The sequence below is a fragment of the Coffea eugenioides genome, chromosome 2, assembly GCF_003713205.1.
Source record: "Coffea eugenioides isolate CCC68of chromosome 2, Ceug_1.0, whole genome shotgun sequence".
Taxonomy (NCBI): Eukaryota; Viridiplantae; Streptophyta; class Magnoliopsida; order Gentianales; family Rubiaceae; genus Coffea; species Coffea eugenioides.
In genome coordinates, this window is record NC_040036.1 from 67,917,260 (window position 1) to 68,061,438 (window position 144,179).

At 34.7% G+C, this 144,179-nt stretch overlaps 6 protein-coding genes, 1 long non-coding RNA gene and 1 pseudogene across 11 annotated transcripts in view; 3 read left to right on the top strand and 5 right to left on the bottom strand.

Moving 5' to 3' along the window:
• Positions 1-2,045, top strand: part of LOC113763936 — an 8,763-nt gene extending 6,718 nt beyond the window's left edge. Inside the window, exon 5 of the long non-coding RNA XR_003467424.1 lies at positions 1,164-2,045. This is a non-coding gene — a long non-coding RNA (uncharacterized LOC113763936). The remainder of the gene's footprint in view (positions 1-1,163) is intronic.
• A 47,299-nt stretch (positions 2,046-49,344) lies between these two features.
• Positions 49,345-51,469, bottom strand: LOC113762571 (polyubiquitin). Its single transcript, XM_027306077.1, has 2 exons — positions 51,381-51,469; positions 49,345-50,755 (listed from the first exon to the last, which is right to left on the bottom strand). Exon 2 carries the CDS (start codon positions 50,753-50,755, stop codon positions 49,610-49,612), a length of 1,146 nt encoding a protein of 381 aa, XP_027161878.1. The 5' UTR covers positions 51,381-51,469; the 3' UTR covers positions 49,345-49,609.
• Positions 51,470-53,449: 1,980 nt separating this feature from the next.
• On the bottom strand, positions 53,450-60,610 carry LOC113762572 (annotated as a pseudogene).
• A 2,802-nt stretch (positions 60,611-63,412) lies between these two features.
• On the bottom strand, positions 63,413-65,387 carry LOC113762570 (polyubiquitin-like). Its single transcript, XM_027306076.1, has 2 exons — positions 65,268-65,387; positions 63,413-64,805 (listed from the first exon to the last, which is right to left on the bottom strand). Exon 2 carries the CDS (start codon positions 64,803-64,805, stop codon positions 63,657-63,659), a length of 1,149 nt encoding a protein of 382 aa, XP_027161877.1. The 5' UTR covers positions 65,268-65,387; the 3' UTR covers positions 63,413-63,656.
• A 20,274-nt stretch (positions 65,388-85,661) lies between these two features.
• LOC113760814 (guanosine deaminase-like) lies at positions 85,662-92,836 on the top strand. The gene is made up of 5 exons (XM_027303547.1): positions 85,662-85,843; positions 86,263-86,322; positions 87,590-87,780; positions 92,020-92,124; positions 92,222-92,836. Exons 1-5 carry the CDS (start codon positions 85,828-85,830, stop codon positions 92,408-92,410), a joined length of 561 nt encoding a protein of 186 aa, XP_027159348.1. The 5' UTR covers positions 85,662-85,827; the 3' UTR covers positions 92,411-92,836.
• Positions 92,837-97,436: 4,600 nt separating this feature from the next.
• On the top strand, positions 97,437-103,337 carry LOC113761908 (guanosine deaminase-like). Of its 5 annotated transcripts, none has more exons than XM_027305083.1 (5): positions 97,437-97,640; positions 98,061-98,135; positions 99,399-99,589; positions 102,760-102,864; positions 102,967-103,337. In XM_027305083.1, exons 1-5 carry the CDS (start codon positions 97,625-97,627, stop codon positions 103,177-103,179), a joined length of 600 nt encoding a protein of 199 aa, XP_027160884.1. In that variant the 5' UTR covers positions 97,437-97,624; the 3' UTR covers positions 103,180-103,337. The 5 variants fall into 5 exon arrangements, with proteins under 5 accessions (XP_027160884.1, XP_027160885.1, XP_027160888.1 ...); XM_027305084.1 differs by having other exon boundaries at positions 98,076-98,135; XM_027305087.1 differs by lacking the exon at positions 98,061-98,135 and adding an exon at positions 98,422-98,538.
• Positions 103,338-105,189: 1,852 nt separating this feature from the next.
• On the bottom strand, positions 105,190-107,071 carry LOC113761625 (probable transcription factor At5g28040). Its single transcript, XM_027304695.1, has one exon. It carries the CDS (start codon positions 106,914-106,916, stop codon positions 105,480-105,482), a length of 1,437 nt encoding a protein of 478 aa, XP_027160496.1. The 5' UTR covers positions 106,917-107,071; the 3' UTR covers positions 105,190-105,479.
• A 19,630-nt stretch (positions 107,072-126,701) lies between these two features.
• On the bottom strand, positions 126,702-128,031 carry LOC113763265 (vinorine synthase-like). The gene has a single exon (XM_027307024.1). The coding sequence runs from the start codon at positions 128,023-128,025 to the stop codon at positions 126,715-126,717; it is 1,311 nt and encodes a 436-aa protein (XP_027162825.1). The 5' UTR covers positions 128,026-128,031; the 3' UTR covers positions 126,702-126,714.
• Between the last annotated feature and the right edge of the window lie 16,148 nt (positions 128,032-144,179).

Consider the following 144,179-nt stretch of genomic DNA (forward strand, 5'->3'; position numbering starts at 1 on the left):
AAATTTATAAGCATGGCAAAATCAAGAATTGAGATGCACTAGATTTTCAATTTCCGAAATTTCAAATCAAGTCTTTATTGTATTTGATTTCAACATTAGACAAGTCACTCTCTAAATTTCCAAACCATTTAATTTTGTTTTTTTACCTTCTCAGCTTTTCATTTCTCTAGTGATATCTTCATTATCATGCTCACTATAATCTTCATACATTTTACTTTTCATTAGCGAAATTTTATTTATATTAGGATGTGGATAAATTTCTTAAAAGGAAATCCATACAAAATCAAGTGACTTGGTTACTTATATTCAAAAATATATCTTTAACCAAGTTGATAACAAATTGATTTTGCAACCTTTTAGAAGATGGATGGTCCTAGAAGACAAATGTAATACATAAGGAATATAATTTTTTTTTTTATGATAATTTATAGGAAAATTTTGTGGTCCGTTTATAGAAACATTCCCTCAATGTATATCCCAAAATAAAAGGGATTTATATTTTAATATTTAATACCATTACAATCCAAAGTCAAAAAATGCTTATTTTATCATTAAAATATAATTTTAATATGAGGGTATGATACCCATATCCAAAAACTGAATAGTAGAATAAGTTATATTGTATTCAAATATGACCCCACTTAGTGCTTGTCTTGGCTCCGCCTCTGCGTGATAGTAATTGTAGAATCCAAATTTTAGGGTTCTAATAATAATTAGTATATACAGGATTACAGTATTAAAGGAATAAAATAATCAGTCATATGTGAGTGAGAGAAAAGAAAATAAATAATCCAGACTATTATTGACGTCTGAAATTTTAAAACAATGGGAGAAAGCCACACAACAATTTATTGACATCTCAATTTCAAAACAATGGAAGAAAGCCATGCCACAATAAAACTATACAAACTCTTTAAGGCTCTCTTTGAGAAAACACGTATTTTTAACCTATTAGACTTGTTGGGTAAAAAACCACTTATATCAACAATTACCAAATAAAACACATACTCCTAAATAACACAGTTATTAAAATCCGGATCCTAATAAAACTAGTAAATATATAAATAGAAACTTCAAGGTTTGGTTTATTTTGCCAACATTCTAAGCAGTGAAATTCAGACGGGCATACGTGATTCTTGCTGACTCAAGCTCCATCGTGTCAGCATACTTCTTGCAAGGCATACAAGTCCATTAAGCAGCATTTTGAATCCGTTGAGAAGCCAATAGTAGGTGCATTGAAGCAGCGGCCATGCTGCTATAGCAGCAGATAATGCCCAAGAAGCCTTAAGGAGCACTAGTCCAGGGTGGGATGGGAGGAGCAGCGATAGTAGTGAGAAAGTGGAGAGGACTCCACTAGCGAAATCAACACCATTCAATATCTCCACATAGTTATGGCGGCGATTCTGCAATGAGAAGGGTGTGGGGAGGGATAAGAGGGTTAAAAAAAAAAAACATACATAACTAATTGGTCTGTGCATTAAATGGTGTAAACTAACTTTATCCTAGTTTCCGATCGAGAAGGAAGCAGAGAAATTTAAACGGGAAGACGTGTCACGCTCAGCATAGTTGATTCCTGCTGACTCAAGCTCCATGTTGTCAGCATACTTCTTGCAAGGCATACAAGTCCATTAAGCAGCATTTTGATTCCGTTGAGAAGCCAATGGTAGGTGCATTGAAGCAGCGGCCATGCTGTTATAGCAGCAGATAATGCCCAAGAAACCTTAAGGAGCACTAGTCCAGGGTGGGATGGGAGGAGCAGCGATAGTAGTGAGAAACTGGAGAGGACTCCACTAGCGAAAGCAACACCATTCAATATCTTCACATAGTTATTGCGGCGATTCTGCAATTGCTTCATAGCCAAAAATAATAGGGGGTAGGAAAGTATAGCAGCAACGAAACTCCAGGTTTGCAGAGGATGTGTTTCACTTGGGTCCTCAGATTTGGCCTGATACTTCACCGAAACAAGCCCAGATAAAGAGGGAATCAAATATTTTAAGACTTTATGACAAGTAGGTGTCGAGTTCAATTGATCCTCATTCACTTCATCCCTGTAAGCCAAGATGTTTTAAATTTTTGTTAGGGTATCAGGCCAATTATTTGAAAAAGAAAAAGACCAACAATTTAATAGAAAATAATATCTAATACGAATGATGAGCAATACACAAGAATTAACGTAGTTCGGCTTAATCACCAAACCTACGTCCACGGAGAAAAAAACTTGCTCTTACTATGAGAAAAACACTACAAGATTACAACTTGATTCCCAAGCCCCAACTCTTGTATAACCCTCTCACCCACTAAGAACTCTCTTACTCCTTTCTTGTGTGTATTTGTAGTATGTCAACCTACCTATTTATAGAGAACATTACTGCCAAAAAATCAAATAACAATTAGAAACCAATATTATTTACTAAACTCATATAGAGTAGGAAATAGCATCTAATTCCTGCTAAATAAGGCTTTACTTGACTACCATTTCAAGTAACTAAATTCAATTAGAAAACTAGTTACTTCCCACACCAAATAAGAATCTTAACTAAAAGAAATTAAGCCAATTTCCTAACAAATCTCCACCTTGGCGAATATTTCTTTTAGCAAACACAGCAAACCATCCAAAAAAAACTCCATATGCCTTTTCCCACCAAGTACCTTGGTGCCTAACTACACACCCGAATCAATACAGTCTTGTTTTCAATTGATTCAATCGGCAAATGAACGTGTGTAGCTAACCGAGTCCAACATCTAGTTGACTTGCGAGAGGGGCCTCAATTCACCTTCTCCCATAGCAGGATTTTTCCTCTCACCATCATTTGTAATTTGAGAGCATTCTTGGATCCTCTTCCGCTTCCAATCCATTGAGGTATTCAAATGGTACAGATTACCATATTTCTTCCCCATCAACAAGACCGTCTCGCCATGTGTAATTCTCAAGACTCCACCTGCAGCGGAAAAATGGTAACCCTTGGAGTCTAACTGGTTCAAAGAAATTAAATTCCTTCGTAATTTTGGGACATAAGCCACACCGCCCAAAGAATGAATCTCTCCATTCAATATTTTGATTTTCACCATTCCAACACCTTTGACTTGACAAGTAGATCCATCACCCAAGGACATAAAACCTGCCTTCTTTCTTTGGAGAGTATCAAAATAGTCTAACCTGGAGCAAACATGTGAAACACATCCAGAATCTAAAATCCAACCATCACGAGAAGAAGTATTATTACCTTTGGAGATTGTGAGAATATCTCCACCCGATGCATATCCAGCAACATTATCATAATCATTCTCATCATTTTTCTTTTGATGAGGGCAATATCCTTTGATATGGCCAAACTCATGACAACCAAAGCACCGGATTCCACTCTTTCTCTTGGCCTTTGAACCACCTGCGCGCCTTAGATTCACCGCCAAATTGCTTTCCTCTTTTATTCTCACCTCGAGCAATTAAACGCAGCTTCTTGTATCACATCTGGTTTGCCTTCCTTTGTTTTTCATGATCCAACAAAGAAGACTGCACATTCTCGAACTCTAAAGTGTCCTTCCCATACAACAGGGTTGTCACGACACTTTCGTAAGAATCAGAGACTGAGGTAAGAAGTAAAAGGGCCTTATCTTCTTCCTCAATATCCACGCCAACCTTTTGGAATTGATCCAAAATTCCGTTGAACGTATTCATGTGATCCATGAGACTGCCACCCTCCTCCATCTTTAGTGCATAAAGTTGTCGCTTTAGATGCAACTTATTGGATAAGCTTTTAGCCAGATAAAGCTTTTCCAATTTTTTCCAGAGGTCTGCTGCAAAATCTTCCTCATCTATCACATTATTTATGATGTTGTCCGCCACATAGAGCCGAATCGTGCTCGCACACCTTGCGTCCAACTCCTCAAACTCATCATCATTCATGCTCTCTGGTTTCTTGTTCTTTCCATTCAACGCTTTTGCTAAACCCTGTTGAACTAGAACATCCTTCACTCTTCTTTGCCAAAGAGTGAAACTTGTAGTTCCATTAAACGGTTGAATTGAAAACTGTATAGTTCCAAATCCCATGGTATACCACCACCCACTCAATTTCAAATAATTAACCAAAACCCCAACGGAGCTCTGATACCACTTGTTAGGGTATCAGACCAATTATTTGAAAAGAAAAAGACCAACAATTTAATAGAAAATAATATCTAACACGAATGATGAGCAACACATAAGAATTAACGTAGTTCGGCTTAATCACCAAGCCTACGTCCACGGAGAGAAAAACTTGTTCTTACTATGAGAAAAACACTACAAGATTACAACTTGATTCCCAAGTCTCAACTCTTGTATAACCCTCTCACCCACTAAGAACTCTCTCACTCCTTTCTTGTGTGTATTTGTAGTATGCCAACCTACCTATTTATAGAGAACATTACTGCCAAAAAACCAAATAACAATTGGAAACCAATATTATTTCCTAAACTCATATAGAGTAAGAAATAGCATCTAATTCCTGCTAAATAGGGCTTTACTTGACTATTACTTCAAGTAACTAAATCCAATTTGAAAACTAGTTACTTCCCACACCAAATAAGAATCTTAACTAAAAGAAATTAAGCCAATTTCCTAACAATTTTTTAGTCGTGGATGGAAAAATAAGATGAAAAGCAATGACAGTGAAGATAGTTCTTAAATTTTTTTTTTTAATTTTTGGGACAGTGAAGACAGTTCATAATTGCATTAAGGTTTTCTGTTAGAAAAAGGAAAAAGGATTTTGGTAGAATTGAAAAATAGAAAATCTAATGTTTAGTAGAAAATTGATCAAAATTAAACCAATAACAAAGGTTGATAATATTCAAGCTTAACCAGATAAACAAAGGCAAACCAAGTATTGCCATTGTTAACAAAATAGTACCATCGCCGTCTCCCCGGGCAAAAGTGCGTTCAACCTCAACGCACCAATTGCCTCAAGACTAAAACATAACAAAATAATCATGACTTTGTACAGAACAGAGCTAATATGAACAAAGCTAACCTCTAGACTTTGTACTTGAAAAATAGACATGCACTTGCACATGAAGTTCCAATTATCAGATTGCAAAATATCATGTTTGCTTGCCAAAAGGAGGTCATCCAAACACGAATTCAAAGAAACTATAGAATATACAAATCACACACTTTATGAATGGTTTGAATTTGGTGAATGGCAAATTACCATGCTTTCTATAAAGAGACAAAGAGAGAGTTAGATAGGGGTTGGCCTCAAAGTCTTCCCTGTTTTATTAGAACTGTAAGAAACATATTCTACAAATCTCTATGAGATGACTGGATGTTGCTCTACTAGGAGGAGTATAGGTAAAAGTTTAAAGGAAATCAGGCCAGAAAAGGAGATAAATCCAACAGGATTGTACATGAAGTTCCAACTATTGGATTGCAAAATATCATGTTTGCTTGCCAAAAGGAGGTCATCCAAACACGAATTCAAAGAAACTATAGAATATACAAATCACACACTTTATGAATGGTTTGAATTTGGTGAATGGCAAATTACCATGCTTTCTATAAAGAGACAAAGAGAGAGTTAGATAGGGGTTGGCCTCAAAGTCTTCCCTGTTTTATTAGAACTGTAAGAAACATATTCTACAAATCTCTATGAGATGACTGGATGTTGCTCTACTAGGAGGAGTATAGGTAAAAGTTTAAAGGAAATCAGGCCAGAAAAGGAGATAAATCCAACAGGATTGTACATGAAGTTCCAACTATTGGATTGCAAAATATCATGTTTGCTTGCCAAAAGGAGGTCATCCAAACACGAATTCAAAGAAACTAGCATATAATATACAAACACACTGAGCAAAAAGTGTGCTGAATCTCAAACGCACTAATATACAAACACTCTGACCAAAAAGTGTGCTGAATCTCAAATGCACAAAGTCTCTTAAATAGCCAAGATTCAGCACATAATATACGACTGACTGACAAAATCTATCTAGTTGTACTGGTACTTGACATAAATATATAATGGTGCAGAAGCCAAGATAAGCAAAAGACTGAAAAGCATTCGAAGCCCTGTAAGTACAAAAAGGATCGTTAGAATATGTAAATGCGTGATCAACTGACCTGCGTGGGTTTCCGGCGAGATCATTATCGTTAACAGGATCAGGTTGGATCACAACAGCGTCCCCCATCAATACTACTTGTGATAGCAGGATTGAATGGAACCAGTTCTTATATATAGTGTACTTGTTGTTTTTCTTCGGAATAAGGACGTCTTAGGACTGAAGAAGTTAAAATGATCATTATCGTTTTGTGCTAAGTAGAATTGAAGTTGAAATTTGATGGATTAGCATGTTTATGACTTCAAACTTGAAGAAAATACAATTGTCAGGAAACTTGATGCCTTTGCGGTTCGGAAACTTCTAGGAATCTGGAGCGCAATTATCATTTCTCAGACATCATCAACCCAATAAGAGAGGAGTAAGCATTGCAAGCTTTGACGTTGATTATTGGGTAGGAATTAACCAAGAATGATACATGTGTGAGAAGTCAATTCAGTAAGTGCATATGATGGGGTAATAAACAAAAAAGAAAAAAGAAAAAGAGAGAGAGAGCAAGAGAGACGTTCTCAATCTGTGGAGTGCAAAGGACGAGATCGACAAGCTAATTGATTGAATGTTGCTGATCAAAATGGAAAAGTGATCACAGCAGCTGCTGATCTAGTAGCATTAGTCATAGTTCTTAACATTGCATAGGCCCCTCCAATCAATACCTCAACAGCTTATCAGTGTTAAACCTTGTTTTGAACAATTTCCAATTTGAACAGTACTACTGTGAACAATTTCCAATTTGACCAGCTCAATAATGCAAAGTGCCACGCTTATTAAATGCAATGCATAGCCAAGTTTTGCTAAAATAATACTTCAACGTGGCACTTTACTTTCCCTCGAATTTGTCAGAATAAAAATACCACAAGCATATAAATCCAGAATAATTCTGTTTTAAAGTGTCTCGAATCACAGACTTCTTCAGTGATTCAGTCTAATTCGGTGCAGTTAGTGTAATTCTTACAATTTTTAATGTTAATTTATATAAATTTCGTAACCGTGAATTAGTTGCATGAGTAGGCAAACTTCACGTTTATACCTAAGTTGTATCATTTTATACTAAATCTACACTCCCTATAAAAGTGTGCGTAGTATAGATAAGTGAAGCGTAAGCATTATTTTGTCTTGATTCATATAATCGTGAATACAAATTCTTGATTAGTCTTAGCCTAATTGAATTTTCAAATTGTCAAAAATATTATTATTGATACCAAAACTTGTCGTTTATGTTTATGTCAGATTCTGCCCAAAAAAATAAAAAATAGAACAAAACAAAAGAGAAACTCAATTATCGGAGAGAACTGTAAGAGCCTTCCCCTAACTACTGGGCCAAGTAAAATAATTTATTTAATCATGATATTAAGTAAAAATATATATATAACAATATCATGATACCTTAAATAAATAAAGATATTTAAAGAAATAAAAAATGAAAGTATCATGATGTTAAGCACTCCCATAACTAAAATTTATATTTTTGTGGTAGGAGAAAAAGGCGCATAAAATAAAAGTCATCCTATAATTTATGTATGATACTAAACTAAAATTAAGGATAACACATAAAAGCATAGACTGTTTCATTGTACTAGAACCGAAGGAAAAAGCATCAAAAACCACCGAGAAATTATATCTTTTAATCACACAAGAGATTCTACATTAAGGTGACTATAAACATAGCATTAAAGAAATAGCGAAACTTTATATTTATGCGATGCAAGAAAAAGGCATATAAGTCAAAATTTATTTTATGCTTTTATGATCAGAGTAAAAAAGGAGCAAGTATTAACATGAATGCAGGTTTTTTTTAGAATTTGCGTATAGTATTAAATTGAAATTAAGGATAAAGCATAGTCACTTTTGGAGTCAATACAAGGTTATTTATTTGGCTAATTTCTTAGATTATACGTAAAAAAATAAACAATCCGCCAAATGCACCTCTGACATTGGGGTTATAAAAAATTCAGTTGCGCAGTGTCAACCGTCTGCAAAGTTCAACACATTCGCTGACAAAGGTCAACAAATTCAATGGCGCAGTGTCAGGTGCGGACGTGCTGACTGGGCACGTCCGCACCTGAGCAAACAGACTGCTGGTCTGCTCAAATGTCAGGCGCGAACGTGCTGAGTGGGCACGTCCGCGCCAGAGAAACAGTCTGCTGGTCTGCGCATCTGTCAGCGCGGACGTGCTGACTGGGCACGTCCGCTGCCGACAAAAAATCAATGCTATCGGTTGTGTCAGTCGCGGTTTTTAGCGAAAAAATCAACGAAGATTGGTTTTTAGCGTTGGGTTTTTGGATTTTTGTGTTACGGTTTTTGCGTTAATTTTTTAGAATTAGGGTTTTAGGTTTTTAGCATTAGGGTTTTTTCGTTAGGGTTTTAGGTTTTTAGCATTAGAATTAGGGTTTTTAGCATTAGGGTTTTAGGGTTTTGGATTTTTAGCATTAGGGTTTTAGATTTTAGGGTTTTGTGCGGGCAATATAATTGAATTTAAGTTATGAATTATGTGATTTTGTATGTTTCCTTCAAGACATACGAAGTTTATTTTACAAGTTTATAATAAAAAATTACTAATTTTTAGTATTTCAAATTAAGAACAAAAGCTAACACTTATTTTAAATTTTAAATTTAATTACTTTAGTTTTGAATTGGACTAACTCGTATATTTCATTTGGGCTTACATTCATTGTATTAAAGTCATGTAGGTAATTTCTGTTTGGATCAGACGCCTCATCCAAATATCCAAATTTGTTATGTTAAAGGTTGGGTTAAACAATGTGGACCATAATACTTCTGAAAATATTTTTTCTTTGTTTTTCTTTTAATATGTAACTTTAGATATTTTATATGTTTTAGGCATTGTATAATTTTCTGAAAATTATACAATGGATTCTTATGTTCACTGATTTTAATCTAAGTCCATAATTTATATTTATAATTTGTCCCCTAACTTTTGCTTGGATAGTGCTAGGGTCTCAACATTTGCCAAAAATGGATTAATTTTTCATGTTTGGAGTTCTGGCCTTTCTTTATGATGTTAATGCGTATTTTTGTGAATTAATTCTGACTTTTAGGTATAATTAGGGGTTTTAGTAAATTTATTAAGTTTAGGATTTTAATTTAACAATTTCAGAAACTAGATTGAATAATCTTTTGTTTGTAGATTTGTTAATCACTTTGGTAGTCTAATTAACCTAAATTTGAGTAGATTATGAATAAAAGGTTAGTAAAAAAAAGTGATTTTTAAGAATTTGCATTTGGCCCCTTAGATTTTTAAATACATGGTTTTACCCATATTTTTAAGTTTAGCCCCCATGGATCTTTGTTGGCCTTATCAATAACATTGTTCTAAACTCTTTAATCCGTCATTCGTGTTTGTAACTTTAATTTATTATTTGTTTTGCAACGTTAGTGGGTTTCTTTTTAATGACATCCGATCAAGTATTTAGGGTTACACTTTTGTATTTAGGGTTTAGGGTTTAGGGTTTAAGGTTTAAGTAATTAGGATTCGGGGAAAAATAAAATTAATCTAGATGAAATTATACATTTTAGAAAATTAACATTCATTAGATAACTACCTAACACAGCCATTATTTACACGTGATCAATGTTTAGGGCGCATGTTGCCTTTACTCTTCCCCTTACCCTTACCAACATTTTACGGCGTTGTGGAAGGGCAGCAGAATCTCTTCGGTCGTCGTCTCTGACGCTCGCCAATAACGACACCAGGATGATTGGAATAACCACGAGACGATGGATCATCCCTGGAACCACTATCAGGGTCAACGTCATTCGTCTCTAACGCATCGGAAGTATCGCTGCTCTCTGAATCGTTCGTGGAACGATAGGTGACAAAATCTCCTGTCGATACATGACCGGATGCATAACTCGGCTGGTCGGTAGACGGGAAGACCGATGGCTGTCCGAGACTGTAATAATCTGGAAGCTCCAATGATGAAGAAGTGCCTCCCGTTCCACTGAGTAGAGTGAATATAGGATGTAATGCCGCATGGGAAGAAAAATCTCCTGTCATGGGGACATGCTCATACGGAGGTAATTGTGATGAAGAAGGAAATCGTGGATCAAATCCATACATGTCAGCAACTGGCGTCGGTGGTGCAGCAAATGGAGGAAATTGTTGCGACGGTGTTGCTTGTCCACCAATGGTCATCGACGCTGGCTGTGGAATAAACATGTCCCAGATACATGATGCCGTGCAGCCATCCCCCGATCTACTCCCGGCACTGGTGAAGGTTCGAATGCGGTGAATTGCTGAATCGGAGGCGTGTGCGGATGACCAGTATCCATTCCCGTGACTTGAACGCTAGGTTCAACAACGGTCGATCCATCGTGCTGATCATGCCTCCTCTGTCTACCACGACTAGACGAAGGTCCTGTATGAGATGGAACTCGTCGACTAGGTGTCTGGAATGGGATATTTGATGTCCTAGGATGCCCAGAATCGAATGGATCGGACTGTCCTACAACCATACGATCAAACCGTCTAAGGTACTGCATCGAACCATATGCACCATCCATGATGGTCCAGATACGTGGCTGTGCTCTTTCTGCGATATCATCAATATTCAAAACATCCTGTGTCTGCTGACCAATACGTTACATAGCACCCATCTGAAACAAAAAAATGATCACGCAGTTGTTAGGAATAATCAATATTGAGCACCTATGCTACAAAAATGGTTCCCAATAACAAAAGTTTCAAGTAAATGCATACCAGATATTCAAATTGCCCAGAGACTCCCTGAAGCATTTGGCCCATCTGCGGATTCTGGTCACTAGGGTTCGAAATATATAGAATAGTGTGCCCGTGATACCATTTGAGATAATCATTTGATGGCCTGAATGTATCAGCAAGCTGACCTGTGACCTCCGCATTTGCGCGAGCATTCCAATATTGTATCCACGCGCTATGAAATTGGGCCCAATTCCTTCCAGGATAGCCCGATAAATCGAGCTGATGAATCCCCTGCGGATTTGTGTTAACAGGTTCGGGGACGTTTTGCACTAGTCCAAACTGCCGCATGACCCTATCTGAACAGTGAAACTCAATGATGTGCCAAAATACGAGGGGAACTCTAGCACGCCAAATCGCTCGCCGTGTCTGCAGTATCGTGGTAGTGCGGCCAATCTTTCCGCACTGTACGGCATCCATATGAACTGTCATAACAAAAAATTAATTATTTATTTTAACAAATAATAGGGTATATTAGCAAATAGTAACTGAAGTTTTAACATAATATAATACCTCATCCAGGCGTAGCAATGCAATATGCTCACGATAGTAGCTGCTGCGCCTACCCGGCGGATCAACCCCTGTACGTTCGGCTGCCCATCTACCAGCTACCGGAAATTCACCGGTTTCAGGCGCTGGATACACCTCCGGTCGAATGCTGGGAATCCGTTCCCATGCCCATATTTGGAGTAATAGATAAGGGCCGCCTGTGGTAGTAGTAGAAGCACGGCAAGCGTGACACAGACGTGAGTATAAACAAGCTAGAGTCGCTGACCCCCAACTGTACTCCCCCATCGCTTCCAAATCTCGAACATAGTCAAACCAGTTTAGACTAACAACATTCCCGCAGGCATCCGCAAATAGTAGACCACCCAATAAAATCAATATGTACATGCGAGCATACTGTCGGACCAGTTCATCAGGAGCATCCGGCGGTACTGGCGTAGTCAACTGTCTGTACATAGAAGACATCTTCAGGCGGCCACCTTTTAGCATCGCATCTTCCGGCCAAAAGCCTAAAACGTCGTTCACCAGATGTTTGCGCTCTTGTACAGTTCGCCTAACGTGATGCAGTGTCACGGGACGTCCGTCCACGCGTAGACCCCATAGCACTTCTACATCTTGCAAAGTTATCGTCGACTCGCCCATAGCTGGAAGATGAAAAGTATGCGTCTCCTGTCTCCAGCGCTCGACGAGAGCTGTGATGAGTCCATGGTCTACAGTAAGATATCCCGCCACTCGGACACCACGAAATCCTGCTTGATCTATATAGTACGCCACCCGTGGATCCAAATTGCGTAGGGGCTGAAAGAATTTTTTGTCACATCTTCTAACATCAAGGTCTGCACCTACGCCATTGAAGACTGCGCCGGACCTATGCTCGGGCTGTAGATACAGAACACTATCGTCAATTGGTCCCTGTTGTGCGGGGGCCCTGGATCCCATATGCCAACTCTCCATTAACCTGCACTGACAAATTTCAGTTAAACATTATTCATATATTTTGGGTTCGAATTTATATGCTATGGCATTCGTCAGAAAGTTTGGTAACATCAGGTTATAAGGCTAATTTCTCAAAAAATACGTTAAACAAAAATTTGAATTCGATATAGATATTTATATATTTTTATAAATATATTTGGAAATATATTTATCCAAATATAATATTATTTATTTACATATATTTATATAATAAAAAACAAAAAATATATATTTACATGTATTTATGTATAATTATGTTTACATAATTTTATAAATATATTTAATTCAAAAACCAAGGCAATTAATAAAATATCTACAGCTAATAAAATAAGCCAGGTTATAAACATGCAAATTTAGAGATATATAGTTAACAAAGCATAGGCACATGTACACGTCTTTTCAAAATCCAGAACGGGAATACGAATTAAAATTAATATATAGTTCATACATTTTATACCATAGAAATTACAAATTCAAAGGGAACAGACAACAACATTTGATACAGTGGTTATTTATAAAAATAACCACTAAATGGACAATTAGGAGCAGTGTGCCCGGGTTGTAAGCAATTAGTACAACGACGCGGTGCATCAGGACATCTTCGATCCATCTCATTCCTGATTCTACTGGTCTTCAATGGTCCAGGTGCTTTTTGCTTCAGACGATCAGTTAGGAGGCTTAGTTTCAACTCTGCTACAGGCCAATATTTCGGGTCTCTTAACGGGTTGAAAGGACTCTCATATGTGGCTTGATAAGCGTCAAATGTGCACTCCGGCCCGACAAGTGACATCGGATTAAGACCTGACCTAAAACATGCTGCAATCGCATGCGAACATGGAAATCTGAGTTCTCTCCATTTTCCACATGTACACGTGCGATTTCCAATGTCAACGGTTTGAGCATGACCACCTACATGAGCTTGGCGATATGCAGTGGTTATGCAGTAAATTCCCCGCCTATGATCGAACACCTGCACCGAGTGCGCCCTGCCCTTTCGCTCATTTGCAACATATTTCTCCCATCCATACAGTGGCAAGTGATACACCTGATCCCAGGCCATCTTGTGATTTTTCACAAACAAATCCACTGTTTGGTTGAACGTGTATCGGATCAAGGCAGTGATTGGAAGGAAGCGACTTTCTCGCAGCAAGTTATTGAAGCACTCGGCCATGTTTGTTGTTGCATGACCCCAACGGTACCCTCCATCCTTACATAAGGCCCACTGCTCCGGTCTAACGGATCCACCAGTTAGCCAGGCATATGCCTCGGGTGAAATACTAAAGATGACACTCATATAATCCTCGTACTTGCGAGTCTGATTTGCCTTTTCGGCACCCCACATGAGACTCTTTAACCTACAAATATAATTCCCGCATTACTTTAATACTTAGATCAAACTAGCCATATGTAGGAAAGTAAAAAATAATTCTTACGGGTAACTACATTTCTCCAAAATATAAAAAAATTACCTTTCATTCCTAAATTTCTGAGTGAAATTACTGCGAATGTGAACCAGGCAGAATCGATGATCCCGTGGTGTCGGTCTGAAATTACGCATACGTTTTGTACATCTCGACATACGTGAATGCGCAACAATCTCATGAACCAAATCCAACTTCGATTGTTCTCCTCATCAACGAGTGCAAATGCTAGAGGGAATATATGGTTACAGGCATCAAATCCAACCGCCACTAGCAATTTCCCCCGATATGGCCCCTTTAAGAATGTTCCGTCCACACAAATGACCGGTTTTAAGTGACGGAATGCTTGGATAGCAGGAGCAAATGCCCAAAATATATAGTCAAAAATCGTCTGCGATGCTGTACTCAATGGATGATGGTCCCAAACTACACACGTCCCAGGGTTGGACAATTGTAGTTCTTGTATGTATGTTGGGAGTTCTGAAATAGATGTCGGCCAATCACCATAAACAATGTCAATTGCCCGACGTCTGGCGTACCAAGCCTTTTTGTACGTCACATCGACATGAAACTCCTTTTTCACAGAAGTCTGAATTTCCTTCACTTTGTACAGCGGACCATTGATAATGTGGGGAATAATATGTTGGCCAATTAGATCGGCACTCAACCCCCGATGGTCATTGGTATTGCACACACGGACACATGTATGCCCAGGTACAAGTGACACGATCATCCACATTTTATGAGAGGCACGGAGGGTTGCACGAAGTTGCCAATGGCACGGAGGTGTGGAGTTTCGGGCTCTACAGCGCACAAACCAAGTTGTAGGTGTGCTAGCCCGGACTTTGAACTCTCTGTTCTCCTTTATGGACCACAATTTAACTGCTCGCTTTACATGCTCTTTTGTTTCGAACAGTTGGCCCAACTCCAATTCTTTCGTGTGCTCACTCCAGAACTTTAGTTTTTCGGCCTCTCGAGTATCGAGCGGGTCAAATTGCAGTATAGCATCAACTCCTGCTTCATATCTCAAACTGGGACCTTCACTCCCGAAAAATGGTTCGGCTAATGTCGTCTGATCCCGTGCTTCGCTAGAATGAACCGGATAGACATCATCTTGGTCGTCGTCACTACCAGAATTGTCATCATCCGGCTCTGGTTCGGAACCAATTTCAACATCAACTAAATCAATGTCGGTATACGGAAGAGGGTCTAACATTGAGGAAGTTGGGATATCCGCAGCATGAGCCATAATTGTTGACTTATGCATACTTGGCTGACTACTAGTGGTTGGACGGTCAATTTCTCTGCAGCGCATATTGCCTTTTCGTCGTCCTGATCGGGACGGGAGATCATCGACCGTCTCTACTTCAGTAAGCTGACTATACTGGAGATTCGTAGGGTCGAATAAATGGTAAGGTGGTTCGGCCTGAATCCCACTTCCAATTTCAAAAGTTTGACTAACATGACCACAATAATTCGAAATCTCCTCAACTTCAATATAAATTTCAGTGGGTTGTCGACTACCAGATTTTAGGTAGTACATACCAGCCACTCCATTATCATCAACCAAAGGCATCGCACCAAAAATACCAGGTTGGGGGCAATTTCGAAATATCAAATTTATCCTTTGCCTATTTCGATCTAAACCCATGATATTGTATACTCTGTCTAATAATTCATCGTATCCCACAATTTCTGTCAAGAAGAGAACTTTTTTGGGCATAGGTGGATCGTAAAAAATTGAGCCTGCAGCGTATACAATTTTTCCTCCCCAATATAGTTGCAGTAGCATACAGTTATCGCTCGACATATTAAGCCTAATTTACACATAAGTAACAAGGTGTTATAAACTTTTTAATGAACATATATATTTACATGCTTGGTTACCGTAAAATATTTAAATATAATTACCAAATATAACTGGTAATTATTATCACAAGCAACGCCAAAATTAATTATATTTTTATTCATTTATGTATAATCTCCGCCAAAATAGTCGCTTATATAGTTTTTATAATAATTTTAGTAAACTGGAATTTCACAGCCATCCTAAATAAATTTCATTACTTTAATTTTCAAAATAACCTGATTAAACTAAATTTTAACCATAATCCTAAATATACTTCAATTTATTAATTTTTAAAATAAATACATTCACCTAACCTCATTATTCATGTCCCTAGATGCCTTTGTATTCTAAATAGAACATGATTTTTTACTTAAATTTTGTATTATTATTAAATCATTATCAAATGCATAATAGTTGTTAATTAAAGAAAGATTCATGTATTCTAATAAGCAGGAATTAATATAATGAAATATATTTATAAGTTATAAATTATATAAATATTTATATAATGAAATATACAATAAATATTATTAATTGAAATATTATAAAAACACCATATTTATAATATTATAATATTTATAATTAATATTAATGTATATTATATATTTATAATATTATATATTTATAATTATTATTAATGTATATTATGTATATTAAATATTTATATATTATATATTTATATATTTATTTATACATATTATAAATATTTTATTTTATTTACGAAATACTTTTATATATTTATAATATATTTATATAAATATTATATACTATATAAATTATATAAATTATATTATTATATATTATATATTATATATTGTACATTTATACAAAATATATATATTAATGTATATTTATAATATACATTTATATTATGTATTATATCTAATATAATTATTTATACATATTATAAAAAAAATTTTATTTAAAATTTTATTTTATACATTTATAATATATTTATATAAATATTATATACTATATAAATTATATATTATATATTATATATTATATATTATATATATTATACATTTATATAAATGTACATTATACATAATATATATTAATGTATATTTATAATTTACATTTATATTATGTATTATATATAATATAATATATTTATACATTTATATTAATATACATAATATTAATTTTACATTTATACATACTATTAATACATTTATATATTCATATTAATATATTAATACATTTATACATAATATTAATATACATTTATAATATATTAATTTATACATTTATATATTATTCATTTATAATTTATACATTTAAAATAAAATACACTTATACACTTATAAATATATTTAATTTATGTATTATATATAATATAATACATTTATATATTTTTTTATAAATATAAAAATATATTTATCCATAAATATTTATAAATGTATTATAAATGATATCTTACGAAAGTCCTACGTACAGGAATTCTTCATCTATACCAATCTTATCTCCTCAAATTTTTTTATTGATTCTAAAAACTAAAAATTTTAATTAATTCTTCTACTAATTCTATATGAATCATATTATATAGTAATTCTATATGAATTCTATAATTTTATATAAGCCAAGGTCGACACCACTATAGAACCATCACCACTAGTTAACTCTTTTTGTTGCACTTCAATATTATAAAATTATAAATAAATTTAATACACTTTACATTAACTATTAATTAATATAACATAACAACAACATATTCATGTATACAGAAAACATGTTTAATTAATATCATTTCATGACAGTATAATATAACATGTAAATACATAAATAAGCTAAATGTTTAATTAACATAATATAAATAATGTAATTAATAACTAAAGTAATAATAATTATAATACTAACCTGTACGAAAAGATTCGTAATCTGAAAAAATTTCGCCTTTACTAACACCGCAATTGATTAGCACGGCGGCCTAACACCGCAATTGATTAGCACGGCGGCCTTACGTAACACGGCGATACCAACACCTGGTCCCTGATGTTAGCCCTCGGCTTTCACTTCAGCAGCGAATCTACTTTTTTGTAAAAATAAATATTATTATCCACTAATCAATCTCAATTTTTTAAAATCAACTAATAACATTTCATTTATAATAATATAATTAATTTATACTATGCTGCACCAATTAACCTGATAATGAAGCTGCCTGTTCACACAATACTCTGTCTACTAGCTCTAAAAAATAATCGAACACTTTTTCCACTACTATCAATCTGTCAAAAAAAGTTTCGGTCAACGAATTTTCAAGTCGCCAGCAAATCTGCCTAACCCGAGAGATACTGCTTGAGAGAGAACTTTCTTCACAGATTCCGATTGCAAGAACAAAGAGCACCTGGTCTCTTAGAGCAAATTTGAGACTGAGAAGTGAGAGTGTTCGGAGAGTGAGTGAGAAATGAGAGTGAGCAGACGGAAATTTCGTGCCAAACCATTTTATATCGAATTGAATCAAATCTAGCCGTTCATTTGAACGGCTAGGATTTTTTTTTGGAAAAATCTCATTGCGGCCGGGTTGATTGGATACGTCCGCGGTACTCATCCACCAATAGATTCCCACGCTTTCAATAATTTACGTACTACTGCAAATTTTTCACGTGGCCTTGCTGGCCTTGGTCAGGCGCCTGATAGTCAATGTCAGGCACCTGACGCCTTTGACTGTCAGGCGCCTGACGCTTTTTTTTTTTCAAAAAGCTGTCAGCAGCCGTGCTGACTGGGCACGGCTGCTGACAGCTTTTTGAAAAAAAAAAAGCGTCAGGCGCCTGACAGTCAAAAGGCGTCAGGTGCCTGACATTTGACTGTCAGGCGCCTGACCAAGGCCTTTTTGACCCAGCTGACTGCTTTTTAAAAAAAAAAAAAAAAAAACCATGCGGCCGTGCTGACTCAGCACGGCCGCTATAGTTTCAGAAAACCAACCTGTCAGACGTACATTTGGCGGATTGTTTATTTTTTAACCTATAATCTAAGAAATTAGCCTATTTATTTAAGGGGAAAAATACCCAAAAGCGCACCAAAAAGGCATAAAAGATAATGTACTTCATAGTATTACAACAAAAGAAAAAACCATTAAACTCTAAGGCTCCGTTTGATAACACTGAATCTGAATTCTGAATTCTGAATTCTGAATTCTGAATTCTGAATTCTGAATTCTGAATTCTGAAATAATTAATTTGCTGAATTTTAAGTACTGAAAAGTGATATATGAATGTCTGAATCTTAATGCTGAATCTATTTATACTGTTTGATAAATATTCATAATTTAATGCTTAATAAGCTAGATTGTACAATTTTGCCCTTCTATCTTTTAATCCAAAAAGGAAATAAAACCTATGATTTAATTAACTTAAAATTGTTAGGTATGAAAATGACAATGATTGTGAAGAACAATGCATACAATGACAATGTTTCTTTGTGTGGGAAAAGGGTATGGTTTCATCGTTTTGAGAATGGGAAAACGAGCTTTTAATACTCTAAAAACACGTTCAATTACATTTCTCAATCTTGCATGTGCTTGGTTAAAGCGTTCTTCTTTTGATCTTGGACGAGAAGCATTTCGAAAATCAGACAACCAATATCTAATATTTCGATATAGTGCCATAAAGCCACGTGTGTGTGGATAAGCTGCATCACATAAATAATATTTATCTGTACAAAAAATATATATATCAAAATATAAATGTTTGTGGATGAAAATTACTGCAAAAAAATACTATTGTTAAAAAAAAAATTTGAATCAGGTTGTTTTGTTTAATTAGATAAGGATTTTGAATGTAATTAACAAACAGGGATATATTTGGTAGATAAGATAAAGTAGTTGAAGTAAATCTCTTGATTCTTATCAAATTAAGCATTCAGCTACAATTCTTGTGCTGAAAAAAATACATACAAATTCAGCACCACTTAATAAGTTCAGCAGGTGAATTTTTATTTATCAAACACCCACAACATCTGAATGTCTGAATGAATTCAGTTTCAGCACTTTTTATGTTATCAAACAGGCACTAAGTGTAAATGGACCTTTATCTATTTAGAAAATAAATATAAACACTCATCATATGCCCAACAAAATGTGTACCCAAAGTTTTATTTTAGTGTTGGGAAAAAATGTACAAAAGAAACAGAACACTTTTATTTTTCTTTTGCTTTCTAAATTAATTTTTCGTTATTGTCACTTTTTACCTCTTGGATATTCATTTACGAGCAGTTAGACAAGTTTGTGGTGAATTTTGCCGAAGTTTATAAACTTTGACCAATTACTTTGCAGACACTGTGGCAGATTTTTCTCTTTCTTTTTACATAGCCCAGAGATACAAATCATCCTATACTATTTCACTGTCTTCAATTACCTAATGTGATTGGATGTTTGCTTTTTTTTTTTTTAAATTGAAGCTAGATTATACTTTGCATAAAGACCAGCCATTGATCAATTGTTGTTCGTACTTTCATCATATTTCCACCATTAGTTTAAAACATAAAGGAATGGGTTTGTTTGCTCACCATTCACTTTGTGTTTAGATGCAGATCTTTACAACAGGGATGAGGGGTAGGAGCAGTCATCAGATGGATCGCTCATGAGCTGTTCACGGCCAAGATTTTATCAAAAAAAATTTTACGGTTCAGATCACTTATTATACCTCATTTTTAACAACGTGTGTGGAGCTCACAAAAATTTGTTCTAAAGTTACACGTTGTACAAATAAAGTTACTCCGTGTGCAAACAAAGTTACGCGATGTGCAAAATGCACAAAACAGGAAGCAAATAAACTAGATTTGAACCAGCCAAGTTTCTCTTGCTTTTTTTTTTTTTTTTTTTTTTGCTTCTCATACGCATTGTTCGTTTTACTATTAACAACACATTTCACTGCCAGCTCCAAAATTCCAAAAACATGCATATTGCCAGCTCCAAACAAATACTAAGTATTTGTTTTGATAGAGTATTATTTGAAATATTATTTGGAATAATTACTATAACATTTTTTTTGATGTGATGTATATGAGATAAAAAGGTGATTGAAAATATAAAAGATGTATTGAAAAATATGTTTTGGGATAATTTCACTGTCCAAACACTCTCCATGCAATTAAATGTTTTTGGGTGGACGCTTCGCTATATTTTTCCCAAAATATGATTGCAATTAAATGTGGACACTAGTTGTGCGCACAGCTTTCCTCAACTAGTATATAGAAAAAGCTAAGGCTTCTACTAAAGCATTGATCCACGTGTGAGGATGTGGCAGAGAGGCCACTTGGAGTCCTTTTTTTTGCCAATAGCAGTCTCATAATTACTATTTTGCCCAAAAAGAGAAACTTTAGGCCTTGTTTGGCATGCAAGTTTTTTGCCAAGTTTGTCTACTACAAGTTTTTTAAAAACTTTAACTACAGTAACTTCAAAAAATTTCTTAGAATTTTTAAATTATACACTTCAAAATATTCAAAAATTTACACATTTCAAAAAATTTTTAAAAACTTCTACAGTAAGCTATAATAAAATTTTAAACAAACTTTCAAAAAACTCACTTACCAAATTGGGCATAAAAAGAGAACATACGTATTCTTTTTTTTTTCGAAACGATAAATGATTTTATAGATGAACAAAAACTTTACAATTTCAAGTAAAGACTTGAGGGAACTACACAGTCAGTGCTAACTATCACTGAGGAATCCAAAATTCCTGGTCAACAAATAAGTTTAGCGCATGAGCGCTAATTCTATGAGTAATATGGTTAATATCCCTATTTACTAGGCAAAAGGAACACATGTGAAACAGGTACTTAAAGCTATGTATATCCTCCAGCAGTGTTACCAGTCGCATATCCGAAGATTTCGGCTGCTGGATGAGGTGGAGTGTCTACTTATTCTGGACCTGAACTTCTAACCTCTCCAACTTCTGTACAGCAGCTTTACACATCAGTAGCTTAATTGCAGTTAGTTCATCAATTAGCTTATGGCCAGAACATATTTCCTGTAAAGCCCATCCTCTCATCAGTTGTTGATTATCCAAAGAGACAGTTGCTCTGATCCCCATTTGGGGGCTGGCCTTGCTCTTTTCTATAGCAAACCTTTATCTCAGAATGCCTGCTGTTTCTTCTTGTTGCTGGGGGGGGTTACGGCTGATCTCCTGTTTCTTCTGTACTCATCTTAAAAGCTATGACCGTAGCTTCACCATATTCCAACCATTCCTCCTGAGCTTCCTGCACTATTCGTAGTGGGGGATGCTGCTTACCATCAAATTCCTTCGCGTTTCTACTCTTCCAGATCTGCCAAAGAATGTTAGCCATGAGAGAAATGTGTTCATATCCCTCACTTCTCGACCTCGCCTCCATCACCGAGGTCCACCACGAACTAAAACAGCCTTGCAGATTTGTAATTCCCTCCCAATGGATAGGTGCCATTCTCCACACCAGTTTAACATGAATACAGTTAAGTAACGCATGTTCAACCGTTTCACAGTCTTCTCCACACACTTTACATGTAGGATCACCTTGTTGTGTTCTACTGTGAATGAGGTGTCTTACAGGTAAAGCTTGGTTGAGACATTTCCATAAGAAAAGCTTCACTTTATGCTTAATATTCAGTTTCCACAGGTGCTTCCAAATTTTCTGACCTTGGATACTCCAACTAGTACTAGCTGGCCCCCTGACCTCCTGCTCGTAAGCCTTCAGCCCTTTAGTTTGTACCCTGTAGGCTGATCGCACTGAATAATGCCCATTTGAATTATCAATCCAGAAGTTGCTGTCTCTTTGTCTATTAAGCTAATGGGGATGCTTAGTATTCCTTCTACCTCCATGGGGGTGAAATTCCTAAAGAGAAGGTTCTTGTTCCATCTTTTGTGGACGATCAAGTCTGCCACCTTAACCAAATTAACTCCTTGTGGCTGCTGTGTTGTCACTCTTCCATTTGGTGTCATAGGAATCCAGCTGTCCTCCCAAATGTTAGTACTCAGTCCATTCCCAATCCTTTTTCGAGTTCCTTCTTCAACCATCAGCCTAGCTCGCATCAGTCCTTTCCAAATCCATGAAGCATTCCCAGCAACTTTACACTTGAATATAGATTGCTTTGGGTGATATCTGGACTTTAGCACTCTACTGACCAGCAAATTTGGTTGAGTGAGCAGCCTCCAAATCTGCTTTCCCAATAATGCTAGATTGAACGTCTCCAAATCCTTGAAGCCTAAGCCACCTGCCTGCTTGTCCCGCGACATCTTGTTCCAAGCTTTCCAGTGCATCTTGTTCTTCCCATTCTCCTCACCTCACCAATAGTTGGCCATTGTGGAGTTAATCTCCTTGTACAATTTTTTAGGTAGCTTGAAGCAAGACATTGTGTATGTTGGCAGTGCCAATGCCACTGACTTGAGCATAATCTCCTTACCTGCTGCACTCAAAAGTTTATTTTTCCACTTTTTGTCTCTGTTGAATACTGGATTTAATGTATCCGAACAGCTGCTGTTTAGATCTTGTTACCACCATTGGGAGACCCAAGTATTTTCCTTGGCTCACAACATGGATATTTCCTAAAGCTTGGCTGACTTCCACCTTCGTTTCCTGCTGCATATTGTTGTTGAATATGACTGAGGATTTTTCCAGGTTAATCAGCTGGCCTGTTCCTCTTTCATATACGTTAAGTAACCTTTTGAGCTCTGCTGCATTTTGGGAATCAGCTTTACAAAATATCAAAGAGTCATTTGCAAAAAATAAATGGGTTAGTCTTGGTCCCTGCCTGGTGATTTTCATGCCTTCAATTTTTTTCTCAGTCGCAGCCTTTTGGAGGAGATTGGAAAAGCCTTCCGAGCATAGGAGGAATAAGTAGGGTGACAGTGGATCACCCTGCCTAATTCCCCTTTGTGGCACCACATACTCCTTGACTTCGCCATTAACCAGGAACGAGTAAGAAGCAGTAGTAATGCACTCCATGATCCAGCTTCTCCATTTGTCATTGAACCCCATTTTCCGCATTACAGCTTCCAGGAACCTCCATCCCACCTTGTCATGAGCTTTAGACATCTAATTTCACAGCCATAAATCCTTCTTTCCCTTGCCGTTTGTTTTTGAGATAGTGTAAAAACTCATGGGAAATCATAATATTGTCTAAGATTTGCCTCCCAGGAACAAAAGCTGACTGTGTTTTACTGATACAGAAATGAAGAACCTGCTTCAGCCTATTAGCTAGAATCTTTGCTATGATTTTATATACTGCTGTGCACAAGCTAATAGGTCTACAGTGCTTAAGGGATGTGGGAATCAAAATTTTAGGAATGAGAGAAATGACTGTATGATTAACAGACTTGAGCAGATGACTAGTGTGGAAGAAAGTTTGGACAGCACCTATCAAATCCTTTTTAACTATGTTCCAAAACTTTTGGAAAAAAATGGGAGGCATTCCATCTACACCCGGAGCTTTATCAGGATTCATAGAAAAGAGAGCTGATCTAATCTCCCCTTCATCTACAGGTTTTGTTAGGTTATCATTCATACTACCTGAGATTGTGTGTGGAATACCATTTAACACTTCCTCCATTTCATTTGCGTCTGAAGTCTTGAAGAGTTCTCTATAATAGCTAGCAATCTCTACACTGAGCTCATCTTCATTCTTAGTCCATGTGCATCCTCTCTTTGGATGTTGACCACTTTGTTCCTCCTCCTTCTCCCCTCCACAGTGGCATGGAAAAATCTGGTATTTTTGTCTCCTACCTTGAGCCATTGCACCCTTGCTTTTTGACCCCAGTAGATCTCTTCGTCTCTATAAGCCTCTTTCAGTTCATTCTTAAGACTCTTCTTCCTCTCTCGCTTCGCCTCAGTATCACACAGATTTAGTTGCTGCAGTTGGCCCTTGATTTGCTCTATCTTTTGTTTTGAATTGCCTTGGATTTTACTGTTCCACTTCAGTAGATTTACTCTACACCTTTTCACTTTCTGCACAACCTTGAACATCCTTGAGCCATCGTCCCTTTGGTCCCATGCCAGTTTGACTATATCCAAGACTTCATCTCGGTGGAGCCACCTTTTATCAAAATAGAACCTCTTCTTTCTCTTGATTTGTGTTGGATTTGTCTCTATAATCAGCATGCTATGATCTGACGCAAATGAATCCAAGTGTTTACACTTAACCTTATCAAAAATTTGGAGCCAAGGATAGCTACATAAACCTCTATCCAGTCTTTGTTTTATCTCACCCGCACCTACCCAATTATTACACCAGGTTCAAGGATGACCCTCAAAACCAACATCCTTCGTCCCTCCAGGTTCCACCCCATTTTTCTTCATTTGAGACAATGTCATTAAAGTCACCGGCCATAATCCATCTTTCTCCCCACAAAACTTTCCTAGCTTGGAATAGAAGTTGAGAAAGTACTGTAAGAAGCATCCAAAAAGTTCATTTCCTTTATTTTTGAAAATTTTTGCTGCTCGATACAAATATTTCATTATGTCTTTTAATGAACTTTTTACCTTCTATGTTGATAAAAGCTTTTTCTACTCATCTTTTATTCACATGGGTAAAGCTGGAGGAGACGAGTGGAAATTCATGTATGAAACTAGGAGTTTTTTTTTTCATTTTTAATAAAGAAACAGGTTTTTTTCAATTTTTTCAACTTTTTATCTATGCAGATATAAAAAAGACTTTTTTTTGTGTTAAATGTTTCATAATCTTAGTCTAATTCTTTAACTATGATTTCAAACTCTATAGATTGTAGCATTTTTGGATAAACTGGTATATGAATTCTATGGAGAAGAATTGTAGGAAATGCTAGAACGTCCTCATGGTTTTTGTAGGATGGCAGATAAAACATTTCTTTCCTATGAACACCAAATTTTTTGGTTACAACGTGCTGTAAACATTTCTGATTTGTATTTTTCACCGGAAAATTATATGTTCGGTGATGCTTTTAGACTTTGGATTGTTGGTTGAATGAATTGTTGTTTCCCAACAATGTTGACACAGTTTGTCGTGTTATTATTATATTTTCGTGTTATTATTATATTTTTAAGTAAGGACACGTGAAGGTCTATGTATTTGTTAGAATTGATTTTACAAAATCTTTTTTTTTATGCTTTCTTTCTTCAGTTAATTTTGAACTTTGGACTGTTTTGTTTTTGTGCTAATGTTTCCAGTTAAGCAATCCTAAAGAGAAACACTAGCAGGTTAAATCTATATTTGTCATATTTTTTACCTGAATCTATATTTGTAATTTTTTAATTCCTATATTACTGATATTTTTTCAATAAAAAATGTAATCATATATTTTAAATATTATTCTAGGTCGGTCTAAGCTGTGCATGGCACAGCCTGGTTCCCCTAGTACTTAGACAGTGGAGGTTAGGTTCCAGAGACTATTCCTCCATTTCTCCCTCTCTCGCTCAAAGCTTCCAAGATTTCTCTCAAATTTGTCCAATCGCTCCTCCTCCTCCTCTTGTGTCTCGCTCGTGAGTTCTTTCTCTCATACTCACTTCCTTTTTTTCCCAACAGTCTTTTTAATTTTGAAACCATACCATCCATCGAAGGCTTAGAGCTTTAGGCTAAGTTTGGGAGTTTAGGATAGAAAAGAGAAGAAGGGAAAACTTAAGTTATGAGAGAAGAGAAGAGAAGGGATTGTTGTGTTGTTTGGGAGTTTTGAGAATTAGTGGAATGATTTTGGATATAAAAGTCATTAAATATTTGTTTAAGACATTTTTAAGGATAAAATAGGTATTTTAAAAAACTTTCATAAGTTTCCTCCAACTTTTTCTCCAATTTGGGAGGAAAACTTTTACTTATTATTTATTCTCTTAAATTCTTCCATTTCTCTTCTTTTCTTTCCTAATAAAAACTAACAAACGAAGGAAATGTTCACTTTCTCTTCTTTCCCCTTCTTTTCTCTCCAAATCATCCACTCCCAAACGAACCCTTAGATAGTGCTTGTCTGTCAAGAAAAAGGAAGTGAAGTGAAGTGAAGCAAAATAACTTTCTTATAAGTTTTGAACGATTATTTGACAGAAAATTTATGGGATCCACCATATAAAATTTTTTAATAACCGCTCATTTTCGATAGGAAAGTGAGTCACGGGAAAATTTTAACTAACTTCACAACTCCTTTCTTTCTAAACTGTTTCCTCCATTCAAGACTTCTACATAAATTAGAACATTTTAGGACTTATAATTTAAAAAATCGGCTTGTAGTTAGACATTTTATTCTTATTTTAACAATTAATGAATTAGTAATTTGTTAAATTTATATGATATTAGTATTGTTTTTCTTTTACATTGTATGATCCTTTGTATAATCTATATTTTTGTGAAATAATTTCACACACACACACATATGTGTGTGTATATATATATATATAAACTTATTGTTAAAGATTGTGATTAATTTTGAGGTAATCAACTCTTCCAATATGCAAAATATTTATTCCATGTTTTTATATGCATTAAATACCAAAAATGAAGAAGTTCAATATAGAATATTTTCTACTAACGAACACATTAACGAATTTTTTCATGATTTTTTGGCTAAACAAATACAAGAATTTGTATTTTCTTGTTAATCAAACACATGTAGGAAAATTAATTTTCTTTTCCTTTACCTCACTTCACTTCACTTTTTCCACAACACACTTATTTACACAACTTTTGAAAGCCTTAGTCTACCTCTGCTCTTTTTCTAGAACTAGTAATAGTTCATGTACTTTGCATGTGATTATATTAACCCTAATATAACATCTTTTAAATGTAATTTTTTTTTGTGAAATTTGATTCTTCACCTTATTCTAGAATATTTTATATTTTCAATTTCTTTAATAAATTGTCATTACAAAGACTATCAAAATTCGAACTCTTTGATCTGTTGGTTTTTGAATATATTTTGAGTTTTTTTTGGTAAATTATGGATTCAACTTTGATAAACAATTCTTAGTACGGTCATGTTTTATCAAAGTTGTTGTATTCTTGCAATAGTTTTACCATTAAATTATAATATTGTATTTTTTTTAATATAGTACAAAAGATATTGTTAAATAGGAAATATATGTACGCATGTCAAGCGTGAGCCTAGCAAATAGAATTCATAATTACTAGTAAAGTAAAGACTTAAACCGTAAAATCAATTTCTCGAAGGGTATTAGTATAAATGAATTGGCTTATTAGATTTTTTCATTCTAGTTGTTTTCACCACACTCGCCCCTTCCTTTACTCCATGGCAAGCTTGTTTACCAGCCAGAATTTAGATATGCCTTGAAAATATAACCCAAATGAAAACATAGCATCAACATTTTGTCATTCTAGTTGTTAAGTTTCTAAAGAAATCAGTGAATTTTAACATATGAAAAAATTTGTCTCAACATTTTGAATGTTATTTATCGTAACATTCAGAATGTTTTTTTTTTTATTGTTAAGACAAACGAAATGCAATTATACAATTAGTTCAATAATTCCATGTTTGGCCAGTCAGGATCATCTGGTACAGAAGATTGGGAATCCAAAAGATCAAGCTTAATCATGAAGAAGAAAATGAAAAAGGTTTGAAAAGTTAAGTACTTCCCGAGAGATAGTCACCTTATAATCAAACCAATCATGGTGAGTCCATTATTTTCGATCATGCTACAGCCATTCAACATTGCCAAGCACACAAGCGCACGCACGCTAGGACTTGAAAGCACACAAATGTCCACACTAGTGTAAGTTGTATAAAATCATATCCTCATTCCTTTTCGCGAGTACTCGAGTCATTTCAAGAGAAAAAATTCCATTAAAGATAGGTTTGAGGATACAAAAAGAAATGGAAGCAGTGAGCTTCGCATGAATAGTATAAAATATATGAACAGTGCTTATATCAAACTTTGCATGAATATTTAATTATTGTACTTTATATATTTCTAGTTTAACTTTTCAATTTTTTTTTGTGAATTTTAATAGAATAATGTGAAGTGCATTGTTGAATTTGAATTATTTACATTTTTTCTAAGTGTTATTGAGGTTAATAAAGAATGTAAATGATTTATACTGCTCAATTATCTTAGATTGGTTATTTAGTTGTCAATCGAAATTCAATTGATGGAAATAGTTGAATTTTTTTTTTAAAATTTTTGCTTTTGTCTTTGTATTTCTTCATATTGATAAAAAGCACATAATTATGCATGTATATTGTGATATTCTTTAAAAGTTCTCCAAATGAATATGAACTCTTTTCTTATTATATATTTCTCTTTTGTTCTAAGAACATCTATTTTTTATACTAATATTTTTTACAATCTTAAGATTGTGGCTAGTGCAATTGGTCACACTATTTCGAGTAAGAAATTGTTTCAGATAAGAAACTTTGACGCACATAAGAATTGAAGATGGAGCACAAGGGTTGCTAAATAGTTTTAATAGGGATCTTCTGAGATTTAATCATTTATAATGTTTCATATTTTTTATTACTATCACAATTGAAATGCAATAACTCTAATGGAAAGATAGAAGGATAATATAAACAAGATAAAAACTAAGATAAAAAAATACCACAATGTCAAGACTTGTCATATTTTTAATATTATAATTATAATACATATAATATATAGTAATAGATAGATACTCTATAAATGTTTGCACAACATACGATCCTACAATCTGTGTTTAAGCGTGATAGTCATACTCACAACCAAATGACCAGAAGGCTAAAAAATTTTGATTCAAAAAAGTAAACATCACATCATGATGAATTTTTGAAAAAACAAGGTAGAGAAAGCATGCATAAGTAAGAAAAAACAGGAAGACAGAAAGCTTACTGAAACAAAAGCAGAAAGACAGAAAGCTTACCGAAACAAAAGCAATAAAAAGAATCAAATGACCAGAAGACTTCGATAATTGGGCATTCTCTCTTATAGTATATACTAGGCCTGGTGCCCCGCGAGTTTCGCGGGGTGTCCATTATTAATTGTTTTTTGACAATGTAGGTTGTGATTTTAGTGAAAAGGTTGTTTTTTTTAATTTTGTTTTTGAGTGGTATAATTTTGAATTTTTTAGTTTTTGAAATATTGTTGAAGTGTTTTTTCGAAATAGAGGAAAATTTTTTGTATCTATATGTAGAATTAATGATAATTTCTTATTGAAGGTATGTATATTGTATTATTTAATTTTGAAGTGTAAAAGCTTTAAGTTGATAATTGAGTAGTTCATATATATTGTTGAAATAAGATTTTTGGAATTGAAAGAAAGTATTGTATATTTTTAAAAAATGATTTGTGGGATTAATGGAAGTTAAAGAAGAATTGGTATAATTTAGTTGTATTTATTGGATTTTTATGAAGTTTTTGTTGATATGTATATTTTTGAGGGAATTATTATTTTTGTTGATAAAGCATGTTAAGATAAATGAATAATTTGGTATAATTTGGATATGTTTATTTTTCTATTGTTGCATATAACTGGATAGAAAATAGAGAGAATTTAAGGGACATATAGTTGATATGTGTAAGAAGGTACAGGGAAGATGCTTAATTATGATTGTTGGATAAAGTCTCTACTGAAGAGTTGGATGTGATAGTTGTTTTCATTGAGTAGGGTGAAGAGGATGACACTTCCTTCGTGCAAGAATTGTTTTTGTACGAATTCTGGCCAGCCTTCTGTTATTTCTATTCCTTCGAGTTGGAATATCCATCGGCTTTTAGCATAGTAGCAGTTGATCATTCCTATGTTATTTGTTTGTATATGTGATGGTATATCACCAATGAGCACCTGGGATAGAAAATAAGGAAAAAATGTAGTTATATTATGAAATAATAAGAGGAATGTAGTGTATGAATTATATTGATTGGAATGTAATTTGTGTGGAACTTACCAAAGATTCAAGATCTTCTGCTCTTAGCATTACATAAAATGAGAAGTGTGTCATTAGTTTTTCTTCTTCTGTGAATAGTTCTTGGGTTATAAGAAAAGAAATGGGTTAATTTATTTTGTAATACAGAGGTAAAATTGTTTTATAGAAAAGGAATTACTTACTGCATCCAATAGGTGATTGTGAATGATTGAGGAGGATGTTCCATTCGTGAGAAGCTAAGCAGTTATTTGGATTATATATGGCAACTCTAAAGACCATGCATCCTATGTGCAAAAAACGAAGAATGGAACCATTCTGCAGATCGTGGTCTTGTATGAATTTGTTCCATCCAGATAGTTGAAAACTGGTATCGAGTTTGATGAACCATGTGCGAGTTCCATTTCGGATAATCATTGTGTTTGTCCAGCAGTTTTGTAATTGTGGATAAAATGATGGATTAATTTTCTGGAAAGAAAAGAGTTAGTTATATTATAAAATATGTGAAAATGAAAAAGTGTAAGTATGAGGTTTATTGGTTTACCAATCCTTCTGGGTATGCTTGTCTATATTCCATGAGAAATGAGATTGGTGGCGAAGCTGATATTGTGATAGATGGATATTTTATAGTTGGTCAGTGAAGAATAAATGAGCTATATATTAGTGAAGAGAATGTGAAGTGTAGAATATGTGAATATAAGAGAATAAAACTTACTGGATATTAATTCTGGTGGCGGATAGTCGGATATGAATGATGTGAGCCAATTTGAGGCATCAAAGTGAGATGACCAATATTGAAGATGGGGTTGAACAAATCTAGAACCTATAGGTCTTCTGAAGTTGGAGCTTATTTCATATGTAAAGGTGTTATTGGATGTTGGGGTTGCTTGGATTACTTGAAGAGTTTGTCCATTGATAGTATGAAGGTAAAACAGGCAGGTTATGAGGGAGCCATTTTCTTCTATTGTTTCTATTGTCTGATCTATAAAAGTTGGTATTGCCATGAGTTTTCTTGGTTGTTTGATTTTAGTTATATTTACGTATGATATTTATAGTGGTTGTGGTTGGTGGATTACATGTGATATGAGTGGGTTGATATTTTAATGATTTTTATATTTTGTTATCTGTTAGTTTGATAGACATGTGAGTAGATAGTAATGTGTTAGAAAAAGACAGGAAGCTGTTATTTTGTTTTGTTAGTATTTTGCTGAAATTGTTGTTATGTGAATATATAGTTATTTTGAGATGTGTCAAATGTATTGGAGGAAAAGAAGATGATGAAGTGATATAAATAGCGTGGTATGTTGATGATGTAGTTTTACATATGTTTTATGGGATATTAAACAAAAATAGATGCTAGTTTTTTTTTTGTTTGATTTGTAGATAAAGTAGATGAGAACGAAATGTGATTGATAGTTGCTGGGAATCAAAAGTATGAGCATGCGTGGATAGCTGGTCAGAGAATCTTAAATGTTATTGTTGGTAGTTGAGTGAAACTATTGTCATGTGAATGTATAGTAATGTTTGGTTCTGTTAGATGTATTGGCAGAACTGAAGGAAAGCTAATAATTTAATAGAAGTAGTGTCTGATATTAGTCATAAAGTTACAGACAATGTCTGATGAGAAGGGAAACAAAAATATGTCCTGCTTTAGTTTGTACACAAAGTAGCTAGTAGGAAAAGCTGATTTATAGCTGCAGGCAATCAAAAATATTAGGGTATATACATATCTGTTTTCATGCAGTCTTCTGGTGCTTAGATTCTTTGTCAAACTGTTTATCTAAGCTGCGTTTGGCAGATGGTGGTGCTGTTGGAGCCTGTGATTCAGTTGAAGCAGTTGCCTGAAAAGTGGAAGATTCACCTGGAGAAGTTTTTTGGTGAATTGAGGTAGGAGTGTTAGCAGGTGGAGATAGATCATGTGGAGTTATAACTTGCTGAGGTGTGTCCATTTTTTCAATTAGCTGCTGTTGTTGTGAGTCTGAAATTTTTTGCTGAGTTGTTTGTTGGAGAAGAAGGTCAGTCGGTGCTTTCTCAGTAACAAAGGCAGTGATAAAATAAAGAGGTGTAAATTGTCTCTGAGATGGTAGATATGACCTCATCTCACAAAGCAATGTTTGCTGCTGGATTTTTTGATTGATAAGATCAACAGGCATTGGGATTTTCTGTGTTATTGAAAAGAATACAGATTAGGGTATAAGAAAAAGGAAAGGTATTAAATATTTTATGTATATGTATGAGTTATTTGTTATATACCTTGGTATATTTGTCATAAATTTCAGCAACACTCGTGTCAAGCAGCATTTCTGCATAGTTATCTTCAACAGTAGCATTGATAGAGCCAGTATCATCGTGTATGTTGACCTGAAACTTTGCTCTGCAAAAGTAATAAGACTGAGCTTAGTACATTATATATTGATAATGGTGATCAGAAGATTAATATATGTAAGAAGTCTGGATACTTGGGTTTTGGCTTTTCGTCCTTTGTTTCACAGAAGCTGCAATCAAATTCGATGTCCATCATTGCTCCTGTTGATCTACCGCATGTAGCACAGCTGGGGACAAAGAATTTTTGTTCAAGGTTGCCTATGAATGGAGTTCCTTTGATCCAAAAGTTTTTGATCTATTGAAATGGAAAAATTGAAAGTTATCAGTGATGTAAATGAATTATATATGTAAATTGTTTGATCTACTATGTAAGGAGAAGAGTGTATCAACAAAAAGAACTTATTTTACCAACTCTGGAGAGGCAAGAATTTGTGAGATTGGTCTTATTTGAGTGTTAGGAGGAGCAAGGATTTTCTGATTTATTTTTTCATAAAGTTTCTGACTGATCACTCTGTCAATATATGCTTTGTTCTCATCACACCTGCGATATTTATGTAATTTTTTGTATTAATTATTATGTTTATTTATGAATGGACAAGTGATTAGTATGAAAATTAAGGAATAGAGAAATGTGCACCAAATTTTCAGGGAAGCAGCTTGTTGTAATGGTGGATCAAGCACAATTGTACTACTGGGCCGAGTAGCAATATCAATTCCTTTCATTGTTATTTGAAGACACACAAAAAGAAGAGGAGATAATGTATTTTATCAGATATATTATTGGCTATGAAATAATCAAAGTGATATGTGAATGGTAGGGAAGATACTAACCATGATATGTTGTGATTTTTGGACGAATGAGGAGAACTACTGGGCATGTGTGAATAATGTTCATCAACTGAATGCCTTCAATGTAAACATATGGCTCCCACATGGTGAAGATCATTGGTCTACATCTGTAATATGTGCAGGTAGTAATGGGTGAGGAAAATAATATATTATATAGATAATTGATAGGATAAGAATTGAGGGTGTATGGAGGAAGATTTAATAAGATCAAATAGTTTGGGTGAATAAGATAAAATAGCTGGAATGTTACTCAGGATTAACAGCAATGAATCTGCGGATGGTGCGTGGTCCTCTTGGAGTTGATATCATTGATTCTGAAAATCCTTGGATCAGAGCACAAAGCAGATCTGCGTGTATAAGATGACTTGATAAATGGAAGGTTTTAGTATAGAGAAATGTAAGATATATATAGTTGTATTGAACAAATAGGAATAGTGAAGGGAGGTTTACTAAATCTGGCGACATCATTGTTTTTGTATTTGTCAATATCCCAGAATGAAGTTAATGGAAACCGGTTGTTCAATGTTAGTTCTCTTGCTTTTTCTGCCTGCTTGATAAAGGTTGTTTTTGTTATTGTCAGCTGCCATGGGACAGAACCAGCTTGGTTTCTTTCATCAGTGATAGATGAAATGGTAGCATTGCCAATGTAATAAGTGCGATAAAGATGAAGCTTGCTATCTGCATAGTTTACATCTCTAGTGAAAGCAATTCCTTGAATTGATTCATTCTGCAAACAAGAATGATGAATTGATTGAAAGTTGATGATAAATAAAGATGATAATGGAGGTTAAGTAAGGATGTTATATTGAAATAGATTATTTTTAATAAGTAAGTTTTTTTTTTATTAATAATTATTAGAGTAGAGAATAAGTAAGATGCTTGTTTTAATTATTTTTTAATGAAAGCAAGTTTTAATGAAAGCAAGTTTTAATGGAGAATTTACCTGCTCATCTGCAAACATGAAGCGCTGGAACATGGTTTGATCTTTTCCGGTAAAGATGTTTGTTTTTTCAATTACAATGACTTTAATCATCCATTCACTTGATTTGTTTGTCAAAGTATTCACAGCAGTGCACCTGTTATCCATGCCTGCAATATAAAACATCAAAAATATATTAATATTGATAGAAAAATGTAAACATATATTGAATGTAAGTACTTTTAATGTAAAAGTTTAAGTTTAGTACTTAATTTTCGGCTGCAGCTGTCAAAATTTCTTGATAGACTACATTTCGAGTACAGTTACTCAAGAAAGAATCAGAAGCAATATGTCTCAGTAAAATTTTAACATCATTAGCAGTTCTTGCTCTTGAGAGTGCAACATATAACTGGCCATGTGAAAATACTGGTTCTTTCAAGTATAATCCTACAAAATCAAGTGTTTGTCCCTGTGATTTATTAATTGTCATAGCAAAACATAATGAAATTGGGAATTGAGTACGCTTGAAAGGTATTGGATATTATTCATCATTAGAACTGTGCAATGGAATGCGAGGAATGAAAACCTGTTTACCAGAATGAATTCCTACTGAAATTTGAGCATGAATGACATTTTTGCTAAAATTCAGACAAATCAAACGAGTTCCATTGCATAATCCTTGTGCTGGATTGAGATTTCTTAGAAGGATAATTGGGCAATTTTGTTTTAAAATTAACAAGTGTGGAGGTAATCCTGGGGGATGAATAGTGTTTAAGAAGTCACCGTGATCAGCTTGTTTTGTTGGATCTATTGTTTCATCAAAGCTGATATACTTGACTTCTTCTCCAGGAAACTTCTGAATCAAAATGTCATTGATTTCATGGACAATGTCATTTGTTGTAGTGAGAATGGCTCTGTTAATGACAGCTGAGTTGTCAGGGGAAAAATTGGATAGAGATGGATAAACAGCGTCTATTAGAGTGTGCAAGGACTCTTGATCATTAATGAAAGGGATGATCATAGAAGAAGGCAACTGTATCATGTCATCTGCAATGGTTTGTTGTGTACTATTTCCAATGTTTAGCAGAAGATCTGAAAATGACGGGTCCAAAGATGCTCTCATGTTCTCTGTCAGTTGAATCTTTTGAAGATGTGGCCAAATATATGAGTTGATAAGTGATGCAGAAATGTAGTCTTCTCTTTGACCTTTTCGGACAATTGGTAAAGTTTGTTGAAAATCTCCACCGAAAACAATAAGTTTTCCTCCAAAGATTTGATCAGAGTTCAGCAAGTCTTTAAGCAGCTTGTCAAAAGATTCAATTGCATATTTTTTTGCCATTGTTGCTTCATCCCATATGATTAGCTTTGCAGCTTTGATTAGCTGGGAAATGGCACTTTGTTTAGAAAGATTGCATGTGCTGCTGGTTTCATGATGGAGCGGAATTTTGAAACGTGAATGAGCAGTACGGCCTCCTGGAAGTATTGATGCAGCAGCTCCTGATGTTGCAGTTGCCAATGCAATGTCACCTCTTGATCTAATTGTTGCCAGGAGAGCTTTGTAGAGGAAGGATTTTCCTGTGCCACCCGGGCCATCAATAAAGAATGCACCTGATCTGTTTGTATTGACCTTTTCCATTATTTTCTGAAATGCAAATTGCTGACCAGTGTTTAACATTGCTACTGCTGCTAAATCTTGTGCGGACACAGGTATTGCAAGTTCAGCTTGTATTTCTTTTGTAGGATTGCTGAACTGAACACTTGGAATAAAATCTGAGAACCCAAAATCTTGTATGCTTTTTCCCATTATCTGCAAGTAGTGATCAATTGAGCTGAGGACTCTGGAAATGATTGTATTTTCTGATAAAGAGGAATCGAGTGCAATATCTTCTGATAAGAATGGTTGAAACTTGGACCAAAGTTGTTGTGGATTAGCTGGTAGAGAATGGACTAAAATCACTGCAAATAATTGTCTTAAACACTGTGGCATTCTATACATAACAGCCTCTGATAAGCATTCCTCAGCTGCATTATCTGTTTGGAGCAAACCGTGTAATTCTGCTGCTTCTTTGAATGAAGATGCGAGATAACCATTGACTGTTTTAAGATTATCAAAAGAAGTTGGTCTTCGAACATTCATGAGTAATATTCTCAGATAATATCTCTCACCTTCAATTGGATGTGCTGTTATTATACGACCAATGACTTGTCCTCTTTTTCTGGTATACCAAATTCTATCATCGTGATCCCAGACAAAATGTTGAGGAAATTCTTTGTAGAGAAGATTTAGATCCTCTGCTTCCTTGTTTGTTCGGTTCATACTAAAGAACTCTGTCAGCATTGTTCGTGAAAGTCTATCATTTGTAATTACCTCTGTTAAAGATTGATTTTCATCGAAGCACAGAGATTGATAGTTTTCAAGATGAAGATGAAGCGAAATGACTGATGGACTGATAAGACTGAGGTCAAAAGCATAGATCCTCCACATAGCTTCAGGAGCACATACCCATCTTGCAGACTGAAAATTTTTTATCTCATCAACGATCTTATTTGCTTGTTCTGCTGTCAATTGGTACATAACTCTGTCATGGCCCTTGTATATATATTTATATATATACTTTACAGCTTCAATAGCAGAACATATTTCCACATTGATGTGACAATCATATTTAGCAAGGAGGTATGGATTATAAGGGACAATCCATCGGTTGTCTACTTCGTGTTCTCTGATATAGATTCTGCTGCCATCATCTCGTCTTCTATATATAGGATATGAATTTTTTCCATGTTTTGTATATTCTGAAAAATCCTTTGGATAGTTGTTCCTGCACTTGTGATTCTGTCGCATACAGGGATTGGTTGGATTCATTCTTCCACATGGTCCATGAATCATATGCTTTATAACCAAAGCATGTAAGTAGGGTGATGTGGACTTATCAGGCAATTCTGCAGAAACGATTCTGTCGTATTCTTCTGGTGAAAACATCTTTGAACGTTCTTTTAAGATAATCAAAAAATGAGCATGGGGCAGGCCTCTTTTCTGAAATTCAATAACATAGGTATAGGCAGCAACATGGCCAAAAAGATGCTTCTTGAAAAGATCTTCTTTTAACTGTTCTATTTTTGCACGAAACACTCGTGTAATCAAGTCTGGGCGATTTTGAGTTTCATCAGCTTCTTCCAAATGGTTCTTTATTTCAGGCCAAGAAGGATTGCAGGTCATTGTAAGAAAAATATCTGGTTTCCCATAACGCTGCACAAGGGTCATAGCATCCATATATCGGCGTCGCATATCCCTTGGTCCTCCTATAAAACTTGCTGGCAATATGATGCGTTTTCCAACATCTAATGCATTTGTCTGCCCTTTTGTGATGATATCGACCAATCCCTGATAAGCTTCTGTCCTCAATTTGTTTTGCTTGTGTCTGTGAAATTCAAGACGTGATGTTTCCAGTTTGACATAAGCATCAACAGAATATTGCTGCAATAGGCGGCCAATATGGAGCAAGTGTGACTGATCTGTATCTCGCATTTGAAATTTGTAAGCATAGTATTCTCTGCATGAAACTGTTGGTCTCTTCTTCTTTTGCTTTTTAGCAGCTGTTAGAGTAATGAAAATATAACAATGAGTATTTTATATTATAGTAGGGAAAAAGTGAAAAATATAAATATTTGTAGATATACCTGTTTGCTCTGCATCAAAGACTTGTTGTAGATCAGTGCATTGATCAAGGGAAAACAGATTTTCTCTTTCACAAGTTTGATGAGGTTGGTTGAGAATCTGAGTTCTTGTCTTTCGAAGGATTCCAGGATGCCATCCAGTTTCTCCACGGGAAAATATTAGTGGATATTGCAATGTATCATAACAACCATAATGTTGTTTAATTATTTTTGTTCCTCCTGTCCTTGTAGATATTTCAATCTGTCTTGGCATGTCTCCATTAGCATTATTGTTGTCGGACCAAATTGCTGCTACTTGAGAGGCTGTAGGAACATTGAAAACACGCTGGTCTAATCCCGGATCAGATTTGAAGAAAATTCTGTATTTATCCAAATCTTCAATGTCTGCTAACCTCCGGATAAAGATGGAATAAGGATTTTGATCAAGAATCGATTTTAGCTGCTGAACAATCGATTCTCTGAATTTGCTGGACAGAGCCATTCTATTTTGTATCTCATGTTCTGTATCATAAAAATACAGTTGGAGATTTGATGCTTTATCACCATCAGAAGGTTTCAATGGACTGACAAAATGGTAGATCTGTCCCTGGACTCGAAATGTGTATATACCTTTGTTTCTTTTGCTGAGGTCTTTGTCATAGTGAACTCCCAGTGATGTGAAGGCAAACATATTATTGTAACTCCTAATACATTGTCTAAATTCAATAGCTTCAGGAGTATTTCCTTTGTATAATTGCAAAAGACTATCTGGCATTTTTGTTTCTGCTAAACGAATTTCTCCTGATGCACAACAAAATCTTGGTGGTTCCATATAGAAGCGTTTAGCATGACAATGTGGACAAGCTGGAGCAGGTGGGAGGAGAGCTGGTTCTAATGGTATTTGTTGAAGCAATGGTATATTTTTTTTGCGTCGTCCAGGAGCTAAAAGTATTAAGTATGAATCTAGATGAGTGATAACATAAACAGAGATAAAGGTTGTAGTATGTAGGAAGAAATTAAAGGGATAAGAATAGCAGAAAGGTTTTACCGCACCAGTTTGATTTTGGATAGGTGTAAAAGAACTTGATGGCTCTGCTATTACTGTTGGTTGTGCTGAAAATTAATTATTGTGAGTTCAACTATGTTATTGATGTAAATCTACAATGTATTATAGATATGTGTTATAGTAAGATAGGATTAAGTGAGGATTGAAATGATTAAAAGAAGCAGTAAACCTACAGGTATAAATTGGACATGAGAACCACTGAATGGTACCAGTAGATGATGGTGCACTGAATAAGCTTTCTAATACTGGATCATTTACTGCAGGAAGATAATCTATATATAGATATTAGTGTTGTTGGTATAATTGAAATGAAGAATAAATATATGGGAAAATGGAAAAAGGAAAAAGGAAATAAATACATGGATCAATGTCAGATATAGCCGATGTAGAGGAATTGTCTGCCATAGGAGAAATTGACATAACAGGAAAAGGAACACATGAAGAAGTGTTTGCAACAAAAGTTGAAGATGGGCAAAAAGTATCAGGAGGTCTATGAAGGAAATGGTTGATAGTTGTTGATCCAGCAGTATAGATAGGCACATCAACTAAAGAGTCTTTATGTCCAGAAGGAATTGAAACAGATGAAATATTTGTAACAGGAGGTGGAGTAGATTCATGAATTGGAACAGTATTTGTTTTTTGGTTGGCCATTTGTGCAGCTTGTTGGGAGCGCTTGGCTATTTCTGCAGCATATCTGTCTCGGCGACGTTGATTCTTTTGGACACGGTATTCATCTTCACAGGAAGGCTTACGCTTTGGAGGCATAGCAAATAAAACTAATGGCAGATAGAGATGGATGTTATAATTAAGAATAGCTATGGTTGGATGTAATAGCGAACGAATGAGCCAAGTAAGCAGGGTGAAGGTTGGATATAACAGTGAATGAATAAAGGGAACAAATATGAGAAACAGTATGTTGCAGAAGTCAAAATCATCATATAGCTATGAAATAATCGAATGAAAAATATACAAAGAGAAACATAGAGATGTAAAGACAGGAGGTATAATGGAAAATGAAATACATCACCTGTAATCCAATACACAAAAGGTACGAAGAAGTCGAAGAAGGAGTGAAACGAAAACAGGCCTGCGGTCAAAATGCAAATTCTAGCAAAGTTAATGAAAAAGTAGATGTGAAAAGTTATAATAATAACAATAACTGGAACAATTGGGAAAAAATTTAGGATAAAATGAACGTCTCTTAAACATGAAAGTTTGATGGATGCGCATGCATGTAAGAAAAAAAAAGTTCAAGTTAAAGGATGATAATAGATATTAGTCATAAAAATTGAACATGCAGTAAGCAGGAAGAGAATATAAAGAAAACACAAGAATAATATAGTAACCCAACAAAATAGTTTGATGCTTCCACATAATAAATGAAAGTAGAAAAGTATTAAAGCTAAGTAAATATTGTAATGAAAGAACTGATAGGAGTGCGAGTGTAGCAGAATATTAATAGAAAGCAATAACAAAATAAGAGGTAGGAGGATAGCAGGGAAAGACAACAATCTGTTAGCAGCGAAAAGTACGTAGAAGAGATATGAATGCAAGTTCATAAATATGAGGGGAAATATGACATAACAATAAAACATGCATGTTCGATGACAGAATGGCAAAGAAAACAGACAAAAGGAAACATTAATGCAGTAAAAGGATTGAATTAACACATAGATGAATTGTGGAGTGAAAAGTAAAATATTACAGAAGGGAAGGAAGCATTGGTAAAATTGAAAGTAAGAAATAACGAATAATTTACCAGACAGAACTTTGAGCAGGGAAGATGCAACAGAATAACAATAGGCTACAGTGAGATTGGACGCGACTGGAAGAAAGAAAGAAGTCAAGTGTGAACTGAAGTGGAAGCAAATGGGTAAAATAATCTAAAGAGCTACTTGTTGCCAGCAGGGATCCGACAGATTGAAAGATGGCAGCATTAAAATGAACGATGATTAATGGCGATAAACATCATCTGTGGATCAAGCAAACATCTGAGCATATTTAATGCAGATTGGATAGTGAAAAGAGGTGATGTGAAAAGAATGAACAAAAATAGTGACAATCTATGTAGATGAATAACACGTGGGTATAAAGTAAGCTAAAAAGTAGATAGGCACATGGGAACATTAAATGAAGATTGGATAATTGAACAATTACATGTAAGAGAGAATGGAAAAAAAATAGTGCAGAATATAAAATTGTAAATATAACATATGTAAATTAAAGATTTTTAAAAAATGTGATATTAGAAATTGAAAATTGTAAATATAACGTATCTAAATTAAAGATTTTTAATAATGTGATATTAGAAATTAGAAATTATAAATATAACATATCTAAATTAAAGATTTATAACAATATGATATTAAGAATTAAGAAATGATATATTTCTATTTATTAATTGAATAATCATTTTTGAATTTAATGAGTATTAGATCAATTGACTTGTAAGTGAATGTTGGTGGAAAGAATTTGTAACAATGTGATATTAGAAATTAAGAAATCATATATTTGTATTTATTAATTGACTGATTATTTTTTAATTCAATGAGTATTAGATCGATTGATTTGTAAGTAAATATTCTTGGAAAAGATAATACTTGCATTAATCTTTTGGCAATTAATAAGATTATAAAATTTAAAGATAACACAATTTTGGAGAAGCGGTTTCGTCATTGATATCAAGAATTAATAATGTTTCATTGAATAGCATATATGAATAAATACTTATTTGATGATGAAGTAATTTATTTATCGATTAATCAATATCTTAGTAAAAGCCAACGAATAAATAATGTAATACATAAAAGTTATACTGTTGTGTATATATTAGGTGCATATAGAATTTTTATTGATTTGCATAATTTTTTGAAAATTAATATCTTTCTTAGTATATAAAAGAGCAAAGACCAACTGGGGTTGGGCCAAGTGGTAAGCAGCTTGGTTCCGCTTAAGCAGGTCTCGGGTTCGAAACCTGGCGTATGCAGCTACCCTTGTTGGGAGACTCACCCACCATAGCCAGGTGTGCGACCCGGGTCGACCAACGGATTAGTCAGGGCTTTGCCCTGGATACCGTGGCTGGCAACCAAAAAAAAAAAAAAGAGCAAAGGAAATTATATTTTGAAAAAGGAAAGATTAATACAAAGTTAAAGAAAGAAATTATATATGTTGAAGGAAGTTAATTAATAAAATTCATAAATTACGATCTGTAATTTTTGTGAATAGAGCCCGACAAAGATTGGAGCAACGAACGATGCACAGGAAACAAAACGATCAGATAACAGTTGGAGCGGCAAATTTTTGTCAATAGTGCCAAATAACAATTGCAGGAACGAAAGATGAACAGCAAACAAAAGCGTGGGATAACAATTGAAGCAACAAAGGATGGGCAGCAAACAAAAGGACAAAATTGAACATAAAATTACAAAGAAACCAAGAGAAGGGCAGAATTGGAAGAAGAAAACAAAAGCAGAAATGAGCAAAAAGGCAGCAGCAGCCAAAACGGCTGTAGGGGAGCTGCGAAAGGACCAAAAAGGACAAAATGAGCCGAGAAACCACAGCAAAACCGGCACAATCAACTATTCATCAGGCTTCGCGGCTTTAAGTAGTTTAGATAAGAAAATTTTGATTCAAAAAAGTAAACATCACATCATGATAAATATTTGGGAAAAAAGGTAGAGAAAACATGTGTAAACAATAAGCTACGCTGTTCCAATCCCTTTTTCGGATAAAGCAGCGAGGAAAGGTTTTACTATATGGGATTGAAACTAAATACCTGGTTATCCAACTTATTAAAATTTAAAACACCTAATCAACATACTAAACATCTTTTGTCAGGCCCATATCATTTTTAGTTATTCAACCACTTCATCTCGGGGGATTCAATAAAAATAGTATGCAATCGTCGTGTGCAACAATTAACAAAATTGACATATATTAATGGATGCAACAATTTCAGAGACAAAACCAAAATAACAAATATGCCAACTTTCATAACAAAACTCAATTATAATTTTCAATATTATTTATTTTCAAATAAGTCTAAATTTACAAATGCATGTATGTGTACAAAAAGAAAAAGAAAAACAATGCTAAAATTGTTGGACTCATTTCTCTCTTTTTTCTATTTTCATACCAAGAGTCTGCGCTTCCTCGCTGAAAACTTGGAGTCCAAGGCACAACTCACCCTTTATGTTTTTTTTTTTTCTTTCCTGAGCAACCCTCTAGAATTTTGGGCTGCACAATACGTCTCCGATCTGAAAACTTTTAGCTCCGCTTGATTAGCTGTTTTTGGAGGTGTTTTGCGAAGAAAGAGCCCGTATTGAAATTACTGAAAACCATATGAAAAGGAAGAAAAGAAAAGAAACTGGCGCTCATAATTGAGATGGTGGTGTCATTTGAAGGTTCATAACCGATACCATGAATAAGGTATAATTTACAGTAAAGATCTGTTCGATTCTGATTATCATCATCAATTCCCTCTACACCGCTCCTAACAATTCCAACTTGTGTAGCTTCCCGATTGCATCCGCTTCGCCTTTCTCCTCTTTGTCGATGCTGTAAGTCCAAAAAGCTCAACCTTTTCTTCTTCCCAATCTGCTCGCTGCATTTTTTTTCTTTAATTTAAATATAAAATTGGAATGTTACTGTTCTTTTGGCTCATTTGGGATTCATTTTAGATGAGCAACACTGAGCTTTTGATATTTTGTCGAAATTCTATGTACCAGACATTTTCCTTTCTGCTTTCTGCTTTTGGCTTTTCACTCATCTTTAAGCGAGTAGAATTGAGTTTTGTCATCCCAAAACATAATTGTAAGCAGGATTAGAGACTTTAGAGGCGAGGCTAGCTGAGATGTGTATTTGAGGGGGCAACCTCATATTTTTGCGCAACTTTTTTTTCTGGTTTTGGGATCTGACGTTTATAAGGATTGAAATTAGTGCAACTTAAAAATCCTTGGGGAGTAAAATACAGAAAAATGTTTGTTAACCATGTAGACTGCATGTGGTTGTCTGGCAGTTACACGGAGCTTCCATTTCCAAAATGCTCAATAGCTGTTCTTTAAGTTTTGAATTGGTAAGAATATACCAAGCAGTTCTTTTCCCTGCCTTGAAATTTGGTCCATCATCACCCAAAACAATTGGTCTTGACTTCCCAGTGTTGGAGCTCTAGTTTTTACACGTATCTGTGTTTGTGCCTGCACAATGTTGCCAAGAGTTTTTATGCTGTATTGGATAGCATTTTTGGGAGCTACTCTTTGAGTTGCTAGCATGGACAGCGGTGAATTTCCAAGTCTGTATCCATTGCACTGGTGCAAAACTGGTTGTTTACCTGGTTGGTAAATCCAAATTTTCTAGATATTCAGTATCATACTCTGAGTATTCCAATTTACTCCGTCTTTTGGATTTGAATGATAACTTAAGAATGTCCTTTCGTTTGGCTTTTGCACACAATTTAATGGTCTTTGTGGTCTCATTTAACTATAACTTAGGTGAGGCATGCTCAGGGAATCCATAATGTGGAAGGAGATAAGAACTATAAAGCATATACGTCTCCAGAATATTTCGACGCACACCTTACTCCACTTGGCTGGCAACAGGTGGGGAACAGCTGACTTCCTGTGATACACAGTTGAATCCCTTACCTCTATTTTGTTTTTCAGTCTAGATCAAAGTCCTTAATGGTGACTATAGGGTATGACGATCTTTAGCTCTTGTATCAGGTTGATAATTTGCGCAAGCATGTACGTACAAGTGGGCTTTTGAATAGGATTGAATTAGTTGTCACATCTCCAATGCTAAGGTACCAATTCTCTTAACATTTCGTGTATTAACTACCATAAGCTATCATTTTTGGATAGAATGACTCAAATTCTAGTATTCTGGCATTTTTGCAGTCAATGTTGGGTTTGCTTATCCAATTGCTCAAACATACATATTTTCATTTCTTGAACTACCTAAACTGAATTTCTTGTAAGAAGAAAGAAACTCCAGCAGAATTAGGCTGTAACTAGCCTCAAATCCTGATAGTACCTCTAAATTATAGATCAATGACTGGTTTTTCCCATGCAATGAAACATTCTTGGATATTATCTCGCCCCTTAGTTCTAGTGATGTTCTCCTCTGTTTGTTCCACCAGTAGCATGAGGCTTTCTGGAGTAGCATGTAATGGGGAATCATCTCCTTGACAGATGAACGAATTCTTTGCTCTCCATGCGAAGTAATTCACTAACTGAAAAGCTGTCTGCCAACTGGTAAAAATTTGATATTCAGGACTGTTTCATTCAGGAGAAATTGTGTCTGGTAAATACCTATTAATAAAAGAATTCTCTGGTGAAGTAGAATTCATACATGAAATCCTTGCATGTTGAATCCATTTTATTCCCATCGAGCTTTCAGAGATAGTTAACACGTATAAAGCTCAGGAAATTATGTAAGTAGATCTTGCTAGATTCAATTGCTTAGACATAATACCTGGTCCTGGTCCAAGTTGTTCTATTCAAAGTCTGTATCAACCAAATTGTTCTACCATCAAATGGAAAAATCAGAGCGTTTAGTCAATAGACTAATCTATATTTCAAAATCCAAAGTTAATCAGCAGTAAAGAACTAGTTATATTTGCTAGTTTGAAGTTTCAGTTTAGCAGAACAAAGATTCTACGTCACTTACAGATGAATAGACAGAGATGCAACAATAATCAGGATGCCAAAGCAAAGCTTATATACTCCCCATAACCAAAATGGAGAGTATGTACTCAGTCAACTCATAGCAATACTTCTTGGGAAAAATATTTATTTATACAGACTAAGCACTTGCTCTAGAAGAGTCCATTGGAGAGTTTTAAGATTAGGAATACTAGGCTTTCTTAACTGTTGCTGCTTTTTCTACATTCAGATAAATGCATTAGCTGATTGTTTCTCAAAAAACCTTAGGCATACAGAACACGAAGACCATTTTTCTAACATACCTTTGTCCTTGTTAAGTGCATTCTCAGCTCCAATTTCGTGCAATCAAAGAGGGATTGATGATAGTGAGGAATTGGGAATCCTTAGCAGTCAACATGTGTTTTAAATCCTTTCATGTGGATGTATCTGCAGTTTCAGCAATTCGATTTAAGATCGCCTTGCAGTGATCTTGCAGAACCCAACAAGCCAACCTTCAGATAAAAAAGCAAGATACAGTATAAGAAGCTGAAACACACTAAACAAAGATTGTCAAACTGGATTTATGATGAGTTCAATTGCACTACAGTGTGCAATAGTATTAGACTGGCACCATTTACACGTATCTTTGAGATGTAATAAGTATCAATGTATAAGGTAATGTATTGTGCTGCATCTGCTCAAAATTCATCATCTTTTCTCCTACAAGTACAGGAAGTTGCATAAAGAAGAGCATGAAGAAAACCTATCTGTGCTTCTTGCTGCTAGAAAAGACCAAAGAAAGTCCAGACATTTGAGTACAAAGAAAGCCATACGCTGATATAGTATATTCACATTAAAATCACTTAAAATAATATAACGCCTTTGGCGAGCATAAGGATCCAGAAACGAAAGATTGCCAGTCTTCTAAGAGAGTAATAAAACAAGGCAATTGCAGGTTATAACAATCAAACTTATAGCATCCTAACACCACAGTAGTCACAGAGAAACTAATTGACAACTTTTAATAAAATCTTGAATTGAAGTAACACTAAGCAATAATATTGACAGCAACCACTGAAGCCTGTTTCAATACATTTTTCTATCATCAGAACAGGTGAAAACTAGTTTCTCAAAAATTTCACCTGTCCTTTAATTTCCCATTTTAATTAAATTTCGTATTAGCTCTTTCTGCCATGTACCTTAAGTAATCAATCTCACACATTACTTCAAAATGACCATTATATCTCAAAGGATTAAAGGCCCTCTTCCTCGTCTAAGAATTAGATTTGATTCTCACCATCCCTATTACCCTTCAAGCTCTGTTCCACACCTTCACCCTGCCTTTGCCTCCTTAAAAAACTGCATACAGAGAACAATTCAAACCAATCCAAGCAAGATTTATTTGTGAATTACATTGAAAACAAACCTCGGCCTCTTCCTTCCATCCCACACCATGCCTTCGAAACAAATCCCAATTTCTTCCCTCCCAACCATTCCCTTTCTGCTTCGGAAGCATGTTAAGAAAAATAATACTGTAACACTGTCTGGAGATAAGCATGTGAAACGAAAGACTGATCTGGAAACTCAAAATAAAAATGTTCCAAAACGTGTTTAAAGAATATCCCTTAAAATTGCTCAAAAAATAACAACATAACTGTAGCTTAAGGACTGTAATCCTCCAAGTAGCAACGGTTGTAGAAGTCCTCTCAGCAGCATCGGGCACATACAACAGGTACCCGACTCTCCAAAACCATATACACCATATGCTTACAATATATAGATGGCCGAAATCCAACTAACATTATCGCCAAATTGTGATTCTGAGCGGTATGACACCAACGACGACGACAAGAAGTACACTTCTTCTGACAAACTTCTCGGCACCACCCTGCAGCTTATCTTCGAAGTGACTACATATCTATCCAAACTGGGTATAGGAAAACTCCTCTCTCTCTCTGCATAGTCACTATATATCTATCCAAACTGGGTATAGGAAAACTCCTCTCTTTGCGTAGCTTTTCTTTAAAGAAGCTTGAAAGAACCTGCATTGCTGGGATGGATGTGAATATGAATCTGACTCGTGGTCTAACTCGTAGCCATTGTTGTAATCATCATCATCACAGTTGGAGTCAGAGAAACAGTCCCCACCCATTAGTCCACCGGAGAAAGCCAATGCTGATTTGGGCTCAATAACATCAATGACACTACGGCTGCGGCCGCTGTCAAATGTTTCTGTGGATTTTTCGACTGGGCTTGTGTTTTATTGGATTTCCATTGATGATGATGTTGATGGCATCGACATCTTCTGCTTTAACCTCATGGGATTATTGTACTGATCATTGGCACATCTGGGAATTCTTCTGATGACCAAGTATTTGAGAGGAATTTACTATTATGGATTGGAAGGCAGAAACGTGGTGGGATTTTGTAGGAGCGAAGAAACAAGACTTGGAAATGGCCAAGAGGATAGTGTAAAGGGTTTGGTTTGAGCAAGAAAAAGGCTGGTTTTGCCTGCTACTATTGCTGTTGGTGGCGCCATAGGAGGAAATTTATGTGATTTTACTATTGTGGTAACTCAAGTCATTTGGGGTTTAGGCCGAAAGACAAAGTACAACACGGGAAGGTAGTGGAAACCTTACTGGATATTGAAATACAATTGATTCTTCATGTCACAAATTTGAAGCAGATATCTAACCGATCAGCCTCCATATACACTCTAATGAGCAATACAGGCGATCTGAACCTGTTAAGAGGGTAGAATTAGAGGGTACTCAATTCTACGATTTGCCTCTTTTCAGGTAAATAAGCCTATTTGATCTTTATTCATCTTAACGAGTTTGAAATGCGCTAAAGCTTGAATTTTTTTCTAAGGGGTTTACCAGAGTTCAAATCGAGTGAACTTCTCAAGCTTTATTTGTTTAGAGGGTATACCGAGTTCAGATCGAGTAAAGTTCCAATCCCTTGGCAATTGGATGCAGAGGACTGGGGATCGATCCAAGATCAAGCTTGTTTTGTAGGGCCATCAACCCAATGGTCTCTTATAGCCATGCTCTATCCACTAGCAATATTCTGTTGGATAGAGAAACCGGATCAAACATTGAAGGTAGCCAGTCCTTTGCGATTGGCGGTCAACTTTGGCGATTGGCAGTCAAATGCTGAGGACTGGGAACTGATGCAAGATCAAGCTTGATTTGTAGGGCCATCAAATACCGTCAAATGGTCTCTTATAGCTGTGCTCTATCCACTAGCAATATTCTGTCAATAGAGAAACCAGATCGAACGTTGAAGGTTGATAGAGAAACCAGATCCAAAGCTGAAGGTAGCCAGACCAGAAGCATTGAATGTTCATGTTCAACACCTGCCGCTGTACGATTGAGAAACCATCAAAAACCACAAAACAACTTAATTTACAACGTCAACGCTGGAAACAAGGTTATCAAGGAAGAACTGAACAACTGAACAAGCTATTATGTATGTTCTCAAGCTAAGCAAATAGAATATACTTACTGAGAACAACAATAAATCAAGCAAATATAGACCATGGCAGTTTAATCAGCGACTATATATTTACACAAAAGCATTTAGAAATTCCAACTTTTATTTAGAAACAGCTAACACCACCATAAATTCCCATGACAATATAACACCACCATCCAATCCCACCAAACGAAAACTACAGAAGGCTTTAACAAGCCAGTCCCCATGACTTGGGCAGCAAAGACACAGGGTAAAGCAAACTATAACAGGGTTTATGTAAATTCCAACAGCAAGACAGCCTTCAACAAATTATCAGCAACATTCAGAAGCCACCACGAAGACGCAGGACAAGGTGAAGAGTGGACTCTTTCTGGATGTTATAATCAGCCAGAGTCCTACCATCCTCCAATTGCTTGCCAGCAAAGATCAGCCTCTGCTGGTCAGGTGGGATACCTTCCTTATCCTGGATTTTGGCTTTCACATTGTCAATGGTATCTGAGCTCTCCACCTCCAAAGTGATTGTCTTTCCGGTCAAAGTCTTCACAAATATCTGCATTCCTCCCCTCAACCTAAGCACCAAGTGAAGCGTTGACTCCTTCTGAATGTTATAATCAGCAAGAGTGCGGCCATCTTCAAGCTGCTTACCAGCAAATATCAACCTTTGCTGATCCGGTGGGATTCCCTCCTTATCCTGAATTTTTGCCTTAACATTGTCAATAGTATCAGAACTCTCAACCTCCAAGGTAATGGTCTTCCCTGTTAATGTCTTTACAAATATCTGCATTCCTCCTCTCAACCTCAAGACCAAGTGAAGGGTTGACTCCTTCTGGATGTTATAATCTGCAAGAGTCCGGCCATCCTCAAGCTGTTTACCAGCAAAAATCAACCTCTGCTGATCTGGTGGGATCCCTTCCTTGTCTTGAATTTTAGCCTTCACATTGTCAATTGTATCAGAACTCTCCACCTCCAGGGTTATGGTCTTTCCAGTAAGAGTCTTAACGAAAATTTGCATTCCACCACGAAGCCTGAGCACCAGATGAAGTGTAGATTCCTTCTGAATATTGTAATCAGCCAGTGTACGACCATCCTCGAGTTGTTTTCCAGCAAAGATCAGCCTTTGCTGGTCAGGAGGAATACCCTCCTTGTCTTGGATCTTAGCCTTGACATTGTCAATGGTGTCAGAGCTTTCAACCTCCAGGGTAATTGTCTTCCCTGTAAGAGTCTTAACAAAAATTTGCATCCCTCCCCTCAAACGCAGAACTAAATGAAGGGTGGATTCCTTCTGAATGTTGTAGTCAGCCAGGGTACGACCATCCTCGAGTTGTTTCCCGGCAAAGATCAGCCTTTGCTGGTCCGGAGGGATGCCCTCCTTGTCTTGGATCTTGGCCTTCACATTGTCAATAGTATCAGAGCTTTCAACTTCAAGGGTTATGGTCTTTCCAGTAAGGGTTTTCACAAAGATCTGCATCTGTTGAGAAAAAAATCCAAAACACCGAATCCAATCAGATCTAATCAATTCAAATTCCCAGCCCAGAACTGAAATTGCTGGCACAGAATCAACCGTAATAAATGAGCAAAATCTTGAATAACAGAACAACAGGAGAACCAAATTACCTAATTCAGGGGTGCAACCCAAAAAAAAAAGTTATAGAAAACCATTCGGACTACTATAATTAAAATATTAAAACGCAAAAGATGTTGAATTAAAGTAAGCCCAATAGGGACATCGATTATCAAAAGGCTAAAAGCTACAGCAGTGCATAAGAATCAATTAAAGCTTGCATCAAGCAACAAAAACCTAAATTGATAGAACAGATACACGACCCCAATAGCAGAGAAAGAGGCACCCAACTTCTATAATTAGGGTAGGCTCGCAGAAATAACAGAAAACCCTAGATCAAAATCGGACAGATTAAAAAGACTAAAAAGGCAACCAATATAATCACCAAATAGATCCGTCAATCATTCGAAGATTAAGAAACTACCACGACACCAGAATCAATTAAAGGATCAAACAACAATCAATGATGGATTTCGAAAACAACCGAAAAAAAATGATAAACAAATCGTCGAAGAAAGAAGGAATTAATTACCTTGTGAGAGGAGAAACAGAATACCAGATAAGACTTTTTTTATTAAAAAATAAAAAGAAATGGATGGAAAATTTTAGGAAGGATCAATGAATGAGGAGAAAGAGGAAGATAAAGAGGGTATTATACAGAGGAGCGATGACCGCCTTGAAAACGAGGCGTCTATGAAAACCCGAACCGAACCCGCCACGCAATTGCCAGTGGGTCAATTCACTCGGATCTGATTGCACTAGCTCGGGTCGTTGGAAAGTTGACCAAAATTTGAAATCGGCGAACCAGATCGAGTCGAGCTGATATGGTTTGGCCTGAGCCATAAACTGAATAGTGCGACTAATATATACTAATTGTACAGATACTTCGTCGAGTCAATTTTGTGAATTCTTAAAATCCACTCTTTTTTTATATATAATATATGTACCCATCAAGATTATTTAGGGTAGCTGCAAATTATAAGTAGTTTTGCATACTAGTGCGAAAGCAAAATATATGTGTATGTGCAAATTAAGTAAAAAAATGTAATAGTTATTGGTAGTTATTAATTTAAAAAAATGATATGTGATATTCACATAGCTTGTGATTTTTCACACATCTTACAAGTAAACATGTTATATAGTAGGCAAAATACGTACCTTTGGTACGCAAAATGATTCCATTCGGTGTCCAATTTGTGGTACAATTTAGGTCATTAAATTTTTAAAAATCGAGCCTACCCAAGTTTTGGTCATCTACTTATGGCTACTGTCACCACTTTCCATGATAAGCAAAAATTTGTTGTGAAAACAAGCACACTGTATGGTCAATGGATATAAACATCAACAAACTCAATAATACCCCCTCAACCATTGGAACTTAATTCAATGGCCAAAGAGAGCCCCCTTTAAAGCTCTCTTGTGTATTAGGTCGGGCGTCACATAAAAAGTATAATACTTCTTGTCCTTAAAAGATCCAGAGAGTTCAACCATTGGGTCTTGATCCAATGACCAGATAGAGCCCTTTTAAAGCTCTTTTGTGCACTAAGTAGGTGTCATATAAAAAGTATAGTGCTTCTTATTTTTTAAAAATTCAGAGGATACAATAGTGAAGATATCACATAAGAAGTAGAGTATTTCTCATTCTTAAAAAATTAGAGGATACAATAGTGCACTTATTTGATCTGGTGATTCACCCCTCCTACACATACGTTTGCCTCCCCCAAATAGATCAGTTTCTCTGCAAAAGTTAAACGTACTCACTTGAACAATACGTACGTTTTACATGCACAAGTGAATACAAAGGCCTTTGCATTACACATCTTTGCTCTATTTATGATTCATTTTTTTCTAGCATGCCTTTTACACAAATCTTCCCAATTGTTTATTAAGGAACAAGTCTACCTTTTCTCCTTTCCTCCTTTCCACCTTATAAGGTTTGGAGTCTCCTTTGAATATTAGATACAAAAGTCTCAAGTCTTTCCCTTTCTGGCATTCCCCCTTTCTTATAAGGTTTGGAGTCTCCCTTGAACCAAAAAAAAAAAGAAAAGAAAAGAAGAGGAGCTACAAATCTTAGAGCATTAAAAGGGTATCTTTGAAAATAAAATTAAAATGTGTCTTGAAAAGTAACATTAAGCTAGCATTTAACAACTTCACCAAAGGTGTGTGGAAAAAGTTAAGTGTGCCATTGATTCCTATAACCTCATTGTGTTAGTTAGTGGTGTAAAATTATACATGTTTGTCCTTTTTCTTCTCTCCTACTGCAATATGGGCTTAAGAGTCGCTAATTCAGACGGTACCAGAAACCATAGTTGTGTGCACAAGTCTTAAGAATCTACAAAGCATTGAATGGAATATCAAAAAATTCTTCTGTATCCAAAAGGGTGTTTTTTTTTCTTTTTCAAACTGCCGACTAGTACTGAAAAATGATAATTCAAAGTATAAAATGTATACTCCCTAAAAAAAAAATCGGTCCTCATTTGAAAATTGCATATTGGTTCTCCGTATTGTGAATTTGACACTATAGGAGGACACTTACAAACTAATTAATGAAGGAAATCTTGGACCTTTGATGAACATTAAAAGCTGAGGCTTTGTTAGTGAATTCGCAAGACACCGAATAGCTGATATACAGCATTTACATTTTCGTATCTCAAAGTCTTCAAAGAGCCCTTCTTAAAAATGAAAGGCAGGACAGGACACTCTTTGTCATTCATAGAGGCCGCAATGAGAAGTACTTTTCTAGCAATTCTTGCTCTGATAATACATCATCCTCTTTCTGTGGAGTCCATAACACTTGAACTGCCTGCTTGGACAGCCATTATGATCAGGATATGGTGGAAGACGCAGATAATGATGTATATGCTTGCTTTGGAAACTGAATCATTTCCTTGCCAAAGTTGTACTAGAAGGAATAGAGCCAAGCTTGTTCAAGGCTTTTTTCAAGTCAGATTCACCATTGATGGTAGGCAGCTCATGTTCACCATCAGCAGCCACCAATATTGTGACCTACATATAGGGATCAACATGATGATCATTCTCAAAAGCATTATGAATGGAACCATATCTAACACCAATCATTAAATGCTGCTTAATTTATTTTGTGATGAACATCTTTCAACAAAAACGTATATAAAGTAAAGGAAGAGAAATCTAAACACCTCGATTATTTTATCTTTTCAGATGAACAATTAAATGCCCTCAAGTATGGCTATCCACATGTTGAAAAACCACAATGGATTATTTTTCCAATTAAGGTTTTTACGACATGAACCAAGATATAAATTAACGTACATCGGTCATGAATGATGAAACTAATGCAAGGGTAAAAGAAATTAGAACTGATATTTGAGCACAATCTCTCTAGTTTACAGCTAAAGTTAATGCCTAAATTTCACGAAATATAAATCCTTTACTTCATTCACGAAAGCACTCTGCCATGAAGTTGGCAGTATTGTGATTCAGAAGTGACTCTATTATTCTTTTCACTTCTGACCAACAAGAATCTAGGTGTTGGCATGTTAGGGAAAAAGGTCAATCCTGACACTCTTTGGACTCTCTATCACATATCCAAGACTCCCTGTCAAACACTTAAAAAGGAAATAGAATATATATTATTACTTGGCAATAAGATTTAGGGTGTAACATTCTCAGGTTATCAAGAAAAGTATGTGAAGATGATGCAAACAAGAAAAGTAACTAATAGAATTAGTAGTTGTGAAAATGACATAATAAAAAATTTGACTTTTTCTAAGTGCATAAAGCATGTGTTCTATGCTTCTAAAACAGTGACTCACAAAAGATCATTATTTGACCTAGAAGCTACTGAAAAGATTTTTTTTCAGAAGCTCTTTTAAACATGAAAGGGTCAAGTTAGTGAACAGATTGATGATGCTCAAATTTCTTGGTGATGAAGGGTGAGAGAATATCTGTCACTACCAGAATTCATGAAATACTTCCAAACTCAGAGAAAATGCAATCGAACTTATTTCAGCCAACAGCTTTGCTAAGGTACTTTAACCACATTATTAGGATATTTAGTTTTTCAGGTTTCAGCAGCAGTTAATAAGCAACCAAAAAGAAACTATATGTCATCTTACCACTGTGTAACCATTAGTAACACCAGTTGATCTCTTGATTTTTAAGCTTCGCTTTTTCATGTTATTTAGGTTGACAAGTGTCTCCTCATCAAGTTTACTGCGTTCTTCAATGGAAAGCTCATTGAATGTTGTTTCCCCTTCATATGTGCTGCTCTTGATATCAGCCTGCATTTCATGTAGCAGTAGATGTAAAAGGCTCATTACCAAACTACCTTTTTTCCAAATAAAATAGGTCTTTGTTTGTTTAAGCTAAGCACTTCATCCACACCATAAAGATTTACCTTAACAGTATAAATCCTCGATTCCTTAAATTGAGTATGAAGCATCAAACAAATGAAGTACATATGATCACAGCTATTGAAGTGTAGACTAATACATGTAACACATTAGAGCTAGATAGCTATATAGACCAAACATTAGAGCTATATAGACACGATCTTTAACCAAATCCCAATTAGCAAAAAGATTCACAACCTCTCCTCTTATAGCAAATTGAAATGAAAAGAACATTTACTGTCTTCATGATCCATACATTACATAGTATATAGAACAACAAGAGGAGTAATTCCTGCAGACATAAATGAAGATGTTGCCCAGAGAAAATTAAGTTCCAAAAAAATCAATGCCTAGAGGAAAATTAAGTTGCAAAAACTTGGATATCTATGGAATAAGGGATGCCTTTTTTTTGTGCATATATAATTGTTAACAAGAACTACATTCTGCACAGCAGAAGCAAGTCTGCACTCTTGAGAAGCTATAATAAATAATTAGCAATTAGATAGAGCAAGATTATTGTGTTCTGCAGAAACTTACCCTTGAGTTGCTTCAAACTACCAAAGACAGGTAATAAATGCCTTAGAAAATGAAAGTGAGAAATTTACAGGTCAATCAGCTTCAATGCAATGGTAAAGTAGGTCCAATGTGACTAAAGTGGCTGCAGGTTTGATTTATAAAGCCAGTTTCCTTCTGTATTTGGAAGATATCCAATCAACCCAGCAGCCCTAGCCTTAACACGATGTGCAGTTTCCTACACATTTCGTACCACTTGAATTTTGGGTTTAAGTTGGCATTCTAAAAGCCAATACCCACTAAGAAAGTTCCTTACCTAAAACGCACGATATTGTCATAGGCTTGAGAAGCCAGTGAAAACAACATAACCATCCCCTGATTAGAAGGGGCAAACACATATAAAGACTAATCTGAAAACACAAATCATGAGTTGAAGTTATTAGTAATTTGATGGCAAAACATTCATTGATCAAGCAAACATTTTAGACATGCTATTAGTAACTATATTCCCAACAGACAAGGCCATGGCCATGTCATTTTTTTATTTCTCATTTTTTCTTCCATATACACGGGGATTGGGAGGCATTTAAAACCATATAGAGTAAAGCTACAGGGACCAATAATTATAGAAACAAGACATATAACTTCCCTTACGTTTCAAATGAATTCTTTTCAAAGTCCGTATCAAGCAAATTGCTCTACCATCAGAGGGTAAAATCAGAGCACCTAATCAAGAAGCTAATCTAAATTCAAATCCCAGAGTATATAATCAACATACTGATCTAAATTTCAAAATCACAGGCTAGTCAGCAAAAAGGGGCTAGCTACATTTTGCTGTCAAGACCAATTTCAAGTTTCAGTTGAGCAGGAAGAAAGACTGTGTGTCGCTTACAGATGAATAGGCAGCAAACCAATAAACAGGATGCCGAAACAATGCCAATATAGTCTCTGCAACCAAAGTGGAGAGTATTACGAATTCTCAATTAACTCAGAGCATTACTTGTTGAGAAATGTATGTAAAACATGCAGATTTGAGCATTTTTGCTAGAGAGTCAGCTGAAGATTTTAAGACTAATACTACGAGTCTCCCTTGATCATTTTGCCTTCTTATTTTCTCAAATTTGACCACAAAAAAGAGAACCCAATTTAAAATCTTCATTTTTTTCTGCTTTCTTCTCCACAAATACTTCGCCGAGCTAAAACCATAAACTCATTTCCTTAAAAGCATAAGCACTTCCAACTTAAGTTCTAATGTGAAATATTAAGTCTTAAACCAAAAGATTAAAGGGAAAACAGTTAATAAATGCAGCTGATTAAATGAATAGATTCATCTAATAGTATAAACAATTACCAATTTCAGCATAGCGCAAGAACTGATTCAATATTTGGAATCTTTTGTTAGATTATAGTTTAAAACAATGAAGCTTTCAGACAACTTGATCCATGGCATGTAATTAGAAGTTAGAAAATCAGCGTTATTAACAGCACAAGTATCAAGGTTCAACATTCGAGTGTCAAGATTCAACCATATTAATGACTTCTTATGTTATCTACGAACAGTTTTGTGGCTGAAATTTAGTACAACGGCCACAGTCCTCAGGTACATCAGTACATGGAGGGAATTCTGGGCATATGAAATAAGCAGCTTTTACGTCCGACAAAATGAGGTCCTATTAGGAAGGATGTTCCTTCCCTTATCATTCTGCACCTGACAAGGATCTTTCAATTGGGGAATAGTCAAGTGTAGCAAAACAGAGTTAAACAAAAAGTAAGGTAAAGGAGAGCAGAAGTAACTCTCCACTGTGATTACTTTTTACTATGAGAAATGGCGAAGAAAAGTCTAAATCATTTTTTCATTTGTAAGATGCAAAATGCAGGAAAGTGTGAGAAGTACTAGAACTTCATACACACTGCTCATACAGACATGGCAAACCAGCTGAACTCACTTTACTATACCCTTCTTGGCAACCAAATTGCATTAAACTACATAAATGCTTTCACTTTGGCGAACTTCATACTAACTGCTCATACAGACATGACAAACCAGCTGAACTCACTTTACTATACCCTTCTTTGGCAACCAAATTGCATTAAACTACATAAATGCTTTCACTGGCTGTTTCTCGAAACAAAACTTGGTTATACTGGCATACAAAGCAACAAAACGTATTTTAAAGTTTTGTTTATCTATATTAAGACTTCTATATATGCTCCACTTTTAGGCAATCAAAACTGGACTAATAAAACTGAAAAGCTGGGAATTTTTACCTGTCAATATGTAATTTAAACCCTTTCATGTGGATGTGTCAGCAGTTTCAGCAACTCGGTCAAGATCCCTTTGTAGTGATCTCCCTGAACCCAACAAGCCAACCTTTGGAATTGGAAAAACAGGCAAGAGATGGAATAAGAAGCTGAAAATGACATAAACTAAACAAAGAGGTGAAACTGAAACTTTTGATTAGTTGAATTGCACTATACCGTGCAAATGGACTGGCACCATTTACATGTATGTTTGAGATGTACCATGCATCATTGGAATGCGATATATTGTGATGCATTTATTCAAAATTATTCATCTTCCCTCTCATAGTACAGGAAATTGCATAAAGAAGAGCATCAGATAAACGAATATGTTTGCTTCTACTACAAAAAAGCCTTATACAATTTTTACTTGTCGTATTTTGAACTTATCTGAACATTATACGAGTTTAATTGTCCTATTTTGAACTCAACTTATCTGAACACCCTCATATAGTAAGGTCTTCATCTATTTAATGCAGCAGTATATCACTGTATGTAACCAAGAAGAATCTGCATAAGAAACTTTCCCAAGGATGGATTATTCATTGTTGTCCCTGGACACCTTTCAGTCGGGCCGACCATCTGTGATTCTTTTTTCTTGTTTATTGATTTAGGTGGTATCTTTTTTGATCTTTCCTTTCTCTTTTTTTGGTCCCAGGGTACTGGGAAAGGCTGTTCTGCTGAGTCACTTTATGAATGGTTTGAATTTGGTGAATGGCAAATTATCATGCTTTCTATGAAGAGACAAAGAGAGAGCTAGATAGGGGTTGGCCTCAAAGTCTTCCCTGTTTTATTAGAACTGTAAGAAACTTATTCTACAAATCTCTATGAGATGACTGGATGTTCCTTTACTAAGAGGAGTATAGGTAAAAGTTTAAAGGAAACCAGGCCAGAAAAGGAGATAAATCCAACAGGATTGTCATTATACTATTTCCTTGCACCAATTGAAAATGGTAACATAGTTTATTCATATTAAAAGCAGTTGCAATAATATCTGACTTTTAATATCCATAAGGATTCAGAATCAAAAGAATACCAGTCTTCTTGGAAGATTAGAAACTCAAATTTATGCTTACTGAACAAGGCATTTGCAGGGTTAAAACAACCAAAGTTAAAGCATCCCAACACCATTGTAGTCATAGAGAAACTCATTGATAACTTTAATCAGAACAAGTGAATTTCTTTAAGTTCCACATGATAGCAAGCACAAATTGTACCTAAAAAGGATAAAGTACCTAAAAAGGATAAAGCATCACCAATTTTCAAACATATACATTGTACATATAGTAATTAGTAACTGAGAGATGACCAGGTAGTTTCTTTGGTAATTCTCAAGGCATTAAAATTTACTCCCTCAAAAGGCAAAAGTTGATCAAGTGTGTTGGTATGTATTTTATATTATAAGTTTGATCGAATGTCTGTATATATTTTGAATTGAAGCAACACTAGCAGCAGTATATTGAAAACCATGGTCAAGCCTATTTCATTTCATCTTTCTATAGTCATCTAGCATATGTCAAACTAGTTCCTCAAGACATCACCTGTCCTCAGTTTAATTTCCAACCATGTACTTCAACTAATTAATCAAATTAATCAGTCTCGTACAATTGCTTCATAATAACCATTATACCTCATTGATTAAGGGCCATTCTTCAATTTCTTCCTTTCCCATGTTTGTCTTCTTAAAAAACCACACAGACAGAGCTATTCAAACCAATCAAAGAATAAATTATTTGTCAATTACCATGTAACAAACAACAGCTTTTCCCTTCGCACCCCATGCCTTCTAAAAGAAATCCCAATTTCTTCCCTCACAACCTTCCCTTTCTGCTCTGTCAGGACTCAGAACTCAGGACTCAGGACTCTGCTTTTTGAAAGTGTTTTCAGAAAAATTATACTGTAGGACTTCTTTGGGATATAATCCCTGTCATAAAAATGGATGATTTCAAAACTCAAAAGAAAAAATGTTGGAACACATGTTTAGAGAATATTCCACAAGTTTTTCCAGATATCCAAACAACAACATTGTACCTGCAGCTTGAGAATGGTAATCCTCTGAGTGGCAACAGTGTACCTGCACTTCTTTTCAGCAGTACTCACCATATCCCGTGTAGAGTTATAGAATGCAAAGGCCAAAATAGACATGACCAACAACAAGACCAGAAGGAACACCCAAGCAACAACGGTTGGTCCTGTGTTACCTCCAACTTGTGCTTGTGACACCGAAGATGACAACGAGTACACTTCTTCTGACAAGCTACTCGACAATGCAGTGTAGCTTCTCTTCGAGGTCACTGCATATCTATCGAAACTGGTTCGCCTAGGGTAGCTTTTCTTTCTCACTGCATAGCTTTTCTTTAAAGAAGCTTGAAGCAATTGGGCTGGACTTGGCTCTGAATTTGAATCTGAAATGTAGCTGTATGACCCTGATGACCTGTAGGACGAAGAGGATGATGATTCGGTGAATGAAGAGAAAGATGATTCAGAGCTGTTGGACCCTGATGAGCTGTAGGACGAAGAGGATGATGATTCGGAGCTGTAGGATGATGAGAAAGATGAACCACCCATTACTCCACCGGAGGCAGCCAATGCTAATTTTGGATCATGCATGAGTGACAAGCACAGCAGCCATTGCCACAGGATTTCCTGGATATTCCAAGGCTTTAGACAGGACGATAAAAGCAAGTTCTTCCATCGGTGGGCTTGTTTTTTCTTGGATTTCCGTTGAATCATCATCATCGTTGGTTTTAAACTTGATGGTTGTGTTGCACTGATCTTTGCCATAGGCATCAAGGAGAACGATGCTAGAGGGGAATTTGTTACTATTGTGTGTCTGACGGAAGGGTGCTGGAGGCGGGATTTTGTGGGAAGGAAGAAAGAAGAATTGGAACCGGTTGGGAGGATAGAGTAAAGGGTTTGGTTTGAGCAAGAAAAAGGTTGGTTTTGCTGCTATTGTTGTTGCCGTCATAGGATGAAATTGAAGCTAGTTGTTCTTGTAGTTTTGAGGGGTTTTAGGCAAAAGGAGAAGGGAAGAAGTGACGGATGAACGAAGAGTTTCAACTATGAAGACGTACAACACTTGACCATAGTGGAATAAATGCGTTCTATTGAACTATTTGGCCTGGATTGGAGTTTAGAACGGAGCATACTCTTACTGGATCTAATCTTTGTTTGGATTGCTTCCTATTTCCCCAATTTTATTTGCTTACATCATCTTTACAATTTCCAATACACCTTTTTATCTTCCCAATATCTTTTTATCTCACATACATCACATCATAAAAAGTGCTACAGTAAAAATATCCCAAATAATCCCAAATAACTTACAATCCAAACAGGATTGATCCTTTGTTTCAAAAAGAAAAACAAACTATTGTGCTATCTGAAAATCTAACTCAGCACTTAAAGTTAATGGATTTAAATTTTAACATATTCAGATCGTTTGATAATAAAAAATTGAATATCTGAATTAATTAAGTGTCACTGAATTTTCTAGGTAAAACTTACTTCCAAAATTAAGTGATAAGTTATCCACTTATCATTGAATGTGATGTGCAGTTAAAGGTATTAGATTTAGTATTTAACAACCCAATAATTTAATGGATTCAGATTTCAGTTTTATCAAACACACGGGTGATCCTTGATTAGATATTGGACTTCATTTTTTAGACTTCAGTTTTATTAAACGCACGGATGATCCTTGATTCTTCATGTTTCAGAGAAGCAGAAACAGGTTTACAGGAGTCCGTTTACAGACTGTACATCATTGTACTCCCTAATGGGCACTGAAAGCAATCAAATTATTTGATTCACCTCTTTCCTTTTCTTTTTGAATTTTTTCTTTTTTGCGTAAATAAACTAATTGGTAGTACGTATTTTGACAAATTTGAAATCATAATTTGTGAAAGAGAAGAACATGAAATGGATGTTTTTGCCGCTTTTGTATGTCAACCTTGTTCTGTTGAAGGAAAAAGAAAATGCTACATAGGGCAAGAGTTATGAAAAGATGAGATAATACGAGTGCTAACAATAAATAAGGAGTATTATTAAAATTCTTAGAAATTTAAAATCACATTTCAATTTGACTATGAATCCATTATAAATTTAAAAAAAAAAAAGAATTTTCATATATTAATTTCAAGTAAAAAATTGGAAATTTTCATATTTAAATTTGAAATTTTATACTTATCGCTCCTAGGTGTGTTTTAAACTTTTAAAAAGCACTAAACCTTTGTTCATTTGTACGTCTTCATTGATCTCGACCATGTGACAACCGCAATTGAAAGGCCTTAATCGGGGCTCTATGTAGTTGTAGGTGCAACCACAAAGGATAATTAGCAATCGAGATCGACCATTTCAAATGAATGGCCGAAATCGATCCAAGCTCTCGTCTGATCTCAATCGTTAATGGCATGGTGCATGGAACGTGATCTGCCGTCGTAGTTCTAAAATCTGCTTTACATTATCGGATACAAGAATAGTCCTGCAATCTGCTTTGCATACCAAAAGAGGAGCAGCAGCTTTGACTCAGAGCTTTGCACGTATCCATCTATTATGGTCATCACCAAGTACTGGTACTGGCATTGATTTGATTGATCAACTCCTTGTTTGACCACGAATTCCTCTTCCACATTAATACATTAAATAAGACCACCTCTTATAACCAATGTTTTGAGATTATCTCTGCCCTTGCCATTAGACGTCCTCTTGTCACAATGTTTTGAATATCACTTCCCTTGCCATCAGAGTAATACTACAGCCTAGATTATCACTTCCCTCGCCACTAGACTACGCTACAAACCATAAATTCAGGCGTTAAATTTTACTGTTTACAAAAAAAAAAAAATCCATGCAGTTCTCTTGTCAAATGTCTCTGGCTGTTTTGGACAGCCATCAAAAAACAGCCATCAAATGCATTCAAATGGCATATGAGGTAGGTACATAGGGTAACAAGATCTAAGTAATCCACAATTAATAGTTAATCCATCTAATGCTCTACAATTAATCGTTAGTTAATTCATCTAATTCTGATTTTTAAAGACATTGGGTAACAATCGATTTTGTTTAGATAGAGACACAAGATCAAACAGTCAGTTTAGCCAATGGTGCTGAGGAATAAGAGGTCATGGAATGATTTAACAAGCTAGACAAGGAATGATTCAAGTTAACAAGTGAGACATGTAATGATTTAGGTCAACACAACCAGCTGTTGTTCTCGTCTCTATGGCACAGAACGACTTTACAACTTCTAGAACATCAAGCACATGCAATACGGAAAATGCAGAAAATGAGATTACCAAGGAGTAACAGTACAATTGACGTATGTTCTCAAGCCAAGCAAGCCCTGTACACTTCCTCAAAAACAGAGCAAATCAAGTTAGGATAATAATGCAAAACTTAACACAAAAGCATTTACAAGTAAAAAATTTTATTTAAAAACAGATTACACCACCATAACTCCCATGCCAACAAAACAATACAACACCACCAGCCAATCCCCAAAATCAAGAGCCACAACAGCCTAAGCCAGTAAACATGACTCAGACAACAGAGAGCCGAGCAAAGCAAACAGAACAGGGTTTTATGTAAATTCCAATAGCAAGACAGCCTTGACAAGATAATCAGTAGATGCCACCACGAAGACGCAGGACAAGGTGAAGAGTTGACTCTTTCTGGATGTTGTAATCAGCCAAAGTCCTTCCATCTTCCAATTGTTTACCAGCAAAGATCAACCTCTGCTGATCAGGTGGGATCCCTTCCTTATCCTGAATCTTAGCCTTCACATTGTCAATAGTATCTGAGCTCTCCACCTCCAAGGTGATGGTCTTTCCAGTCAAAGTTTTCACAAATATTTGCATTCCTCCCCTCAACCTAAGCACCAAGTGAAGGGTGGACTCCTTCTGAATGTTATAGTCTGCAAGAGTGCGACCATCCTCAAGCTGCTTACCAGCAAAAATCAACCTTTGCTGATCCGGTGGGATTCCCTCTTTATCCTGAATTTTTGCCTTCACATTGTCAATGGTATCAGAACTCTCCACCTCCAGAGTAATTGTCTTCCCTGTCAAAGTCTTCACAAATATTTGCATTCCTCCTCTCAACCTCAGCACCAAGTGAAGGGTTGACTCCTTTTGGATGTTATAATCTGCAAGGGTCCGCCCGTCCTCAAGCTGTTTACCAGCGAAAATCAGCCTCTGCTGATCCGGTGGGATCCCTTCCTTGTCTTGAATTTTCGCCTTGACATTGTCAATGGTATCAGAACTTTCCACCTCCAGAGTTATGGTCTTCCCAGTAAGAGTTTTCACAAAAATTTGCATTCCACCACGCAGCCTGAGCACCAAGTGCAGGGTAGACTCCTTTTGAATATTGTAATCGGCAAGGGTCCGCCCATCTTCAAGCTGTTTGCCAGCAAAAATCAACCTCTGCTGGTCTGGGGGAATACCCTCCTTGTCTTGAATCTTAGACTTGACGTTGTCAATAGTGTCAGAGCTTTCAACCTCGAGGGTAATTGTCTTACCAGTGAGGGTCTTAACGAAAATTTGCATGCCACCCCTCAAACGCAGAACCAAATGAAGGGTAGATTCCTTCTGGATATTGTAGTCGGCCAGGGTACGACCATCCTCAAGCTGCTTTCCAGCAAAGATCAGCCTTTGCTGATCCGGAGGGATGCCCTCCTTGTCTTGGATCTTGGCCTTTACATTATCGATAGTGTCAGAGCTCTCAACCTCGAGGGTTATGGTCTTTCCAGTTAGAGTTTTCACGAAGATCTGCATCTGTTAAGGAAAAAATGGAAAAAGCCAAAAAGTCAAATCCGATCAGATCTAATAAAATTCAAATCCCTAAACCAAAAATTTCAACCACAAGACGAATAATCAGAATTGGTAGCAAAACTAGTAAACCGAAAAAAAGCTGTAACTCTTCAACCCCAAAATTCGGCACCTAATTCCTTAATTTAGGGACGGAATCCACAAATTACAGAGAAAAAACCCTAAATAGAAATCAACTCTTTTCTTCTTCTCTTAATTCCAGCCTAAATTGGACTAATTATATTTTAAATAAAATATAAAATTGGAAAATCTTCTAGTCTCAACCAAATACATCCCAATAGATCCGTCAATTACCGGAAGATTAAGCAACCAGAACAATATTAAATCAATCAAAGCATCAAGCAACAAATAATCATACACTGAGAAAAGAAACAAGCGAATATAGATTGTCAAAGAAAAAAGGATTACCTTATGATGGTAGAATTTGATATGGGAGAATTCGAGAGACGATTTATGAAGATGATGAAGAAGATTGATAGATTAACGAGTAGTGGTAAGAAGGAAAGATAAGAGGCTATTATATAGAAAAGAAGACCGACTGAGGACGAAATTGTATTCGTATTATATGAAGAGTTTATTAATTCGGTCATAGATGACGTCTACGAAACAGAAAGCGAAACCCACACGCAATCGCCAAATTGGTTTGGAAGAGTCTAGACTTCTTCCACCGGAATCTCGATAGAAATTGCACCAGCCCACAGTATTGACAATTTGTGGTCAGAAATGTATCTGATTAGACATTATTAGGCTTTGTTTGGATTGTTGTTTTTCGTCGAAAAATTACGTCGTTTTCCGTAATCACATTTCCCTATTATCTTTTTTTCTCACATACATCAAATCGTTACAGTAATTTTTTCATGAAAAATGCAATCCAAACACAAACATTTCGAATGGTAGTGTGTTGACCACTTAATTTTTGAGAGTATATATTTATCCATTAAATTATTAGATTTAAATTTTGGATCATTTCATCTGTTTTGTTTTCACGGTCAAGTCTATTAGATTTAAGGTTGTAATGGTATGATGTCATCTAAGTTGAGCACTTAATAGTATCCAAACGATATCGTTTTATATAAACGTCACCGTTTCATCAAATACGCACAGACACTTCTTATCTCTTCGTCACATAACATGTTCAGCAGTGTGAGATCCACACGTCTAAAAAGTGTCAGGATGAAGGAAATAAACCCAGAAATGTAATAAAACTATAACATGCAACAGTGACGTTTTGTACAAACACAATCAGTATCATGTGAAGAATAAGTAGGAAGGCGTCGTTGAGGAAAAAAATAACAGAATTGGTTAGAGTCGATTATAAATCCTATATGTAAAGAGATGATTAGTTGGAAAGGAATCTAAGGAATAACAGATATCAATTCTCTATTTTTGCTTCCCTCATCTCTCTCTCTCTCTCTCTCTCCTCACCTTATCTCCCTTTTCTTCTTTCCCCGCCATTTTGTTCTCTAATTCCTGCTGAGTCCCTCATAACCCCTAAATTCCTAATCAAGATCCTGACAAGTGGTGCCAAAACAAGTAGAATCCTCGACAAATTCGGATTCGATGGCAGAAAGCACCAAGTTTAAGACATTGGAGGAGCAAATCAAGAAGCAAGAAATCAAGCTTCAAGAGGTAGTAGAAGGTCTACAAGCTTAACATCATCTGCAACAGCAAATATGCAATGAATTGCGCACAGAAATGGAAGAAAACAATAAAAGAATGGAAGGTCTAGTAGTTGGGATAAAGCAAGAATTTAGTGCATTTATGAAGATGATGATGGGAAGAGACAATGCAATTCTAAAAGAAGACTGGCAGAGGAATGACCAAACACCCCTATTACCGACTCCACCACTGAGTCAGAGGTTTCAGATTGGATCTGAGAACACTAAGACAACAAAGAAGGAGATAGGTAAGATTCTAATACCAAATCCTCCGAAAATTGACTTACCATTGTTTATTGGTGAAAATCCTAGAGATTGGATCAAGAAATGTAATAAATACTATTTGAACTATCAAATCCTTGAGGAACAGAAAGTGGAAGTCATAGAAATGTATCTAGAAGGAAGGGCAGATAGATGATTTTAAGGAATAAAACTAGAAAAACCTAATATAACTTGGGAAAAGTTTGAGGAACAATTGCATAAAAGGTTTGATAACAAGAATGGCTAGGATATTGTGGAGAGTTCAATAAACTACAGCAGATAGGGAAGGTTGAGAAGTATCAGGAAAAATTTGAAGAGCTTAAAACTCTTATGATGATTAGGAAATCACATTTAAGTGAGGAATACTATATATCTAGCATCATCAATGGTCTAAAGGACGAAATCAAAACCATGGTTAGAATGCTGAAACCTGCAGCTTTATCTGAGGCATTTGAAATGGCTACATTACAAGAAAATGCTTTTAACCTGCAATCCAGAAATTCCAAGAATAGCTGGAAGGCAACATCAGACAATAGATTTGGGATTTCTAGGAGCTCTTCTCAATAATAAAACAACAATTCATATTACAAAGTACCTTCTGTTAGTGCATTTAAGAATACTCAATTCAAGGGCAAACTAGTGTCTACTACAGAACCAAAATCCAGGAAAATCTCAACTCAAGAAATTCAGTATAGGAGAAATAATGGACTTTGTTTCAGATGTGGAGAAAATTTGGACAAGGCCATTAGTGCAAATTTGGTCATCTTAATTTCTTAATTAGTAAAGATAAGGATGATTCTGAATTTGAGAATGCATTGGGGGAACAAGATGAATCCACAGGAAATCCAGGGCAGGTCATGAAGATGTCCCTACATACACTGTCTGATGCAATCAAAAGGAAAACAATCACATTGACAGGGTGGTTGGATGGTGAAAAAATGTTGATCTTGGTAATACTGGCAGCTCAGATAGTTAAATCAGAAGTGAAAAAGGCATTGCCTTTGATATTCCCTATCAGTTAGTCAATCCCTTTTTTGTAATTGTGGGAAATGGACCATGTGTAACCAGTAAGGCCATATGTCCTATAGTAATGTAGGGAATTAATCAACACAAATTCTGTTATGACCTCAAGGTAATGGAGTTAAGTGGCTGAGATATAATATTAGGAGTGGATTGAATGGCTCACTTTAGTCCCATCACTTTTGATTTCCATAAGTTGACTATTTCCCTAAACAATCAAAGAGAAGTAGTACATTTACAAGGACAGGCAGAAAATTGTGATTTAGACCTCATCAGGGACGGTGATTTAAGAAGATTTATTGAATATAAAAAGCAGCTGTGTTTGGCCACGAGAATGGGGTAGGGCAATCCATTTGGAGAGGAAGGTGTGCCTACAGAAGTTCAGGACATTATTGAAGAATTTGCTGATGTGTTTGAGACTCCCACTGAATTACCTCCAACAAGAGGAATAGATCATGAGATCCCATAAAACTTGGATCCCAATCTTTCAAAATGAAACCATACAGATATCCTCACTCTCAAAAAGGGAAAATTGAGAAACAAGTAGACGACATGTTACAGCGTGGAATAATCACTCATAGCAACAGCCCATTTGCCTCACCAGTGTTATTTGTTAAGAAGAAAGAGGAAACATGGCGTTTCTATGTGGATTACAGGTGACTAAATGAGATGACCATTAAGGACAGATATCCTATCCCAAATGCTGGTGAGTTACTTAATGAAATAGCAGGATCCAAATACAAGACAAAACTGGACCTCACCTTTGGTTATCATCAGATCAGGGTTAAACACAAAGATACTTACAAAACTGCTTTCCAAATTCACTATGGCCATTATGAATTCCTGTTGATGCCTTTTGGGTTAACAAATGCTCCAACCACATTCCAGTCTCTCATGAACCAGGTATTCTAGCCATACTTAAGAAAGTTTGTGTTAGTTTTCTTTGATGATATCCTGATTTACAGTTCTACGTTAGAATTGCATGTACAACACCTAAAAACAGTCTTATCTATGTTAAGAAACCACAAGTTATTTGCAAAGAGGTTTAAATGCTCTTTTGCACAACAAACTGTGAACTATCTTGGTCATACTATAACTGAAAATGGGGTATCCATGGACAAATCAAAAGTTAATAGTATCCTAAAATGGCCAATTCCCAGGACAATAAAAGAGTTGAGGGGATTTTTGGAGTTGACTAGTTATTATAGGAGATTTATCAAGCATTATGGGATCATCTGTAAGCCTCTCACTGACTTGCTTAAGAAGGACGACTTTGCTTGGAATTCAGAAGCACATGAGGCTTTCTCTTCATTACAAAATATCATATGTACTGCTCTTGTCTTAAAGCTACTAGATTTTCAGAAACCTTTCACCATTGAAACTGATACCAATGGAGAAGGAATTGGTGCAGTGCTCATGCAAGATGGCCATCCTATAGCTTTTCTGAGTAAGGCTCTATCACCTAAGAATTTGGGGTTGTCAGCTTATGAAAAAGAATTATTGGCACTAATTATGGCAGTAATTAAGTGGAGGCATTATTTGGTAGGATATCACTTTGCTATCAAAACTGATCATGAGTCATTGAAATACTTACTGGATCAGAAGCTCACTACTGCACTACAACACAAATGGCTGACTAAATTGCTGGGCTTAGATTATGAGATTCAATATAAGAAAGGAGTGGAAAACAAGGTAGCAGACGCACTCTCTAGATTACATGGAGAAGATTTAGATCATGGAGCTCAGCAGGGATCATGCTTAGCTCTCTCCTCTGTGAAGCCATTATGGATACAAGAACTCCAGGCCAGTTATGACTTAGATGTTCACTGTCAGGACATTATTGCTCAATTAATAATAGATCCTGCATCCTAGCCATAGTATGAATGGAACAATGGTCTGTTAAGATACAATGGCAGGCTCTATGTAGGATCAGCTCATGGCTTGAGAGACAAATTAATTCAAGTCCTTCACTCCTTTGCAATTGGAGGCCACTCAGGACAAAGCGGGTGCTAGCAGAGATTGAGAACTCTATTCTATTGGCCTACCATGAAACAGGATGTCATCCAATTTGTGAGAGCATGTGATATCTATCAGAGGTATAAAGCTGAACATGTACGTTATCCTGGCTTACTACAGCCATTGCCTGTCCCTCAAATGGCGTGGACTTATCTAACTATAGATTTCATTGAAAGTTTGCCAAACTCACACGGCTTGATACTATAATGCTGGTGATTGATAGATTCACTAAGGTTGATCACTTCATGGCCTTCGCTCACCGTTTTTCTGCTAAATAGGTGGCTCACCTCTTTATGGACAATATTTTCAGACTACATGGACTCCTGAGTCCATAGTATTTAATTGAGACAAACTCTTCACCAGCATTTTCTGGCGAGAATTGTTCAACTTAGTAGATATTGAGTTATACTACAGTTCGACTTACCATCCTCAATCAGACGAACAAAGTGAGAGATTGAATCAATGTGTGGAGTCATACTTAAGATGCATGACTGGTGAATTTCCCACTCATTAGAGTAGGTGGCTAGCCTTAGCAAAGCAGTGGTATAATTTTTCTTATCATTCTAGCCTACAGATGACCCCTTTTAAAGCTTTATATGGCTACAAATCCATTCCCCTACCCCTTGGTCCTCACTTGGATACTATCATTCTAGTAGTAACACAATTACTTCACGACAAAATAAGAATTTTCAATAGCATTTGGGAGCATCTGGCTAAAGCACAGCAAAAAATGAAATATTTTGTTGATCAGCAACGCACAGAACGAACCTTTGAAGTTGGTGATTGGGTTTTCTTAAAGCTACAGCCTTACGAGCAACAAACAGTTGCCATCAGAAAATGTCTCAAGCTTGCTGCCAGGTTCTATGGTCAATTTTAGGTAGAGGTCAAAGTTGGATCAATAGCCTATCATCTTAAACTACCTGCAGGAGCTAAGATTCACCCAGTCTTACGTTTCATTGTTAAAAAAGTAGATTGGACCGCTATACCACATTTTAGATAGTCTACCTGAGTTTGATAGTGAAGATCATTGTCCCTTACAACCAAATTCCATTTTACAAATACATTTCATTTTGCGTAATGGACATCCAGTTATTCAGTACTTGATCAAATGGTGTCAGCTAGGAGAGGAAGAGGCTTCATGGGAAGATAAAGTCTTTATACAAGCTCAGTTCCCTCATTTCCAGTCTTGAGGACAAGACTCTTAATTGGGGGAGGCAATGTTAGGATGAAGGAAATAAACCTAGAAATGTAATAAAACTATAACCTGCAATGGTGACTTTTTGTACAAACACAATCAATAGCATGTGAAGAATAAGTAGGATAGCGTCGTTGAGGGAAGAATTAACAGAATTGGTTAGAATTGGTTAGAGTCGGTTACAAATCCTATATATAATAAGATGATTGGTGGGAAAGGAATCTAAGAAATAACAGATATCAATTCTCTATTTCTACTTCCCTCATCTCTCTCTCTCTCTCTCTCTCCTCACCTTATCTCCCTTTTCTTCTTTCCTCGCCATTTTGTTCTCTAATTCCAGATGAGTCCTTCATAACCCCCAAATTCCTAATCAAGATCCTGACAAAAAGTTGCCAATGGCTTTCAGCCACGTGACAAAAGAGTACAGTGGCCCACGTCGCTGTACTCTTTTGTTATAGCACGTAGGAAAACAAGCAGGTCTGCTCCGCGACTAGTGGCCTTCGGCCACGAGGCAAAAGAGTATAGCACCCCACATGCCTGTCGGGACGTGGGAGAACAAGTAGGAAAAGAAATTTTGAATTGACATGTGGGCTACTGTACTCTTTTGTCACATGGCCGAAAGCCACTAGCTACTTTTCGGCCCAGTTCAGTAGGGAGCAATTAAATACGGTGCTGACATGTGGAACATGCATTCGGTGGAAGAAATGAACCCTACACGGATAAAATATGATGTTTAATGTAGCATACGGTATATATGTAACATATTTGTATGTAGGTAAAGATTCAATGCTGTAGACACCAAATTTTTGTCAAATTTTAATATTTTCTTGATTTTTTAAATTTAATAAGTTATTTATTTTTTTGCATTTTAATGTGCATTTTTCTCAATTTTGTAGGTTTGTTTTAGGAAAAGAAAAAACAAAACACAAAAAAAAAAACAACAAAAGAAAATCAAGAAATAAAAAACTTTCTCCTAATTATTTCTCTTTCACCATATGCACTATTGATCCATTTTTACACTCAATGTCTCCATGCACCTTTCTTTTCATTTTTGGTCAAAAACCATCATTTTTACTAACCAAACACACAAGCTCCACCTTTTCTCCCAACATACATCTCTCAGCCTCTCTCTTTGAAAACACAACAAAACTTCATTTTTTGAGCTCTAAAAAAGGACAATCTCTCGGCTCTCTCTCTCAATTTTGGGGACCTCTCAAGATATCATCACAGAGACAAAAACACAAGAAGAAAAGGAGCTCTCAGCTGGGCTTCTTATTTTTTCCTTAAAAAAACACTCCAACTCAAGACATCTCTCAGCTGTCTTCTTCCTTTTCTTGAGGACACACAAAAAAGGAAGCTCCATTTTTTTTTTCTCCTCTGATCTCTACTCTAAGCTCCCTTTTTCTTTCATTTCTTTTTCTCTCCCAAAAATTCCCAAGACAACTTTTCCCTTGAACTCTCTCTCCCTCTCGGTTCTCCTTTCCCTTTTCCCCTCTCAATCTCACACACACATACTAGCAACTCAAACACAACAAGGCAGCAACCGGTTGAAGTGAAGCTTGGGAGTTCCTTCAAAATTTGACCGAGAAACTCTTGCTTGGATTGAGGTATTTTCAATTTTTTGTTAACCATGTTAAAGCCATATTTTATCGTTTAATTTTCTGGCGTTTTGCTGTCTTTTGTTGTTGTTGTTGTGTTGGTCAAAATTTGGGAAATGGCTTGAGCCAGATTGAGGAAAAGGAAATAATTTCTGTAAATGCATGCCAAATATTTGAAAAAATGTCTAAATGAAAAACGAATTAAAGGAATGAATTTAGTGTGTATGTTTTGCTAAAATGGATGACCATTAGCTAGTATATGTCCGAAAATGTTTGATTATCCAAAGTTTTTGGAGTTTTTCAGCCTTAAAAGCATTGAAGGTTTTTTTTTATTTTTTGGACTGTTTTTGCTTTAATTTTGTTACATTATTGTTTCTTTTCATTGATTTCAGCTCATAGTTGCATTATAGAATTCATAAGGAGTGTTGTAGTGCAAATTTTATGATTTTAGTAGTGATTATAGTGGTTTAAAAAAATAAATAAATAACTCGGCTGTTTTTTAGCCATTTCGCCACTTTTGGTTCATTTTTATAAAAACTAAATCCAAAAATGGAATCTACCTTAAAATCGAGTGAGGGGGTATGCTTTGGTGAAATTTGGTTACCGAAAAATTTGCCGGTGGCCGGCGTCCGGCGGTAGTCCGGCAGTGGCACCGCCAGCTAGAAGAAAGCTTCAGCTGCTCGGTAGAGAAGAAGGGGAGGAAGAAGAAAGGAAAGAAAAGAAAGAAAAGAAAGGAAAGAAAAGAAAAGAAGAGAAAAAAAAAGGTTTGGGCTAATGTTTTTTTTTTCAGGTGGGCTTGTGGTTATTTTTTGGTTGGGTTTTGGTTTATTTCTTTTGGGTTTCAGTTTGGGCTATGAGGTCAGAGTCTATGTATTTTTTAGTTGGGCTTGAGTGATAAAAAGACGGGCTGGCCTGCTTGCTTCTCTTGGACTTTCGGCTGGGCTTAGGTAGTGTTTGGTCCAAAGAAATAAAATGATGGCTCGGTAGTAGGGGTGCAAACGAGTCGAGTCGAGTCGAGTTTTGAACTTATCGAGTCGAGTCGAGTTTTGAATTTATCGAGTCGAGTTAGGGTTGTTTATATGCGAGCTCGAGTTCGAGCTCGAAAACTGGAGCTCGAGCTCGGCTCGATGTAGGAAAAAGAAAACTCGAGATCGACTCGTTTATGGCTCGCGAGCTTAGCTCGAATTCTGGCTCGCGAATAGCTCGAGTTGCGCTCGATTTTCTGGCTAGCATGAAGCTCGAAGGCAGCTCGATTTCTAGCTCGTTAGGAGCTCGAGTTCGAGCTCGAAAATAGCTCGAAAATTTCTGGAAATTTAAGCACGAAACAACACTAATACAATCATAATTCTCCAAATGTCCACTAATACAAATTCTCCAAAATTATCCACTAATACAAATTAATAGTTTATGCCATCATAAGAAGAAAAGAACCACACTTTGAAACCTCTATCAAGCAATATAAAATTCAGCTAAACAAGCATTTCACTAATGCAAGAAGTTGCAGAAGAATTGGAATTGCATTCTGCCAGGAAAAAAACTTATACCTGCATAACAAGAATACGAGATAGTGAATAAATTATTTGGATAGCAGGATGTGAAGACAAACGAAAATAGTTCTTTTTTTTTTTCACCTAAAGCAGCAAAGAAGCACATGGTAACAGGATTCCATTGTTTTTCCTATTGTCCATTTTGCCAACTGCCCCACAAAAGGTCGAAAGCAATTAAAACAAAAAAGAAATACAACATTCCACCAAAATCTAAAGATATTCAAGATTGACATGAATCTATTGCAAGCAATAGTTCAAAAAATAAAAATTTCTTATAAGATTAAAATACTTCAGTTTCACCACTCTTTTCAATATCACACGCAGATCTTGTTATACAAAAGTTCGAGTAAGACCTATCAATCAAGTTCACATGAACCCAAATTTCTTATCCCCAAACTCAAACCAAACCAAACCTACGGAAACAGAAATGAAAGGCTACAAGGGGCAGCTGAGGTTGGCTTTTAAAAAGCAGATTTTTGGAAAACCCAAAAAGGATAAGAATGGAGAGAACTATCAGTCAACTTGGAAGCAAAAACAGAACCAGTAGATCAAACTATCATCAAGACAGTACCAAAAAGCATGACATCGAATTTCATTTACCCCTTGTTATTACTACTTCAAAGCAGAGCAAAGTGGATCACCTTTCAGATTCCAAAGAAAAAGGAAAAGGAAAAGAAAAAGAATCTCAGTACATACCTGCAAAATCTAGGGACAAAATCCAGTTGACTGATATGAGGATGACGGTAGGGAGTGGTGGAGATGGGCTCAGCGGGTGGCACACTTGCGACGCTGGAAAAGCTTAGACAAAGCCCGGAGATGGCCTTCCAGATCCTCGTCCGTCAGTCAGCCTCCGTCAGTGGGTTGCGCACTCAGATTCTTGCTCGGCTTGGAGGTTGCTGAAGTGGAGCTGGCGGAAGTGCCGGAGATGGAGCTACTGCGCAGCGATGGCAGTGGGGGAAGTGGGAGGAAGTGGTGGAGATGGAGCTAGCAGTAGCAGCAATGGCAGTGGCCGAAGTGGGAGGAAGTGGAGAGGGAGCTAGCAGTAGCAGCGATGGCAGTAGGAGTTTGGGACAGTCGGTCGGCGGAGAGAAGTTAACCTAATCGAAGGAGTTTGGGACAGTCGATTGTAGCTTAGACTCTGAGTCAAGTGTGCAGAAAGTTATAAATTTTAATTGATTCAGGAATATTTTTATAATTTCACATTTACTCGAGCCAAACGAGCGGCTCGTCGAGCTATCGAGCTTAAGAAATGAAGGCTCGAGCTCGCCTCATTTGTCTTGACGAACGGCTTGAGCTCGGCTCGAGTTCGTGTTGACCGAACTCGAGCCGAGCTTTGACTCGAGCTGCTCGCGAGCCGCTCGCAAGCAGCTCGAGTCGTGAGCAGGCCTACTCAGTAGCCTTTTTCTTACCCAAGGAAGAAACCAAAATTTGCACTTTAGCCCCTGATCTTTGGAGTAGTTTTACTTCGGCCCAGAACATTTTAAATTTTTTTACTTAGGTCCTTAAATTAATTGCACTTTGATCCTTGAACTTTATCTTTCATTTAATTTTGGCCCCTAAACTTTGAAAAAATATTTTTTTAATCCCAAAAGTTTTTTAATTTTAATAATTTAGTCCCTAGTAAATTTTGACTCTCTTTATTATGATTGTTTTTTTCTTTAATAGCTAATTCTGTTACTTTTGAATATATTTAACTTGTAATTTTTAGATGTTCTTAAATTTCTTTACGTTTGACATATTAATGTGAATTTAGTATTTTTATCTTTATTATTATTTTCAATTAAATTGGTGCCATGATTCTTTTGTTCATTTTGAATATAAATAGGGCAATTTGACTCCATTTAGTCACCACTTCAAAAGGGAGGTACCCCTATTATTATTATTTCAATATCAATTACGTGCTCTTATGTGCTCCTACGTGTTCCTATGTGTTTACATATTTTTATATGCTTTTATTTATTTGATTTAAATGTTCATTCAAATTTTCTTATATTTATTTAGTTAATTTTTATAATTATTTGAGAGACAATTAAATACCTCAAAAAAATGTAATAGATAGGATAGTTAGATTTGTTTTATTATATTTTCTCGTTTTAGATTGTAATTGGGTTCCCTATTGTAATATATAGGGTAGGTAGGATTTTTATTTTTCACATTTTAGATTGTCGTTAGATTCCCCACTGTAATAGATATATTTTTACGTATTTATGTGTCTTATGTGTTATGTGCTTTATCCGCTTTTCTTAGGATTTTTGCATCTAGATATTATGTTTACGTGTTACGTGCTACGTGCTCTTATATATTTATTTGTTTTAATTTATGTCTTATTTGTTTTACTGTGTATTATGAATGCATGACGTCACCACACTAGTCCAAAACTAGTTGTGATTTCTCCCCCGCCTACTTGCTAATCCAACGCTAGTAAGGTTCTTTAGAAATAGGCTAGTCCAACGCTAGACCTGTAGATCGTTCACGCATTAGATTCATCTTTTGCCTGATATCTATTACATTTTCATGCATATTTTTATTTTTAGAATATTTTCTCATTTGCATGATATTTCTTATTATATTATCACATACCCTCTGTATGTGTTAATCATATCATTTAGAATTGCATCACATTTAAACTAGTTCATTTGCTTGTCTATGTTAGGAGAATTATTCTTCAAACATGGGAAATGGGTGATTATAACTTTTTAGTTTAAATACTCTATTAATCCCTGTATAAGAAAATTATGTCACGAGTTTTTGCCTCCCGTATCCATTATACTGCATCCCTATTCTTTGACCACTTATATCTAATTATATAATTTAAGTTTTTTTTCTTTTTTTCGAATTTCATCCATGCATGCTCATGACCCCTTCAAGGAATTATTTTGATTTTCGCAATTAATGCGATTGGTATCAATTAAACCCTTGAATGGATATTTTGTCCCTTTTAGATATTTTATAAATTTAGATTTGCATCAATGTAGGAAACATCCAAACGTGATAAAATTAACGGTTAAATTAGAAAAATTTTGACTAAACCTCGCAACTAGTTTAGACTAGATTGAAAGAGTACCTTAAGTTTGAGTTAATCAAACCTTTGCCTTCTCTTTCTTTAACCGTGACTCCCGAATTTATTTTCTTTTGTTTTTCAAAAACCTGGAGTTGTCGAAAAGGATTTTATTTTTGTCTAAAAACACTTTTGAGTTACTTGGTACACCAAAACTCAATACCAAGTGGCGACTCCTATTTTTCTTAAGAACCGTTTTAGATAAATTTTGGACTCAAACTGTCGCATTCTTTAAAGTTCCATTTTAGATTCTTTTCACTTATTTTTAGGTAAAAATCATATCTTTTGTAAACACCTTTTTTTTTCCATCGCAAAAAATTTGACACGACAAATGCAATAGTGCCACGTGTAATATGTACGCAGTATCAGAATAAAAATACGTCAACCCATTTCATCTTGAAATCCAATGCGTACAAATATTTATGTTTACTTAGAATCTAGATAGAAAATTTTGCCTAACTTTTTAAGATTTTTTTATCATGTAACATCCATTATTCTTGGGATTTCAATGCTTCTCTGTTGGTTTTGGTTTACTAATTGGATGAATGCAGATATTCTTCACTTCTTCACTAATATACTTATTTTACTTTATAATATGGATTATTGTCATTTTTTGATTTCATATGTAGGACTTCAAAAGTAGCATATATTCTACTTTTGATTTAGCCAAGAGGATTTGATTTGAACAAGTAACCTTTCAATTAGTTAAATACATTGTCCATGAGAATTTTTTTTTCTTTCTGTATAAGGAATGTTAATTTATTGTTATAAATTTCTTTGTTGCAATTGCTTCACATCACATAGAAACCTCGTTGCACATTTATGAACATGGTCATGTTAGTGCTTGATGGAATTTTTTGTGCTAATTTTTTTTTTTGTTTTCACCTTGTGGGATATTCATGTCACAGTACATTCATACCTTTTTTCTTTTTTTTATATTTTTTTGGTAGTAAGAAGAATTTGATTCCTAAGATTAAAGGTAGGGTAAAAAATAAAAAAACTCCATGGGGTTAAACTAATACACAAAAAGCCCCTCATAGTTTTAAAACGTACAAAATGGTACCCATATTTTAAACTAAATTGTAAAGGTGACGATATCCTGTAAAATTAATAGAAATGACATAGTGAAACCTAAAAACAAATTTTTTATACCTAATTTTTAGCAAATATTTCCATTCTACTCCTTAGCACCCAATAAAATTCCCAGTGAAGTCAAAATCCGACATTTGTGTAGAGAAATCCAAGTAGCTTCTTGAATGAGAGAAATCCAACTAGCCTTTTGGATAGATCAAATTACCACCCAATTAAAGAGGAAGATAATGCTTCTTGAGGGATAAAGTAAACCACCGAATTGGTACACAATCTTGGCCAAGGTAAAAAGTTTTAATTTTGCATTTTTGCTAACAAACTGTTCTTATTATGGTTTAAAGTAAGAATATTGGAAATAAAATTGGGCTTCTATCTACTGATGAAGGGAAACTGTACTAGGAAAAAATTTGCTCGTGTCTTCCTCAACCTCTTGAGGAGGTAGCGGAGCTAGGGATCTACGATACCAATACAAGATTTGTGAGTGTCGAAGAAAGGCAAAGGTGAAAATTGTCGAGTCCGGGGAGCCATCGAAAGGGATGTTGTATTTTGTGTGTGAATGGGATGAATGTGACTTTTGGTCATGGTGTTATCCTATTTATAGAGATGAACAGACTAGGGAAAACTCTATTGGGAGGCCAACTATTGAAGAACATTTGCCGTGCATGACATTGAATAATGAAGTCAAGAACTTAAAAGCACTAGTTAGCTATTGTCTAATGGTATCTGTTTTTTCGCTTTTGCTTCTGATGATGATGATCAGATGATGTCTACAAAATAAGACAATGGTTTTCTTATGAATGAAAATGAAGCAAGTTGGTGGTTTGTTTTGTCCATGAAAATGTGTATCTTATTCTTTTGGTTTTTTTGGAAATGGCCTGCCAAAAACATATGTATCTTAACAAGCAATTGAAAAGGTAATCTACATCAAGATCTAAGCAAAAACACTTACATCAACTAAATCCACCACCATTGTGGAATATATTTGGAGCCCTTAATCATATTTGTCTATTAAAATAGTCAATAAGTAGGCAAAAGTTTCCTATCAACTATAACGTTTCCAAGTAAAGTTGACAAAAGCTTCCCAGGAAGCATAAACAAGCCTTAAAAACTATCCAAAAGTTTTGGCATGGAAGCACAAGCTGCCTCAAAAAACTACACAAAAGTTTTTTAACAAATAAAAAGTTTGTCCTAAACACAACCATAAAGCTTCTATGCTAAGTGAACTACAACTGTTCAGATCTTGCTTTCTTGGCCCTTAGGTTGTATAAAACATCAGAAATAGTAGGAAATCGGGCGCTTTTTGTTGGTGTAGTTGTGTCAGCAACCTTGTTACATCCTTTCTTACTACCACCCACAGGCTACAATTAAAGAGGAAATCAAAAAAACAAGCTAAGATGCTGAATGAAAGATGCATCTATAATTTAGAAATCCAATGCACGTAATTGAACTGAGATACAGATTGTCTGCCAAGCATAGTTTTTGCCACACTCGCAATTGTTGGCAGTGTATACTATTTTTTAGACCTACAGCTTGTTTTCTGAACAGGTTTAGTAGTGCTAGTTCCCTCTTCTTGATGGACAACTAGTTATAGGGGCACTATTGCTGAGGAAAAAAAATGAATCAATTGCTAAATTTGATTCAGCTTTATTGGGTCTTATCATCCCATGTAGGAATACATAGCCAACTAAACTTTATATTTTTGGCAATCTTTTCTGCAATGTTAGGACAAAATTTTCCTTGAAATTTTTGCATTCCAGACTTCTTAACTTGAATTCTTTGCATCAGCCTTCTTCAGATCCACTCAAGCATCCCTATGATAGTAGCTTTCTTGCTTCTAAAATTTAGTTATGAATGACTCGCATAGGTTATTCACCAGAATATCATATTTGCCACTTTGTCTAAAATGTGACTGGCTCCATAAAGTTGCGGGGCTTTTTTGCAGCCATTCAACTACATCCTTGCGAGATCTTTCAAGGGTATTCATTGCCGATTTCCAGTCCATTTCATTCCAAACACTTGCAGTTGCCCAGAACAGAACAAGTCTTTCAGCTCCTTTTCTTTGAACTTTTGCCTGAAATTTTGGTACCTTTGCCTCAAGCAGAACTTGTGTTCAAAATTTGACAATAATTCGTTCACTACATGGACCAACCCTTTCTGTATATCTGAGATGAATGTCTAAGGCATGTTTTCCATACCCAATCCAAGATCAACCATTAGTAGTTCCAAGAATTACTTCCATGAGTCATACCTCTCTACTTCTACCACTGCTACTGCTATTGCAATCATGTTGTTGTTGCCATCTCTGCCAACTGTTGATAACAGTTGACCACCAAATGTAGACTTCAAAAAATTCCCATCAAGACCAATTATTGGTCTGCAGCCATTGAGAAACCCCTGCTTGCAGGTATGAAAGCAATAATACAATCTTTCAAATGTCCTATTTGTACCATCTGTAGGCATAACAAGCTTAAGTTTGACAGTGCTACCAGGATTTGTCTCTCGGATTGTTGCTACATAACTCCAAAGGTATTGATATTGCTCCATGTCTGTGCCAAACATGTCATTTTTTGCCTTTCTCTTAGCTCTGCATATCTTCACAATGGAAACATTAATCATAAGTTTTCTAATATCATTCTGAAACCCAATTAGGCTACACTTTGGGTCACCTCTCATCTTGTCTTGGTATTTCATACTCAAATATTTGGCTGATGTATGCTTGTTGTTGTAACCTCTAGCACAAACATGCTTACTCAATGATTTGATCTAAAAGGTAGTTTCACCTTGGATTGATGTTGCACGAATCCTTCAAAAATAGCCCTTTGCACACTTGGCAATGATATTTTTCGAGTAGTTTTTTACCCAATTAATCTCATATTCCTCTCTGACCAATCATTCTACCAACACGTCTAAACACTTCAAAATTGGAAAACTTATGCCCAACCTTCAACTCAAAATGTGGCTTTCTAAACTCTACCTTAGGGTTAAAGCCAAGGCATTCTTGCTGGGTTTCACCATCAGATCCACACTTGCCCAGCAACTCTTCATCTAAAACCATTGGTTCCTGCCAATTCTCTTCTTGCATACCTGAAGCTCCACCTTCTACTTTTGATTTTTCATCAAGATTTTCACCCTCAGTTGCGATGGAATTTGCTAGTATGCAAATTGAGATAGATTCTAAGATGGAATCTGAGATGAAATGTGACGTGGAATTTCTCCAATAGCATCAAGCCTTTCAGACAGCTTGCTTTTATTGGACTTCTTTTTCTTAGCACTTCCATTTATGGCAAGGCTCTTCACAGTTGGCTTTGCATGAAAAGAAAACACATGATAAGGTTGAAAATGCTTGGAATGTAAAGTGGATCTGCCTTCTGGTTTGTTGTATTTATCCACATCTTTCTTGGTTGCAAAAATATCCTCATGCTCTATTGTCTCCAACCCATCCTTCAACCATTCAAGATCATCATCATTAGGAGTTGTTGTCTTTTTTGTTGCGGTGTTACTAACCCTATCATCATTAGGAGTTGTTGTCTTTTTTGTTGCGGTGTTACTAACCCTATCATCAGTAGTAGTTGACTTCTTTTTAGCTGTTGTGATGTTATGTACCCCACCATCATTGATGTCAAAAACTTTATTTTTTGATGTTGAGGCAATATTTGTTGAATTCGGCTCTAGCACGGTGGGCAGTATTTATTGAATTCGGCTCCAGCACAATGTCCCCACCATGTTCTGGTGACTTACTGACTTTTCAAAAGGCTCATCCCCATTGCAAGTACAAATTATCCTTGTTGCCATTTCTCAATATGCTTTTATTCATCAATTTAACATCATTGTTGTCCCTAATTGGATGTAGGCCACCATTTAAGTCAACTATTGGGGGCACAAAATCAAAAGGTCACTCTTGCATGCTTATCCAATTTCTTAAACATTCTACAAAAGCTAATTATGGAGATTTGGTCTTCAACTCTGTCTATAAAGACGGCCATATGGCTTTTTGTGTAGTGGAGGGTAGGAAATTCTCTAAATCTCTCATCAAAATACATATGTATGTTTACTTTTTTTCTCAGAGCTGTCTTTTTCCGTGGAATACTTTTCTCTCAGAATTGTCTTCTTTTGTGGAATATTTCAAGTAATATAATAAACATGTTTTAGTACCCCAACTAATATGTCTTAGTCATTGAAACGCAGAATGCCAAATAAACAGAGAAGTATAAATTCAATCAGTTTTAATAACAAGGGATTTTGGACCACTATCACCACTACTTCATATGACAGTTATAGGTATAGAAATTTAGAACTTTGACACACAACTCTTTATTAAATATCAACTTGTGACAATTATTTGAATCGTACTCAAATACGTATAGATCCTATGAGAAAGGGAACTTTCACAAATTATTTACATGATTCATAGTCAACATAAACAATCAACCATTAGCAGAGTCATGCTCAAACACAAACAAATCTTCCTAAAAATGGAATAAAATTAAGATAATATCAACTTTAAATCCATCATAACAGTACCCAAACTCACAAAATCATGACTTTTCTGTGGTCAACACCCAAAGATCTTATCTTATTTAAGTAAATAAATTTTTAGTTTTAAATATTGAAAATCAAATCAGCAAATCACAATTACTAACTCCAAACCCTAACTAACATAAACGAATTATGACATACATATCTATTTGCTTTCAATTTTATGGAAGAAATTTTCGCCTTGTCATCTTTTTCTTCGCTCTTCTTGATTGATTCAGATCGTAAGTTGTTCTTTCACTTGATTTGTGCTCTCTCTCTCTAGAAAGTCTCTCTCTCTCTCTCTCTCTCTCTCTCTCTCTCTCTCTTCGTTAGTTTTGAAAGAATGAAACAAATGATTTTCTTCAACTGAATTTGCTTAGTTTTATCGAGCCATTTTTCTCATTTCATCCTTCCCATTAATTTTATCGAATTTCATCACCCTTACAATTTAGTTTAAAATATGAAATATCGTACTGTACATTTTGAAACTACTTGAGGCTTTTCTATATAAGGGGGAGGGGGTTTTACCCTTAAAGGTATTGCGTAAATAGGAGGAAAAATATAAGAAAAAAGAACATTATACTTGCATTTTATGACGTTTTCAAGGCTGATCTTTCACTTTCGCTTTCTTTGATGAGGAAATGTTTGGGATTTTGCTTTTCCTTACTGTTAACACAATAACTTCTTCATTAGTTTAGCTATTGGTCACTTGATGGGGCAGTGTAAACTATTTTGAAAATTGTTGGCATTTCAAGAATTGTCCTTAAGTATTTTGGGTTGTTATTATACTTTTTCCCCTTCTTTTATACTTTTATAGCTTGAAAATTTTGTTCTGTATAAGCAATAAGCCTTTTTTCTTTTTTCTTTTTTGGCCTACATCTACGCAAATTACAATAATGATACAAAAAGCAAACGATTGTGCAAATGAACTATTTAAGAAGAATCTTTGTTTTCTTATTCAAGAAAATTGATTAATTAATCATTATATGCTTTTGTTTAGTATATTTAGATTAGAGAACTTAAACAAATTAATCATTATATGCTTTTGTTTAGTATATTTGTCCAATGTATAAAACATCTGTAATTTTTAATTTTTGCATATCCTCTTCAATGTTGCAAACTCCTTTTTGATAATTACACTCTTTGAAGAGATTATAAATTTTATCTACTAAATGAATATCATTTTTTTTTTAGATTTAATTTGATTATATGTTAAACTAAAAAAATAACCTGTGCAAGTGCATGGGATAAAAACTACTTATAGTTGGTTATAAAATATTGAAGTTGTACCATATTGAACTTATTGCCTATGAAATTCCATTTGAATTTGAACCATCAACATAATTCCATTTGAATTATAAGGAAGAATTGAAATTGAATGACTGTACTTTCTTCTAAATTACCTATATTAATTCGCATTATTAGAAGACACTTGCCAGGGATCAAGATCAAAGCTGTGAAATTTTTGAAATTGAAAATATATTTTCCATTATCAGTTAGTATACTAAGGAATATTTGTTTTTCCAAATTAGATTGAGGGGGATTGTGGATGATGTTATTCACACTCCTATTATGTTATATGCACTTTTAATATCCCGTTTTCATTTTGATGAGACCATATTATCCCTACCTTAATTATTTTTCCTTACTCACGAGCTAACTTTACTAGAGTTGGTCATCCAATTACGGTAGGATAAGAAGTTGGAGCAGGGATAATATGATTTTATCAAAATGAAAATGGAGTATAAATGACATAATAGGAGTGTAAATAACGTCACTCTGAGACTATTATACTACTTTTGATAGTATTTTCTGGTTTCTTTTGCCGTGGAAATTATGAAGTTTATGAAGTTGAAGGGCAATTGCCTGGTCAATGTATTGTTTTGACTTTTGAGGTTTGCTAAAGACAATTTATTTGCTAAAGACAAATATAAGATTTTTGTTGCCCTGCCTTGTGAGGGCTTAATTGGGTAAATGATTATTTTATGCCTTTCAAAGTAAAGAGTTGAGTAGTTTGTGTGGCTTTTGTCTAATTCCATTAAAAGTAACTATCGTTACACTAAGACCATATTTGATAAAATTGAAATTTGAAAATTAAAATTCAAAGTTTCTGAAATTTGAATACATTAAATTATTAAATATTAAATTTGATATATTTGAGTGTATACTATATTAATTAATTTAGATGTTCTATTTTTAGTTTCAAACACGTCTGAATATGTTAAGATCTGAACTTGTTAAATTTAAATGTTCAATTGGATTATCAAGTAGGGTCTAAATCGTAACTATAATTAACGTAATAACAACCTATAAATAACTTTTGAAGTTTAATAACAGACATGTTATAGTGGGCAAAAGTTTGCTAATGTGCTTAATATAATTCCCCAAAAAATTTTTAAAAAAATTATTCCCCAAAAAAAAAAAAGACTATTCCCCAAGAAAAAAAAATTCCATTTTCTATTTGTTTCAGCTCACCGCTTTGGATAATGAAATTATCCCAAATAATATTTCGTTTGCATCATAAATACATTTTTCAACCCACTTTTTTATAATTCTCAACCACTTTCTTATCTCACATATATCACATCGTAAAAAATGTTACAGTAATTATTCCAAATAATATTTCAAATAATACACTATCCAAATAAACCAATAGCAAAGCTTGGAATCCTATCAAGATCCCATTTTGTCCACGTTTTCTTTTCGCAGAGTCCCTCTTCTTATCCCTTATTTTCTCAACCACTTACTTATCCCTTTCTCACACCCTACTCAGCATTTATGTATATAAATAAATATTCATAAATACGTGGCCGACCTTCTCTCCTCGTGCTCCTTTGCGTCCACGTTTATTTTGCTTTATTATGTTACCAAATCTTCCTTTACAAATGTCATCGCTTTCCTATATATTTTATCTTCTCATTCGAACCTTTTCTTTAAATCACGAAAGGAAAGAACCCATTTCTTGAAGTCCATTGATTTTGAGTATATTCGTCTCAATTTTCATCTTCACAATGGAAGAAGCCAATGGTAAGCCACAGAATAGGCAATGAGATAAATTTCTTGGATTGATTGGTGGAATTACTGATGTTTTCGGGATTATGTTTGATTGGTTGTTTGGAGTTTGATGTAGCGAATGAACTGATGATTTAGTTGGTTCTATGAATATTAATGATACTTCTGTTTGTCGGTGCCATAATTGTCTGCAAGAATCTTGGATCTTATGTGCGAATTCCAGCACCGACGAAAAGTCAATTGGGGTCACTTCATTTTTTTTTAAGTTGGCCGTTTTTCTATCATGGTTTACTAAGAGACTGTCGAAAACTCGACACGATCATTGGCTTTTACTATCTTGCTTATGCTTTGCGATTTATCTGAATTTCTGATTGCTACCTGAAGTTTATTGACTTCAGTTTGTTCTTTGGAATTTTGGTCATTGTCACTTTCAGTTGTTGAGGCAAAGGATGGAACTATTTCTGTTGCTTCTGCATTTGCTGGCCATCAGGAAGGTAATAACATTGGCTCGTTTACTTTGATAACGTCCAAAATCAAGTCAATCTTTTTAGTACCAAAAGGTGTTTTTGATATAGATCTGTAGGTTGAGGCCATTGGAATATGGTAAAGAAACAGTTAAACAGGTTCTTTTTTTTCTTTTTTTCTTTTTTTCCCTTGTATAGATATATCTCGTAATGTGATTTTGAAACTTTCAAGCTGTATCAGCTTTTCCTCTTCAATTTTTCAGCCATTATCCTGAATTAGTGCTTCTGGTCTCTTTTTGCTATTCTCTATGGTATCAGTTAATAGTGTGTCCGCTGCTTAAGCTCGAGCATTGTTTTGATAGGATTCAGGTCTTTACTTGCAAACTCCCCCTTTGAAATTTGTATCCAATATTTCACCAACCAGCTATTTGATAGGCTCAGTTCTGAACCAGTTTTAATTTTGTATCAGTTGTTTCTCCTTCTTTGTAGAAGTTTTGATATTGAACATTCATGATCTTTTCTTGTATAAACAAATGAGACGTTGGCTGTACATTGCTTATCCCAATTTCTCAGAAAATTGAAATAAATATGTTTGAACTAGTTCTCATTATTGAGGTAAGCAGATTTAACTACAACACCATCATCCAAAACCTTTCAGAAGCATTCAACATTTAAGCTGCTTGAGATCTGTAATATGTTGCTTGAGTTTTCTATGTTGATATAACTTAGTGATTTGGATATCTTTGGAAACTTTTTCCAGAAATGTGTTCAGAAGCTGATCTGGATATGTAGTTCAAGTGTTTTTAGTTAAAGATAAGTCTGAGCATCTTCTGACCATATTTAAGTTCCTTGAAGGGAAAAGAAAACATAGAATAGCATTAACACTGGATTCTTAATTTGATTACAAGGTGAATCTGTTGTGATTAAATAGGTTGACCCAGGCCGTGGAAGTGAAAACTGAACCTTGCCTTGTCAGTTTGCAATTCACATTTTCTTACAGATAATGCTACTCTAGTGAAGTTCAACCTTAATTAATTTTGACACTAACCTGTAAGACTAGTTCTGAGTTCATTCCAGACCACTTCGTAACTCCTATTCCTCCTGTTCTTGTTGAGCCACCTCTGATAACAAACTACAGATTTAATTGATCGTTATCTTTTCCATGTACATTTATTGGTGAAATGGTCAAATTCCATTTGAATCTACTAAGGTAGCCTAGATTTTGATTTCGAAACATGACTGTTATAGTAGCTGGTGGGTAGGCTAGCTTCATGATGGGTATGTTATTTCTGATCAGCTGTACAGGATAGAGACCATAAATTCTTAACAAGAGCAGTGGAAGAAGCTTATAAAGGGGTAGAGTGTGGACATGGCGGACCATTTGGTGCAGTAGTTGTTCGCAACGATGAAATTGTTGTGCGCTGTCACAACATGGTTTTAGAAGGCATGGACCCTACTGCACATGCAGAGGTCACAGCAATCAGAGAGGTTAGATATAATTTCTGTGACATTTATCTTTGCTTTTGTACTCTTCCAATTCATTGAAGCACGAATGATCTCCCCAAGAAACAATCACCTAACGTTGAGACAGGTGGAATTATTGCAGGAAGCAACCACAGCAGCATAAACTACAATCACACTACTTAATGCATTTCCTCTTTTTAATGCAACACACCTCTCTCTCCCTCTTTTTCAATCACTCACTCATGCCTCTAATTCTATTTCTTGATAAATAAAGAGAAGAAAAAGGGAATCAATTTTTAGCTAATTAAATTTTTCTCCAATGCAGTATACTTATAAGTCTCGATTTTAATTCAATAAAGAATAGGTAGAATGTTACTTTTGATCCTCTTATATGAAAAAAAACTAAGATAATTGAAGAAAAAAATTGTGAAGTATGCATAAGACTTGGCTAGAAGCCTCATTGAAACATAAATTTGTATACATGTATGATGGTGTGTGACTATGTGGATGTGTTCCTAGTCCTCTAATGGTGGTGGATGATGGAGGCCCACCGCACGCACCATTTCTACTTGGGAAGCAGCAAAATGTGAAACAATTTGGCAAGGTTGCCAACCCCATGCACCACTTCTAAATTCTCACCAAAATGCCTTTTCTCTTAACGTCCTCCTTCTACTGTATGACACCTATTAATTGAAAATATAACCAAATCCCAGACAAGACAAGTTAGTCGCCGCATCCAAAATTTTAAAAACTTTCATGGTCGCAGCATGCAGCGACGTTAGCTGTCTGCAGTCGCCTCATGCAACTTTAAAAAAATTTGCTTAAGTTTAAAAACCTACTGTTGATCACATTTGATCAATGGTCAATCATATTTTGTCGCATCCATTTTGAATGCGGCGTTCTGACACTTCCAAAATTTTTTCTACGCCGATTTGTTATTTGCAGCATTCACAATTCAAAAAGAAAAATTTTTTTGTGCAACTTTAAGAACCAACCACTGATCAAATTTGATCAACAGTCAATCATGTCTCGCCGCATCCATTTTCGGATGCTGCATTTTGACAGACTGGAAGCATTTTTTTTTAAAAAATTTGTTAAGCTGCATTCTAGCATAAAAGAAAAAAGGCAAAAACAAATTGGATTTTCTGTATGCCGATTTTCTCAATTGCAGCGACCCTTATTTCAGAACACACTCCTACAGAACACCACTTTTCTGATGTTTTGGTATATTAACAATATTTGGAGAAATTCGCTGTCACTTGGAGTGGTGGAATTTCTTTTTTCAGATCAAATTTTCAGAGACTTTTGTGTTTCATGATAAAATTGTGTGGATTACTCTCAATTCTTTAGCTTACAATAGCCATGTGCTTTTACTGGATAGACTTAATTACTACTGTGAATTCTAGGCAGTGCTAGCAACTCAGCAAACATGAATAATTGGTTGGACATATGTGAAATTTTTTTGACACCTCTATCCTGTTTCCAATGATGAATACGCATGTTAGAAAGTCTCAGGAAAACAATCAACTGGCCTTGTACCAAAATGGACCCCCTACATTGAGTTTTGCATCAATGTGATGGCCATGCAATACAACCTGTATTAATGTGCCCAACCTGCAATTGAAATAGAAATATAAGTAGTTGTCTGATGATCAGTGAGTCATTGTGTACCAATTTAGATATAGAACTATGAAAGTGATTAGACCAAAGTGTATCACGTCAACAACCCCTCCCTTTCAACCAGAAGCAGAATTTTGAAGCGAGCATCTTGCAGATGTCCTTTTCTTGTAGAAGGATGTATCATGCTGGGAGTTGATAATCGTTTTCTTACCCTGGATGATTGATTTTGTTTTTAACACATATAAGTTGCATTTAGGGTGTCAAGTATTTTATGCGTTCTTTCAAAATATAATATGATCTGCAATCCTGGAAATTGCATGTAAAGATGGCCCATGAGCTTGTGAGACATTAAGTTGGTAAAAACTTTGCAAGTGGCAGATCCAGTAAATGCTGTCTATAGACTATGGATACGTAATCTGATGACAAGCTTACTCTTTGTTGTTGGTTAAAGCTTTAGGTACTAAATATGGCCAAAAGTAGTGTTCCCTACAAACTTCCGCAGGGAGCTTGGATTCAAACTTTATCTCAAACTTCACTGAGGTAGAAGTTTTAAAAGCAAAGTCAGGCGATAAAGTTAAAACTGCCTATAAAGCTGAAGTAAGTACAGAACCCATTAAAGACTTAAGATTTAATCTAAGCTAATAGAAGTATGTGGCAATGAAGTGTACTTACACGTCTATTACCTATTTATTATATGATTTAGGTATAGGAGAGTGCAGTCTGAAAACACATGGTCAATTTACTCTCATTTGTTTCCTCTGAAAAGTAGGATAGGCCTGACCCATCAGAAACAGGTCAAAACTGAGAAGCATCGGGAGCATCTGGGGAAATGATTTTAAACTGAGAAATGTTGGATAGTGACATATAACAATGTCCACGTGAATTTTGGTCTTTAAACTTCTTTTGCCAGAAAGATTTTAGTTCCCTGCCTAACATTTTTCTTCAGTGGCTCACAAACAATAACAATGAATCTTGAAGATTGAGATCTGTACAGAGCTAATAGTCTTTGAAATTTAGAATGCTCTCTGACCATTGTCCCAGATCCGATATCTTATCAATTCCTGAATGTTAAGCATTTCTGGTATTGTCTTTTATCAGAATTCTTATAATGTTTTTGAGTTAATGATGACAGCTTGGAAGCTAAAGTATTAAAATATTAACCATACTTGAGCTTAGGCAGCTTGGATGAATGTGACCATTTATGTTTGACAATCTCAAATTTAAATTATAGGAATGCAGAGATAATATGATCTTTAAGCTAGGATGATTGGTAGAAATATTCATTTGCAATTTAGTAATTTTGCGTAGTTTTTCTCCATTTGGCTGCCCAAAATAGTAATGTCATGATGATAATTTGCTCTTGCTGATGATGCAAAGGGACGTGACTGGTGCATAGATAAACCTCTTTTCAGTAAATGTTTGTACTCACTATACGCTCCTATAATAACAAACATAGAATCGTAGAACTTCTGATTGAAGTCTTTGTTATGTTATTATATTTGGCGGACAATTTGTTCATTGAAGGTGGTCCCTTGCTGTCTTTTCTCCATCAATTATGGAATCCCTTGTCCTTTTTCTGTTTCTTTAGCTTTAGAGGGTGGAGGGGTGATGGCCTGTGTACTTAGCATGCAACTTTTCAAAATTAACATACTGCTGATCAAACGTGAAATTGTTGGAGTATTTTAGTCTTTTAGATTCAGCTTTGGCCATGCTTTGAGTGGTACATTTGGACAATGCTACATTTTACACAGGCATGCAATTTTGTCTATTTACTTTAAGATTTGAATGATAGAGTTTAATCTAGAATAGTCTTTTTACTCATTTGTAAGAGCACATGCATAGCATGCCATGCACATAATACGTGTTTGCAATTGCTTCCACTTCCCTGCAAATGGTATGGAAGAATGTACTAGTCAAGCATTAGATGCTTCAGTTAGATTGATTCTTCATTTCTTCCTTAAATGTTAATTTCGAATGGATTTTTCATGTTTTTCTTTTTATGTCATATTTCTTCTTGGAATTGCTGGAGTTCCATGGTTGCAATGGTATTTGTGCAGGAAAATGACCAATTTCATCGCTAAACTTTTTTACTAGTGCTGACTTAGTCCCTAACTTTTATTCTTAGCCAATTTGATACGTTAACTCATTTTGCAGTTCCAATTAAGGATCTCCGTGGCAGCGCCACCACCTAAAATCGATCTGGCTCCTAATTGACTAACTAAATTGGGGTTATGTTGGGAACGCCACAAATGGGACTGTAATAAATCAACTAAATCGTATAAAAAACCACGAGTAAACTTTAAAAATGTTTATCTGGTGATTTTTTACACAATTTAAAAGTTTTATCTGGTGGTTTTTTATACGATTTACTTGTTTTATTATAGTCTCGTAAGGGACATTTCCATAATACCCCTATTTAATTAGTCAATTAGGAAAAAGATTGGTTTTAGGTAGTGGTGCCACTGCGAAGGTCCTTAATTGGAATTGCAAAATAAATTCAAGTATCAAATTGGTAAGAAACGAAATTTAGGGACAACATTGGCATTAGGAAAAAAAGTTTAGGGACGAAATTGGCCATTTTCCCTAAGTATACTACTCAAAGCTGCTGCTTGGCCATTCTCATGTTGGATACTACTTGTTCAGGCATGCAAAAAGCTCAACAAAATTGAGCTCTCAGATTGCGAGATGTATGCTTCTTGTGAGCCTTGCCCCATGTGCTTTGGTGCAATCCACCTTTCTAGAATTAAGGTTCTTTTCTCTTTTCATGTCATCTTTCCTGGTGGGTTCATGATTTACATTTAGGCCCTTTTATTCTAATTCCTGTGTTTTGACACACTTTATGCAGAGACTGGTTTATGGTGCCAAAGCTGAAGCTGCCATTGCCATTGGGTTTGATGATTTTATCGCTGATGCCCTAAGAGGTACTGGTTTTTACCAAAAGGCACATTTGGAGATCAAGAGAGCAGATGGTAATGCATCCCGTATTGCAGAGCAAGTCTTCGAGAAAACAAAGGCCAAATTTCCTATCTACTGAGGAAAATGTTGAAATCTGTGATCGCTGATATGGATGCTTTGGAACGATTCACGTTTGCTCATAAAGTAGCTTCTAGCGTTCATTGTTTCAATGATCTCTACATTGTTGAACAATGTCCACGGGAACTGCCGTTACCTTGTTATTTCCTTAACAAGTGTTTATATTTATATTTGTTTCTTCCTCAAGTTCGAGAGTCCCAGTTCGTTGATTTTTCATTATGTTAAATTGTGAAAGGTGGAGATATTTATGATGAATGTCCTTCACTCTGTGTTCAGTAGATTGGTATCCCGGAAAGGTCCGTGTGTATGTGCTCAATTTCCTTCAAGGTATCCAGTTTTCATGATGAGATATGAGATTCAGTCTTGAAACTTCAGGAGATGACACTTCTGGAAAATACATAGAAATGTAGCAACTATTCCCATTTTACCAATGTACTTCATCTTCTTGACTCGTTAAAAGTTTATAAACCTTGTGCCTTTAACAATTCGTTTAAACTACTTTGCAGACAAACAAGCAAAGGTAAGTTTACTCGTAAGCTGTCGGTTGCATTGTAGCAAGTGGAACGGACGTCTTGAACACATGATACTTACATGTAGTTAAAGGTCGAGATACTATTGGTCAACCAATTAATGTAACTTGTGAGGTACAGCAATTATTAGGAAATGATCGCCACCTTGTTCTTCGGATACAATTCGATCCCTCTAAAATGAGGCATGGAAGAAAGCCACTATGAAGAAGTTTCGGGGGTCACGAAGGAAGCTTCTAGCTCATGTTGGCCGTGTTGAGAACAAGAATTGAACTCTAAGTGCCTGCAACATCCAATAGTGATGGAAAATTTTATGTTGGGAGCGACTGAAAGGCATGTGTAGTAATTCTTGAACTAGTGAAAGTGTTTTAAGTGGACATATAAGGATTTCACTTGATTTAATTTAACATGTCAAAGGGACTTACTTAATATGTGAATTAGCAAGTGGGATCTTTATATGTTCACGCGGAGCTTTTCTATTGATTCTAGATTAACTACTAGGTATGTTTAGTAGTTACTCCTGATTGAAATAAAACTTCTACAATAGTGATACAGATGAAATGCATGGTAAAAAGTTTAATTTGGGCAGCAAATCAAGTTGGATCAGGAAAAAAAAAATCATATTTGAACCAGGAGCAAAAATAGCAATAGGAAGCTCGGCGAACTGTAGTCTATTTCATGCTAACTTTTAGATGAACTCAAATCTTTGGGAAATCAGTACTTTCACAAAGAATAGTGACATCTTTAACCAAACTAATCAGTACATATTAGTAGCCGCCAAACAAATTTGGAGCTCGCGAAGACAGAAGCAATTTGCAGACAAATCACAGTTTAACAAGTCAGAAAGAGTTGTATTCGGAGCTTCTCAGGCACATATTGCAGAGAGGCATCTGAAGGACATGGTTATTTCACTCTGAGGTGCCATAGGAATAAATGCATTTTGATAAAAGCTGGCTCGTCATTACCCCTAGCTATGTCATTTAATGTTATACCAAAAATTCCCTCTGAAGTTAGTTTTCAAAGTACTCAAATTCCATCTTTTTCTTTATCAACTATCCACATCCAGAGCTGCAAATAAGTCCAGCCAAGTTTCGATTCAATCTTACCAAGTTCAAGTTCGAGTTTGACGTCTCTCAATGTAAAATTCGAACTCAAGTTTGACCTCAGATTCGAATTAAGTTAAGCCTGAATTCAAGCTTACTCGAGTTTAAAAAAATAAAAAATAATTACTCTCTCCATCCCATAAATTTGTCATATTTGTCACTTTTTCTTGTCCCAAATTAATTATTATCTTACAAAAGTCAATCCATTTTGTTCAATGAAATTTTATCTTTACCTTTATGTGACCCACCACTTATTCCTCAGAATTATTAATACATCAAATAAAAGATGTCCCGCTGCTAAGGTATAAAAAGAAAGTAAAACTGCTCTTTCCTATTAATATTACTATACATAAATTGCACATTCTCCCAAAAATGACAAATTTTATGGGATGGAGGGAGTATTTTGTTTTAAAAAATGAATAAAATAGTAATTTTTCTAAAAATTAATAAAATAGTAGGATATATATGTTATTTTACTTAATAAAAATAAAAATAATATATATATATATATATTTGCATATATGTATAATCAAGTGGCTTGCAAGCTCGAACTCAAGCTAGATGTTGGTCGAGTTCGAGTCGAATTTTGACCGAGCTGGCTCACGAGCGCTCATAAGTGATTTGATACATTTGCAATCCAACTCATATCCTCTTTTTTCTTCTTTACCATGATTTTAAAAAGTAATAACTTCCTAAATAATGAAAAAGAGTAGTTTTATAACTTTTGAAAAAAAAAATACATGCTCTGACATGATTCCACATACAATAATTTATTGTAAAAATAATTAATTTGATAATTTTTTATAATAAACACACATAGGGTGTGTCAAAAGCACTAGCGCATATAAAGAGAGTCGGGTGAAAAAAGATTGAAACATTAAGGAGTAGATTTAAATTTACTCATTTCTTCCCAACATCTCACAAGGTTTAGAGTGGCCATAGAGCGCAGAGTTTACCAACTTCTCAAGATTTAGAGTGGCCATAGTTTTATAGCGTCCTCAAGATTTGGAGTGGCCATAGAACTTAGCAAAATCTCACAAGGCCGAATTTTTATGGCATTTTCGTTAGGATTAATTTTTTATACACTAACAGTGTAGTGATCTTTTTATACTAACTATTTTGATTATATGCTACATAATGATTTGAATCAAATTTAAACTCATGTTATGTGATATGATTTAAATCTGATAGTGTAAAATATAATATACACTAACGGTGTATAAAAAAGTTATTCTTTTTTATTAATAATGTGGCAAAATTTATATGTCCAAAAAAAAAGCAATAACAACCTATAGACAACTTTTGAAATTCAATGACAAAGACATGTAATAGTGGGCAAAAGTTCGTTAATGTGCCTAATATAATTCATAAAAAAGGAAAAATGCCCCAAAAAAAAATTCCATTTACTGCTTTTAATTAGTTATAGCTTTGAGTTTTTGGCTCTTACCATCAACACTACTTTGCAGTTTGCATTAGGGATACAAACGAATCGAGTAGCTTGTGAACTGATCGATCAAACAATTGACTTGACTCGGCATTGACCGAGTTTGAGTCAATCTTGAGCGATTCGTTTAGTCAAACAAGTCGAGTATGGATCGTTTTTAGTTAAGTTTGATAGCTTGTCAAGTCTTATCGAGCAACAAGTGTTATATATGTAAAAAATATATTTATAATATATGTATATGTGTGTATATATACATACATATATATATAGTAAATTACATATATAAGGACTAAGTTTTTGTAAATTTTCAAAATACCTCATTTTCAAATCGAGCTCGATCAGGCTGGAGGTTGATACTCGAGCATATCAGAAATCTTAACGAATCAAATTGAATATGTAGAATTTCAAACTCTGAGTCGAACTCGATCTCAAACAGTGCTAAATCAAGTTGAGTTCAAACTCGAACATAGTATTACTCGGAATCGACTCAACTCGTTTGCACCGTCACTTTTGATTATGAAAAGCAAAACTTGGAATCACTTTTCCTTTGGGAAAATCGTTCAAAATGTTCCTTACATTTTGCAAAATAACTTTTTTAATCCCTCACTTTTAAAAGTGTAATTTTACATCTTTTACAAATTCACATTGATCAAATTTGGTTCCTACCTAGGTTTCTAATTAGTTTTTTGTCGGAATCCACCACGCGACTTGTATGTGATCATTTTTGAAAAGTAAATTTGTCAAATCAAATTTTACATATTTTGATTCATAGTCCTTCACATTTCACAAAATAAATTTTTTGATCCTTCATATTTTTCAAAATGAAAATTTTCATCCGTAATTGATCATATGTACGAATAGCTTTTTTTCTTTAAACCCATATATATACCTATTTGATTTTATCTGAACAGTATGAATATCATGTAATATATTTCTATCTAATTTCACCTAAATAAGCTAATCGTAATTGTACACGTAACAATTTTATTTTAAACCCATATATATATATATCTATATCTATATGATTTCACCATATGAACCTATTCAATATTTGTGACATTTCTCTTTTGATAATAATTTATTTATTAAATTGTATAATAATGACATCTAATTAATGGGTCTTAACTAGAATTTTATAATCATGCTAATAAATTGCAATTTAAATTTGAAATTTCTACTCACCACTTTTAAGACAAACAGTTGAATTACTTGTCTTGTAATTGTTTTAAAATTTGAAAGTGCCAATCACTTACTTCTTTTTATCATACTTTTCCGTTGTTTATTTTTTTGTCCAAATTTAATTCGATATAAATACTTGATAATGTTTAGAATTAAATGTCTTCTTTGTTTTCAATTTTTAAGTAAAAGGAAATGAATAAGAGTGAAAAATTAATAATTTTTTTAAACACATGTATATATCTATTTGATTTCACTTGAGCAGTACAAATAACATGTAATATATCTCTATTTGATTTAGTCAGACGCAATCAAATAGAGATATATTACATGCTTTTGTACTGTTAAGATGAAATCAAATAGATATTTAAAAAAAACTATTCACACATATGATTAATGAGGGACGAAAAAATCTATTTTGAAAAATATGAATGACGAAAAAATTCATTTTGTGAAATGTGAGGGACGAAAAAATTCATTTTTGTGAAATGTGAGATACCATAAATTAAATTATATAAAATTTAATTTGACAATTTGGTTCTTAAAAATGATCACGTGCCTTGCACGTAATAGATTCCCCACTAAAAATTAGTCAAAAATCTAGATTGAGATAAAATTTGATCAATATGAATTTATAAGAGGTGTAAAATTATACTAAAAGTGATGGATATAAAAAATTATTTTGTAAAATGCAAGAGATATTCCGAACGATTTTCCTTTTCCCTTTTATAAAATCCTTCGGCTTATCCTTGTTTTCTGTTGAGCGTGAGCGCGCGCTTTTCTGTACAAGTGCCTATCTTCTCCTCTTCTCCTCGTCCCCTTTCCCTCCACGTTTATTTTGCTGTTTGACGCCAAATCTTTCTTTACTCATATCGTCGCTTTCCTAAATATTTCATCTTCTCATTCGAACCCTTTTCTTGAAACCATTGACTTTCCGTATATTCGTCTCAATTTTCATCTTCACAATGGAAGAAGCCAATGGTAAGCCACAGAATAGGCAATGAGATAAATTTCTTGGATAAATTGGTGGAATTTCTGATGTTTTCGGGATTATGTTTGATATGTTGTTTGGAGTTTGATGTAGCGAATGAACTGATGATTTAGTTGGTTCTATGAATATTAATGATACTTCTGTTTGTCGGTGCCATAATTGTCTGTAAGAATCTTGGATCTTATGTGCGAATTCCAGCACTGAAAACAGTCTACTGGGGTCACTTCATTTTTTTTAAGTTGGTCGTTTTTCTATCATGGTTTACTAAGAGACTGTAGAAAACTCAACACGATCATTGGCTTTCACTATCTTGTATCTGCTCTGTGATTTTTCTGAATTTCTGATTGCTACCTGCAGTTTTCGAATTCTGCTCTAGTTTGTTACCTGAATAGCTTTAGTTTGTTCTTTAGTTTATTCACATTCAGTTGTTGAGGCAAAGGGTGGAACTATTTCTGTTGCTTCTGCATTGGCTGGCAATCAGGAAGGTAACAATATTGGTTCGTTTACTTTGATAATGTCCAAAATCAAGTCAGTCTTTTTTCGTACCAAAAGGTGCTTTTGGTAAAATCTGTAGTTTAAGGCCATTGGAATATGGTAAAGAAACAGTTAAAAAAGGTCCTTTTTTCTCTTTTCTATTTTTTCCTCTTGTATTAGATATATCTCGTAATGTCATTTTGAACCATTCAAGCTGTATCAGTTCCTCTTCGATTTTTCAGCCGTAATCCTGAATTAGTGCTTCTGGTCCATTTTTGCTATTCTCTATTGTATCAGTTAATAGTGTGTCCGCTGCTTCAGCTTGAGCATTGTTTGGATAGGATTCAGGCCTTTACTTGCAAACTCCCCCTTTGGAATTTGTATCCAACATTTCACCAAACGCTATTCGATAGGGTCAGTTCTGAACCAATTTTAATTTTGCATCAGTTATTTCTTCTTCTTTGTTGAAGTTTTGATATTGAACATTCATGTACATTTTATGTATAAACAAATGAGACATTGGTTGTACATTGCTTATCCAAATTTCTCAGAAAATTGAAATAAATATGTTTGAACTAGTTCTCAATATTGATGTAAGAAGATTTAACTAAAACATCATCATCCATCCAAAAGCTTTCAGAAGCATTCAACATTTAAGTTGCTTGAAATCTGTAATATGTAGCTTGAGTTTTCTATGCTGACATAACTTAGTGATTTGGATATCTTTGGAAATTTTGTCCAGATATGTGTTCAGAAACTGATCTGGATGTGTATGTTCAAGTGTTTTCTAGTTAAAGATAAGTCTGAGCATCTTCTGACCAACATTTAAGTTCCTTGAAGGGAAAAGAAAACATAGAATAGCATTAATCCTGGATTCTTAATTTGATTACAAGGTGAATCATTTAATAGGTTGACCCAGGCTGTGGAAGTGAAAACTGAACCTTACCTGGTCTTCAGTTTGCAATTTACATGTTCTTATGGATAATGCAACTCTAGTGAAGTTCAACCCTAATTTTGACAAACCTGTAGCACTAGTTCTGAGTTGATTCCAGACTGCCTCCTGACTCCTATTTCTCCTGTTCTTGTTGAGGCACCCCTGATAACAAACTACAGATTTAATTGAAATCGTTATCTTTTCCATGTACATTTATTGGTGAAATGGTCAAATTCCATTCGCATCTACTAAGGTAGCTTAGATGTTGATTTTGAAACGTGACTATATTAGTTACTGGTGGATAGGCTAGCTTCATGATGTGTTTGTTATTTCTGATCAGCTGTACAGGATAGAGAACATAAATTCTTAACAATCGCAGTCCAAGAAGCACATAAAGGGGCAGAGTGTGGGCATGGCAGACCATTTGGTGCAGTAGTTGTTCGCAATGATGAAATTGTTATCAGCTGTCACAACATGGTTTTAGCACGCACTGACCCTACTGCACATGCAGAGGTCACAGCAATTAGAGAGGTTAGATATAATTTCTCTGAGATTTATCTGTTTGTATAATTATAGCATGTGCATTTTGTAGGAGCTCTCTTTGGGTTTAGTTTACACTTGGATGTAATTTGTCAACATTTTCTTGCATGATTTCATATATTTTTGTTTGATGCAGACATAAATGATGTGTAGCACCTGTATCTCTTCCATGCAGTCTGGCGCTGCACTAGTTGTGGTGCTGCATTTAGTGGTCTTGCAACTGAACTGGCTGGAAGTATTTTCTTGTCAGTATGTGATAGAAGAAACTTATGGATTACACATTCCCAGTACATGTTCCCAATAACAATAACCATAAAACATGTGGAAGACAGCATTCTGCTTGTTCCCAATAACAATAACCATACACTAGTTGTGGTGCTGCATTTAGTGGTCTTGCAACTGAACTGGCTGGAAGTATTTTCTTGTCAGTATGTGATAGAAGAAACTTATTGATTATACGTTCCCAATACATGTTCCCAATAACAATAACCATAAAACATGTGGAAGACAACATTCTGCTTGTTGTGTTGGTGGTAATGGAAATTTGTTCAGACTTGGACCCTAAGTTTACTTTTCCTTCATTCTTTGTTGATTGAAAAAAAATATAATGTGCTTGGTTGGTGGTATTGAAGCTAATTTCTCAGTGCCAAGGACTGCTAAGTTGTGTCTTCTGATGTCTCTTGTCATCACCACCACCACCACCACCATCATCATCATCATTATCATCTTCTTCCCTGACATTTTTGGATCTTTGCTTACAACAAGCCATGTGCTTTTACTGGATAGACTTAATTACTATTTTGAATTCTAGTCAGTGCTTGCAATGCAGCAAACGTGAATAATTGGTTGGAAATATGTGAAATTTTTTTTTTTCCAAAGATGAATATGCATGTTAGAAAGTCACAGGCAAACAATCAACTGTCCTCATACAAAAATAGGCACCCTACTTTGAGTTATCCATCAATGTAATGATGGCCATGCAATACAATCTGTATTCCCAACCTGTAGTTGAAATAGAAATATAAGTAGTAGTCTGATGGTCAGCAAGTCAATTTGTGCCAATTTATATATAGATGTATGAAAGTGATTAGACCGAAGTGTATCAAGTCAACAACCCCTCCTTTTTAACGAGAAGCAAAATTTTGAAGTGAGCATGTTGCAGATGTCCTTTTCTTGTAGAAAGCTGTATCATACTAGGAGCTGATAATTGTTTTCTTACCCTGGGTGATTGATATTGTTTTAAACATGTATAAGTTGCTTTTTTCTTTGTTGGACGATTGTAAAGAGTTCGGTCATTTAGGGTGTCAAGTTTCTTATACATTCTTTCCAAATATAAGATGATCTGCAATCCTAGAAATTGCATGCAAAGATTGCCCATGGAACATGAGCTTGTGAGACATAAGTTGGTAAAAACTTTGCAAGTGGCAGATTCTGTAAATACTGTCTAAGGACTATGGATACATAATCTGATGACAAGCTTACTGTTCGTTGTTGGTTAGAGCTTTAGGTTCTAAATAGAGACAAAGGTAGTGTTCCCTACCACCTTCAGCAGGGAGGTCGGATTCAAACTTTATCTCAAACTTCACCAAAGTAGAAGTTTTAAAAGAAAAGTCAGGCCATAAAGTCAAAACTGCCTATAAAGCTGAAGTAAGTGCAGAACCTATTGAAGACTTCAGATTTGATCCAAGATGATTAGAAATATGGGGCAAGGAAGTGTACTGACACATCTATTACCTATTTCTTTTATGATTTAGGTATAGGAGAGGTCAATCTGATAACACATGGTCAATTTACTCTCACTTGTTTCCTCTGAAAAGTAGGATAGGCCTGACCCATCAGAAACAGGTCATAACTGAGAAGCATCGGGAGCATCTGGGAAAATGATTTTAAACCAAGAAATGTTGGATAGTGACTTATATCAATGTCTGCATAAAATTTGGTCTTAACCTTCTTTTACCAGAAAGATTTTAGTTCCCTGCCTAACATTTTTCGTCAGTGGATCCCAAACAATAACAATGAATCTTGAAGATTGAGATCTGTAAAGAGCTATTAATTTTTGAAATTTAGAATGCTTTCTGACCATTGTCTCAGATCCCATATCTTATTGATTTCTGAATGTTAAGCATCTGGTATTGTCATTTAGCAGAGTTCTTAAAAATGCTATCGAGTCAATGATGACAGCTTGGAAACTGGAGTAAAGTGTTAAAATATTAACCATACTCAAGCTCAGGCAGCTTGGATGAATGTAACCATTTATGTTTGACAATCTCAAATTTAAATTATAGGGATGCAGAGATAGGATGATCTTTAAGCTAGGATGATCTATGGAAATATTCATTTGCAATTCAGTGATTTTGCTTATATTTTCTTCATTTGGCTGTGGAAAATAGAAATGTCATGGTGATAATTTGCTCTTGCTGATGATGCAAAAGGACATGACTGGTGCTTAGATAAACATCTTTTCAGTAGATATTTGTACTTTGCTATACAGTCATGCAATAGCAAACATAGAATCATCGAACTTCTGATTGAAGTCTTTGTTATGTTATTATATTTGGCGGACAATTTTTTCGTTGAAGGTGGTCCATTGCTGTCTTTTCTCCATCAACTATGGAATCCCTTGTCCTTTTTCTGTTTCTTTAGCTTTAGAGGGTGGAGGGGGGATGGCCTGTGTACTTAGCATGCAACTTTTCAAAATCAACATACTGCTTATCAAACGTGAATTGTTGGAGTGTTTTAGTCTTTTAGATTCAGCTTTGGCCAGGTTCTGAGCGGTACATTCTGACTGCAATCCTACATTTTACACAAATATGCAATTTTGCCTATTTACTTTCAGATTTCAGTGATTGAGTTTAATCTAGAGCAGTCTTTTTACTTATTTGTAAGCACGTTTTGCATGCCATGCACATAATATGTGCTTGCAATTACTTCTGCTTCTTTGCAATGGAATATGGGAGGAGTGTACTAGCTGAGGATTAGATACTGCAGTTAGATTGATTCTTCGTGATTTTGTTTTATGTTAATTTCGAATTTGATTTTTCATGTTTTTCTTTTTATGTCGTATTTCTTCTTTGAATTGGTGGAGTTCCATGGCTGCAATGGTATTTATGCCTCTTAAAGTTGCTGCTTTGTCATTCTCATGTTGGATACTACTTGTTCAGGCATGCAAAAAGCTCAACAAAATTGAGCTCTCAGATTGTGAAATGTATGCTTCTTGTGAGCCTTGCCCCATGTGCTTTGGTGCAATCTACCTTTCCAAAATTAAGGTTCTTTTCTTTTCTCTTTTCATGTCATCTTGCCTGGTAGGTTCATGATTTACATTTAGGCTCTTTTATTCTAATTCCTGTGTTTTGAAACACTTTATGCAGAGACTGGTTTATGGTGCCAAAGCTGAAGCTGCCATTGCCATTGGATATAATGCTTTTATTGCCGATGCCCTAAGAGGTACTGGTTTTTACCAAAAGGGTCATTTGGAGATCAAGAGAGCAGATGGTAATGCATCCCATATTGCGGAGCAAGTCTTTGAGAAATCAAAGGCCAACATATCCACTGAGGAAAATGTTGAAATCTGTGATTGCTGATATGGATGCTTTGGAATGATTCACATTTGCTCATAAAGTAGCTTCTAGCATCCATATTGTTTCATTGATCTCTACATTGTTGAACATGTCAATGTGAGTTGCGATTCCCTTGTCATTTCCTTAACAAGCATTTATATTTATATTTGTTTCTTTCTCAAGTTTGAGAGTCCCAGTTCAATGATCATATGTTAAATTGCGAAAGGTGGAGATATTTTCGATGAATGTCCTTCACTCCTGTGTTCAGCTGGAAAATTTAGATTGGTATCCCAGAAAGATTGGTGTGCATGTGCTCAATTTCCTTCAAGGATTTCAGTTTGCATGATGAGATATGAGATTCAGTCTTGAAGCTTCAGGAGATGACAGTTCTGGAAAACACATAGAAATATAGCAACAATTTCCCATTGTACCATTGTACTTCATCTTCTTGACTCCTCGAAGTTTACACACAAACAAGCGAAGGTAGTTTTACTCGTAGGTTGTCTTTAAATTGTAGTAAGTGGAACGGATGATAAAAAAACGTTGACTGAAACATCCAATAGTTATGGAAAATTTTATGTCAACTCGGATCAACTACTAAGCATGTATAGTAGTTATTTCTGAACTAACGAAAGAGTTTCACGTGAACGTATAAGGATTTCACTTGATTTAATTTAATTTACACGTTAAAAGAACCACTAAATATATGGATTAACAAGTGAAACTTTTATATGTCCGCGTGGAGTTTTTCTATTGGTCCTAAACCAACTACTAGGTAGGCTTAATAGTTGCTCCTAACTGATATAAAACTTTTCCAAATCAAGCATAAATTTGGGCAGAAAATCAAGCTGGATCAGGAAAAAATAATCTTTGAACCAGGAGCAAAATAGCAATAGGTAGTTTCACGAACTGTAGTTTATTTGATGCTAATTCTTTGGGAAATCAGTACTTTGACAAGGAACAGTGACATCTCTAACCAAACCAATCAGTACATATTATTAGCCGCCAAAGGCATTTGAAGCTAGCGAAGACAGAAATGAGTTACATTCGAAGCTTCTTAGGATCATATCGCAGAGGGGCATCTGAAGGAATCAGTTAATTCACTCTTGAGATGCCATAGGAATAAATGCAGTTTGATAAAAGCTGCCTCGTCATTACCCCTAGCTTCAACTTGGTGGACCTTATACAGCAGTCAGAACAAACCAACAAAATTCAACCCAAAAAAAAAAAGGTAAACAGAGAGAGGAAAAAAAAAAACAAATTATGTGTACACTTTGATAAACCAATACAGCCCGGATGGAAAGACTAATGAACCTTTTTGTTGGTCAGTTTTCATCGCCATAAAGGTCCTCAATACCATGATTCTTAAAGACTGAAATTAATGACTTCTTCCTCTAATCAAAACATAGAGACCATCCATAGCATATTGAATTAGATGCTTTAATATATTGACACTGGGCAGGTATTCAGTAAAATCAGGATACTGGCAACGCCAAACAGAAAGGACTTCCATATGCAAGACTTCAAGATAACAATGGATGGTGGAAGATCAATAATCCTCTCCAGACACAATCGCCAAGAATAATCAACCTTATCTCATTTCTTTAAGGTTCAGAGTCCTTGGAACAGAAAACTGCACGGATGCATACGCATTTTTCTTTACACTTAATGTTTCTCTGACATGTTTTAAGGGCAGCAGAGAGAGGAGAGAGGTGTTTCTTTGTTGGCAGCACTCACTACTAAAGTAAAACTTTGCATCTTCCAAACATGATTCTCCAACAATCCTCAAATAAATTAAACTCTGCATGTTTCAAACATGATTCTCCAAGAATCTGCCTAACTAAAGTTATCGTGAAAACATTGCTTGAGCTCCAACACAGATGATTTTGCTAGGGAAAATGCAGAAGACGTATGATTACCAATTGGTCCAAGCAGATAAGCTGTTCCAAAATAAAGTATTTCTCGCTCGCTCGATCGATTAACGAGCAGAACAACAAGAAGAATAGACATCAATCCAGCAAATAAAAAAAAAAGAAGGTAAGTATAGATATCAAATAACAAGTTACCTAAGATTGTCCATTCTCATGTACATGTCAACTAACTATCTGCACAAATATTAGGAGTCTAAACAAGCCATCAGGGCTGAATATATAGGACTCATTATTCCACAATGTAAGTTAAAATCCTAAACTATTAATCAATTACCAGAAGAAAATTTATCAACTAAGATCATATACTGAATAATGGAAAAAGCACCAAGCACTTACTACTCCTCGAATCCAAGTCAAGACCTGCCTACTCATCAACCCTCCAGCAATTCCTAACTATCGACTTCCCATTGATCTTAGCTCCTCCAGCTGCGCCTTTATTTGATCCTGCACCAATTCTAACCTCTTTGAATACACCTCCAACTCCAATATCTGTTGCTTCCTCCACTTCTCATCCGCCACCAAATCCCCATTTAACCCTAATGGCATTGGACTCAATGCAAAGCCAAATCCTCGTGAACCACCCATCATTGGCCCATTCAAACTCATCACACTGTTCAACAATTCCTTAAATATCGGTGATAAACAGCTCCTCACTGTCTCCTCAATCAAATTCGTGGCCTGCCCCGACCCTGCTGAACCAGCTGCAGCCGTCACCGGCCCAATTTGCGTTGCTGTAGGCGTAACCACGCCCACATTCTGCATATTTTGCACATTCTGCACGCTTTGCTGCTGGTTTGAATTTTGCAAAGTTGGAACACTAGTATACCCAAATGGTTTCTCCTCAATTTTCACCCCACCTACACCGCGTGATCTTTTCCTAGACCGCGGAGTTTTCTTCTCTAAATGATCAATTCCATTAGGGTTAAGGTTAAAATTAGGGTTAGGGCTTTGATCAATAAAATTAACACTAAAATTAGGGTTACCGTCATCATCATCAAATCCACCTTCTTCCATCACAACACCGCTGCGGACGGAAGCACCAACGCCACTGCCGCCCCAAATTTTACGAGAAATTTCAAAAGTAGCTTGATCATGAGGGCTTTTGAAGACATACTCCTTACCGGAGCTCATCTTGTTCATCACGTTCCGGTATTTTTTCTTCAACCTTCGGAGTTTTTCGACCAATTGGTTCTTGTTGAAGTCCAGCTGCAATTTACTCTTGATCTGATCATAAAACGCCGTCGTATCATGATGGTGAGACGAGTTGATCACGCCTCTCGAGGTCGTATACTCCAAAAACCCCTGTAAAAGTTCGATCTCGTCCTCGTCGGTCCAGAGCCGTTGAAACAGCCGCCTCGACTCATCGTTCGGAACCGGCTTCTTCTCCTCCACGACGGCCCTGGCCACGGCAGAGACCGAGGCGACCGTCACTTCATCGATTCGCTGTCGTTCAGCGTCCGGACGGAGAGACTGATCGGTTGGGAGAGCGACGGTAACATCTCCCGGGGAAAGAGAGGGAGGCGGAGGCAGGTGGATGTGGTGGTGGTGGTGGTGGTTAAGGAGAGAGGAGGGATCATGGTGGTGGTGGTCGGCAGCGGCGAGATTGGAAGAAGAGGTGGAGTCGTCGACGTCATCATCCTCGTCTACGTCCACGTCGACATCCACGTCATCATCTTCGTCGTCCACAACGACGTCGTTCTCAGGAGGGTTAATATCATTGGTATTATTACCGGGGTTATGAATTAAACCTCCGATTCCTTCTTCGTCTTCTTCGTCGTCGTCAAGGTCTTCCGGGTTGTAAACGTTACGGTCTTCTTGAGAGGCGGCCATCGGATTTTTGAGGAGGAGGATGAATCAAAATGGACTTAATTTTGCTGGGATTTATTTCCTAAAAGGGGGAAGGGGCAGCTAACCTAGGACTTCTGGTGGTGGTGGTGGCGGTGGCGGAGGGTGCGGGAGGTGGTGGTGGAGTCGTGTGGGAAAAGGTTTGCCTGGGAAGGGGTTGAACGGTTCCGTTTTACCAGATGGGACTTTGGAGGGATGTATTGCACGTGACTTGGTGGCGTCGTCAATTTATCACACTCATACTCACGTGCTGCTTAGTTTTTGAAATATTCAAGCCTCCGTTGTTCGACAGCCTAAAAAGGGTAAAATCTAACGATTTATAAGATCCATCTACACTCGGGCATTGATATTTTGGAAAGGTAGTTTTAGGTAGGGAAAAAATATATAAATGGAAGATAGAGTAATAATCGTACATTAACATTGTGCATTTTATGTATTCATACTGGACTTAGGTGTATTCACATTGAATAAGAGGGACTTTGATGACGAGTCTCACTGAATGACTTTTTTTTTGAGTTAAACTTTAACAATTATCTTAAAAAAGATGCTTAATACAGGCGACAAATTTCAATTTCAATCTCCAATAATATAAATTTAATTGCGAAACATTAATGACACTACTAGCTCAAGCCAATTCTGTGAAGTGATTAATGACTCGCCAACTCAAAGAGCATCTCTTTGGTTGAGATTTTGGATAAAAAATAGAGGAATATAAAAAAGTTGGCAAAATAATTGTTAATGCACGGATGTAGCATTTATTCAAGCATGACAGTATATACACTGTATAAAGAGATTGAAGTAATAATTATTAATGCGCTTATGTGGCATTAATTCAAGCATGACAGAGTGTACACATTATTATTGTATAAAAAATTAATCACACACACACATATATATATATATATATATATGGATTAATCTTCTATTTACTAATAGTGTATACACTATCACCATTAGATGCATAACACATAATCCAAATTTGAATTTGAAATCCAAATTCTGCATATGTATCGTGCATCCAATCGTGATAGTGTATACACTGTCAGTGCATATATGATATTCAATTTCAATTTTAGTAGGTTACTAAGTTGGGTATTCCTATATTCTACCAAGACATGTTATCTTCATGCCACGTAACAAATTAAAATTGTACGAAACAGCGTGTTTATATTTTTGTGGATTTTATTCTTTTTCTAAGTAACAATTAATTATAGTCTTTTTTACATTTCCTTATTTACCTTCAATTTCATCCAATCTATTGATGGCCTACCTTATATGAGTTTGTATTAATTGTATGTTCTTTATTTTTTTTGTCAATCAACTCATATATTTCCTTTTAATCCTCTTCAATCACATTTTCTATCCTTCTTATTAGCTTGATTATTTATTATCATTACTAAAATTTGGACAAAATATGCTATATAGTTTTTCTCATTTGTACGTTACTAAATTGGTTATGCCAATTAAAAAGAAAGTTTGCTATTTTAGTTTTTTGCCGAGTGTAAGTTCTATCGTTTCGCCACGTAGAAAAATATTGTATTTGCTTATACCTTTTCATGGATTTTATTCTTTTTTTGGTAACAATTAATTATAGTCCTTTATTACTTTCTTATTTATAGTAAATTTCAAAAAATCGATTAATTACATACTTTATATATATTTGTATAATTTATGCCTTTTTTTTTGTTAATAGCTTTCCTTTTTTAATTCTTTACAATCACATTCTCTATTCCTATTATTGAATTGATCATTTATTATCATTAATGAAATTTGGATGAACTTTCATTTTTTTATCATTCAAATACTTCCTTATTTATAGTAAACTTAAATCTATTAAGTCACTGCTTTATATACATTTACATCGATTATGATTTTTTATAATCAATCAACATTATTTTAAATTTTTTTTTCAATTATGTTGACTATATTTCTATTATTTGATTTGATTATTTATTTGTAATTCTAAAGTTTTGACAATTTTCATTTTTCAATGAATTTATATTCCGCAAAGTTAGCATATTGCTCATACAAATGCACTTAAATTGTATAAATAGTCATTTTTGTCTAAAATTTTGTCTATTAAATTTGATGCTTTTTTTTCAATTGGAATTCAATTTAAGCTAAAATGGTTTCTATATAAACACAGGATTGTAAAAGTTCCCCCAAATTACTTTTTTTGTTAGTTTTGAATGTTTGATCATATAATAAGTTTATCATCTATTAGTTTGCTTTGAAAGTGAGGTAGCACAGGAGGTATGGAGGCACTTCAACTCTCTTTTCGGGCTTCCATTTAGTCTTCACTCCTGCCTCCATGCCTCAATGATGCAATAGATATTATCGACACCCGACGGGCAACCACACCATGTTAGATGTCTAATTCCGCTACTTGTAGTATGGCTCATATGGCGTGGAAGGAATGCAGCACGATTTGAGGGGCTCAAGATTGAGTTGAGGTCGATCATTAACGATGTTACTTCTTTCCTGAAACTACTGGGGGCTTCTTCCAAAGTGAAACGGGAACAATTGAAGGGGGACCAAGATTTCGGGCTCGCATCTTTTTTCCAAGCTCAGCATAGCAAGAGGAAAATGTGTATTCCAGTAAAATGGGAGAGGCCGCGACCAGACTCGTTAAAGCTCAACACGGATGCTAGTGTCACTAATGGGGAAGCCACAAGTGGAGGGATCCTTCGAGATCATCGGGTCAAGGTCATCATCGCTTTCTACAAGGAATTTGGCGACATTCAAGTATTAGAAGAAGAGGGCAGAGCCTTGCTCTCCGGACTACAACTTTGTAGTAGTGGAGGATTATCCCCTATTGAGGCAGCGGTGGACCTAAGACACTCTTTCATTTGGTGACATTTTCATTTGCTCAGCTACTTGGCCGCTTTGTAACATTGTTCAGACAATTTAAGTGTTTGCTAGAGAAATTGCAAGGAAGCATAAATCTCTATAGGGAAGCGAATGCAGTCGCAGATGCACTGGCTGGTCACCCAAACATGCAGCCATATACGATCTTTAGTTTCATTAGACGTTTCCATTGCTGCAATCTTTAGACGTGTCCATGTAAGTGAGTAGTACTCCCTACTTGCAATTGTTCGGTTTTACATATGTACCTCCTCTTATGATTAGTAATAAAGTGGAGGTGGCGTCCCTCCCCGTGTATGGGGACTTGCTAGAAAAAAAAATTTATTTATTTACCCAAAAAATCATCTACTAGTTTGTTTTTTAAAATTCTTTTAGTCATGAAAGAATCAAGTATTAAGTGCATTTATTTCCTAGTATATCTCCTTTACTCATTTATTGACATACCACCATTAATTAGAGTAAGCATAATTGAATCACGGGATAAATTTCGATTGAAACTAATTATTAAGTTGTTATGAATTAGCTATTTTTAATCTATTGAATTAAATGTTTCTTTTACAATTAGTATATAAAATTTTATAAAATTGTATTTTTAGTTATTTTATATTAATTTTCATTCAAAAAAATAAAATGCATAGGTGTACAACTAGTTATATATAATTTAAGTGTTTTAACGAGTGCAGACTCGACACCAGTTGGAAAATTCCATATTATATGACACTTCCCAATTGTTGTTTATCAAATATGATACTATAGTAGGACTCGATTTTCATATTGGATAAATATTTTATACACTGATATCACGTTAGATTCATGACAACTAATTTGAATTTTACATATGTATCATATATACAATCATGATAGTGTATTCATTATCATTGTATATAACATCAACTCATATTTATTAGGTTTTCAAATTAGTACAAGAAGGGTTTTGATGACAAGTCTTAGTAGATGCCAATTTTTATTTGAATCTTTAACAACATAAATTCAATTGAGAAACATTAATGACTTGCTAACTCAAGCCGAGTCTGTGAAGTCATTAATGACTTACCAACTCAAGAGGAGCTCTTTGGTTGAGATTTTGGATGAAGAATAGAGGAATATAAAAGGGTTGGGAATGCATATTGACATTCTATACTTTGTGACTTGTTTCGTTTCATTTGATTTTCTCTTCAAATGAATAGACACAGACACTTCTATCTAAGGACAAATGAAACGATACTCTTATACACATGAAAAGACAGAGACAAGCTATCCAATTTCATGTATTATCTAAGGACTTTCCAATACAATAACACTTCCAGAAATTACTTCATTTTGAAAAAAATTAATTATTTCTTTAACAACAGAATTGTCTATGGATGGAACAGAGTCTTATTTCGACTGAATCTCACATATTTTCACCAATAAAGAAAATGTCTGCTGGGCAAACAAGAAATTAGTCACTCTCATGATAAACGGCTTTAAAGAATAGGATTGAGTTCAATAACAAACCCCAAGACCTCACAAAATCAATAATTACACATGACTGTCCAAAATGCACTATATTTATTTACTTTGGTTCCAATTATTTTCAAAGCTATTCTATTTATGTTTAACGAAAGAAAACCTGTCTTTTATTTGGTTATTTTTTCATGTAACTTAGAAGTGAATACCAAGTAATGGATAAAAATTAGGTTAAATACATCGATCTAAAGATATTTGTACGGCTAGGAAAAATCACATTTGTATTTTGTTTCAACAATGTTATCATTGAACTTCTTATTAATAAATTGAGAAAAAAAAATGCTAAATATGTTTGATTATGCTTTATTCAAGAACATTACATCTGATAAAACAGACAGTTTGGTTAATGGGCTTTCAAAACCTTCAAGTGCTGCAAATTATGTTGTACGAATCTGAATCAATCTTCTTCAACTTTCCATGCATTTCTTCATTGTATTCATCAGAAAACAGAGCAAAAACAGAGCATTAATGAACCATACGTGCAACAGAATTCCTTTGATTGGGAAGCTTTCTACATCATCATCATCATCATCGTATTGTTCAACGAAATGATCAGCTCTCAAACTAACTAGTACGCAAACAATCAAACAGACTGAAAGTTTCAGCTACAAATGAATGTCTCAGAAAATCAAAGTCTAGAACTCATGCAGAGTTTCAATCCAGCAACAAGAAAATGATCCACCAGGAAATAACAGGTCCTAATTGAACTCATGCATGACGTTATATCAAATATTAGAAGCATCAAAACGGCTAATTCTCATCATCATCAATATATCAAACCATACGGGCCGATCCTCTGTCTGAGGAATTCATGATAGACAGTATGCGACCTCATCCAGTTGTCAAATTCTTGCCTATCACTGGCCTTCTGGAAGAAGCGATGCTCCAGAATCTGCTTCGATGGAGTCAGATCTTGTGTATCGAGGCACATCAACACCACTTCCAAGAAATCCCTTGAGAATTCTCTCTCATCAGCATTGTTATTCTGGGGAAAGAGCTTCTTCACAGCCTTCTTGACTTTTTCTGTCAGCGTTACTATAGCTTTATATTTTGTCAACTTTTTCTCCAGGCGCTCAACGTAACGAATATCCAGCAGCTTCTCCAGCGCGGGAAATGTGATCATCGATTTCTTGGGTTCTTCATCAGCAACGGCTTTCTCTTTTAATTCTTGATCATCAGAAACTTCCAATGTTTCCTTCCCTTTCTGCTCGGCCATTTCTTCCCCTGTCGGATCATCAGCAAGTTCCAATTCTCCCTTTCCTTCCTGCGTTGCCTTTTCTTTCATTTCCTGATCGTCATCAATTACCAAATTCCCTTTTCCTTTCTGCATTGCCTTTTCTTTCAATTTCTGATCGTCAGCACTTTCCAATTTTTCCTTCCCTTTATTCTTGGCCAATTTCAGATTCAGAATCCTGATCACATGGTTGGCCAAAAAAGCCAAACGCTCATTCCCAGTGCAGTATTTTGGTAAAGAACCGTAACCGGCCTCCAAAGCAGTCATCCCCAAACCCCATAACCCTTCAGTGGGATTCCAATCTTTTTCCCCTCCAACTTCTAAGTGCTTATCTGGAACAACAGCAAGCTTAACGGTGGTGGGAACTTGCTCAGTATCAACACAGATATTGCTGGAATTAACGTCGTTATGATCAGCGGACCAATCATGGAGATAAGAGAGAGCCGTCAGAACGTCTCGCATGATGATGGCTATGAATTCTTCAGGCATTCCATTTCGGAATCTTGTACTGAGTATGTGTTTCAGGGATCGCATTTTAGGAAAGCCATTTTCAGTAGTAGCAAGGATGTTGGGGCAGGCGCCTGAACCTGAAGAAGTTGCCATTTTCCTCGAGCTCCTGATCAGTGTTCTTGATGCTTTTCTTTTCTTCTTGGGATTTCTTGATAGAAATTTTTTAAGAAGAAGAAACTAAATGATCGGAAATAGTTACTGCGAATTGGAAAAATGAGGTGGGAGGGAAAGAAGTGGGATATGATGGTCGAATATATATAGAGAGTTTTGTTTTGGGAGCCGCGGCGGCTTGCGTTCTTGAAAACGGTTAAGACGGTTAGAGGATAGCCCAAGAGGAACAAAGACACATAAAAATAGATTATTATTATTATTATTCTTTAATGGCAGCCTCTTAATAGTGGGAATTGGAAAATTGGATGGGTTTTGAGTATTGGGGAAGAAATTTTCTGGTAATTGATAATGGAAATATTATGTTGATTTAATTTTGTTTTAAAAAAAAATTTACGATGAAAAGAATTGAGTTTTGGGCTAGGAAGAGGGATTTTACAATTTTAATCACACAAGTGATTCAGATAACTGAATCTTTAAGGATTAATTACATTTACCTCCCCAAAGTTTGGACTTATTACTGATCAGTCCTTGAGGTTTGGTAATTCTATCATCAACCCCTTGAACCAGGCAAACGTTTAACAAACCAACCCCCGGCCAGGTAAACGTTACCAAATGCGTGAAATTACCTTAAAATCAAGCTTGCATATGTGGAATTATTTCCAAATCCATCCACACAATCTAATTTCCCGAAATTCACGAGGATTTGCATATGTTATTTATCTTGGCTAGTTGTTTCATCTTTTTACTTATTCCATTAGTTGACTCTAACTGCTGTTAGGTCAAGGAGGGTATTGGTAATTTTTCCAAGCCTCGGGGCTTATTTGGTAGTTTCTCCAAACTTTAGGGGAGGTAGATGTAATTTACCCAATTCTTTCTTAAGCCTGCAATGTGTTGTACAGTATTAAAGAGTTGTAATTAAGCCTGTCAACGGGCCGGAATTCATTATTCCGGACCCGGACCGGCATAGCATATGGGACCTGGATCCGACCCGTTTACCCGACGGGTCTTCTACTCTATGTTTCGGATCCGGATCGGGTCTACCCGAAAAATCTATCAAACTTACAATTTCTAATATAAATGAGAAAAAAAATATATTTGTAAACTAATTTCTAACTAATACAAAAAAAAACCAAATAAGAAAAGAAATCAAATTGACTTTACTTAAATACATCACCCTAATCAAATTATATTGATAAATATATATTTTTTAAATTATTAATCCATTTATATCCGGATCCGGATCTAATACGGGTCAGAATACTATATTCCGTATCCAACCCGTTTTTTGTTTGATAAAACGGATTCGGATTCGAGTCCGGATAACGAAATTAAATCCTTACCCGTACCCGCAATAATTTGTCGGATCCGGCCTTGGTCCAGGTCTAGACCCAGACCGTTGACAGGCCTAGTTGTATTGCCTCCTCCAAATTCCGATACTCGATAGAATATATTCTCCCATTAAAAAAATGGCTCATTAGAAAAATTTCTTTGTTTTAGAAAAAGAGCACATTTTTGAACAAAATTCTTATAACATCATTACTAATAATGGCTATGTATGGCCTAAAATTAAAAAATAAGGATACAAATTAAAAATTGTAAACTAAATGCTACATTAAATATATTAATTCCTATAACTAGAAAAACGTTATACTAATTTGATAGTAGATTTTTTTTTGGGATGAATGGAGTATTCATTTTTAATTTAAAACTACTAATATCAAAAGGCCCAATGGGGGATTTGGGAGCATTTTGAAATTTCATGGCAGGATGCTGAGTGAGTTAAAAAATTCGCTATTGTTGCTTTTTGGCTGTATTGGTTGCTGTTGTTGGATAGGTTCTCAAATATTTGGTGAGTGAAGTGGTGAATTTGTTGGATGTAACATGCTGTCTTTGTTGGATATAACAAATGATTGTATAGATCCACCCCTTTCCATGCCCTTCCTATCTCCAATTATTAGACTCAGAATTCGAACCCTGAACTTGGTAATTAGGAGAACTCTAAGAGCTTTCTCTTGACCACTTAATTAGGAGAACTCTAAGAGCTTTCTCTTGACCACTAATTAAGTGCCTGTTTCATTGAATGACAGTAAGAATTTAAATCAAATTTCATGGTTTAGATGCTTGAGATGTTTGAGATGAAATAATTTCCTCAAAGGAACAGTGAAAGTCATAAAATGGATGACAAAATTTCACTTAATTTTTAATGAAGGTGCATTACTTTTTTAGATAACAAAAAAATTCACGTCGCTAAATTAAAATGTTTAAGTTTCAAATAACTAATTATACAATGTTAAAAAAGGTTCAAAGTTTTTAATTATACAATGCTAACAAAGGTTCAAAGTTCTAATTGTTTTTTTTGTGAATTTTAATTTTACTGAATAATATAAAACTTACAGAAAACTAAGAAAGAGATTTTATTTATTTATTAACAAATTTCATTATTTAGCTATAGCTGCGTGGTGCCTTACGTGTTCAACTGAGCACAAATAAACTAAGTAATTACACAAACTATTTATTTCAACTAAAAGAGAAATTATGTAACAAGATAGTTAGCTTGCACTATTGTCTAACTAGTTGCATTTCCGTGCATTTTCACCGGACCATATTATAGTTTAATAGATCACCAGGTATTTCAGCATAAATCTTGAAATTTCAATCTCTAAATAAGTAACACTCGAATTGGAATTTTTTAATTAATAAAGAGTGTACTCATCCAAAAATACTTTGATACAACAAAAAGGCTATGCTATATCTAAAAAATTGAGATGAGAATTAATTAAAGTGGACATTTTGCACCTATAGAATACTATAAAAAACAATGCTTTTAAACATTGTGAAAAAAATATACGACAAAATTATAGATCTTGTGTAAATTTATATCAAGGTAAAACACTTAGAAAATGAGCACAAAACCAAGCTGGAAGCCAAGTGTTTTTTTTTTTTAAAGTATAAGTGGGAGGTTTCGAATTCGAAATCTCTCATTTACAGTCTTTACTCTCGTAACATCCAATCCATCTCTCTTCTCGTTTGTTTGACCGCATACAGACCTCTTAGACAAACCTGGAATATTGTGTCATGCCCTTGTCTAATTAGCGTTCCTGATTGCTGTTATTTTCTTCTCATGAACAGAAATAGCATCATTGAATACGATCAGCAAATGAATATTCATGTGATAAAAGGTTATAAAATTTTACACTTTCATTGGCTTTCTAGACCCTCGAAAATACTCACAAAAATGAAAAAAAAAAGTGATGCTGCCAGTATAATCTTGGTACAACCTGGCTCGATTCAAGATTTTTTTATTTTGGTTCCTTTCAACTTGAATGCAAGTTCAGGTTGCAAGGTTTAAACGTATTACCTAAAAGAAAATCTACGAAATTACCTAAAAGTATGAGAAGCCAATATGACCCAATATCTACCCCAAAAATTCAGATGCCTTTGCTCAAGTGAAACGGAGGGTTAATCTTTACTTGTATGGTGAACATATATCCGGCCGATATATCTCTCCGTCTAAATTATAAAGATTTGAGTTAAAACTTATCTAAGAAAAGAATAGAGATGGAATACATGTTTTTAGTGTTCCTTTTTTATGGATACTTTGAATATGAGATAAACTTTTAAGTACCATAATCTAAATTTCAAGGAAAAAAAAAAGAGATAATGCCAAAAAAAAAAAATCAAAGCAAATTGAAGAAACCATGTAAATTTTATTCATGCTTCATCTCCTTCATATTTTTTTTTCACCATCTTCTAAGCAAATCTATTTTTCAATTGACTGAAAAATCTATGAAGAGTAAAAGACTTGAAGAAGTAATAGAAGAGGGGAACAAAATAAGCCACGGGGCTTGTAACATATAATCAAACTATTCAAGAAAAGATGAAAACCCGAGGCCAGAAAACAAAAAAGCTAATAGCACATATATCGTCTACTGTATCAACGAAAGTCCTCTAAGGAATACATTCCCAAACTTAAAAAAAAGGGTAGACACTAAATGAATCCTCATATGACTTTATCATTGCTATCCATTCAGACTCTATAACCAAAACGATCATGAATTTGAACATCACATTTGAAACAAACATCCTTCCCCACTTATTGTTGAAACATCACATTTGATCAAAAGCACTCCATCTTGATACCCTATTACCCCTATATCATGAAACCAAAAGAGATATAATATTAAGTAAAAAACAATTTGAACAACAAATATGTTCCAAGAGAAAAAAAGGGAACAAAAACTTACTGCATCAAAATTAAACCATTTTTTATGTTATGTATAAGCAGTTTTATGCGTTTGCAAAAACCTAGCATCAAGACTTGATTCTTTTGGTGAGTACTTCGAATAGATACCAAGATATATAAACATGTACAAAGCTCAAAATTTAGGGGATAAACTTAAATTTCAATCCTCAATTTGAATAGGCAAATCAAATAACCTCAATGTAGGAGATAAATATTAGCCAAAGTTGCTAAAGTTAACTTGTGAAACCTGGAAAGGAGAGAGACAAAGACAGAGAGACCGCGACGGAATTAGAGAGGGCATCATCAACCATGTAGAAAGAGAGACAATAAAGGGATAAGGACGAGAATATGACATTAATATGTATATGTATATGTGTGTGTATATATATATATATATGTGTGTGTGTATGTGTGTGTCTATATAAATATGATTAAATATTGGCTTGAGAATGGTGCCACTTCCAAAGTCACACTTTGAGCACATTTTTTTTCAAGGTTAAAATCTTACTCCTACAAACCTCCGTGTCATGTCAATTAAAAAATCCAACTATTTTGTTCTCAACAAAAAAATGGAGATTTTACATCTAAATAAAAAAATACATAACCAATGAACAAAATTTAGGTAATTTTACATCTAAACAACAAAACATAAGAAAATTCATAAAAATCCTAGAACACAAAATGAACACTACACTAAAACTCAAGGAATGAAATAGAAAAATTTGCAACATACCACAAAGATAATTTAATAACAGATGAATACATTAGAAGATAAGAACATCCAAACAACAAAAAAGAAAAAAATCATTTATCATTCTCTTGCGAACACAAATTTAATGCAGTCATACCGCAAGTGTAGTAATAACTACGAATTTGCCAAAAGATCACAAAACAAATTTATTTGACACTGAAGATTAAATAATATTACTAATGAAGAACAAAATTACAGGTAAACGATGATCAGTGTCTAGCAAACACAATTTTATCGACCATGTCATCAATGGAGAAATAAATGAACGAATTTGATAACAGATCACAAATAAATCCATTCTTTACTTTACAATAAACATATTACAAAACAAGAACAAAATTACATGCAAATGTTAATCAAATTTTGATAAGAACAACATTCAGCTTTTCTATACAAATTGAAGTCAAAAACTAACTTTTTTCAACTAAAAGCTACTCAGCAAATATTTAAATTACCATGAAGCAATGATTCAGAGATTGTTTCTTCTTCACTGAAGAGCTAGAGCTTCTGCGTGTCTTTCTCCTTAATTTCCATTACACGTTGAAGTTAGAAAATTAATAGATAGAAGAATTTTCTAGATTTTTTTTTTGAGAATTACTAAATGAAAGCTTAAATTACCATTGTGCATGGACTCGAACATGCTTCTTCCTTCTCCATCGTTCAGCTGGAGCTATTGCATGAGTTTCTCGATGAGAGAGAGAGAGAGAGAGAGAGAGAGAGAGAGAGAGAGAGAGAGAGAGAGAGAGAGAGAGAGAATGGAGGGAATTTTTTGAATTGTAACGACAGTGTTGAAGGCGTAGACCAAAATGCCCTTAAATCCTTGGGTTTTTTTTGAAAGTTTCCTTTATATATATATATACACACACACATTGATAGTGTATATACTATATACACATTTTTATGACCATTTCTAGAGTTTTCATTTTTACTCACCAGCCAACCTTGACAAAACTTATTTTACAATCAATTAATTTGGCGAGGGTAATATATATAAGGTTTAATAACACTAATAATGGTATGTTAACTAATTTAGGGAGTGAAAAATATTTAAGCATTTTTCTTTTTTTTTAACTTTTCTAAAATTTGATTTGATTCTTATTGTTTACAATATTTTGTTTCATCTTTAAATTTTGTAATTTGATTATAATTAGTACTCTCACTAAAATCAAGCCAGGTTAATAAGTTAAATCATGCAAACCACATGGAATCAAAAATTTTTTTTAAGCATTATTGAATCAAAACTAAAAAAAAATTGTCAAATTTGAGGATTAACTTAAAACTTTTAGATTATTAATGACCAAATCAAATTCAGGACCAAGTTGAGAAATAATTGATACCATTTATCTATGAAATAATTATTCAACGGATAAAAATCAATCATTGGCACACTTTAAATTTAGAAAAGTATTACTTTCATGCCTTCGAATTTAATTAAATAGTAAATTAACCCCTTTTCATTACAGTTTCTGGTAAAATTTCATAAACGGTGTATTGCAATCTCATAATATGCATGTCAATTGTTTTATTTTCAATACTGCTGATTTTTAAATTAATAATATTTTGCATATAAATTTTTTATATAATTTAGTTATACAAAAATAAGGTACTTGACGTTGGCTGATTTGATGAAGATATATATATATATTTTTGAGGTTAATGAGGACTTGACAATTTATAGTTTGCAAAATCATGATTCTAGATCATAGGATTCTATGATTCTACAATCTAGAGTTGTAGAATCAATGCAGAATCGTACTAAATTGACGATTGTCATGGAATCATAATAGGATCATTTTTAATTAGATAGGATTGTACACGATTGTAAATTAAATTCAAGTAGCAATTAAATTTATATAGGTTTGATACTAGTTATAGCTCTGCTGCTGAAGTTTATTGTTAAATATTGTCTGAAATTAAGCTTACCATTGGCTGACTCTTTTTTTAAAGATGCAAAAGAAATTACATATGAGATTGTTAATTGTTTACATGTTGGATTGTTAATAGGGAATCCAATATAGCTCAATGGTTGAAGAAATTTTGCCCTTCTTCCGAGTTATGTATGTCTATATTTATTTACTTTGGTCCCAATTATTTTCAAAGCTATTCAATTTATGTTTAATGAAAGAAATCTCTTTTTTTTTTTGGGTTATATTTTCATGCAACTTAGAAGTGAATATCAAGTAGTGGATAAAAATTAGGTTACATTATGTCAATCTAGAGATATTTGTATGACTAGGAAAAACCACATTTGTATTTGTTTCGACTGTGAAAAATTAAACTGCTCAGTCAATAGAATGCTTGATGTTATGGCAATATTAGAAGTATCAAAGGGGCTAATTCAAGAAATCATTTATCATCATCAAAGGACTTAACCCATCCTCATGCTATGATCAAATTTTTGCACATCAATGGCCTGCTTGAAAAAGGGGCGCTCCAGAATCTGCTCCGCTGTAGTCAGCTTTTGTTCTTCGAGGCACATCAACACCACTTCCAAGAAATCCCTGGAGAATCCTCTCTCATCAGCATCATCATTTGAGAATTCTCTCTCATCAGCATTGTCATGCTTATTCAAATCTCACCTGCGATAAAAAAAAAAAATTTCAAGATTTGTGTCAAAACACTCTCTTGATTTAGTAAGGTTTGTGTACCTGCTAGACCTATACGCAACCTCTTTAGACTCCCGAAAAAAAAAAGATAATGAAAATATTATGATCATTTTAATTTTGCTTTTAAAAAAATTACAATGAAATGAATTGATAATTTTGTTCTGGGCTAGGAAGAGGGATTTCGCAATTTTGCATTACTTCAGTTAATCATTAATTATTATTCCATAATTACATTTAAAACTCATATCTTTAACTGACTCGGATAACTGAATCTTTAAGGCTTAATTACGTCTATCTCCCTAAGTTTGGACTTATTACCGATCAGTTCCCGAGGTTTGGCAATTCTATTGTCAATCCCCTGGACCTGGCAAACATTTGACAAAAGTCCCCTGGACCAAGCAAACTTTTAGCTTCCGTTACAAAATACATGAAATTACCATAAAACAAAGCCTGCATCTGCGGAATTGTCTCCAAATCCATCCACAAAATCTAATTTCCCCAAATTCACGTAGAGTTGGATGTGTTATTTATCTTGGCTGGTTTTTTTTCGTCTTTTTACTTATTCCGGTAGTTAACTATTGGATTTTTTTAACAGATGCCCTAATACATCTAACATTCATCCAACTTACCATGTGTATATACATATTATCATTTATTATCCTCCCTTGCATTTATATACTTTCACTATTTAATCTTATCAACCTTTCCTTGTATTTATTCACTTTCACTAATTAATCTCACATTTCCAAAAATAGGATACCTGAAATATATTTTAACAAGTTCCTTATAAGCACTCGTTAGATGGACCCTTAGCTATTATTAAGTCAAGGAGGGTATTGGTAGTTTCTCCAAACCTTGAGGCTCATTTGGTAATTTCTCCAAACTCCTGGGGACGTAGATGTAATTTAAGCCAATCCTTAATTAAACCTTCAATGTATTGTACAGTATTAAAGAGTTGTAATGCCTCCTCCAAATTCCTTACATTCTATAGAATACATTCTCCCATTCGAAAAAAAAAGAAGAAGAAGAGTGTTTTCAAAAATTTTCTTTCTTGAAAAAAAAAGCTCATTTTTGAACGCAATTCTTATAGTATCCTTACTAATAATGGCTATGTATGGCCTACAATTAAAAAATATGGACAAAAATAAAAAAATTGTAAACTAACTGGTACCCTAGATATATTATATCTTATAACTAGAGAACTGTTTATACTAATCTAAAGTGGTTTGTGAGCTTGTGTTTTCCCCATTCGTAGCAAGATTATAACATGCAGTCTTGGTTACCAAATAAGTGCATGTTTGATTGAATGGCCGTAAGAGTTTTAGTCGAATTTAACGGTTTAGATGCTTGAGGTGTTCGCGATAAAATAATTTCCTCAAAGGGATGGTGTAAGCCATCAAATGGATGACAAAATTTTTCACATAATTTTTAATGAGGGTGTAATACTTACTTCTAAACTGATATATCATTTCTCAGATAACAAAAGAATTCATCAAATGGATGACAAAATTTTTCACATAATTTTTAATGAAGGTGTAATATTTACTTCTAAACTGATATATCATTTTTCAGATAACAAAAGAATTCATGTCCCTAAATTACGGAAAATCATTCCAAACGTTCCTCACATTTTGTAAAATAACTTTTTTCATCCCTTACTTTTAAAAGTATAATTTTACATTCTTTACAAATTCACATTGGTCAAATTTGGTCTCTATCTAGGTTTCCGACTAGTTTTTGGCCGAAATCCATCACGTGCCTTACATGTGATCATTTTTAAGGGGCAAAATTGTCAAATCAAATTTTACATAATCCGATCCATAGTCCCTCACATTTCACAAAATGAATTGTTTCGCCCCTTATATTTTACAAAATGATTTTTTAATCCCTCATTGACCATGTGTATGAATAGTTTTTTTTTAAAACTCATGTATTACCTGAATGGTATGAATAATATATACTGTATCTCTATTTAATTTCATCTAAACAGGTTAATTGTAGTTGTACACATACTATTCAATAGATATATACTTGGGTTTAAAACTAACAATTTTGTTTTAAACCCATGTATATACTTATTTGATTTCAACATATGAACCTATTCAATATTTATGACCTTTTTTTTGCTAATAATTCATTTATTGAGTTGTCTAATAAGGTCATCTAATTAATCGGTCATACCTTGAATTCTATAGTGATGATAACAAATTGCAGTTTACATCTGAAATTTCTACTTGCCACCTTTAAGATCAACAGTTAAATTACTTGCCTTGTGATTGTCTTAAAATTTGAAAGTGTCAATTACTTACTCCTTTTTGTCATACTTTTCATTTGTTTCTTTTTTCTGTTCAAATTGAATTCTATATAAACACTCGATAATGTTTAGGATTAAATATCTTCTTTGTTTTCAATTTTCGAGTAAAAGAAAATGAACATGACTGAAAAACTAATAATTTTTTTAAACTCATGTATATATCTATTTGATTTTACATGAACAATACATTCAGATGAATCAAATAGAGATATATTACATGGTATTCGTATTATTCAGGTGAAAGTAAATAGATATATACACGGGTTTAAAAAAACTATTCATATACATGATCAATGAGAGATAAAAAATTCATTTTGTAAAATATGAGGAATGGAAAAATTCATTTTGTGAAATGTGATGGACAAAAAGATTTATTTTATGAAATGTGAGAGAATATGAGTCGGATTATGAAAATTTTGATTTAACAATTTTGCCCTTAAAAAATGTTCTCATGGAAGATACGTGGTGGATTCTGGACAGAAACTAGTCGAAAACTTAAGTAGCAAATTTGACCAATATGAATTTATAAGGGACGTAAAATTACACTTTTAAAAGTGAGGGACGAAAAAAGTCATTTTGCAAAAGGTGAGGGGCTTTTTGAATGATTTCCCCCCTAAATTAAAATGTTTAAGTTTTAAATACTCTCTCCATCTCATAAAATTTGTCATTTTTGAGAGAACGTGTAATTTATGTATAGTGACGTTAGCAGGAAAGAGAAATTTTTACTTTCCGCTTATATCCTTAGTGATAGGCCATCTTTTATTTGATGTATTAATAATTGTTGGGAATAAGTAGTGGGTCACATGAAGAGTAAAGATAAAATTTTATTGAAAAAGGTTAGTTGACTTTTCTAAGATGACAATTAATTTGGAATAAGAAAAAGTAACAAACATGACAAATTTTATAGAATGGAAGGAGTAACTAATTATACAATGCTAAAAACGCTTCAAAGTTTTTAGGTTTTAATTATTTTTTTTGTGAATTTTAATGTAACAGAATATTATAAAACTTATAGAAAAATAAGAAAGACATCTCTTGGGCAGTGAAGAAATAAGCCTCTCTCAATATAAGGGGCTTTAAAGAATAGGAATGAGTTTATGACAACCCCAAGATTTCACAAAATTAGTATTTTACCCCCTAAGATCTTGTTTTCCGAACCCTTAACTTCACTTGAAGGTCCATAATGCAAACTGTGCATGCCAAAAGATGAAAAACACTTGGACATTAAACTGTCTCCCCTTGATTATAGGGGAAATATACATCACAGGCTTTCAGCCTTCTCAACAACTAGTCTATAATAGCAACCAAAATTTTCTTATCTTCGCTTACATATGCCCCTGTAATAGCAAAACCTTCACTACAAACAAAAAATAATTTGCCTCCAGAATTAAAAAATTCTCAAATTGAAAACTACAAACCTACTTCTCTTTGTAATTGATATATGCATTTATTAAATGATGAATATTCAATGATTTCATTACCTTGAGGTTTAAGCTATTTTATCTTACTTGTAGCAATTCTTTTTTTTTTCTTTTTAAGTTGGCATAAACACAAATTTTTTTTTCAAAAAGCAACAAAGAGAACTCAGCACCCATATAAATTGAGGATCCTTGAAATGCATTGAAGATTTCATATAATGCATAAATTGCTAAAGTCTATTGTTTTCAAAGGCAGAGTTGTGGGGCTTACTTATGCTAAGAAGATTATGACACTTATTAACCCAATAAGTTGAATTACTTTTTTTTTTTAATTTCATTTTTAAACTCTATTTTTTTAGTCATACATCGCTATAGGGCAAGGGGGATAGGTTCAACTAGACCTTAGGCAACCACATATTAAGCGGCAATTGATGAGAGACAAGATTCGAAACTTTGACCTCCCACCCCACAAAAGGCACTTAAGTTGAATTATGTACTCAAATGGAATTAGCCTAAATCACCCAAATGTTAAAATTAAGGTAAGTAAGGAAGTTTAAGAAGTGCTTGGATGAGCCATATTTGGCTTGATACGATTTAGGGACATATTTGTCTTTTCATCAACTTTGACATCATTACTGTTTTGACCAGCAGTCAAGCATCGTTAAGTATTAGGGTTAATTGCAAAAAACCCCATATATTATTACCTCAGTTGCATTAAACATCCTAAAGTATTTTTATAGATAATCTACACATTTAATAAACACCTGACGTTGCATTAACTGTTGACTGAGCTTCAAGTTGCACTTTTGAAATAGTTGATAGAACTACCTCTCAACGTTAACAGCTATTTGAAATATTACCAACCGAAAAAAGATAGAAAAAAATAAATATTAAGAAATCAATGAAAAACAGAGGGAAGAATAAGTAGCAGGAGAAAGAAGGCCATCTTGATGAATGCATTCAATTAAACAAGAAGTTGATAGCATTCTGATAAAAAAAATAAAAGATAATATCGAGCATTCTGTTTTCTTTCTTTTTGTTTTCCCTATTTTCGCTCATTTTCTTTTTGTTTGGTACCATAGTACTTGTGTTTATGTTTCCACTGTCTGCCTGAGTTGAGGAACCAAACTGGAAAAGAAGACCAATCAGATACGCACTTTCAAAAAATGGAACTTTAGTCACTCATATTTTCCTTCTTTTGCCACCTTTCAAAAAGTACTTTTGTCACTTAAAGTCCTAAAGAAAAAACATATTGATCATTTCATTAATGACCTAGACAGAAACTTAACTAATGTAATACATATGGAGGGTTTCTAACAATTAACCTTAACTATTATTATTACCGAAATAAAAGTGAGAGGGTAAAGTGAAAATTGCTAGAAAACTTAGAGGGTCCTCAAAGTGTGTAATTTCAAGTTGGTTGCAACTATATATTGGACAAAATCACAAAATCCAAAAATGAACCCAAAAATAATGCTGTTTAACTTTAAATCTTTATGTATGTGGTTGCAAAGTGCATTTAAATAAAGGATTTGGCTATCGGATGCCCTTGTTAAGAGGGGTCTTAAGTTTTAGATTTTTGTCAAAAGTGCTATTAATTTATAAAGGCGTTTAAATGCAAAACTACGATAATTGTAGGTGTGTATATCTATATGGTAAGTTTGGTATGAATAAAGTAACTAACAAGTGCCCATTAAAAAAATTCTTAAACAAAAAGGGACTCTAGATTTTGTTACCATATTAGACTTATTAGTCTTGACCGTAATGACGCGTTTGTAATTATAGCATTGAGGAAAATGAGAATCGAAAGTGATCATAGCGAAGGCTCCATCATCCTATACAAAAAGTGACTGCTGTTCGCTTTCTCTATCCTTCATTCTTTTAGTGGCATTTACGCTTCTTTTATACCCAGATGCAATTGACAACCAATTGAAAATCAACTAATAAAGATTACACGTTAGAAATTGTCTTATAACTGCTTAAATAGTGCTTTACCAGACTTAATTGGACGTAACACACCTATTCCCTCATTACTTCTTCCAAGTAATTATATCTATGAAAGAACAAATGGTAGATAAAAAGATCAGATTCCATACCATTAGTCAATCCAGAATAGGAGGTGGTCTTAACCTAGGTGGTCTCCCTAGCCATGTATACAATTATAGCAAACCATTTCATACCTATAGATGATAAGTGATAACTATAGTTTAAGAGCTGAGATCTTAGGCAGGAACCTCAAGCTGCATATGGTCACTCTCAAAACTAGCCATATCTTCTTCAAGCATGTTAACCCATGCTTCTATACCCTCCCCACAACTTGTACTCATCAATATCACAACATTCTTGAAGGGCAAGGTGGTTGTGCACACCCATGTAGGCTTGCCCCAACCATAATCCACCTCGTACACAGGAAATCTACACCAACTGCTAAAGTTGCAAAATTCTATGTCTCCCTTCGAGACTAATTCCATAGTTTTCTTGAGAGCATGTAGATACTCGTCTCCAATTTGTAATGTTTTCACATAATTGCTGTTGATATTCCTTATTGCATTCCTCAAATCACCAGCTAGATTCTGATACCCTTTCTCTCCCTCAGCTACTGGAATTGCTAGGGCATGCCTCCACAAGTTCCCAAAGGCGTGATCCGGAAGGACAGGATTCATCCTGGGTCTCAAGTTCACAGCATGGACTGCTGCAACCATCTTCTTGGACTTAGAATCCATCTTGGCTCTTGTCGCCTCTATGAAATGCCTCCAAAAAAAGGCTGAAACAGCCTCCACCCGCGTAGGATCCTTCACTTGTGATCCAGGAGATGAAGCAAGAGCTTGTTTGAGTTTCGCCAGCTTTTCCCTGTCAAACACAAATCGTTTAGTCGTGATCTTTTCCTTTGTGATGCCTACTGTTGGTTTGAAACCGGAGTTGAGCACATCTTTTGGTGGAAATAAACTAGCCAAATCCAAACTAGATTGATGAATTTCAGCATCTCCTCGGCAGTTTGCGGCCCACGCATTCATGAAAGCCACCAAGGACGTGCCATCGGCTATCTTGTGCGACATTTGCACGCCAATAGCTAGGCCTCCACAATCAAAGATATTGATTTGAACAGCTAAAAGGATAGTGTTAGCTTCAGTGATGCCATGGCCACTACCATTAGGCTCAAGGGGCAAATACTGTTTCATCTCATCCATGCTAGGCTTTTCTATAACCTGCAAGAGGTTAGAGTGAACTTGAGCTTCAACAAACAAAGCACCAGCATCATTAGCATCAATTGCAAAATCGTCACTGCAAATTCTTCCACCTAGGGGGTAAAATTTAGTCAGAGCATTGGATAATGATTGTTTGAGGAGTTGAGAAATTTGGGCATGATCTTTGTAAGTTTGTAATTGGCTAGGTTGGTAGAAGAAAATAAGGGGGATGTGAATGGGTGGTGCAAGTTGATCTAGGAAAGATAGAGTGAAGTTTCTAAGGTGATAGGGTGTTGGAGATGATGGTATAATCATTTCTTTTGATAATATCTCCGAGTTGGCCACCATATTTGGTTACTTTCTTCAAGCTTCTACCACACTTGGGACTTGGGAGAGCATGGTGGCTTCCCCTATTTATAGGAAGACATAATCAATCAGTCAAGCTGCCAACAAAGAAAAAATAATAAATACAAAAGCCCAACCACTTTCATATGGGCCGACATATTATGTTTATTTTGATTTCTATCTTTGATTTTTGGATAAATTACAAATAACTTCCCTCTGATTTCATCTATTAACTCATCACAGAGACATGAGCTCTGTAGCATTTCAAAATATCCACTACACCTCTTATAATTTCATTTAAAGTGAAAATTTGATAGATATAATGTTGTTAGTTGAAATACCAGTAGTGCTTTTATTTAAATGTTAAATCAAATAGCAACTTAATCACCTTATATAAAATCACAAGAGGATTACATAGATAAATGTAAAAGTCATAGGGGAGTAAAGTGAATATTTATGCAAACCATAAGAGTGTTAGGTAGATGTTATGATTCCATCACATGTTCTTTTGGAGCGCATCTTGTATAATCGCTATAATTGATCATACATTCTGTCCATGTTCCACTTTACATAAAACTACAGAGAGTTATATTATTATTTTGAAACCATAAGGAGGTATATGGCATTATGCAAAATTATAAGGGATTATATGTAATCTACCCTTGATTTTTTGGTTGCGATAAGTTTGTCATGGAGCATAAAACTAGTTTTTCTTATGCCTAGTGGCACTAAGGATATCCATCATCCAATACTTTTTGACTTAATGACATCCAATAGATAATATTAAATAACACTGATTGTGTTGATACAATTAAATAGCAGTTATTGAGATCTGTTACCACGGTTGTTAATTGTTATTAGAGGTGTCACAATGAGTGATTCACTGATTTGAGTTGGTTAAAATGAAAAATGGGTATAAGTGAGTTAACTCATTTATACCCATTCAATTAAATAGGTATAAATGGGTAAGTCAAAAAATGAATTGGATAACTCAATTACCCATTTATAACCCATTTATTTAACTTTTTGTAAACTCATTTAAATTCATTTTTGCAAACTAAGTTATCAATTTATACCACCCTTTACACCCATCATTAGTTTTAAATATTTACTTATAATGATCAATAAGTCTAATTATCAATTTTTTTCCATCCATACTCTGTGTTATAAAATTACATACTATTTAATAATTAAACAATAAGAATATAAAAATTTGAACTATGTACTATAAAAGTTAACATAAAAACTTAATCTAAAAATTTTGAAGTTCTAGCATTTTTTTCATGTGTAAATTTAAAATTTCATTTTGTAAAGGTTGGAAAAGAGACTAAAACTTATCATAAATTGGTAATGCCAAAAAATGAGCAAGTTAACAAACTAAGATAAAATAAATTGATAAGATAAAACTAACAAATAATAATAATAATAAAATAAAAGTAGTTAACATCATGAAAAAATGAAAAATTTGAAAAAAAAATGGGCGGGGGAAGAGAGGAGGTTTGGGAGAAGACAATTTAAAATGGGTTAATTGGATTTGATAGGTTATGGGTAACTCATTTGTACCTATATGCAAAAACTTAAGATACTCATACCCATTTATTTATGGGCGGGTATGGATAAATTTAGTTAAATATGTTTGTTTGCCACATATAATTGTTATGAAGCATACCCATGCCACGAATCTGAGTTGCCAAAAATTATAGGAATGCAGGAAATATCTTAAATATGACCCATCACTTCAAAATTTTGAAAAAAAGATTGTTGGAAAGATAAGTTAATTTAGACCCTAGCAAGATCCCTATTAGGTTTATTTAATGAAAAATGCCCACGATACCTATTAAGACGATAAAATCTAGAGCATCATTCTGTAAAGATTTCTTCAATTTGACATGAAACATATGGTTTGAATTTAAAAAATAAACTGCAACACCTTTTGGAAACTAATGTACATAGGATGTGTTGTCGATTGATTATTTTAATTGATTATAAATTCTGATTTTAGAAAATTAGTTTTTGTGATATTCTCGGTTGCTTTTATATTTTGATTATATATTTTTTTTAATGATGAAAAGTTAAAATCTATAATCATCTAGAGAGTAGTTTTTACTGATTTTGATTATTTTCTGTGATCAAATTTTTGTAAAATCTAAAACATCCGAGAACAAGGCCATAAATAGACAAATAAGAAATAATTGAAGAGCTTATCTAAAGAATGTGTTAAAAGACGTATTTAACAAGGAATCTGCCAAACAAATTTTAGTCAACTAAAGTAAAATGTACTGCAATGACTAAGTACTCCTTTTTTCAGTTTTCCGTTTAACTTACGACTAAGACTGCTCAGGACAGAAATTAGATGGTGACACTGACAACTGTACTTGATAAAGACCATAAAATAATCGATGCTTACACGTCTGGAAATCCCACCCAAGCAAAATTTGACTTGGTAAACTTCCTCTAAATTGGACATTTGTGGATACAAATCAACTGCACCTGGGTTCACTTTCATCATCCCAATAATTTCTTCATAAGACACAAACTTTTTATGCAAGTTGGTCATTCTTGTTTTTACATTTTCTTTTATTTTTTTGGTTCAAAGAAGTAATGGAAACCCATTGCACAGAACGTGTGGAACCTGTGGTCACGCTTTTGGCTTACCACAAGATATATATATTACCAATCTACTTCAAAATTCAGTTATAGTTGGATACAAGTGTGACAGTTTAATTTAAAGTCGAGATCTTAAGAATTAAAAATTTTAGCTTTTAAATCCCACCTTTGACTACAAATTTTTTAAAAAAAGTGACAGTCCAAATCTCCACAAGAACCTTTTATTCTGTTGGCTCTCCAATTCCAAAGCTCCAAGTAATCAATAATGGAAAAAAGCAAGGTTAGGTTTTCCTTCACAAAACCAAGGTTAGGTTTTCCAATTCCACCTGTATTGAGTTCATTCACCATTGGTTCCCAATAAATAAATAAATAAAGGTTCCACAATCAAAAAGACCCCTTGACATTGACTGCTTCAAATTGTATTCCATTCGGAATTCGGTGGGGTAATCATGTTTGAGAGACCAAATTCTTTGAAAGGGACGCCATTGGTACAGTGGCAACATTTGGAATTGGAATCATTTAATAGTTTAGAACTTTCACATTTATTTTGTGTAAAATGTCATTTAAAATGATCCAAAACAGAAGGCGGCCTTCAACCCCTTTTGTCCCCTCCAATTCACTACAAAAAATATTTACATATAGCTGCAAAAAAAAAAAAAAAAAATTTTAAGCCAAATAAAGAAAAATTGTCATGAATGATTTTTGCTGAAGAAAAAATATCGTGGGCAATTTCTTAGTGAATTATGTGTGTCACGGGCATAAAGACATTAATGCATTGTATGAAGATGAGGGATGGGATGGGTGGTACAAAAGGAAAAAAATGTAAGTGAGAGGTTTTGAATTCGAAACCTCCCACTTACACTAAAATATATATACATACATACATATATAATACATTGTTTGGGATCATTTTTTCCTTACAATAATAATGTAAATACAAATAAATTACAACATTGAGACTAATAATTAAAAGATTTTTGCTATATTCAATGATCTGGACAAACTTTAACAGTTGATGCTGCATGAGATTAAAACTAAATAGTTTCTTTGCATACTTAAGAAGTAGCTAGACCTAGCCAGTTCTTGAAAAATTCAAGGTTAAGATATGAAATCTTTCCATGTAGAAAATTTAAGAAAGCAGAGACAACGCGTTATTGAGCAATCGACATATTTAGATCAGTACGTGACAAGGACACAACAACCAGAAAATCTTTTGACTCCCCCTTAATTTACTATTCTCCGCAATATCATGCACCTACTGCTCCTCATGGCACTCTTCAGTTTCAGTGGTGGAGCCAAGATAATATGGCAGGGGATGGTTAACTTGTATACGGTTCCCTGTTGGAGTTAAAACTTATGATCCAATTGTACATTTCTTATGTTTAAATAATTGTTTTAAATTTACTATGGAGATCATATTTGTATTGGAGCTTGAAAAGGTTGAAAGTTTCAACACATTTTTTTCTCCCATAGAAAGACATCTATGTTTAATTCTAGGATAAATATTTGTATTACAGGTAATTACTGCAAAATTTTATATAGACGAGAGGTTTAGGTCCGTTTGCCCGTGTAGATGATTTTTGCATTGTTTGAAAAAAGTATGGGTTCATTTGGTCCATGAAATGATGCGTGATTGAATTACTGTGTCATTCCATATTTGATTGCGTTTTATATATAGAATGAAACATTCCACATAACCGAATTAATTCTCTATATGGGGGATAAAATAATCCCATGAAGGAGGGGGGTGATATGATTTATCCTGGGAGAGTAAGAGGTGGGATGATGACAATTGAAACTTATTTACTCCTACTAATAGAATAATGTTTCATTTTAGCAGCTGTATAAACATACTCTTTTGCTATAATATTATCTAATTTTTGGACTAATTTGCCCCTATTAATCACATAATAAAATTTTAGACGAACCTACTGATAAAAAAAGTTAAATTTTGGACTAATTTGCCCATATTAATGTTATACCATAATTTTGGACTGATTTGCCCATACTATGAATAAAACTAAACTTTTTACTCATTTATTTGTATTAATAAAATAACTAAAATTTTGGATAAATTTGCCCCTATTGATAAAAAAAAAATTTATGTTTTGAACTAATTTGACTATTTTAATGAAACAAATAAATTTTGGACTATTTTTCCCCCTATTGTTAATAATTAAAATTTTGACTAAGTTGGACCTACTAAAAGTTTAAACTTATTTACTCCTACTAAAAGCAAAAGTAAATTTAATACTAATTTGGTCGTACTAGTTAATTAATTAATCATATTTTCTTGATCAATTTTAATTCAAAAACGGTTACAGTGTAAATTGAGATTTGTAAACCCATTTAATAGGGTCAAACTCGGTCCAATACAAAAAACTTATATATTGGTTCGGTTCCAGATCACACAAAACTCACATATGTACATTGTTTATTAATATCAAGTTCATATTCAAATCGATTAGTATATGAAAAATTATTCAAAATGCCCTGGCCTTCACATTTTATAAAATGATTTTATTCATTCATTACTTTTAAAAGTGTAATTTTACATCCTTTACAAATTCACATTGATCAAATTTGGTTCCCATCTAAGTTTTTGACTAATTTTTGTCTGGAAACCACTACGTGCTTTGCACGTAATCATTTTTTATGGGTAAAATTGTCAAATCATATTTTGCAGAATCTGATATATAGTCTCTCATATTTCACAAAATAAATTTTTTCGTCCCTCATATTTCATAAAATGAAAAATTTCATCCCTCATTGATCGCATGTACAAATAGTTTTTTTTTAAAAATTTTTGAAAACTCATATATATATGTCTATTTGATTTCGCTTGAACAGTACATATAGCATGAAATATATTTCTATTTTATTTCACTTGAACAATCATATAGATATATACATGGGTTTTAAAAAAAAGCTATTCATACACATGATCAATGAGGGATGAAAAAATTTATTTTGTGAAATGTAAGGGATGAAAAATTCATTTTGTGAAATGTGAGGGACTATGGATCGGATTATATGAAATTTGATTTGATAATTTTGTCCCTTAAAAATGATCATGTGTAAGACATGTGATGGATTCCGACAAAAAACTAGTCGAAAACCTAGATAGAAATCAAATTTGACTAATGTAAATTTATAAAGGATATAAAATTACATTTTTAAAAGTGAGAGTTGAAAAAATCATCTTGCAAAATGTGATGGACGTTTTGAATGATTTTTCCATATATATATGTATGTGTGTGTGTAGCTTTCTACTAGCAAATTGAACCTTGTAGTTGTTGGCCATTGTAGCGTCTAATTTAAATGTTCCGCTACTCGCAATGCTTGGAATTTCTTGATATGGAAGTTTAGATACCACTTTCCATGATGTATATACAAGTTTAGAAAAGTTGTAATTGTTAAACTGTGGTGTGTATACTTCAACTGACAATCATATGTCAAAACATCGCTGGGTAAGATACAACTCTTGAATATTATTATTTATAATGTTATCTATAGCTTCGTAATTAATGTTTAAATTACATGTTGTATAAGTTGATTTAGAACGGTGAATTACACAATTTACTATATGTCAGAAATGTTTTAGTTCGTCAAATGCGATTGTGACTGATAATCATCCTTGCCTTCAGTCTATTCATTCTCCTGTTAGATCCAAAATATTTTCAGTTATACGAATTTCAGGTAGGAACCGTGCGTCTTATATTAGCATGCAGCCTTTGTAATAAATTGCAATTCATCATAAACAATTTGTACTACTTTTCATTAAGACATATAAATCTTATATTATTCCTAATGAGACGTATATAATAGATTTATGGTTTGACTGTACATTTTTATTTTTTGCCTTGTTGGCCAAATCTGAGCTATTAACAGCTCCATCTATGGGTCCGCGTTCCTTCATGGTTTCTTAGAAATATCAGTCACATCCATTGAGGATAACACCAACCATAAGGGAATAGGATCGATTGAATCGTAAGGAACAAGTACCCTGAAAGATAAGATATTGTGAAGGGGATTAAACAACATAAAAGGGACAAAAGCCACACTCACAAAAGAAGGCAACAAATATAATACCCATGAAAGCGATGAAACAAAAAAAAGGTAAAAAAAAAAAACACTACTAAAGGATACACAATTTGTTGATTAAATGGTGGCCAGATGAGATACACAAATACTAAAAATCTATACTATCTACCGATTTTAAGAATGTCAATCTCCAATCAAGGATCTAAAACTACTAAAACGAATAAAAAAAAAGACTTTTTTCTTTATAAGAAGGACAATTACATGTCAATATCTGTACTAATGGTAACAAGTATATTAAACATGACACATATCCATATCGATGTGAAAATCAAATGATACAACAGATCTATAAAAACTACAAATTTGATCATAGAATTGAAACTTCAAAGATATCTTCCCATCAAATGAATGTCATTACAATTCAACAAATCCGTATGCATGTTTTTTGATATTTAGATAGTCAGATGTGATAAAAATTATTTCAAGTTTAAAGAAAAATTTAAATTTGACTATTAGATTTGGTTGTTGACGTCTACCAAATCTTTAATCTTACTGACTGAATAAAAAAAAAAAAGAAAACACTCTCACAAAAATATCCTAGGAGAGAATAAAACTCCCACTAAAAAATTTAGGGGAGAAAATTTATCACTAGCAGACTTAGGAGAAAATAATCTCTAACTAGAAAAAATCACAGGAGGGAATTTATTCAAACGAAAAATAAAACTAGAAAAAGAGTCCCTTCCCATAAGAAAAGACCTGGTCTCTCCCCCATGCATGAGTCAAATTAGAGTAGAGAAGCCCAAATCCAACTAATCCTAGAATGCAAGACAGAGTGGAAATCAAAAGAATGAGAAAAGACTTAATTGAGTATTGAAGTTGATAAAATAAATGTCGACTCAACACAGATATTGTCTATTGGAAAACAATTCCGGGATACGTTTGCTGAATTGATTAGGTATCTCCCCAACAGACTTGGGATAGGTACCTACGGCTACATCAGATGCTGACTGTTGGAAAATAATTCCTGGATACCTTAGCCGAAATAGTTAGGTATCTTCCCAACAGGCTTGGAGTAGGTATGGGAGGATTCGCCTATCTCCACCGAGTGAAAGCTGCCACTTCTAGCAGCTTTGAACACTTGTCCCGCACCAACATTGAGAACGTCTGGTGGGCTGGGGGAAGAAGGACCAGGGGCCAGGACGGTTACCAGACAACCGTCTCAGTAACTTTTGACGGCCAGATGAATTGAGATAAATCAATGGGAGAAAACACAGCCACGTCGCAAGTGAAATGAGAAATTGCAAGACGGCGACGTATTATTTAGTAGCATTAAAAAAAATAAAAATTATGAAAACGGATGGAGCATCATCATCAAACGGCGTTTGCACAGTAAAAATTTATCCCGCCCAAATTATTAATGAAAAGTTCTTTTTATCAATAATATCAAAATAGATTTCTCCAACCAAACCCTTTCCCCGTTGTCTACTAATTCCTAAAATCACTCCAAAACATTGACACTGCTTTGAGATAGTAGAGAGGACAACTCCCAAAAACCTCCTTGGATCTTAGCCAGACACTTATCTCATCAAGGAATAACTGCTTGAATTCCTCCTGAAGAAGACCCCACGGTGTTTTATAGGCGGAGAAACTGTATAATCCACGGGTTTAGGGTCTTGCAATAGTTAGAGATTTCAGAGTTAATAGAGGTAAGAAACTCTATTTTCTTGAAAAGATTGAACAGGTTTATCTTTTGTCAGATATATCGGGCTGTTAACTAAAAATATTTACACACTGTTTAGACAATATACACATTATTTAATCTGGAATTTTGAGAAAAAAAAAGAAAGAAAGATGGAATGCCCAGTGAATTGGGCATGATTTGGACATAGGTTTAGTGAATGTCTCTTATTTGGAAAAAAAATAACTAGTAGTTAGGGTTAAGTTACATGTTGTTTAATTAGGTTTACAATTTATTGCTTTATTAGGACAACAGAAATTTCAACGCATACAAAAGAAATTCTTGTGGTAAGTAGAAGAGAATCATGTGAAAATTGAAAAAAGATTTTATTAGTTGCTTGCTTCTTTTCTTTGCCTATTTTGAGAATACGATGAAAAGTTCTTTTTATCAATAATATCAAAATAGATTTCTCCAACCAAACCCTTTCCCCGTTGTCTACTAATTCCCAAAATCACTTCAAAACATCGACACTGCTTTGAGATAGTAGAGAGGACAACTCCCAAAAACCTCCTTGGATCTTAGCCAGACGCTTATCTCATCAAGGAATAATTGCTTGAATTCCTCCTGATGAAGACCCCACGGTGTTTTATATGCGGAGAAATTGTATAATCCACGGGTTTAGGGTCTTGCAATAGTTAAAGATTTCAGAGTTAATAGAGGTAAGAAACTCTATTTTCTTGAAATGATTGAACAGGTTTATCTTTTGTCAGATGTATCGGGCTGTTAACTAAAAATATTTACACACTGTTTAGACAATATACACATTATTTAATCTGGAATTTTGAGAAAAAAAAAGAAAGAAAGATGGAATGCCCAGTGAATTGGGCATGATTTGGACATAGGTTTAGTGAATGTCTCTTATTTGGAAAAAAAAATAACTAGTAGTTAGGGTTAAGTTACATGTTGTTTAATTAGGTTTACAATTTATTGCTTTATTAGGACAACAGAAATTTCAACGCATACAAAAGAAATTCTTGTGGTAAGTAGAAGAGAATCATGTGAAAATTGAAAAAAGATTTTATTAGTTGCTTGCTTCTTTTCTTTGCCTATTTTGAGAATACGATGACTGTCAATACTCACAGTTAACCAGAAATTTTTATTTGTGAGATATTCTTTCTTTGAAAATTTCATCCTACACAAGTTTCTCATTATCATATTTTGTTCAAATGAAAGTTAAAATTTTGTGATGGAATACTTAGTTAATTGGACATGAATGGAATATAGGTGACCATGAATGTCTCTTATTTGAAATCACATTAGTTAGGGTTAAGTTACAACTGGTGCAATTGGATTTACAATTTGTTAATTTGTTTGGACAATAGAAATTTCAATGCATATAAAAGAAATTCTTGTAGGTAGTATAAGAACATCATGTGAAAGGTGACAAAAGAGTTTATTAGTTGCTTGCTTTTTTCTCTACCTATTTTGAGAATGCAATAACCGTCAATATTCACAGTTAAGTAGAAATTCTTCTTTGTTAGATGTTCCTTCTTCTGTTGAAAATTTCATCGTGCACAAGTCTCTCATTATTATATATTGTTCACTTGAAAGTTAAGATTTTGTGAGTGTTACTAATCGTATGTTTACTATATTGAAGAAGTATGGAACTAAGTTTTCGCTTTCGGTAGGTTTGAGTTTCCTTGACCCAAAGCAAAGTATCACAATAGAAATTATAGGACATTATGGAGGGTTTATCTTTAGTGCTAAATTTTTTATGAGTGACCATATACAATTAGGAAGAAGAAAGTGGCGAATCATGATGGCTACAAGCTACGATCTAGTTATCAAGAGAGCCTTTGTCCTATGCATATGAAGAATCTGCTTAACAAAGATTTCAACTCTAAAATGAGGATTCAGAAAAATTATATAGTTGTGACAGATTGTTGTGTTGTTTGAACCAATAATTGTTTACGTTCTACACATTAGTTATTATGGTTTACAAATTAATTCTAATAGAATTATGGTTTATACGTAGGCTATCATGATTTACAAATTGTTATTGCTATTAATTTGTTATATGGTTTTGGATTGAGAGTTTAGGAAAATAAATTTGGCATGACATATTGTTATGTTGTTTGTATCAATTGATATTTTTCTTGTACATATTAGTTATTATAGTTTACAAACCCAAAGTATGGTAAAAAAACAGAGTGTTCTTTCACTTGTGTACAGTGTACATTGTGAGGACCCGAAAATTTGTCTTATTTTATAATTATTTTAGTTTATTTTCTTCCATGTATTTTTCATACTTCACTTTATTATATTAAGTTTCCAGAGATTTTTATAAGTAAGTACAGTTTTTTAATCATTTTCCTAGTAGAAGATAGTTCATGTTAAGTTTGAAGTGTATTATGGACGTGGGACCCGCTAGTGCGGTAAGTGCGATAAAATTTTTGACAAATAGTTGAAGTTTTGTATTAAGGGATATTATTTTACAAGGTGCTCGGAGATAATTAGAGGTTAGCTAGTTAGATTAACTATTGGGAGAAAGAAGATAAGATTTTACCCTAAAGGTGCCAAGTGTCGCGACCCGATTGGAAATTTGACTTTGACCTAATTCTCACCTTTACTAAATATCAAATTTTGACCAAAATCATCTTCATTTCTTCAACTAGCTGGCCGAAACTTTGAGGGAGAGAAAGAAGAGAGAAACTTCATCTTGCACCATCCTTTTTGCTCCAATCTAGAATTCCAACCATAAATCTTGCAAACCACTCCATAAAAGTGCTAGTTAAGGTAGTTTCCAAGGTGTTTGTGGAGTTAATTTGGGAGGAAGAAGCCTAAGCTACCATCTTTCTTGTGGGTATAAGGTAACTTGCCAAGAAAATCCATCTTTACTTCTAATAATTGCATAATATTGGTTTAGAGTTGTTAAATGTGTAGTTTTGTGAGAAATTTCATGACTTGGGGTGGTAATATGTGGAATTTCAGTTTGTGTGGAGAATTTTCTGCCCATATATGAAGTTAAAGGTTGGCCATGATTTCCTAGCTTTAATATGTGAAATATCTAGTGTTTACGTGTTATTTTACCTTGCCTAAAGAAATTTCTGGTTTGGATGCGTAAATTTCAGCTTTAGGGTTTTAAATTTGAGCATGATTTGGGTTAGTTTTGGAGCTATCAATTGGTTGTGATTGAAGGGTATTGTGACCCTAAAGAAGTGTGTTTAATAGCCTATGATTTGTATGTGCAATTGTGGGTGATTGATATGAGATTGGTCGTTGGTTGTAGCATGGAAAAGTAAGGAAATCTAGGTGAAATGCTGCCCAATTTTTAGGGCTACTCGCTTCCTTCAAGTTTAGATTGATTTGGTGATAAACTTGCTTAAGATGCTTGGTATACCTATAAGTTTTGTTTAGGTGTTGAATTTTGGTTGAAATAGAAGGATTTACATTGGTATTTTCCTCCAAGTTGTTGGCTGAAATTTCCGTTTGTTGGTTTAGTGATAGCGAAGTCTATTACCTTGTGTTTTCTAACCTTTTCATGCTTTGGTTTTGGCCAAAACTTGTTCTAAACTTTGGTTAAGCCTTTTGTGCTTGAATTTGAGTGAAACTTTTTGATTAGGGGGTGAACAACTTAATGATTTCACTTGTGTCATGATTTTACTTGTTACCTTGTTACTTACTATGATATACGACTCGTAGCATTTTGCTTGTGAATGAAAGTAGTTCATTGGATAGGCATATGACTCGTAATCGGTCTTAATGGTTTCCCTTGATTGTTTTAGGAAGTGCCGGTGATTAAAGCCATACTTGGAGAGGAAACTTTGGAAGTTATCCTTCCTTGAATTGGTGAGTGCACCACTCCCTTGATTTGTTGCTTAACTGGTTTATTGGTACTTGAAATCTGAGACTTGAATGACTGTGAACTCTGTTTATTCTGAATGAGACGAGGGTGTACTTTATCACACTCGTTCTCTTGCCTGTGTGACTGTTTACTGTATAAACTGGAATCGATTACTATGCCTGATCTGATGTCGTTTGGAGGTGTATCCAACGACCTTACTGTTAAACCTGAGTTCAACCTCATGGGGACTCAATTGAATCGATCCAACAAGGGATTGGTCGAGAAAAATTAACAAACTATGGGGACTGTTCATGGGAAATCTTTGGATATTGGAGACTCTAGATTTCCGGTATACTCGAGTATTACCATCCACTGTTACTGTTGAGGTGTTCGGGCTCGGCAAGGGGAATGTTTGGTGGACGGAATTTGGAGTTAAGTGGTGCTCTATTGGACTGGTTATTATACTTGAAAGTTGACTGAGTGTCAACTATTACTTGATCAAGCTCTGGTGAAGAAATGAAAATTTGGCTCCTGAGAGCCACTTATATCCTTTCTATTTGCATTATTCTGTTTAATTGTTTCACTTTATATCTGGTATGTGTATCTGACTGGTTAAACGTGAAATGTCATGATTCGTGATTGCTTGTATTTTGGTACCTCATTGAGCGTAAGCTCACCCTGTTCCATTATCCTTGTTTTCCTTACAGGGTTCAATGTTTTGAAACCGTGATTCTTGGGAGAAAAGAGTTGAGCTAGTTGTGGAACTACTTTTGTTTATACTCCTCTGTAACCGAAACCCTAATTGTATTTTGTATAAGTACGGATATTTTGACTTACACTTCAAGTAATTTGTTGAAGACACTAATGTATATATGATGACAAGTGTATAGTTGTGTATATTTGATGAGAAATGCATGTCGGTATGGTTATATGAACTTTATTTGTAACCGTTGGTAAGATCAGGTGAGCGCGGCATTTGAACGTGGAAAGAAAAATTTTCTGGCAGGAAACCCTTGCAGAGAATTTGGCCGCATATCCGGCCAGTTCTTGGCCAGATACTTGGCCGGATTGGCAGGAGACGTTGAAAAAATTGGTTTGGTCACTGCTTTGAATCCGGCCGTTAATCGCTGGATTGTGACGCGGCCACTTTTCGTTTCGTTTTGGTTTTTGTTTTCCTTTTCGTTGAAGTGTTTAATCGAATTCCCGTTTCACCGTATGGTTTGGTAAATCATATTTTAGCTTAGTGGTGTTCAATTGTTTGTTTTTCTTTGAATTCTATCGCTCGTTATGTGGGGGTTTGTGTGATTTGACTCCATAGTTCTGGCGGGAGTTGGGCAAGCGGTCCGCCAAACCCTTTGGTTCGTCTTAGGAGAAGGTGGGGCTGTCACATACATGGTAAAGAATAAACTCTAAGTATGGTTATTCAATTGATGGCTTTCTGGTTATCTAGGAGTTCCTTTCGTTAGGTAAGGTTTGTTGTGCTTATTCATATTCTTCTAATTTGCATTTCCACTTGTGCCTTTGGAGAAATATACTGCTCGATTTAGTATATGAAGTGTGGGGTTTGTTGAGTTATGATTTTTATAGACTTTTTATGAGCTGTACTTTTAGTTCAATTGACTAGCAACTTGGTCCTCTTACACTTATAAGACACACTTTACTTGAGTTCTGATTTGAGAAAATTGTTTATGCAGTGAATAGCTCTCCTAATAAAGGCGGGATTTGGCAAATTTTACAGCATAACATGTAATAATCTTAACTTTTAGTATGTGTAAATAATCATCCAATAAGTAATAGGACATCATCAGGGTTGTAAGACAATTTGATATTTCATATACTATAGAGTATGATGATATCTATCGTTTGAAAGGATGCGAGGCAGGGAAGGTTGTCAGATCAATTATCCCTGAACAGTGTAACATTTTTGAACATTTTTGTAATTTTATGCAACCTTCTTGTACGTCTTTACAACAGATTGCGTCTCTGTTGTTAAGTTTTACAAGTAGTTCACGTAGAGTTACACATTGTTTAAAAAATGTTACATTGATTCGAACAGAGATAAATAAATGTGACTATGGATTCTCACAATGGCAGCAATAGTTTCAATATGTGGTTCTAGCTGTGTAGAGCTTGCTCTTCCATTTTGTCAAAATGAAGTAGTGTAAATAGTTTTTTTGTACATCCTAGTCAAATGGAGTTTGTAAGTTATTAATATTGCAATCCTCACTGTCTAGATTATTGCTTATAGATGGTGTTTTGGAAAGATATGGATTGCAATACCCTGTTGTCAAGTAGAAATGGCTTCCTAATGCTATATACTAATGAATTCCCATCATCTTTGAACTACTTTCATATTGTGTTTTTGTTTACTTAGGAATTGCAATTTTGGCAATGACATAATGTCGAGTAATGCTATTAATATCATTGGAAACTCCATGACTATTTAATATTAGGGAGTGGGGTAGGAACAGTTGTCAGATCAATCGTCTCTAAATAGTGTAATATTTTTTGAACATTTTGTAACTCAATGTAAACTTCTTGTACATTCTTACAACAGAAGTGTGATAAATTGTTACTATACATGTGGGTTCAATATGTAATAATCGTATTTCTGTTGATAAATTTTACAAATAATTCAAGTAGAGTTATACTTTGTACAAAAAATGTTACATAGTTCAGAACGATTATCAGTAATTTTTTAAAAGAATTTTCAGATTTTTTATCTTCTTTGGTTTGCAGTTTTCTTCCTAGTTTTTGTAGTGGAGTATTGGTCTCCGTATACTGCACTGATTGTTTTTGAATTATGGCTATTCAACTTTGGCTCTGGTATAACATTACTTATCTGAATTTCTTTTGCTTCTCAATCTACTATAAAAAATGGTCCATTACTATTTTGAGTTAAGGCTGTTTGTGCCTTTTATTGCTGTTGCAACATTTGAACCAAGCATTGGCTTTAGCTTTTTTCTTTTTAGTTGTTGAACAGCTCTTTTGCTAATCACACTTTTGCCCTCTTAATCTCAAATCATTTAATTTGTAGACCTTTTTTTTTTCCTACTTTATTGATTGTTCATAATAGGATAGCCTAAGGGTATTAATGGTACAAAAATAATCTCTCTCCTCTAACTTGCGGCTTTCTAATATTATTTTTGAGCATAAGAGCTGACGTTGTTAACCAAATATCAATTAAAATAGAGGTAACTGAGATTTTGTAAGCGTCGGGGGAGTTATATGATCTGTGAAGAAACCTTATGGGAGGCTTTTGAAATTATCCCTTATATTTTTGTCACGTCATTTATTTTGGTGCAGTTTAAAATAATACATTATGGGGCATCGGGGAACCAAGAAGATGAATCATACAAAAGATAAAGGCAAGCAGGTTGAGGAACATTATGACAATAATTCAGTAAAGTCGGTTAAGCCACCAAGTGATTTCATTGCATACAGGTATATATGGCTTTTTAGAAGGATTATTGTCTACATTTGGGGCTTTGAATTAGTTAAAAATCTCATGATAAAATCAAAAGTCTATGTGATGAATTTAATCATATTAAATCATGCTAGGATTGACTTCGCACGCAAGCAAAAAGCAAAGGGAAAGGCATTAACAATGAAGGAACTAAACATAGCTGCTAGAAATGCATGGAACAAACTAAGTGATGAGGAGACACTTGTATGGAAGAATGAAACAAATGTAAAGTAATATAAGGAGCTGATGAAAATTTATAAGGAGTCTATAGCGGACAAGAGAGAAAGTATAGAGTGTGATGTAGCGAAACAAGTAAGGATGTAACACCGAATTTTATTTTGCATAAATTAAATGATTTAGAAGTTTCAAAACGCAAGTGCAATTATTTGGCTGTTATTTGTTATTTTTTATCAACATTGTTATAGGTTTTTTTGTAGGCATACAGGTTTAGGTGCACACCAACTAAATTCTTGAAGTTTGTGGGTCGTATTGATGGGGCAAAAATAGCTGCAATAAAA

Excerpts from the sequence above, each read along its gene's own strand:
- LOC113760814 (XM_027303547.1), top strand. Across the intron at positions 86,323-87,589 it reads ATTTGCTGGCCATCAGGAAG|CTGTACAGGATAGAGACCAT; the intron begins GTAATAACATTG and ends ATTTCTGATCAG. Across the intron at positions 92,125-92,221 it reads TCCACCTTTCTAGAATTAAG|AGACTGGTTTATGGTGCCAA; the intron begins GTTCTTTTCTCT and ends CACTTTATGCAG.
- LOC113763265 (XM_027307024.1), bottom strand. The coding sequence starts at position 128,025 with ATGGTGGCCAACTCGGAGATATTATCAAAAGAAATGATTATACCATCA.
- LOC113762571 (XM_027306077.1), bottom strand. The coding sequence starts at position 50,755 with ATGCAGATCTTTGTGAAAACCCTTACTGGAAAGACCATAACCCTTGAA.
- LOC113761908 (XM_027305083.1), top strand. Across the intron at positions 98,136-99,398 it reads ATTGGCTGGCAATCAGGAAG|CTGTACAGGATAGAGAACAT; the intron begins GTAACAATATTG and ends ATTTCTGATCAG. Across the intron at positions 99,590-102,759 it reads AGGTCACAGCAATTAGAGAG|GCATGCAAAAAGCTCAACAA; the intron begins GTTAGATATAAT and ends CTACTTGTTCAG.
- LOC113762570 (XM_027306076.1), bottom strand. The coding sequence starts at position 64,805 with ATGCAGATCTTCGTGAAAACTCTAACTGGAAAGACCATAACCCTCGAG.
- LOC113761625 (XM_027304695.1), bottom strand. The coding sequence starts at position 106,916 with ATGGCCGCCTCTCAAGAAGACCGTAACGTTTACAACCCGGAAGACCTT.